The 142,082-nt window shown below is 47.1% G+C and overlaps 4 protein-coding genes across 16 annotated transcripts; all 4 read right to left on the reverse strand.

Annotated features, from left to right (window-relative positions):
- Positions 1-997: 997 nt before the first annotated feature.
- On the reverse strand, positions 998-32,827 carry IFT52 (intraflagellar transport 52). 4 transcript variants are annotated; one of them, XM_006067850.4, is made up of 14 exons: positions 32,646-32,824; positions 30,237-30,364; positions 29,481-29,568; positions 28,388-28,517; positions 28,019-28,094; positions 26,912-26,983; positions 20,422-20,548; positions 17,005-17,091; positions 15,828-15,896; positions 11,383-11,537; positions 6,311-6,398; positions 5,055-5,163; positions 2,968-3,113; positions 998-1,249 (listed from the first exon to the last, which is right to left on the reverse strand). In XM_006067850.4, the coding sequence occupies exons 2-14, from the start codon at positions 30,353-30,355 to the stop codon at positions 1,193-1,195; spliced, it is 1,323 nt and encodes a 440-aa protein (XP_006067912.1). In that variant the 5' UTR covers positions 30,356-30,364; positions 32,646-32,824; the 3' UTR covers positions 998-1,192. The 4 variants fall into 4 exon arrangements, with proteins under 4 accessions (XP_006067912.1, XP_025119227.3, XP_044783548.1 ...); XM_025263442.3 differs by lacking the exon at positions 5,055-5,163 and having other exon boundaries at positions 32,646-32,827; XM_044927613.2 differs by lacking the exon at positions 26,912-26,983 and having other exon boundaries at positions 32,646-32,825.
- Positions 32,828-36,263: 3,436 nt separating this feature from the next.
- Positions 36,264-61,636, reverse strand: SGK2 (serum/glucocorticoid regulated kinase 2). Of its 5 annotated transcripts, none has more exons than XM_025263445.3 (15): positions 61,414-61,636; positions 55,617-55,859; positions 54,236-54,295; positions 53,634-53,683; positions 53,104-53,161; positions 52,812-52,895; positions 51,580-51,708; positions 50,428-50,540; positions 50,221-50,257; positions 49,084-49,170; positions 45,048-45,143; positions 44,154-44,309; positions 41,277-41,366; positions 38,880-39,086; positions 36,264-36,688 (listed from the first exon to the last, which is right to left on the reverse strand). In XM_025263445.3, the coding sequence occupies exons 2-14, from the start codon at positions 55,848-55,850 to the stop codon at positions 38,922-38,924; spliced, it is 1,359 nt and encodes a 452-aa protein (XP_025119230.2). In that variant the 5' UTR covers positions 55,851-55,859; positions 61,414-61,636; the 3' UTR covers positions 36,264-36,688; positions 38,880-38,921. The 5 variants fall into 5 exon arrangements, with proteins under 5 accessions (XP_025119230.2, XP_006067908.1, XP_044783549.1 ...); XM_006067846.4 differs by having other exon boundaries at positions 51,580-51,711; positions 61,414-61,633; XM_044927614.2 differs by having other exon boundaries at positions 51,580-51,711; positions 55,617-56,593; positions 61,414-61,633.
- An 8,263-nt stretch (positions 61,637-69,899) lies between these two features.
- On the reverse strand, positions 69,900-96,984 carry L3MBTL1 (L3MBTL histone methyl-lysine binding protein 1). Of its 6 annotated transcripts, none has more exons than XM_025263447.3 (20): positions 95,181-96,984; positions 94,782-95,008; positions 94,309-94,450; positions 93,862-94,012; positions 93,571-93,703; positions 92,903-92,987; positions 88,915-89,003; positions 88,300-88,404; positions 87,324-87,459; positions 86,893-86,984; positions 85,297-85,448; positions 84,609-84,685; positions 83,671-83,756; positions 83,376-83,486; positions 82,539-82,653; positions 81,650-81,749; positions 81,139-81,476; positions 77,330-77,487; positions 76,841-76,903; positions 69,900-72,660 (listed from the first exon to the last, which is right to left on the reverse strand). In XM_025263447.3, exons 1-20 carry the CDS (start codon positions 95,314-95,316, stop codon positions 72,562-72,564), a joined length of 2,595 nt encoding a protein of 864 aa, XP_025119232.3. In that variant the 5' UTR covers positions 95,317-96,984; the 3' UTR covers positions 69,900-72,561. The 6 variants fall into 6 exon arrangements, with proteins under 6 accessions (XP_025119232.3, XP_045018549.1, XP_045018552.1 ...); XM_045162614.1 differs by having other exon boundaries at positions 69,900-72,696; XM_045162617.1 differs by lacking the exon at positions 69,900-72,660 and adding an exon at positions 74,945-75,529.
- A 14,777-nt stretch (positions 96,985-111,761) lies between these two features.
- Positions 111,762-115,468, reverse strand: SRSF6 (serine and arginine rich splicing factor 6). Its single transcript, XM_025263451.3, has 6 exons — positions 115,208-115,468; positions 114,832-114,980; positions 113,413-113,537; positions 113,056-113,264; positions 112,704-112,787; positions 111,762-112,599 (listed from the first exon to the last, which is right to left on the reverse strand). The coding sequence occupies exons 1-6, from the start codon at positions 115,312-115,314 to the stop codon at positions 112,236-112,238; spliced, it is 1,038 nt and encodes a 345-aa protein (XP_025119236.1). The 5' UTR covers positions 115,315-115,468; the 3' UTR covers positions 111,762-112,235.
- Between the last annotated feature and the right edge of the window lie 26,614 nt (positions 115,469-142,082).

The raw sequence follows: 142,082 nt of genomic DNA on the forward strand, positions 1-142,082 counted from the left end.
CTTAGCAGCAGCAGCAGCTATTGACTGGTTATTTATCACTTCCATGAATTACCATAGTCTCAGCTGGTTCTTACGCTCCAAACAAGCTCACTCTTTAGAATCCCCATCTTCCATTAGCTTCACCACTGTTCCAGGCAGTGAGGCTCAAAATGTTGCCAACCTGACCTTCAACACCCAGACCAAATCTATTTCAGAATGCCAGCTTTCTTACGACAGCATCTTAGGAATCTTTTTTTTTTTTGGCTGTACCACAAAGGCCTGTGGGATCTTAGCTTACTGATCAGGGATCAAAGCTGTGCCTCCTGCATTGGAAGTGCCGAGTCTTAATCACTGGATGGCCAGGGAAGTCCCTACAACAGCATCTTAAATCCCTGCCCTTGTTATTTCCTCTTGGAGTTATATGACGCCCCCTAAGGGGCTTCCTTCCACGCTTCCTACCCTTACAGAATCCACCAGCTAAGCTACTCCCACTGAACCACATCCCTTACATACATGGTGGTGGATCTGCAATCTTTGTCTTTCAGGCTTTCCCTAAAGCTGGTTCCTAGTGTATCCAGCACATTGTGCATTTCCATATTGACTGCCATGCTGAAGCAAGTACAATCTCTCCCATTGTCCGTGGGACAGATGATCACCTTCTGTCCTACATTCTGACCTAAAATGGTAAAGCTGAGTGGTTCAGGAGCTCAAAGGAGGGGGACAAACTGTGGGCTAAGACAACAGCCTCCAAATGGTTGAGCCTGTGGGCAGCTGGGAGGTGAAGGAGGGTGCAATCCATGTAAGGAAGACACCTACCAACTCTTTTACCTTCCACTAGTGCCCCCGGGAGGCCTGTTCATAGGTACAGGGGGCACACAGACTGTGGGTTAAGTTTATTTTCTACCCTTTTGAACTAGTCTAAAAGCTGTACAGTACTCATAAGTTTGAGAATTATATATGCTTTTGATAAAATCACATCTAGAACTGGGAAGATTTCAATGAAAGACTGATGCATCAATTATCAAAGTACAGATTCAAACATTTAATTTAAAAAATGGAACATATCTTACGTAAGAAATGTTGTCCCTCTCTGGGCACTACAGAAGATGCAGATCTTCCCACAGGTCAGAGAGGAAAGACTGTATAGACAGTTTTCTTAAAAACTGAGGGATAATTCAAAAAGTTTACAAAGAATCGGGAGGCAGAAAATGCTTCAAGAGGCTTGGTCCTCAGAAGCTGTTCTGGAATGCCGTGTGTCAATGTCATGTTCCTAGAGGAGGGAATAAGACAGAATGTTAGTATTGCAGTTCAAAACCTAAAATGTGAACTCTGTTGTTTTGGACTTTGATGAGCGATTCTGACTGGGACACGGGTAATCTCTGGCTTTAAGGCTACATCCAGGCCAAGGATCAAGTTTTCATGACCAGATAGGGCTCTGATTACAACCCACTACCCACCATGATGAGTGGGGAGCAAATACAGTTGACGGTACTGATGGAAACACACCAGACTTCTTACCTTGGGCCTGGGGGCCTGACCCTGCCTTGCCACCAGCGTAAGTACTGCTGGGAATTTACTTGCCTCCCCCCTGCCCCACACGTCAGTGCTGAGCAGGTTTTCAACACCTTGCCTCTGAGGTGCCTTCCTGGCACTTATCTGAAGAGCACCGTAAGTGCCCATATATTCCTGCCTTGCCCACTGCATGGAGCTCTGGCAGCAAGGACTGCATTCACTGCCACAACCCTGACATCCAGCACCATGCTAGCACACCTGAGGCCTGCAGTATGAACACCCAGCAGCGCCAGTGCCTACCAGCAGTGGCTCGGATCCTCATCAGTCTTTCTGTTCAGCATCTAGAACCTGTGTGTGTGTGAAACAGACTCTCTTCTACTGTTTCATAGCCCTCTCCCCCCTCCCACCGCTGTATCATGAATGTCTTCCCAAGTGTTTGAACATCCTTCTAAACATTCTTGATCTTATGCGTGCACCCTAGGTACTTAACTAGTTCCCTACTGATGGTTTTCTTCTATGAAAACAATGCTTTGCTGAGCATTCTGACTGGTAAATCTACATGTATTCAGAATTACATTATTTTTTTATTTTTTGGCTGTGCGGTGTGGTACTTGGGATGTTAGTTCCCCAACCAGGGATTGAACATGTGCCCCCTGCAGCGGAAGTGTGGAGTCTTAACCACTGAACTGCCAGGGAAGTCCCAGGATTGTATTATTAAGACAAATTCTGAGGATTAAAATTGCTGGGTCAGAGGTATCCGTGTATTTCAAGGCTTCTGAATATCCTAAAAAATATCTCCATAAAAATGGAACCAGCTTATTCTCCAATCAGTAGTATATAAATGAATATCCATTTGCCAGCAGTGGTTGGGCATTTAATTTTAGAAATCCTGTCCAGGGACAGATAAGATGAAGGCCTGGCATAATAAATGTTAAGTCCTTAGTCCAGGGCAAGATGGTTTCTGTCCTCACATCCTGCTGCTCTGTCCTTGGCTGAGTTCTCGTCTGCCACATAGGCATCACTGCTGTTCCTCAAACGAGCCAAGCAGAGTCCCGCCTTAGGGACTCTGCACAGGTCTTCTGTCTGCCTGGGACACTCATCTCCCAGCTATCTCCATGGCCAGCCCCTCCATGGCCAACTCCTGGCTCCCATGCCAGCTCTGGAGTGTGTGTGGCCCACCCCGACCACCCCTGAATCTTGCCACCTTCAGTACACTGACCCCTCTGAGCCTGCTCTGGTTTATGCCACGTTTCATCTCCTGGCATCCTGTGTGGTTTAAACGTAAGATACTATGTGGTCTGTATACTGTCAGTCTCTCCAGCTAGAATACACATCCCACAAGCGCAGGCCGTCACCTGTTTGTCCACCCAGTAGACAGTGAAATTCCGACAGAATGAGTGGCAGGGACCATGCCAAGTCCAGTTTGTGGATGATATCCCCACTTGACCACTTGAGTGGGCCTTCTGGGCTCTGTACCTGGTTCAACTTCTTGAACTCCACCACTTGGAAGAAGATGTGCTCAAGGATATGTTTGGCATCTTGCCGGTCCTTGGGGAGTTTATTGGTGACTCCAAGGATGTCGCCACACTTCCTGACATAGAATTCCAGGTCTTCTTCAGTACCTGAGCACAGTTGCAGTGGTTAGATTCATCCTTGATTCTGCCCTGCCCCAAGTACAGACTTACTGTGGTCTGGGTATCCCTGTAGGGTTCCTACATCTCTCAAGATCACTCACCTCTCCCTTGGGTAATGTGACCAAAGGACTCAAACAGTGATAGACTGTAGAGATCTCTGATGTGCTGCTTTTGTAAATTAGTAGGCCAGAAGTGTGACACTCCTAGACAGAATAAAGCTGCACTGGTTCTGGCTCACTATTCCCAGATCCAGCATTCCTACATTACAAAGAGGAGCAGCCAGCAGGAAATGAAATTACCATTCTCTGAATGCCGCAGGGACCATTATGAGAAGGACATATGGGTATTTTAAAGAGCATTTATTATAGCAATGTTATAGAAAAGGAAAGAAAGAAAAAATCACCCATAATTCTCTGAAACAATTTCCAGCTGTATATCAAGAATGGACAGTCATTACTGCCCTTCTTACACTAGACTGTCACTTCTTTTCTTTTTCCCCTCTGACTTGCATTTTTAAAGCTATGGTAGAAATGATATCTCACTCTAACCCCCACCAATACTATCTAGGATAAATACTGCTATGTATGCCTGCATATCTACATGTGTAAAAAAAATCCCTCCATGTGTAAGGATCAGACTACAACAGTTCTGTAAGTTGTCTTTATCATTTAATGGTGTAACATAGACATTCCATGTCAAAGCCTATGCTCATCTTTCAACAGTTTGCTTCATATTTTTTTTAACCAGTCTTCCTCCTGATAGGCTGTTAGACTGTTGTCAGTTTTTTGAATGATACAGTTAACAGCTCTATAGCTGTACCTTTTTTGTTTTGCATTTCTACAAGAAATTCTGGAAGAGAGACTGCTAAAATCAGAAATGCTGGGTCAAAGCATCTAATCCTTCACAGGTCTATTATTCCTACAGGGTACTTACTGGGTCTTACTAATATCTGATTGCCCAGCACCTACCTCAATATCTGGAACGGAACAGAAATGCAGTGTCTGACACTGAACTATGACCACGTTTGCACACTCCTTTCTGGTCTCTGAGCATATATAGATGTTTGCATAGTTGAGATCCTACCACAAGTACAGTTTTATATTTTGCTTTCTTCATTTAGGAATCTCCAGTTCACTCAGTGTCCCCCCCGAGCTTTGTAAAGCTCTTTTATAATGACTATGTTTTATCCCACTGACTGAATATGGCACAGTCATACACATTTACTACCATTCCCCTATGACTGAACACTAAGGCTATTCCCAACTGTATTTTATTTATTAAATAAATAATGTAGTAGTCTCATCTGTATACCTTCATTTGTCTCCCTAGGTTAGATTCCCAGGAGTGGGGTCACTGCCTCAGAATGGACGGTTACTTTTATGTCTCTGAGCACACGTGTGCAGGCCCACGTGCTGTGCTGGAGGCAGGGCATGTCAGGAGGAGCCCTGGGCTGAGAGTCGGGAGCACCACTCACTGAGCAGCTGTGTAGCCCGGGGCCTTTCCTCACCCATGGGTCAGGGTGGACACACTGGACTCTCTAGGAGTCCTTCCAATCTGAAGTCTCTGTAATTCTCTTGGCCCTACTGAATCTTCTTATTCAAGTGCTCCTATGACCACTGGCCTAGATTTGCTATGTGGTAGCCAAGGTCAGGATTCATCCTGGGGTCACTCAACAGGTCAGAGATAAAGACGCACAGGAATTAAAGCTGAGATTCTAGCTTCCGCTTGGCACTGCCCTCTAACTCACTGAGCTAACTGGCTCTTACAGTCAACATCATTTACATGAAATAAACAAAACTGTCATTTTATATACTCCCATTCCTATTTTCTTCTCCCTAAACAAACTATAAACTTTCTCTCATGGCAAATCTCAGAAATTCACAATTTAGTAAAACTCACAAAAGAAAAAAAAAATTTGACCAAACTCACACTTATTGGTAATCTGAGCAAGCCGGGCCTTCTCAGAGGAGAACGTCTCATCTAAGTCAAATAGCTCCAGCGGAGGAGGTGGTAATTCCCTGAAACTAGGAGGGAAAACCTAAAAGGCAATGAGGTCTTTTACAAAAGAGCGTATCCAGAGCCATAATTGACAGGAATGAGACAGAAGGAAAACAAGAGGATGAGACGCCCAGCGCCTGTGGCCCCTCCGCCCATGAGGCCACAGCAAGCATGATGGCGGCCCACTGGGAGCAACCCAGCGGAGCCAGCTCCAACCACCCCGCCGAACTGACCAAGCTGGGGTCCCAGCGCCCATCAACTTGTTCAAAGACACAAAGCTTGGCGCTTCTCAGGCTTTTATTTGTGTTGACCTTTTGACTGTTTCTCATCTAACCGTGACAGAAATTGGGGGAATGGATGTACATTAATATAGAAAGTGCTGAACTTAGAGCCAGAGTTCACAGGTATGAACCAGTAGTGTGCTGCTAAATGCTGAGCTATCACTTAAAACAAGAGGCCTGATCTGTAGCATTTGTCATTTTCTGTTCTATAAACACCTCCACCATGGCCGATTTTCAAGCTACCAAGCTGTAGCCAGTTAACTGCCTTGTAACATTCCAGAAGGTAGGAGGATAAGACAAATTTTTAAAATATTCATTTATTTATTTATTTAGCTGCACTGGGGTTAGTTGTGGGATTTTATTTGCAGCATGTGAGATCTAGTTCCCTGACCAGGGATCAAACCTGGGCCCCCTGCCTTGGGAGTGTGGAGTCTTAGCCACTAGACCACCAGGGAAAAGTCCAGCATAAGGCAGTTCCAAAGGCAAGTGGAGCTCATGTTGAACTGGAATGTTGAAAAATAACCTATAGACACATGGTTGGCCCCTGGGCTCTGAGAACTGTGCTGTGAATCTCAGTGCCTGCTGACTGGAAAGCTCAAAGCTTTCTAGCACAAAGCTCTTTCTCCTCTTCACCCAGGAATTCTCATATATGCCCTCCAACCCAACAGGATGGGAAATGTTTAATAGCCAGAGAGGCTATTAAACAGAATCACACCCTTGATTCCTCAGTTTAGGACCCCATCAAATGGAAGTCCCTGTAGAATACTAACAGGCTTGGTCTCTGTGCATATTTACAGCCAGAGACACATGACCCCACGAGGAGGCCTGTTCCACATGAGGCCAGCTGGCAAGGGAAGGGCAGACGTCGAGGCTCTGCAGCCAGATGCTCCACCCACACCTACTCACTGCTGGCTGAAGGGCTGGCAGCGGTGTCTCAAACTGAGGCTGGATGAGCTGGAGAGGTTCATGTTTCACGTTGAGCTGTTCATAAGCCCTGTGTAGAGAAGAAGATAAAAATGGGGGAATCAGGATGAGACACCAAGGCAAAGCACGTCTAATTGATCACACGATGCTCTTCTCCACAGCGTAGCATCTTGGCAAAAAAATTAAAATCACACAAAATGTGCTGTTACATGCAATGGAATGAGCCTTTCAGACATCTCCTCTATTGTAGTAGACAGTGCAACTTTATTGAGGCTCCTCCTATCAGGCTTCTCCTGAATAGGCTTCTAATTTTTACCCACCGGACACTGTAAATTCTACAACTCATTGTGTTTCCTTATTTGTTTTCATCGTTAAGAGACAGGAATCAAACAGGAAGTCTCAACAGAGCCACAAGATATACACTTCTGCGCGTTCATTCACTCCATTTACTGAACACCTACTGTGTGCCAGACAGTTTTATCCGCCAGGAGTCCAGCAGCAGGGGAAAAAAAAGAGACCAAGGCACGCCCTCATGGGACTGACACTGTAGCAGAAGAGAGACACCCAATAAACAAAAGCTATGATGCCGGGGATTAATAAGCATTAGGAAGAAAAGCAGATCAGGAGAGGGACAGAGACAGGGCAGGGGTGGGAGTGCCGCTGGTCCCAGCCGCCCCGAGTGAAGGCAGGCCCAGGGCGTGTGGCCACCCTCAGTGCCGTCCCGGGCAGAGGTCAGTAAGAAGGGGGAAGGGGGCGACACATTTTCAGAGAACAGCAGGGCAGCCAGCGAGGCTGCGGTGCAAAGAGAGCAGTAAGAAGGGGTTCATGGAGTCGCGTGCTGACCTTTCCCCAGAGATCATTTTTTTTTTACTGCACTTCCCCTTTCCCTCCCTTCTCTCAAACATTCAGTTGACCTTTTGCATCATGTACAGGCTGCCAACTGGCTGACCTCCTCTGGAAATGAGGCAAATTAAAATAAACCAACTGAAACTGTATGCTCGTGTGTAGCCTTTCAAAATTCATCTAAACAAGCAAACACCAACAAGTGTGGACAAAGTTCATGCCTGTTTCTTCACACAGGTGCTTGCAGAAAGCATACAGATCTGTGACTGCAGAAAGGAGCTTGGCTGAGCTTACTGCTGTCACCTCCTCTACTAGTCCCAGGTGTTCGGGGAGCCTCTTTCCTAGCAGTGAGCAGAAGACCCCATGGAGAGAAGAGAAATAAGGATTCTCGAGCAGGCACTGATTTCACTGGATCCTCAAAACAATCCTGGGCAGTGGGTGTAATCTCATAGGAAGAGGAAACAGAGGTACAGAGAAGAAGTAGCTTCCCAAGGTCACAAGATTAAAAAGCCTCGCAGGCAAGATTAGAACTCAGATCTGGCTGATCCCTGCTAATCAGAAGCCCCATGACTCAGTCTACCCAGAAGGCAAAATGAAAGGCAGTTCTAAGATAAAAGTCCTACTATCCACACACAAAGAACCCTGCTACCAGTCCTCACCTTGGTCATCCTAGCCATGATATTCTGTTTTCTGTCCCCAGACAGAGCTGACGACTGAAGCCCTCTATTACTAATAAAACAAGTTCCACTAAGTCTTCCCTTTCTCCACGAAGCTCACTACCTGCCACAATCTTCCTCCTACAATGAGCCAACATGTACCGGCCAGAGGGCGGGGGGGCGGCGAGTGGCAGGTGTGATTAGTGGAGAAGCTCATCTTAAAACCAAGCAAAACCTAATTCAGAAAAATGATCAGGACTTCCCTGGTGGTCCAGTGTCTGAGACTCCAAGCTCCTCATGCAGAGGGCCCATGTTCCATCCTGGTGACTGAACTAGATCCCACAGGCCTGCAACTAAAGATCTTGCGTGCCACAACTAAGACCAAAGGAATCCATTTGTATCCATTCTAATGAGGTGGGTGAAACTAGAGCCTATTATATAGAGTGCAGTAAGTCAGAAAGAAAAACATAAATATCCATATACTGACGCATATATATGGAATCTAAAGAGATAGCTGATGAATTTACTTTCAGGGAAGCAATGGAGAAACAGACGAGAGAACAGACCTATGGACATGGTACGAGAGGAGGGAGAAGGGGAGATGTATGGACAGAGTAACACAGACATTTATATTAATTACCATATGTAAAATAGATAGCCAATGGGAGTTTGCTGTATGACTCAGGAAACTCAAACAGGGGCTCTGTGACAGGCTGAAGGCTGGGATGGGGAGGGAGGTGGGAGGGAGGGGACGTGGGTATACCTACAGCTGATTCTTGTTGATATATGACAGAAAACCACAAAATTCTGTAAGGCAATCATCCTTCAATTAAATTTTTTTTTTTTAAAAAGGAATAATCTAAAAAACCAAAGACCTATTATTAAAACAAAGACCTATTATTAAAACAATGAAGTCACCTCAGAGCAATACCTACAGTTGACATAAATATTTAACAACTAATAGAACTGTTACTCAAAAAGAGTAAAAAACTTCTTTTTGAGTAATGCAACTTTTGAGCTGTTTTCAAAAGTTGTTACGTGCAAATGAAAATACGTATGTGCTCCACAGAGAAACCGTAAACCAGGAACGCCTGCCCTCTGCTGTGGTGGGAAAGACAAACAATGAAAAGAGCCGTCCAGGCCTCTGAAACATCCACCGCCTGGCCCTGCAGACACTAAAACTGCAGACGGTCCCAGTGAACCCCTCATTCAACACTGAAGAGTGGCTATGACGGCCCAGTCCTCCCCGATGAGGAGAAAAGGTCAAAACTGCAGAAGCCGGTTAGACTGGAAGCAGCTAGTGAAGCAGGGTGACAAACTTTTCTTCAAAGAGAAGCCCTGAGTGGGAAAGCAAACACTGGAGCTCAAAACCAAGCAAGTAAAGAGCCAGATGTGCAGCCAGAATGTCTGACCTGGCTGTCAGCTGCAGGTGGCGAGGGGTGCCAGAGAGGCCTGGGCAGCTCTGGGAATGTTGGTTCTGGGTTTTGTTGTTGCTCTTTGTTTTAGTTTTGGTCACACTGCATGGCATGTGAGATCTTAGTTCCCTGACCAGGGACTGAACCCGTGCCCTCTGCAGTCGAAGAGCAGTCTTAACCACTGGATGACTGTTTTGCTTTTTGAGAAACAATCTAATCTCCTATGCTAACAAATCCCCAGATAATTTCTTCCTGGGTTCAGCGTTAAGATTGGCTGGATTCAATTTCAGGCCCCACTGAAAACTAGCTGTGTGACCTTAGGCAAACCTCTTAACTTCTCTGTGCCTCAGTGTCCTCACAGTGTACAACAAGGAGAATGAACTACATTCTGATTTTACGTGATAAAGCAACGTACATAGAAAACTTAACATGATACTTGTTAGAAGTCAAGGCTAAATACAGTTCAAACGGCTGCTAAGTCGCTTCAGTTGTGTCCAACTCTGTGACCCCAGAGATGGCAGCCCACCAGGCTCCCCCGTCCCTGGGATTCTCCAAGCAAGAACACTGGAGTGGCTTGCCATTTCCTTCTCCAATGCATGAAAGTGAAAAGTGAAAGTGAAGTCGCTCAGGTTGTCTACTTGAAAGTTATAGTCGTGGCTGACTCCTAGCGACCCCATGGACTGCAGTCTACCAGGCTCCTCCGTCCATGGGATTTTCCAGGCAAGAGTACTGGAGTGGGGTGCCATTGCCTTCTCCGAGTTCAAACGGCAACTAAGGATAAACTTCCTTGCCTGGACACACCCTGCCTTTGCTCATAGTGACCTCCCTGCAGAAGGCTCTCTTCCAGCACCCCCAACCTTCTCCTGAAATCCTCTCACCCCGTAAAATGCAGCATCCAGCAGAGGGCCAAGCAGTCTCAGGTCACCAAGAAATGTTTTTGGAAATCATCAACAGCTGGCTCAAAGGGCCCCTCTTTCTTAAAGCCTTCCTGGCAACCCCAGTCAGAATGGAATTCTCTTTCCTTATTATGCCACGGCCTCTAGTTTTACATTTCATACTTTGCCTTAGATTGATAACCTTGTGGGAGAAGGCAATGGCACCCCACTCCAGTACTCTTGCCTGGAAAATCCCATGGGCAGAGGAGCCTGGTGGGCTGCCATCTGTGGGGTCACTAAGAGTCCGACATGACTGAGCGACTTCACTTTCACTTTTCACTTTCATGCATTGGAGAAGGCAACGGCAACCCACTCCAGTGTTCTTGCCTGGAGAATCCCAGGGATGGGAGCCTGGTGGGCTGCCATCTATGGGGTCGCACAGAGTTGGACATGACTGAAGCGACTTAGCAGATAACCTTGCATCACAGCTTCTGTCCGTCTCCTCCATAAAACCCTACACTTGAGGTACAATGCTCAGCACAGTCGGAGCTCTAGGAGTACTTGGTGACCCTGTACATAAGTACAGAGGACAGGACATTAGACAGGCATCTGTAGCTGTGCCCTCAGCCTTTGGTTTATTATTAGAGATGTATTGATAGATCCTGTGCCAGGCCCAAGATGCTCAAAAATGTTAGTCCCTGCCTCTGTCTTTAGGGATCCAACAGAGAAGGCAAAAAACAACAACAGCGCAGGCAATGATACGGGGTCCAGCACTGGCCTGAAGGTCACTTGGGCCTGGCTTGAAATCCATGCTCCCAACGTGGGAGAATCCTTCCCCAAGAAACCTCAGACTCCTCGACCAAAAATGAGGCAGGTAACTCAGAGGACCACCGAAAGCATTAAAAGAAGGCACAACGCAGTGTGCTTACAGGCTGACTAACCATCTTGATTCACTGAGTGGGTCCCTGGGACATGGGGCTCTCTGTGCTAAGACCAGGAAAGTCTCGGGCAAAGCAGGCCAAGCTGGTTCCTCTAAATGCCTGAAACAGAGCCTGGAACACAGCAGAGGCTGATAATTGCAGGCAGTTTCCTCTGCATCAAGTCCCGCCCCAATCCCCCGGCTGTCCCGGCCGACCTCATCACAGGTCTGAGAACACGTTTTGTACACCACACTTATTGTGACCCTATCTCCTGTCCCCAGGCTCGTGTTTGCAGACCGAACACTCAGAATGGAGTGCAGAGCAGCGGAGAGCCGCAGTACTGACTTGATGACCTTCGGGAGGGAGGTGGTATCCAGCTGATAAAGGGACAGGTCGAAGAGGCTGGTGAAGTCCCGTGGGTTCTCATCGCCCTCCTGGAGACACACTCGCAGCCGCTCGGACAGGGCGGCTGTGTCGGGCAGCATCATGTAGTCGGAAATCTGAAAGTGACAAGACGGTTCCTTTCAGCAGAGCAGGGGCTAGGGTTTACTGTCTGGTCTCCAACGCCTCAGGTCTGAATCTGCAATATTTCTCTTCTCTTGCTAAGACATCTTGCTGATTACACTAACTGATAGCCAGACCTTAAATATGCCCATTTCTGTGGAAAGAAGGAGCAAGGTCACCTGGGTAAACCCCAGCACTGGAGAAATCCATGACGCAGGCTGGCACGCACAGAGCTGGACACGGCTGGAGAAATGCATGACCCTGCTGGATGGCTCTCCTCCTTTTTGTGATCTTGAGGGCTCAGTCATTAACCCAATTCTCAAGTTCATTCCCTGTTCCCATTCTCCTAGGCAGTTCTGTCTGCTACTTCAACCAACTAAAATGATTTTCCCTTTCTTAATTTTGGTGACCTTATTTTCTAGTTCAGTGAGAAATCAGAAGCAACCATAAAAGAAAATCCACAAGCTCCCATTTCAAAGTCTATCCTCTCTCCAGCCACCAGCATATGGGCTGTATACTCTGCTTTGTCTCCTGTCCTATACATGAACCACGTGTGACTCCGGCACAAACAACCCCTCCCTGGACACTAGACCCTAATTCTTCTCACCTAGCCGCGGACATGCCTGCATCCCTGCTGAGAACCTTCAATGATGACACCTTGGTTACAGCAGAAGACCAAGAAAACCTATGTCCCTCAATAGGTATACAGTACACCGCAGTACAAACAATGGACAATGCAGCTTCCAAAAAACAATCAAAGAAAGCTTTTTATGAACAATATGGAAAAATCTCCCAGACATAATATTTAAAAAGCGAAGTGCTAGGCAGTATATATACAGACCATACATATAGCACCATCTGGGTAAAACAAGGGGGAAGGAGAGTATACACACACACACACACGTTTGCTTATCTCTGTATAAACTAGCTCTGGAATAACATATGAGAGCAACTGCTAAGATTGTTGTCACTGGGGAGGAAAACCAGGTGGCTGGGCAAAGGCAGAAGGGAGAGCCTTCAGTGTGCCTGCTCTTGAATTCCAAATGATGGAAAGACATTACCTAGCCAGGCAATAAATTTAAGTTTAAATGAATGCATGCTGGCAACCGAAGTTTGTGTGTTCCTAATTTCCCTTTGAACTGCATTTAACCCGGACTTCTAACAAGGATATCTTGGTAACAGTTTGAAAAACTGGTCTCTGAACTCACTCACAACAAACGGCTACACGTTCTCCACTGCCAGCGCTTGGGGAGATATGTCTGAGCTTGATGTCAGTGAGACTCTGAGTCAAACAGGAGCACAAATTTTTTCTATACCCCAAGCATCATAAACTTCCCCAATCCTTAAACAACTTTTTAGACCAGAAACAAGGGAGAAGCATGAACAAATAAACGCCCTTCCTGGCCTGATCTGGCCGATGCAGAGGCTTCAACCCTCTACCAGGGAAGAGATGAAGGCGAGAGCAGGACACAGACGCACGCCGGCACGGGGAGGAGCGCAGGCCACGCCGCCCCAGAGGGCGCTCAGTGGCGCCCCACTCCGCAGCCCCATGGACCGCAGCCTGCCAGGCTCCTCTGGCCATGGGATTCTCCAGGCAAGAATACTAGTGGGGTGCTGTGCCCTCTTCCAGGGGATCTTCCCAGGGACTGAACCCATGTTTCCTATGGCCCGCGAGTTCTTTACCACTAGCGCCACCTGGAAGATTTTCAGTATTTCTCACTGTGTCATGTTACTGGATTCAGTGTCTTACTTTTCAAAGCCTTACAAGACAGGACATTTTCCACCAGGTCTCCCACCTGGAAGGTATGTGAAACTGCACCGTTTTAGAGCTAAGAAGGCCTTAACAACACTCCCCTCCTCTGGCTTTGTACTGAGGCTTTGCTTTGGAACCAGCCCAGTGTCTCACATGGTAGAGAGAGAAGAACAGAGCAGCAGAAAGGCACAGGCTCTGGAATCAGCCTGAAGTGGGCACTGTTGCTGCTGCTGCTAAGTCGCTTCAGTCGTGTCCGACTCTGTGCGACCCCATAGACGGCAGCCCACCAGACTTTTCCGCCCTTGGGATTCTCCAGGCAAGAATACTGGAGTGGGTTGTCATTTCCTTCTCCAATGCGTGGAAGTGAAAAGTGAAAGTGAAGTCGCTCAGTCATACCCGAATCTTAGCGACCCCATGTACTGCGGCCTACCAGGCTCCTCTATCCATGGATTTTCCAGGCAAGAGTGCTGGAGTGGGTGCCATTGCCTTCTCTGAAGTGGCACTGACAATGGCTTAAGTGTTAGTCGCTCGGTCGTGTCTGACTCTGTGACTCCATGGACTGTAGCCCACCAGGCTTCTCTGTCCATGGGATTCTCCAGGAAAGAATACTGGAGTGGGTAGCCATTCCCTTCTCCAGGGGATCTTCCCAACCCAGGGGCAATGGCTCGGCCAGGGATTAATCTAAGTGGGAACCTTGAAGAATTTACTCACTTCCGTTTCCTTGATTAGAAAACAGGAATGACAGAAACTGAGCAAGAGCAAGGTGGCCACACAGAACTGGAGCAGACACAACACCTCTCAGCACTACTTCCCTCGGCACACAACACTCTAACTAGGGCTGGCGGCTGCCAAACACATCACCCACTCAGAGCTGGGTCCTCTGAAACCTGAAAAGCCAATTCCTGGTTGTACCCCAATTCTTTGGTGTTGGGGCTTACATCACTTTTCAGGAGAAATTTAAGCACAACAGCCCCACACTTCATGTTTCCATGTGAAGGGATATTTTAGACGTGAGGCTCTCATGTTTCCGAACCTGAGTCAGCCCAAGGTTTCCCAGCCAAGTCAGTCCTCAGCCGAGGGCACAGGCCATCGGTGATGGTCTCTGGCTACCTTGTGCTGCCTGCCAAGTCGCTTCAGTCATGTCCGACCCTGTGTGACCCCATAGACAGCAGCCCACCAGGGCTCCCCCGTCCCTGGGACTCTCCAGGCAAGAACACTGGAGTGGGTTGCCACTTCCTTCTCTGATGCATGAAAGAGAAAAGTGAAAGTGAAGTTGCTCAGTCGTGTCCGACTCCCAGCGACTCCATGGACTGCGGCCTACCAGGCTCCCCCGTCCATAGAATTTTCCAGGCAAGAGTACTGGAGTGGGGTGCCATTGCCTTCTCCGGCTACCTTGTGCTACCCATAGCCAAAAAATCATTTTCCTGACAGGTCAGCAGTTAGGAAACACAGAGGTAAATGGAGGAGGAGTAGACTTTTGAGTCAGGAGCCCTGGGTTTGGTTCCTGGCTCTGTAACTGCTGGCTCTTTGGGCATATTGCAGTCTTGCAGAATTTCAGTTTCATTGATAAAAAGAGAATAAGACCACCTACTTGCCAGGGCTGTAGTGCGGTTTAAACAATGATTTATGTGGAAGTATATGATATAGGGCCTGGTATTAATATATAACAAATACAAGAGGTTTTTTTAAAAAGTCTTGAAGATGTATAGCCCTTTTATAGGCTTTAGTTTAACAAGTAAATTTATGTTGATTCACTTATTATGATTCTCATAATTACCCTGTGAGAAAGGTACTAGTAGCCCCAGAACTAATGAGAAAATGAAGAGAAAAAAAGTCAGAAATAACCTGCTTAAGGTTTCAAGGCTCATGGTGGAGCGGCACTGAGAATCTAGTTACTGGTTCCCAGTCCAGTGCTGGTCTTTTTTTCTTTTTTTAATATTTATTTGGCTCCACTGGGTCTTAGTTCCACACGAGGAAACTTCATTTGTGGCGTGTGGGATCTAGTTCCCCGACTGTGGACTGAACCCAGGCCCCCTGCGATGGGAGCACAGAGTTTTATTCACCAGACTACTAGGGAAGTCCCTTCAGTGCTGGTCTTTCCACTCTCCCATGTCGGATGAAGTATTATCATAATGCCTTTAGAACTGTTCTTCCTAAAGGCAACCGAATTGGAGTTTAAAACTTAAATTCTGATGATCTTTGTTTCTTTATGAAAAAGTACTTTTATATCCTTCACAGTTTTGAAGACGTATTTCTCTACAGATACTGATTCTGAAAGTTTCCGCCAGAGGACATATGTTAAATTCCAGTTATTACATATACACACAAAGGCTCCCACCCCACTGAATTCTCTAATAATTTACTGATTTTTTTTAACAGCATAGGCTTCATCTTGCCAAAAAGCATCATTTCTTGCCATCTGTCTCACAGATAAGGTAAGAGATTGATATGTTTTTGGAACTGTTAGAAGCAGTGCTGAGAAGCTGGACCCATTTTTCATTTCAAAGTTTTTAAGTAATTTACGACCGCCTACCTCTGGGTCCTCGGCGTCAATCTGGTTTAGGTGGATGTCTTCTGTTGTGAGCCACCGGAAAACAACATCCTAAATTTTAAAAAATAAACACAGAATTACACACTGTGTATTTGAGAAAGCTGCAGGCAGGACCAGAGTATTTAATCAATCAAGAAAAATGATGGCAGGAAAGAGACTATACAGCAGTGATTTGAAAAAGGGCAGTCACCCCTGTCTTGGTGCAATCATATAAAAACTTAAAAGTCTTTCTCACTCTAGTGCCATTTTTATTCTTAGAAATTTACCATTTATCTTAGGGCACTCAAGCCTTTACCACAAGCCCAAATCTATTAAAATGTGTTCACAATTCTGAAACAATCCCTGAATAATGTGCTGATGACAGTCTGGACTTAAAAAGTAGAATACAGCAAGATGCCCCCAAAATGGGACTAAAGACAATGGAACTTCATGTGGATTCTATAAAAACAAGATCTGCAATCAATCTCTCAGCACAACAACAATGCTTAAGGCTGAAGGAGCATCTTCTGCCTCTGGTGAGTGAGCCACCAGCATCACACCGAAGTCCAGCTCTGGCCAGCACCCTGCCATCCTTCCCAGGGCATGTTCCCCTCACACTCGCCATGCCTTTCCTTCATTTCCCACCTCAGTCAGCAGCCAGTCCCATCACAGTCTCCTTGTGCTGGCCAGTCCCTCCCCCACTCACCCCTTCCCTGCCTTCATTCAGGGCCTTGTCCCTCCTTGTCCATATGTTTCCCTCTCGCTTCCCTCTTCCACACCCAAAGACCTGACTATGCCCAAAGCTGCTGGACACTCTACAAGGGCTCGCCGTGGCTTTTCAAAGACAGTTTGAGTTCCAAGGCTCTACGCACGAGGCCCTGGCTGGGCTTGCTCCTCCCTGCTTCCCCAGGGAGGCTCCCAGCCTGGGTGGCAAGTTTGGAGACACGCACTGCATCCCTCTGCACTGACCTCTCTCATCTCTCACAGTCTCTCTCAATGTCCTGTACACTTCTGCAGAGCAGAGACTATGCCTGACTCACCTTTGTGTCCATAGTGCCTGGAATATAACGGGCTCTGAAGAGCTGGTTTTAAATGAATAGATGAACTCAGCAGTACCTTTTTTAAATGACATGAAAATCATATACAATATTCATTAATATGACAAAAGAAAAGAGCTTACCATGATTTTGCTGTTTTCTTCTTTATCCAAATATTGGTCACTGAACATGTGACATGAGCCAAGCACTGCCAGTTTCCCACCTTGGTTCTGTTGATGACAAAGCAGGGTCAGTGATTCAGATCCCCAAATGGACCACGTGCATCCTAGTCACCAAACACTTATCATCACAATCATATGAGCAAATGTCTTCTACACTAACATGTGTCAGTTTACATAGGTATTTTAATGGTCTAGAAATGTCAATTATGACAATAACTATATTCCAACCTGCCTCTCAATTTAGACACTTCTGTACCCTTCTATCTGACTTTAACAGAAAGTAATGTAAATTTGTTCGACAGTATTTTCCCAGTTAGTGAAATTATAGATGAAAATCATAATCTTAAAGGGAAATAAAAAAGACAAATTGAAAAACAATCTGTAAAGATTTAGACATTTTATGAGTACCAAAAAAAGTGTTTAAGAGACAGAAAACTAACCCACAAGCATGAAAAATTCACAAAAGAAATGACTAGCTAATAATAAAAAACTTTAAGATTAGTAATTTAAACAAAAAACAAAGTACTTTTCCTTATAAGATTAATAAGTAAGAAAAAGTGACTGTAAACTATTGGTCAGGTTTCAGTGACAGTCTCTGACATGGTGCTGAAACTGCCAACAAAAGCAGCAAAGCAGTATGAAATACAGCAGACACTCTGCACAGCTCTACAGTAACAGTTACAAAAGATCAGAAATAAATCCAAACATTCACCCAGAAATACGGTTAAGAACAATGGAACCTCCCAGTTGTTAAGCTATATATTAGAAAGCATTTTCACTAACTTGGAAAAATGCTTCTGCCATAACATTAGGTTAAAAAAAAATAGTATACCATCAACTGTAGAGAGTTTAAAGCCTGTGAGGCAAATAAAAATGCAGCACCAGCAGAAGCAGGAGAAAATGACCACGATGTCCACCTGGCCTGCCTCAGAACAGTGCGAGAGGCAGCATGTTTTCCCTCCATCTCTGCGTGTATTTTGTGGCGGCGCTCAGTCTTCCGTGTGGCGCATGAGCTCTGGATCAGGCGGGCTTCATTGCCCCATAGCATGTGGGATCTTAGTTTCCTCACCAGGGATCACACCCACATCCCTTGCACTGGAAGGTAGATTCTTAACCACTGAACCAGCAGGGAAATCCTTCCATAGCTGTATTTTAAATTACCGAGTATATATTATTTTGTGATAAGAAGAAAAGAGTACAGAATTAAAAATACAAAATGAAATCAGACTTTCTAGCAAAGTTACATACAGGGAAGACACAGTTGTAATGGTACTGAAAAAGAATGACACCTAAGCCACAGATGTTGGGAGACAAATACACAAATTCTGTAAATAAAACACAATTTGCAAAACAAACTCTAAAAGGTCCCACATGAAAAGCAAATGCTTCATAGGAAAAATAAAATGATTTCTACACCATAACCACTGCAAACAGATCGGTTACTGAGAATAGGAAATTAATTGGGTGGAATTCTAGAGAAAGAATGGGGAAATGACTGGATGAACTGGGTTGTTATTTGAATCCCCACAGGCTAAGTAAATACATAAACCTCTATTCACAGATTTATCTTTTCCTTAATATACCGTTGACCTTTGAATGAACATGGGTTTCAACTGCATGGTTTCACTTACAAGTGAACTTTTTCAACAGTGAATACTGTTGTACAACACAGTCCATGGTCGATTGAATTCACAGAAGCAGACTGCACAGATGGAGGCCTGGCTCTATTACACACGATTTTCCACCATGCAGACGATCAGCACCTCTAACCCCACACTGTTCATGGGTCAACTGTATTTTCTTTTTCCTACTTCATTTATTTAAAATAGACTGTAGATTGTTCTTTAATCCTTTTATTCTGTCCTGACAGATTATGCCATTGTCTTCAGTGGCCTTTTCCAGCATCTGTCTATAACTTGTTCCAATTAAATAAGCATATGTTTACTCAAGGACCATTTGCTCCCTCAGTGTTAATGAGTAAACTGAAGACCTAGAAAGTCTTGTGATGAGCCCAGAGAAAGGCAACGGCCCTGGGCAAGGAGGCAGAACCCTCCAGTGCTGGCCTGACCTTGCTCATGGGTCCAGGTGGAGCTCCTCCCTGGGATCACTGCCTCATCTCACCAACAAGAGTGACAGGCAGCAACCTCTCTGAAAGACTGTGTTTACAAGGCAGGACTGAAAGCCTATTAGGAGGAGAAAATGGGCTTTAAATAGCTAGGCAATGAACAGATGATAATCTCATGAGTTCCAGAGGAAACGCCACACTTAGCACAGAATGGTATACCCACCAGATACTCCATAAAGTCCACTGATTAAGCCAGGTAACATCTCTGTGCCTGGTTAAAAACAATCAAAACTCTGGTATTACATACAATACCAGGGGCCCCTTAAGATGGTATCTCATGACTTTTGTGTCTCTGAATAGACATTTCATGTAAACTGGTCATTTCCGCATCTTGAATCATTTAATAACACTTTAATTCTAAAACAATATTTCTCTCTGCTTAGCAGAGACTAAACTGCCATAATAGCTATACCAATTTTGTCTAAACATCATCTTTCAAGCACAGCATAGACATTTATTTACTTCCTAATAAAATGATGTCAGAAAGTTTAAATATGAGAAGGAAAAGTAATACCTAGGTCCCATAAAGAAAAATAGGATCCTGCTAAACTACAGACATGTGGGTCTCTGGACAAAAACTGGGAGGTCACTGGTGAATTCCACGTCTTGGTAGACAGATGAAGGTGGGTTCAACAGACATCAATTAAAAGGCAGTGGATACATGGGGTGATGAGGACGACGATGCCCTCTCGAGCCACCTGAACCCGTATCTTGCAGGTACTCCAGGATGATAACATTCCAGGATGAGTCTCCTGGAATGTTTTCCTGGGATGCACTAAAATACAAGCAGCACAATTCTATGGTGCAGTTTGCTAAATCAACCTTCCTCTAAATGGATTCTCTTACACTGAGGGTGAGAGCTGGTCAGAGGCAGCTGTACTACACACAGCCTCATGCTGCACTGGAAAAGCTTTGGATTTATAGTAAGAGCTACGTTTAGGTCTTGACTCCAAAAATGACCACTGTTTCCCCATAAGTAAAATGTAATTCAGTGCAATTCTACTTCATAGGACTATTGTGAAGACCAATGAGAAAATATAGGCATTTCCTGGTGGACCAGAGTTAGGACTCTACTGCAAGGGACCCAGGTTCAATCCCTGGTTGGGGAACTCAGATCCTGCATAGTGGTGCAGCGCTCCCCCGCCCCGTCCCCCAAAAAAGAGAGACAGTATATGAAACCCCTATAGAAACAGTAGTGTTCACAATTTCAGTAAAAAAATTACATACCCACCCATATCTAAGAAAGGCTGTACCTTCGAGTGATAGAAAGCCAGGATGGGCCTGTTAAGCGGGAAACAGACAGAGCCTGTGGACAGGACAGCCACTGCGGGCTTCGTGACACTCAACGTGGCACCAAAAGGATAGACAAAGGTGAGAGCCCTGAAAGAAAGAAACGTTCAAGGTGTTCAATAGGAAAGTTTTTGAAGATAATCTCAGTGTTTCTTGAGAAAGTTATGATCAAAATCTTCTATAAGCTTTGGTTTGTTACCTCAAAATCAGTATAATTCTAGCTCTAAGTTTAATGAAGCATTTTAGGAAATGTGAAATAAATGAAAAATGTACAATCGTATGCATAAATGATTATAACAGAAAGAAATAAAGTAGTCCCTATGGAAGAAGTGGAAGAAGAGGAGGCTTCATCTAAGAACTGAACCAGAACTACACATGAGCCTGCTCTGGGGAACCACGTTGCAGACATTGTTTTCTCCCCCTCATAAACCTGACTGGTGTTATCGCCAGGTACGAATGTCTGCCACTGGAGGGGTGTGGAGCAGCTGAGGGCTTATACGAATACAGGCGTATATTTATCCCACGTTGGACACTTCTACACAGACCAGTCTTGGAGTACCCCCTCTACTCTACACTGTTCTAGCAAAGACTGTGAGTACCCACAGTGAATCAGTAGTTGGGCAATGTACTCCTGGAAAAGGTGTGGGACTGAGGGGCTAAGGGTGGGGTGCACACCTGGGTGAGGCCAGGCCCTGCAGGAGGAGCTAGGGTTTCAGTGAAAGAAAAATGGAGGGATTTCCCTGGTGATCCAGTGGTAAAAATTCTGCGTTTCCAATTCAGGGGGTGCGGGTTCCATCCCTGGTTGGGGAACTAGGATCTTGCATGCTATGTGGCCAAAAAGAAAAACGAGCTCTCCAAAGTATTTGTTTGAAGGAAGTGTTCTCAGAATGGGGAGAAACAGGAATCTTAAAAGCAAAGCATATAATTAGAAACTGGGGCAGGAGGTGGGAGGAACGGGCAGAGGGAATACCCAGGAAGAGTTGCCTATGAAGATTTTAATTTTTCTTTCTTTTAGACCATTCTTTTTAGCTTAAGTTTTCAATTATTTCTTTCCTGTGTCAGTTCTCCCTGTCCCTTCAGTAAAGTCTCATCTACAGCTTTGACTTCTATGTCTCATCGTGGTTGAGAAGAGGTACCTGCCCCACATTGCCCATTCTCTTCCTTCTACCCCGAACCTAACAGTATCCCAGTAAGGGGGCTACAGCCCAGGATTTCCAGAGCAGGAGCAGAAGGAAGTGAGCGGTTGCCAAGGAGGAAGAAAAGGGAGAAACAGTTGTGTGTATGTCAGGGCCCACCCTTTCCCACAGTTTCCCAAGTGCACTCAAGGGAGACAATTCTTAAGAAAGCAAAGAGAATGGTCGGTTATAAGATGAAAACTGTCAAGCTATTTATATGCCTCTATTTCTTTTATTATTACTAAGAAATCAATCAGACTGACATTTTGATGAGACTTTAAGTGTTAGGTCCATGAATCAAGGCAAATTGGAAGTGGTCAAACAAGAGATGGCAAGAGTGAATGTTGACATTCTAGGAATTAGCGAACTGAAATGGACTGGAATGGGTGAATTTAACTCAGATGACCATTATATCTACTACTGCGGGCAGGAATCCCTCAGAAGAAATGGAGTGGCCATCATGGTCAACAAAAGAGTCCGAAATGCAGTACTTGGATGCAATCTCAAAAACGACAGAATGATCTCTGTTCATTTCAAAGGCAAACCATTCAATATCATAGTAATCCAAGTCTATGCCCCAACCAGTAACGCTGAAGAAGCTGAAGTTGAACGGTTCTATGAAGACCTACAAGACCTTTTAGAACTAACACCCAAAAAAGATGTCCTTTTCATTATAGGGGACTGGAATGCAAAAGTAGGAAGTCAAGAAACACCTGGAGTAACAGGCAAATTTGGCCTTGGAATACAGAATGAAGCAGGGCAAAGACTAATCGAGTTTTGCCAAGAAAATGCACTGGTCATAACAAACACCCTCTTCCAACAACACAAGAGAAGACTCTATACACGGACATCACCAGATGGTCAACACTGAAATCAGACTGATTATATTCTTTGCAGCCAAAGATGGAGAAACTCTATACAGTCAGCAAAAACAAGACCAGGAGCTGACTGTGGCTCAGATCATGAACTCCTTATTGCCAAATTCAGACTTAAATTGAAGAAAGTAGGGAAAACCACTAGATCATTCAGGTATGACTTAAATCAAATCCATTATGATTATACAGTGGAAGTGAGAAATAGATTTAAGGGCCTAGATCTGATAGATAGAGTGCCTGATGAACTATGGAATGAGATTCATGACATTGTACAGGAGACAGGGATCAAGACCATTTCCATGGAAAAGAAATGCAAAAAAGAAAAATGGCTGTCTGGAAAGGCCTTACAAATAGCTGTGAAAAGAAGGGAAGTGAAAAGCAAAGGAGAAAAGGAAAGATATAAACATCTGAATGCAGAGTTCCAAAGAATAGCAAAAGAGATAAGAAAGCCTTCTTCAGCGATTAATGCAAAGAAATAGAGGAAAACAACAGAATGGGAAAGACTAGGGATCTCTTCAAGAAAATTAGAGATACCAAAGAAACATTTCATGCAAAGATGGGATCGATAAAGGACAGAAATGGTATGGACCTAACAGAAGCAGAAGATATTAAGAAGAGATGGCAAGAATACACAGAAGAACTGTACAAAAAAGATCTTCACGACCCAGATAATCACGATGGTGTGATCACTCACCTAGAGCCAGACATCCTGGAATGTGAAGTCAAGTGGGCCTTAGAAAGCATCACTACGAACAAAGCTAGTGGAGGTGATGGAATTCCAGTGGAGCTCTTTCAAATCCTGAAAGATGATGCTGTGAAAGTGCTACACTCAATATGCCAGCAAATTTGGAAAACTCAGCAGTGGCCACAGGACTGGAAAAGGTCAGTTTTCATTCCAATCCCAAAGAAAGGCAATGCCAAAGAATGCTCAAACTACCACACAATTGCACTCATCTCACACACTAGTAAAGTAATGCTCAAAATTCTCCAAGCCAGGCTTCAGCAATATGTGAACCGTGAACTTCTTGATGTTCAAGCTGGTTTTGGGAAAGGCAGAGGAACCAGAGATCAAATTGCCAACATCCGCTGGATCATGGAAAAAGCAAGAGAGTTCCAGAAAAACATCTATTTCTGCTTTATTGACTATGCCAAAGCCTTTGACTGTGTGGATCACAATAAACTGGAAAATTCTGAAAGAGATGGGAATACCAGACCACCTGATTGCCTCTTGAGAAATTTGTATGCAGGTCAGGAAGCAACAGTTAGAACTGGACATGGAACAACAGGACTGGTTCCAAATAGGAAAAGGAGTACATCAAGGCTGTATATTGTCACCCTGTTTATTTAACTTCTACGCAGAGTACATCATGAGAAACGCTGGACTGGAAGAAACACAAGCTGGAATCAAGATTGCTGGGAGAAATATCAATAATCTCAGATATGCAGATGACACCACCCTTATGGCAGAAAGTGAAGAGGAACTCAAAAGCCTCTTGATGAAAGTGAAAGTGGAGAGTGAAAAAGTTGGCTTAAAGCTCAACATTCAGAAAACAAAGATCATGGCATCTGGTCCCATCACTTCATGGGAAATAGATGGGCAAACAGTGGAAACAGTGACAGAGTTTATTTTTCTGGGCTCCAAAATCACTACAGATGGTGACTGCAGCCATGAAATTAAAAGACGCTTACTCCTTGGAAGAAAGTTATGACCAACCTAGATAGCATATTCAAAAGCAGAGACATTACTTTGCCAACAAAGGTCCGTCTAGTCAAGGCTATGGTTTTTCCAGTGGTCACGTATGGATGTGAGAGTTGGACTGTGAAGAAGGCTGAGGGCCCAAGAATTGATGCTTTTGAACTGTGGTGTTGGAGAAGACTCTTGAGAGTCCCTTGTACTGCAAGGAGATCCAATCAGTCCATTCTGAAGGAGATCAGCCCTGGGATTTCTTTGGAAGGAATGATGCTAAAGCTGAAACTCCAGTACTTTGGCCACCTCATGTGAAGAGTTGACTCATTGGAAAAGACTCTGATGCTGGGACGGATTGAGGGCAAGAGGAGAAGGGGATGACAGAGGATGAGATGGCTGGATGGTATCACTGACTCGATGGACGTGAGTCTGAGTGAACTCCAGGGAGTTGGTGATGGACAGGGAGGCCTGGTGTGCTGCAATTCATGGGGTCGCAAAGAGTCAGACACGACTGAGCGAGTGAGCTGATCTGATCTCATCTAAGTGTTAAAGCTAAACACCCACCCACCCCCAAAACTAATATAGAACTTCTCCTAAGACGTGTGAATGAGTAAGATTAGCTGGGAAAGTGTGTTCCTGGAAGAGGAAGCACATATGTAAAGGTCCTAAGGTGAGAGAGAGCTTAGCATACTTAAGGAATTCAAACAAAGTCAGGGTGGCTACAGCAGAGTAAGAGAAGGAAAAAGAGAAGTGATAAAATACACGGGGCTAAAGGATAGCCTGAGACTCCAACAGCTAAGAGATTTCAAAGCACGAAGCAGGGCTGCTTATCCACACCTCAGAGCCTCTCAAGACACGGTTCTACTTCCGAGATAACCCAGGAAAGGAGCAACCTGCCATCTGCCCTTCACGAGACTGAGGAAGTGAGACTGTGACGGCAGCTAAGGTACATGCCTCGTACCTTACAAGCACTCCCACAAGTATGCCTCGCTGGAGTTTTCCAACAGCTAAGAGTCATATCGTCCCCACCGTACAGATATGGCAACTACAGCTAAGAGTTACTTTGTGCTGGGCCACCCTGCAAGGAAGGCATGAAATTGGAAACTTCTAAATCCAAGTCCACAGTTCTTTTACTTCTTTACCAAGAATCAGATTGTGATTCTTAAATGTCCAAAAATGTTAACTTATATGTTGCTACTTATTTTTACCCTTTATGACTTTATTGTGGTTTCATACTAAGAAAGGTTTTTTTTTTACTCTAAGATTATAAAACATTCACTTATCGTTTCTTTCAGTACTGTTGTGGTCTGATTTTTAATATTTATAAATTTAACCCATCTGAAATACATTTTGAGATGTGGCATGAAAATAGAAATATTTTTCCAAGTGAAAAACATTTTAGCCAAAATTATACCATTCATTCCCCAATAATCTGAAATGTCACTTTTACTATAAAATAACCCTTATCTTCCATATATTTTGGGCCTAATCTTTTATTTTTCACTAGTCTGGAATTAGTATCACAGTATTTTAACTACTAGAGGTTTGTAATATGCATTAATGATATAAAAACATTCAACTTTTATGGGGCAGAATATCCCAAAGTCAAATGATAAACTGGGAAAAATACTTGCAACACATGGAGGTCTTGTAAATGAATAAGATACACCATCAACAGAAAAACAGACCAAAGGCAGTGAATAGGAAATTCACAGGATAAACACAATCAGTCAATAAACTTTAAAGGCCATCCTATTCATAATCAAAGAACTACAACTGAAAATAAAGTGGTATCATTTCTCAGTAGAATATTCTGTGCTGGCAAGCGAGGAAAGGGGCATGTTCGTAGGGACCGTAAATGCTACACGTGCCTGGAGGGTGACCTGGCAATGCACCACATTTGGCAATGCATCAACTGGAAGATCTGCGACCCCGAAATTTAAATGCCAAGAATCTGGCCTACTAAGATACTAAGATACTAGCATAAGTGCTCAAAAACTGTACCTACAAAGATGTTCACTTTGTGCTGTTATTTATGACAATTAATATAAAACGGTGGAGGACAGGAAGCCTGGCATGCTGCAGTCCCTGGGGTTGCAAAGAGTTGGACACGACTTGGGGGCTGAACAACAACATCAAACTTTGTATAATAAAAATAAGAAAAAGAAGTTAAGAGTCCGCCTCGGAGCAGACTGCCTAGCACCGAAACTCAGTTCTGACACTAGTCAAGTGAGCCTGGGCAACTACACTCTCGGTTAACTCGTCAATAACCTTAGAGGCTGCTGTGAAGATTAACTGAAGTAATAATACATGCCATGCCTACGACACAGTAAGTGCTCATTAAATGTTAGGTGGTATTATTAATGCAAAATGTTATAAAATTACCTAAATGTCCAGTAAGAGGAGACTGGCTAGATTAGGATACATCCAACTGAATCCAGTCATTATTAAAAGGATAAAGTACCTATCCCTATTTTTATATATGAAAAAAAAGATTTTTAAATGTAAATGTTGTTTAGAAGGATTATCTTTGGGGAGAAGGGCATGGATTTAGTTAGAGTGGAGGGTTCTATTTTCTTCCTTTTGAACTGATCAAACTGGTTTTTTGATGAGAACTACTTTTGTAATCAAGAACGAAAACGGTTTCATTTTGAAAAAGGAAACTCTTCAAACGACAACTCTGCCCTCTTCAGGTGGCCTCGGGGAACACACTCACTGGGCATTGTTCCCACTGCTCTCCTCATCAAGGACTCCAGGCACCGCCTTCCCTGCAGCTCGGCTAATCTCCCTTGAAGAAAAACGAAGTAAAATCTAGTAAACAACAACAATATTTAGGGATTTCACACTCCATTCATTAATATAACTTTCAATCAGATACAAGGACTGTGCAGTCAAAATACAATTCTTAAAAAAATTAAAAGTACTCCTACACACTTCTATCTCTTCTGGAAGTTTGCAAAAGTTAATATGAAAATGTAAGAGTTAGTTGCTCTTTCTTGAGTCCTGAGGAAAGGGCTCAAATATGTGTTAGACCCACATTCTTGCCTTGTATTCATTCTAGACTCTGGATCTTCAGACCCTATGTACCTGGCAAGCTGAAGTATGGAATGAATTGTTCTGGACACGGGGACCAGAGGGTCCTTGATGTTGCCCCTCACGCACTCAGTTCCTGCTTCCTCAAAGCTCTTACGGTTTAGGATTCAGTGGATGAGAAAAAAACGAGTTTCATCTTTGGTTCCAGGGGTGAATATGACCCAGGGCCTTCGATGCCCTCTGCCACAGCGACCAGTTCGTGATGAACCCGTGGCCTAGGTCAGCTAAGCAGGTTGGAACCAAGGCCTGCACTCTTGCCCTAACTCACATAGCATGAAGATACCAATTTGGGAACCGTTAGAAGGATTCAGTCCACACACACAGGAGAGCAGAGCCAAGAGAACTGCAGAGAAATGGGACTGGAGTCCTGATGACATCGTGAATCTGTTGGTCCATATCCAAAGCACGCCCAACTTCTCAGCTTTTCAATTACATGAATCAATAAAATCTCCCTGTTGCTTAATCCCATTTGAACAGGGTTTTCTGTTACTTGAAATTGAATATATTCTGTCAAAAGGTGATGTGGAGTCAGGTTTCAAAAGATGGGAGTAATATTATTTGATGGATGAGAAGTGATATAATACAATAAACTACCATTTAATAAAATAAAACAAAAAGGCAAGAAAGGCAAACGGCTGGAGAAAACAATGTGTGAAAAGATAGAAGGGAAGAGTCACGGAGCAAAGAGGAGAGTCATGGGCAAAGTCATTTCCATTTTTGATATGCTTACCTATTCAAGACTCCATTGGAAACTAGAGCTTCTTTAGGGTGGAAATACTTATAATACACATTTCTAACCACAGCATCTTTAGGGAGAAAAGAGAAGGTGGTGCATGTTAGATTAGAAGTAAGTTTGATATTATAGACAAGTACAAATTTTGACCTGAAGGGAACCCTGGAACTGTATTCCAATTGCTCTCATTTCATACATGCAAGAAGCTAAGCACCAAAAAAGTGAGACTGCTGGGGAGGTCAGAATGCAGGACCGTGCACCCTCACAGCCCAGGGCTTTCTCCATTGTACTATCAGGCCCAGAGGACTACGATATAAATAATAAATAGGAAGTTACTGCCTCTAATAAAATAGTAATAATAATTACCATTATTAACCATGATTCCATATTCTTCTAGGAGAAAGTTAATGTTGGTATCAAATCTGGATTCCCCACCCTCTCCTAGCATCACAAGGATGTCTCCACCACCATCAAGGTATTTCTTTAGGATTTCAAACTACACAAAGAAAAAAAAAAACAATCTATAAATTTATGCCAAAGACCTTTGTCAAAAACACTGTGAATAAGATCTTAACTAGCTGAAAAGGAAAAACACTTCCAATCTGTAAAGGCACTTAAATATAAGTTTATATTAAGAAAACATAAAACTTACTATCTATGTATCAACAGGATTTCCATATTTGTCATTAGCATAAAGCTCCAAAATACTCAAAGTGAAACAACATTTTTCCAGTTGACTATCTGGACAGCACAAGTGGAAAACTACTTGCTAAAGGAAGATTACAAGTCACTGTCATATAGATCCCATATTGTTTATCCATTCAACTGTTGGTAGACACCTGGGTTGCTTCTGCCTTCTGGCTGCTGGGAATGGTGCTCTCGATGAACATGGGTGTACAAACACCTCTTTGAGATCCTCCTTTCAATTCTCTGCATATATCCCAGAAGTGGGATTGCTGAATCACAGAATTCTGTTTGTCATTTTTTAGGAACCACCATCCTGTTTTCCGCAGTGGCTGCACCACTTCACCTCTCCACCAATGGTACACAAGGGGTCCAGTTTCTTTACATCTGCACTCATTTATGTTTGGGTTTCACATTTCTCAGTCTTTGTCTAGCCATGAAACGGAGTTTAAAAATAGCTTTAAGAAATAGTTTCATTTTAAATGGAATTTCCTATTTTTAAAGCAAAAATATGGCAAAGAGGTATGGCTGATACTGAACTCGCCTGCACTGTCTGTCTGGCACTTTTCATGCAAAAACTCAGCCACATCACAGCCACACCACACACCATAGCTGTTGTGCTGCATGAATCATCACAACTCCTCGATGAAGAGAGAGATGAAGTGACCACCTTGAGGCCTCATAGGTAAGTGGCGAAGAGGAATTTACGTTCAAGATTTCAGAGCCCATTCTCCTAGCTGTCTCACTACCAGTCTTCTTTGCGAATCTTTCTTACCTCAGCTGCGGTAAATTTTTCCCTCGGCCCACATGTAATCCATAGTTTCACCCCAATGAGCTTCTCAGGTGTGATTTCATCTTTTAAGCTAGAAATAAGATTTTAAAAGCAAGTGTCAGATCCATGATTTAAACCAATTTGTGAGCTATTTTAGCATCTAAACTGTATGGAATCAGAGGCTACAGAGGCCCAGAGATGAAGGATTTAGAGGTACCTAGTCTAGCTTCTCTCTCAAAAGTGAGACTCCTCTCTAATAGGCCTGCCCCAGAGTCATCAGCCTCTGTTCAAATATACCTATAAGCCAAAATTATAGGTATCTTAGATTAGATTAGACCACACTAGAGCATAAAGAAGTCCCCCAACTACTAATTCAATCAGCTCTACCATTAGCTCACATGACTACATATCCTTACCCATTAAGAAAAACCATGCATACACACTCAGAGATATTTTTGGTTTTTCCTTTCCCTAAACTGAAGTACTGACCTGAGTTAAAATATGGAGAAAGCCTTTAACCTCTGAAAAACACATATATGTATAATTAGAATAATTTTTTGACTTGTAATTTGGGGGGACAACTTAATAAATATGCTAATTGCTAATTTTCAAGAGAGATGGTTTAATAATTTACTTCTGAACAATGTTTAGTGGAACCCCTCCCACCTCAAAAGCCATTCTTACATAAGATGGATACTTCCCAGTATTACCAGCAAGCTGTTTTTACCGCTCAGAAGGGAAAACAATATACTCGGTCACCTCTGAATTTTCCAATGACTCCGAAGTCTTTTCTGCATGGATTTATAGCCATTGCTGGTGGTGAAGACTTCCTTTTTGTATGCATTGAAAAGAATGGTGCTCCGAAGCTCTTTTTCCATGGTCACCTCCTTATGGGAAAAAGAAGGGACAGAAAAGGGAAACAATAAACAATATTCCAAAAGAAAGATCCTAAAAGGAATAAATGTCTATTTCCTATAATTCATTAAGAAAAGGAGTACAGCTGCAACTTACCTACAATTCCCAAAGGCTGAAAGTGAAATAAATAATCATGGCTGCAGAAACCCAAGGCAAACCCTGGGTTTCCTACCAGCCCACTCTCATGGCCCTGCCCTGCCGTCACCCTGCCACGTGGGGAACCATGTTTCCAACCTGATTCCTCACCCTTAACTCCTGTGAAATGTGGGGTATAGTTTTCTAAATTCTTTTTACACACACAGTTACAGTTTTATTTATAAAACAGAACCATATGCACTATTCTGCAACACACTTTTTTCATCTAACCTGTATCTTTCACATCTTTCCATGTCACTATATACCACTTTTTTTTTTTTTTTAAAGTGCTGCACAGTATTCCATTTTATGGATGTACCAAGATGTATGGCATCAGTCATATACCAATGGACATCTGTTTTTTTCCCCAATTTTTTGCTAGTAAAACCGTACTAAGAACATCATTGAACATGACATTTTGGTGCACTTTGCATATCCTCAGAATAAATTCCTGTTGAATGGCTAAGTAAATTATTTCTAAATTGCCCTACAAAAAACTACTAATTTTTACTTTCACTAGCACTAATACATTTCTGTTTCCACACTACTCTTTTTAACTTTTTCATCTTTGCAAATAAGATAGGCAAAAAAAAAAACTTATTGTTTTAATCTGCACTCTGAAATTAGTAAGAAGACTATCTTTCACTGTGTATATTAGCCACTTGTATTCTGATTTTCGTGTTCATATACGCGGATCATTTTTCTATTAGGTTTAATACTTTTTAGTTGATCATGAAACAAATATTTTCAGAAGTTTGTTTTTAGACTTAGTTACTGGTAGTTTTTTTGGTTTAGCTTGGATGAATTTTGCAGGCTGTACGGACAGTTTTAAATTTAATAGAATCAAAAGTATTAACATTTTCCTTTTTGGCTTCTGAATTGCACTGTGTATTGAGAAGAGTTTTTGCCATGTTAAGGTTATAAATACATCTCACAATGCTTTCTTCTAGTACTTTTATGATGTTATAATTTTTAAGATTTAAACTTTAGTCCATTTGGAATTTATTTTGGTGTTTAAAATTACTTTTGTTATTGTTTTAATCACTAAAAAGCTGCCTGACACTAATCTATCTTTTCAATGCTGATTTAAAATACCACCTTGCCTGTGTATTAAATCCCTAAAAATTGAATTTTATTATATATTCTATATAATCTATCTGCCTGTAAGTTCCTGCTCAGTCTCATCTATTTTAATTACTATAGTTTTATAATAGGTATGTTGGTGTTGCTGATAAAAGCTAGTCCCTCTATTACTAAGAATTTTTAGAATTTTCCTGGCTAGTCCCACATCTTCCTTCTTCAAACTGAACTTTAAAATGATTTTGACGGGTTAAAAAAAAAAAAATCCCCCCATGATCTTTTCATGTTCTATTTATCCACGCCCATGCTTATTTTCAGTGTGTACAAACAACATTATATCCTGCCTTCTGATTACCTTAGTGGTTGCATGGCTGCCATAATAAACTCAATATTCATAAGCATCTTTTCTATTTCTGGCCTATTGCAATTTACATATTTCTGCTCCTGTCACTATTTTTGTCCCAGAACAAATTCCTAAGAGCAGGATTCCTGGGAAAAGGGGATGGGACTAGGATGTTACGATACGGTTTCATGTCAATGTTCCTTCCTACTTAGTTAGGATGACCAAAAACCTTCCAGCAGGAGGCGAGTCAGATTCGAGCCCCGTCTGAGGTCTGGGATCCGGGCCTCTACCTGCGCTCCTTTTTTACTTTACCCTGCTGCTGCTGCTGCTAAGTCGATTCAGTCGTATCCGACTCTGTGCGACCCCACAAACGGCAGCCCACCAGGCTCCCCTGTCCCTGGGATTCTCCAGGCAAGAACACTGGAGTGGGTTGCCATTTTCTTCTCCAAAGCATGAAAATGAAAAGTGAAAGTGAAGTCGCTCAGTCGTGTCCGACTCTTCGCGACCCCATGGACTGCAGCCTTCGAGGCTCCTCCGCCCATGGGATTTTCCAGGCAAGAGTACTGGACCCTAGTGGACCTCAATTTTCCCTAGGATATGCCCAGCATCCTCGAGGACATCTGGCCGAGGCCCTCGCCAACTCCCAGGCCGCCTCAGCGCCCTGGCCGGCCCACCGCAGCAGGAATCCGCCTTACCTGAGGCCCGGTGACCACCGTCTGCAACCGCCGCAGCCCAGCACCGCGCGGCCACGTAACGGCCGCTTAGCAACGGCGGTTGGGAAACTGCCCGCTGGGAAGGCGTGGACCGGGGCGTAGCCCCACCTCCGGAGCGACGTGCCAACGACCTGGCGGAAGACGCCGCTACGACTAACTCTTCTAGGAGGCAGAGCCCCGGGTGGGCAGGGGCGGGGCTTATACGGGACTGTACCATTATTTTGGATAGAGGGGAAATCCAGACAGACCGTGGATTAACTTTAGGCCAAAGACAAACTCATTGGATTTTCTCCTTTAATATCTAGTTTCATTAAGGGCTTATAAAAACGACTAAGATCATGGCATCTGGTTCCAACACGTCATGGCAAATAGATGGGGAAACAGTAGAAACAGTGACAGACTTTATTTTGGGGGGGGCTCCAAAATCACTGCAGATGGTGACTGTAGCCATGAAATTAAAAAGATGCTTGCTCCTTGGAAGAAAAATTATGACCAACCTAGACAGCATATTATAAAGCAGAGACATCACTTTGCCAACAAAGGTCCGTCTAGTCAAAGCTATGGTTTTTCCAGTAGTCACGTATGGATGTGAGAGTTAGACCATAAAGGAAGCTGAGCACCAAAGAACTGATGCTTTGTAATTGTAGTGCTGAAGAAGACTCTTTGAGAGTCCCTTGGACTGCAAGGCAAGTCAGGTGGTTTGGTATGCCCATCTCTTGAAGAATTTTCCACAGTTTATTGTGATCCACAAAGTCAAAGGCTTTGGCATAGTCAAGAAAGCAGAAATAGATGTTTTTCTGGAATTCTCTTGCTTTTTCCATGATCCAGCGGATGTTGGCAATTTAATCTCTGGTTCCTCTGCCTTTTCTAAAACCAGCTTGAACATCTGGAAGTTCACGGTTCACATATTGCTGAAGCCTGGCTTGGAGAATTTGAGCATTACTCTACTAGCGTGTGAGATGAGTGCAATTGTGCGGTAGTTGGAGCATTCTTTGGCATTCCCTTTCTTTGGGATTGGAATGAAAACTGACCTTTTCCAGTCCTGTGGCCACTGCTGAGTTTTCCAAATTTGCTGGCATATTGAGTGCAGCACTTTCATGGCATCATCTTTCAGGATTTGAAAGAGCTCCACTGGAATTCCATCACCTCCACTAGCTTTGTTCGTAGTGATGCTTTCTAAGGCCCACTTGACTTCACATTCCAGGATGTCTGGCTCTAGGTCAGTGATCACACCATCATGATTATCTGGGTCGTGAAGATCTTTTTTGTACAGTTCTTCTGTGTATTCTTGCCATCTCTTCTTAATATCTTCTGCTTCTGTTAGGTCCATACCATTTCTGTCCTTTATCGAGCCCATCTTTGCATGAAATGTTCCCTTGGTATCTCTAATTTTGTTGAAGAGATCTCTAGTCTTTCCCATTCTGTTGTTTTCCTCTATTTCTTTGCATTGATCGCTGAGGAAGGCTGAGAGTTGGACTGTAAAGAAAGCTGAGCGCTAAAGAATTGATGCTTTTGAACTGTGGTGTTGGAGAAGACTCTTGAGAGTCCCTTGGACTGCAAGGACATTCAACCAGTCCATCCTAAAGGAGATCAGTCCTGGGTGTTCTTTGGAAGGAATGATGCTAAAGCTGAAACTCCAGTACTTTGGCCACCTCATGTGAAGAGTTGACTCATTGGAAAAGACTCTGATGCTGGGAGGGATCGGGGGCAGGAGAAGAAGGGGATGACAGAGGATGAGATGGTTGGATGGCATCACTGACTCGATGCACTTGAGTTTGAGTGAACTCCGGGAGTTGGTGATGGACAGGAAGGCCTGGCGGGCTGCAATTCATGGGGTCGCAAAGAGTCGGACACGACTGAGCGACGGAACTGAACTGAACTGGACTGCAAGGAGATCCAACCTGTCCATCCTAAAGGAAATCAGTCCTGAATGTTCATTGGAAGGACTGATGCTGAAGCTCAAACTCCAATACATTGGCCACCTGATGCAAAGAACTGACTCATATGAAAAGACCCTGATGCTGGGAAAGATTGAAGGTTGGGAGGACAAGGGGACGACAGAAGATGAGATGGTTGGATGGCATCACCGACTCAATGGACACGAGTTTGAGTAAACTTCGGGAGCTGGTGATGGACAGGGAGGCCTGATGTGCTGCAGTCCATGGGGCTGCAAAGAGTCGGACACGACTGAGCGACTGAACTGAACTGAAAAATGAGAGCTTGCCCCCCGCCCCACCCTTCCCACCAAGGGCCGAAACTTCGCTCCACCCGGACGGACGAGGCTAGTGGAGTCTTCCGGCGGGGAGTACGGCAAGCCTAGCCTAGATCCCAAGGGCGCAGGCGCAGAGCGGTGGCCCGCCGGAGGGCGGAGGTTTGCTCCAGCGAGCCTCAGTAAGGGTCGCGATACTGGGAACGCGGGACTGGAGGGTCGGCGCTGTTTTACAGGAGAGTTTCGGCCTCCTGGGAGACCGGAGAGGACATCCAGGTGCAGGGCGGGCAGGTTTAATGATGAGAACGGGAATACGACTTAGTTCTTTCTGTTTGATAAGCGCCGCATCTATGAGCGCCACAGTGCCAGACTCAGGATGGGGCGGTGATCCTTTAGGGATGTTGGACCTTGTCAATCCAACCAAAAAATAAAAAATATAGGACTTCTTTAGTGATCCATTGGTTAAGAATCCTCCTTGCAAGGGAGGGGAGGCAGGTTTGATCCCTGGTTGGGGAGCTAAGTTCGCACTTACCAGGCAGCAACTGAGCCTGCAAGCTGCAATGAAAGATCCCCATTGGCGGAAACTAAGATCCTCTGCAGCCAAAACAAATTTAAAAATAAAAAATATAGACCGTTTTGAGGGAGCTCTGAGGGGCTGAAGCTGGGTAGACAGGCATCCTCGTTGAGCAGAGAAGAGAAAAAAGAATAGATCATTAAGGCCAGGGCTGGAGAAGAGCTTTTGAACCGAAGGAATTGCGTTTGGAAAGAGCCGTCGCGAAAATGAGAAACTAGAGGGCGGTAACCACAAACGGGCCAGGCTTCTCCCCAGGGGAGCACTTGGTGGCTGCCCTGAGGGAGCATGGATGTGTGTGCAATGCACCTGTCTCGCTGGCTCAAACCGATGAATGCAGAGACTTAAACATTTTTGTTACAGTCTTCAGCAGGTGCAGAGTTTTAGGGTCTTAAAACACACACATACACACACACACTCTCTTGTTGCCTTTTCTCAGCTACTGTCCCTACAAAGTTAAAGAGTAGAGAATAGGGTGCTTGTGATTTCTCTTCCTGAGGATGCTGTCTTTTGGTACAAAGTTGCATAAATCCTGTTTGCAGTCAGTGTTTGCTAGAAAACCAAAAAAGTACCTGCCTGAAGAACTGCACCCACTACTGGAGACTGTAGAGAGAGTAAGGGCCCGAGAATCAGCGGCTTCCAAGTTCAGTTCCTGGCTGTGCCTCGTACAGCTAGGTGACCTTGGGCAAGTCGCTTACTATCTCTGAGTGAGTGTTTATCTGTAAAGTGAGATTAATAATTTCTAAATGCTGGCGTAATGCATATGGTAGATAATGCATATGAAGCTCTGTGCTCAATAAACAGGTGTGAACAAATCTGATATTAAACAGATATTCATTTTTAATGAATATTCATAATTTTTTCATTTTTATTTTCTCTCCTGGTGGACATTTTGTGATTTTGCAGTCTTAGAACAGATAGAACCTTTGGGTGTTTCACAACTCATAGCAAGTTGTGTACTTTGACAATACTATTTCCATTTCTGATGATTAGCGCTCTTGCTTTTGGCTCTGGGAAGTTGGGGGAATTTGGGCCTCTCTCTCATCATGTTCCATACTTGTCTCTTAGCAGACACTCTTAAGATGGAAATCAAATCAGAATGTTTCTTTCAGAATTCTCAGCACATGTCAAAGGGTAACTAGCTCTCCTTGACCCAGATTTGATCCCCAGTAGGTCATTGTGGTGTCATCGATGTGTTTTCCATGGTCTTCCAGCTTCATCCTCCATAATTCCTGGGGCAGGGTGCTGGGCAAACAAAAATGTAAGTCAAAGAGTGGGACTGAGTTAAAAGGAAAAGCCAATAAAATCACTAGCACACACTGATGTTGAAAAGAATGAAAGTTCTTCTTTTGTCCCCAGCTAATAGGACCACCCTGAAGCAGGTGATGAACTACGGTGAAAAGATTTCTTCACCGAAATAAGGCAGTATAAAATCCATCAAACAAGTGCAGAGTGTCCTGGACTCATGTGTGTTATATGCTCACATTCTGTCCAGTCAGAAATGCTTTTAGAAATGGCTAATCACTAGGCCTGTACAGACCCTGCCTGGGCTCCCTATGGCCCTAGACTTGACAAGCATACAGAGGTATATGAGGTAGAGATGTGTAAAAAGTGTTAGGTGCTCCATGCTGCCTGACTCTCTGCAACTGCATGGACTGTACCCGCTAGGCTCCTCTGTCCATGGAATTCTCCAGGCAAGAATACTGGAGTGGGTAGCCATTCCCTTCTCCAGGGGATCTTCCCAACCCAGGGATCAAACCCAGATCTGCATTGCAGGCAGATTCTTTTCCATCTGAGACAGAAAAGGGAACAGAGAATTAACTTGGCAGCCAGGCTCAGACCGTGAGCATCCAATTGAATGCCTCCTCTTGGAAGACCCCGTTTCCTATTACCTGGCTTCTTCCAGCCAGATCCTGGCTTGGCTCTGCTTAGAGATTTTGACAGCTACTCTGCTTGGACCTAACAGCCAGAGTGAGAGGCAGACCAGCACAAAGGTTACATGTGAGAGCCCCAGAGTCAGTTTATATGGCTCCAAGTCCCAACTCTGGCCCTTATTAGCTCTGTGACCTCTAGGAAAGGTACAGCTTCTCTGTGTTTCTTCATGGGTAAAAAGGAGATTCCTACCTTAGGGTCATTTGAATGAAAGCTGGTAACAGACATGAAAAAGTCTAGCACAGAAACTGGATCAGTGTAGGCAGATGTTCTGAAGCTGAGTTTGACCAGTTAACTCTATTGACCACAGGATTTTTGCAGAAACTAACACCTGTGGCTGGCGATTTGTTTTGTAACTGATACTGATACGTCTCCTATTGATAACATGCAGGTGACAAAAGATATACTAACACGTCTCTGGTCAAAAATGGGTTAAGCAAAAGAAGGAGTGATTAACAGTATCAGAAGCTCTCAAAATCATTGGGAAAACTAGAGAGGAAGAACCCAGGATTCCCAGGGATGACACTGCAGCACGGATGTGATAAGGAAACTGGTGCTGCCAATAAGAGCATCGTTGCCACTTCTACACCAGGAACTCAGTCTTGTGGGTTTTGTTATCACAGCAACCACATGAAAGAGAGCTCCCAGTTCCTTCCTTGAGCCAAAAATCTGATAACAGGTGCATCCTGAGGCCACATGCCTGGCCCGAGCTCCAGGGGAGGCTGGGAAAGTTAGTGTCTAGCATTTTCAGCTACGGTTAACTGGAGGAAGTGAATTGCCTCCCATCATGGCTCATAAAATAGGAGATTCCCTGACTGGGGAATAGATGCCAGGGGAATAGGCCGGGGTTCAGATGCCAGGCAGACAAACCTAATAAATGTGCAATACCACCCAGCCAAAGAAAGACATCATTGACACAGGAAAAAAGTGGATGTTGGGTGATACCTTATAGGCTTGTTGCACCTTGGTCATTTTACACATTGAGATCAAAATCCAAACACCAAGAGATCCTCTGGTTAAGAGGTGCTGGTTGCCTACCCAACATTTTCCCTTCTCCCTTAGTGTCAGAACCCCTGCGTTATTGTGGGGAGTCATGTGCCCAGTTAATTGGACATATATCCCACCCTCCAATGCAGGTAAGGTGGCTGGCTAGTGAGACGCAGAAGTCATTGGGTGGGGCTTCTTGGGAAGCTCTGTAAAGGTGCCCTTTTGCTCTTTCCTCCTTTTTTTCCTGCCCAGGACCCAGAAACAGTAGCTAGAGCTCCAGTACCATCTTAGGATAATATAATAATCCTAATAGTAGAAGCCATTTGCGAAGAATGACAGCGGACATACAGAAAGCCTCTGATGACCTGTCGTACCAGCCCTGGATCACCTAACACCATCCTTCTTTTATGTGCTGGCGGGTGGGTCGGGGGAGGGGGTGGGTGGGGTGGGCAGAAATCTTATTTAAACCATTGTTACTTTGGGCTTCTGTGACTAACAGCTGAAGGTAATTCCTTACAGATTTCAGGCTGGCTTTGGTGGTTTCACGGGAGCTTCTCTTCTAGCAATCCAAGATGGCATCATCGTCTGGCGCATAGGAGAATCCCAGGAAGGCACTTGAGGCCCCAGAGCTGCTCGCCATGGTGTCAGGAGTGCAGCCAATGGACTTTGACACAGCTTCTTGCGTGAACTCTGGGTCAAAGTGTTTCAAGTCAGCAGGTCCTGCCTGTGAATATAAGCCAACGATGAGAAGGGAACACTGGGTCGGAGCTGCCAAAGGAGCCCAGAGCCCTGAGAGAGCTGTTAGATCTCCCCTCTGAGTGCCCCAGGGGCATCCTTCTTTAACTGTCATTTTTTCATGCATTTACACTAGTCATCATGTTCCACAAGGTCCAGTAACCATTTACCAATTCCTCTACCTGCCTGGCCCCCTGCCTGCTCTACATCAACCCTCCATATGCTGCCAGTAGATTGTGACATGAAGAAAGTATGAATCAAGAACCTAAAAATGTGCACAACAGATTCAGAGAACAAATGAGTGGTTACCAGAGAGGAGAGGGGTGGGAGGAAGGGCAAAACAGGTGAAGGGGATTAAGATGTACAAACCACTAGGTATAAAATAAGTTACAAGGATGTAATGGACAGCACAGGGAACATAGTAGTTTATAATAACTCTGTATGGAGTATAATATGCACAAATATCGAATTACTATGCTGTACACCTGAAACTAAAATAATACTGCAAGTCAGCTAACTGTGGTGGTGGTGGTGGTTTAGTCGCTGAGTCGTGTCCAACTCTTGTGACCCCATGGACTGTAGCCCGCCAGGCTCCTCTGTCCATGGGATTCTCCAGACAAGAATACTGGAGTGGGTTGCCATTTCCTTCTCCAGGGGATCTTCCCAACCCAGGAATTGAACCTGGGATTCCTGCATTGTAGGCAGATTCTTTACCAACCAAGCTATGAGGGAAGCCCCAATTAACTATACCTCAACAATAAAAAATAAAATATATTCACATTCTTTGACTTGGTAATTCCCCATCTGGAATCCATCTTGAAATAATCAGAACTCTGGACAATTTGCAGCAACATGGATGGACCTAGAGATTGTCATACTGAGTGAAGTCAGACAGAAAGACAAATATATGATATTGCTTATATGTGGAATCTAAAAAAATGATAGAAATGAACTTATTTACAAAACAGAAAACCTCACAGACATAGAAAACAAACTTTTGGTTACCAAGGGGAACAGGGGAGTGATAAATTAGGAGACTGGGATTGACATATATACACTATTATATGAAAGATAACTAATAAGAACCTACTGTACAGCCCAGGGAACTTTATTCGGTGCTCTGTAATGACCTATATGGGAATGGAGTCTAGAAGAGAGTGGATCTATGTATGACTGTTTCACTTTACAGCAGAAACTAGCCTAACATTATAAATCAACTATACTCCAATTAAAAATTTAATTAAAAAATAACTGGACAAAGACATGAACTTAAAGATATTAATCCATTATGATAAAGAAAAAATGGTAATAACCTAAAGTTCACCATTAGGAACATGGTGGAATAAATTATGTTACCAACATAGGGTTGAAATATTATACAGCCACTTTAAATCATAGTCTTCTGTGACTTAGGAAAATGATGACATAGTTTTAGCAAAAAGAGGGAGGAGATGAGATCTATCTATATACATGAATTATGATCTATGTTGGGGGAGATGATGTCTGTATCTGTGTATGAACTATGACCTACATAAAAAAACAGAAAAAAATATCTGAAACATGCCAGTGGTGTGTGCTTTCTCTTGGGTGGTGAGATAATACGCTCTTTCTCCTTAATGCTTTAAATTTATTTTATTTCTTGGTCATGCTGTGCAGCACACAGGATCTTAAGTTCCCTGACCAGGGATCAGACCTGTGCCTGCTGCAGCGGAAGCTTAAAGTCTTAACCAGTGGACTGCCAAGGAAGTCCCTCTCCGTGATGATTTAAATGTCTCTGTTTTACACACTTTCTACAATAAATACATGTCATTTATTACCAGGAAGAAAGCTAAACATAGGGAAAAAAATTGTCACAGGACTCGGCTCTGTCTGGGTGTGCTCCATGACACAGAACACTTTAAAAGCTGTAAAGCGCTTTGCAATGAGGGTTATTGGTATTGAAAGTAAAGGGAGGCAACCTGGCTCCTCATACAGAGCTGAACTGGCAGTCAGGACTTCCGGGTTCCGGACCCAATTCTGCCTCTGGCTTACAGGGTGGCCTTGAACAAATCACTGAGCTTCTTGGACCCTCGGTTCTCCCATCTGTAGGAAGAGGCCAGGCCAGGATACCCTCCCTAGGTACCCTCCAAGCTTCCACCAGTCCTGGGAACCCAGAAGCCAGAACGTGATGGCCTCTTACCACATTTGGGTTGAAGGGTGGAGTCAGCCTCTTGTGGTACAAGTCATCCCAGTTTATGGGGCTGAAGAACACATGGCTCTTTATCTCAAGCTGTGGGAAGAAGGTGATCAGTAGCAGTCCTCTCCATTGGCGCTCCCACCCCACCCCACATGCCTCGGGGCTCCAACTCTATTGGCAACCAGTTGTCTAGCCCCAAAATCTTTACTAGGAAGGTAACTTGCTGGCTGGTTTCCTGGAACAAAGGAGTGTCTGCAAAAAGACCTCTCCCCTTAGCCGTTATCTCAAGCCCAGACCTTTTCCCTGTAGCATCTGTTTATTCCACAGCTATGCATAGAGCACCTACCCTGTACCATACTAGGCTGTAGAGGTATGTCAGTGAGTAAGACAGCAGACCCTACTCTTGGAGGGTCCTGGGGAATCTTACTCCACTCTCAGTGCATCCTGACTCTTCCAGAATTCTTTTTTTTCAAATACAGTCTTTTTTTTTTAAAGTCTTTATTGAATTTATTACAATATTACTTCTGTTTTATGTTTTGGTTTTTTTGGCTGCAAGGCATGTGGGATGTCAGCTCCCTAACCAGAGACTGAGCCCACATTCCCTGCATTGGAAGAGGAAGTCCCAACCATTGGGCCACCAGGGAGATCCCTCTTCCAGAAATCTAGACAGAGAAATAGATGAAATCAACTCACTAAGGAAGATTTGAGAAGTAAAGCCCCAAGAAAAGCTGCAGTTTCGCAAAGATCCAGAATTAAGGATTCAGCCTTGGGCATGATTCATCTCTTCTTTCCTAATCCAAACTAATGTTGACAAAAACTTCCGCCTTTTCCAGCAGAGCCCTCCCTCTCTCTATGTCTCTCAAAGAATGATTCTCTAACTCTGTGTATCTGAACTCCCTGGGGAATTGTTAACAAGCCAGATCCAAACGATTTCTAGAATACTCACAAAACTGGTAACACTTGTTACCTCAAAATTTTAAAAACTAGGTAGCTGAAGGGACTTTTTCTGAATATCCTTTGAATCTTGATCTATGGGAAAGTATACCTTATTTTAAAAATCACATTTTTTTAAGATGCAAATTTCCTCTGGAAAGGAGGGACCTGTCTTCATGAAAGCCTTTTCTTTAAGCTGTCCAGGGATGGGTAGGCAAAAGCCTTAAATGTTGTTAAACTTCACGGTATCTGGCATATAGGATAGTTTGTACACTTAAAAAGCACTTTCTACATGGCAGGCACTAGCCTAAGTGTTTGCTTATGTTATTTGACCTTCATAAGAGCTACAAACTGGGTGCTGTTACTATAGATGGGAAGAAACGTTAAAGCAGGGGCTTCCCAGGAGGCTCAAACAGTAAAGAATCTGCCTGCCAAGAAGGAGACGTGAGAGATCCCCTGGAGAAGGGAATGGCAATCCACTCCAGCATTCTTGCTTGGGAAATTCCACGGACAGAGGAGCCTGGCAGGCTACATTCTCTGGGGTTGCAAAAGACTTGAAGGTGACTTACCAACTAAACAACAAAGAGAGCTTAAGCCGTTTATCCTGCCCCCAGTGCTTGGTGGAGAAAGGATCTGAATCCAGGCAGTCTGTCTCACAGTTCATGCAATCCCAACTACTACGCTAGAAGAACAAACTTCTATGGAGAAAAGTACTGTGATCATCTTATAAATCCAAATGATCTTTTGTTGAGTAGAGAATGTATGATTATTTTTTTAATTTTGCTCTTTTTTTTTTTTTTTAAGCCGTGAACTTATTTGGAGAACAGACTGTGAATTCTTCATCTCTCTATTCAGATGTCCAGCCTGGGTCCTGGCAAGGGGGAAGTGCTCAGATATTTGTGAAAAGCAGTTTAGTTTGCTCTTTGTACAGAAGCCAGAGGAATTTGTCAAAACTTAACCGGGAGCCTCCACTCTCCTGCTCAGCATATACTGATTAATCAATCGTCTAATTATCTCTCTCTGCCTTGCTCCTCCTGCAGGACTTTTGCACACGCTGTGCCCTGTGTCTGGGATGCCTCCTCCCAGTTCTTTCCCATCCTTCAAATCTCAGCTCAATTGTCACCTCCTCATAGAGGACCTCCCTGACCACGCCAGTGTGAATTTCCCCCAGTATTGTCTATCTCTGCTCATAGTTCATGTCTTTCTGAAACAGGCCGGAACCTGGGACCCTTTACCGGAGTGTCTACTCTTGAACTTAGACAAACACCCAGAGAACCGTCTCATCCAGCAACAGAATACAAAGAAACGATAAGGGACGAAAAAGAACTGCACGCATGCGCAGTTGGGACAAATTATGAGCCATAAGATACAAAAAAGCCAAAAACCAACTGCCCCTTCTGGGGTGCTGGGAGAAAAAGCAGGGTACTGTGCGTGAACCCTGCACACAACACCACCAAGGGGGTGGGCAGACCACCTAAGCCACTTCTGCCTGACCCCCAGATCTGCCCTTACCCTCATCCCATATAATGAATCAGTCCGCCCTCCTTGGAGAGCCAACAAGGGCATGTGTTACTTATTTCTGCTGCCTCATCCTACCGCACAAGTCCCAGTAAAGACTTGCCTGCATTCCTGTCTGGCCTCTTAGCATAGTCACACTCTATAATAATTTATGTTTGTTCGTCTACCTTTCCCTCATAAACTTAAGGGCAGAAACCCAGTCTAACAAATCCCAAGCATTTAGCTCAAAGCCCAGCACATAGGAGGTGTCCATAAATATTGGTTGACTAGAAGCGTTAGATTGAAGGAAATAGACAGCAGCAGCTGTGAATCTCTGAACGGGTGAATTAGCAGTGCCTGGCTTTAGCGAACTGCTGGATGTGTGACATTGCTTCTGGGCTGCCTCAGCAGGAGGCTGAGCGCCCAGCGCTCGGCTGGCAGGTCACCTACAAAGTCTGTTTTGGAGCCCAGCCGCTGCCTCTGGTCTTTGTGGAGCAGGGCTTGCAGAAGGTCGCAGGCAGCCACCGTCCGGCCCCCGGGAATCCGTAGCGGCTGATGCAGAATATTCTCGTACATCTGGGATACGTCTTGGCTGTAGAAGGGCGGCTGGTGAGAGAGAGGCAGAGAGAAGGGAGGATCATCCATGCTAAAGTGGGCACAGTTCTCAGAGACACTTGGAGCAAAGCGGGGGGCAGCTGGAAGGATTCAGCCAGACTTGTGTCTTGTGCCATGGCTCACGTGGCAGAGTGGAGAGAGACAGAGACCTCTGGGTGTCCAGCACAGTGGAGGGGCTGCAGGGAAGGCCAAGAAGACTCTCCCCTCCAGCGTGAGGCTTGTGGACCTCTCCAGGTGCCCCCTCTATCCCACGTCTCTTAATCAAGCTTGTGCACCAACTTCGCACTTTGCAAAGTTAACAGTTGCTCATCATCATTTTATTCCAGCCTCATATGATGGTTATGAGACATGTTGTCATTTTTCAGACGAGAAGCACAGGCAGTCTAGGATTGGATCCAGGGGCTAGTTCTACCACCTCTCAGGACTGTGACCTCTTTGAGCCTAAGTTTCCCTCTTAGTAAAATAAGAACAACCCCATTTCCTGCAGTGCCCGCGTCCAAAGGCTGTTTTGAGGCACCAAAGGAGTAACACATGAGATAGTATATTATAAAGTGTGGAACTGACTTTATTGGAAAAAAATATACTTTATCCTTGTATCCATGTTTGCATCACCCTTTTTGAGCTTGTAGAGAAGAGGTGGCTCATTCAACTCCTTGAGGAGCCTGAGGAGGCCACACAAGGGAGAGATCCACCCCCCATCTCTTCCAGAATCAGCTCTACCCCACTCACCAGGCCATGTAGCATCTCGTAGAGCACCGCTCCCAAGCACCACCAATCCACTGCCCGATCGTAAGGCTCCTTACGGAGCACTTCTGGAGCCAAGTACTGTTGAGAGAAAACACACTGATTTGAAAGACACTCAGCTTCCATCTCCCCATTTGTAAACAAGGTACTTGGAGGAAAAGATCACCAGAAGCTGATTCTGCTGTGATATTTACTTAGCTGTGCATGTGTTCATTCAGCATCAGTTCATCAAAGACCTGCTTTGTGCAGGACCCTTTGCCAGTGTGCTGAGGATGTAGAGGAAATCTGGCAGGCAGTTGGACTGCCCTGTACAGATGTATATGTTGTGCACCACACAAAAGCACCAGCCAAAGGGGTAAAGGGGGTTGCAAGCCTGGTTGTGATCCACTCACCAAACCATAACCCTAGTATAAGACTGTATCCGGCAACTTGTGTGCATGTGTGCTAAGTTGCTTCAGTCGTGTCTGACTCTTTGCAACCCTATGGACTGTAGCCCGCCAGGCTCCTCTGTTCATGGGATTCTCCAGGCAAGAATACTGGAGCGGGTTACCATGCCCTCCTCCAGGAGATCTTCCTGACCGAGGGATCAAACCACATCTCTTATGTCTCCTGCATTGGCAGGCAGGTTCTTTACCACTAGCTACACTTAGGAATCCCCATCCAGCAACTCACATATGTTTAAAGGGAAAACTTGAGGCTTCCCTGGTGATCCAGTGATTAAGAATTCACCTGCCAGTGCAGAGGACACAGGTTCAATCCCTGGTCTAGGAACTAAGATCCTACATGCCACAGGGCAACTAAGACTGTATGCCACAACTACTGAGCCCATGTGCCCTAGGGCCAGGGCTCTGCAACAAGAGAAATCACCCCAATGAGAAGCCTAAGCACCACAAGGAAGAGTAGCTCCTGCTTGCTGCAACTAGAGAAAGCCCATGTGCAGTAATGAGCAGCAGCCAAAAATAAAATACAATACAAAATAAATAAATGGGAAACGGTTTCTAATTAGTCTGCCCAAAGGGAGTGCCTTTAATTTGCTCAAAAGCATCCAAGTGATGTCTTGGAACTAGGAAAGCCCTGGGGATACTCACAGGGCAGTTGGAAGACTCACAGATGAAGTATAAGTCAGAGTGGCCCATATCTGCACAGGTAACCTTAGTAATGGAGGGATGGAAAGGAGTCGGGAAAGAGGAGGTAGCATTTGAGCTCCTACTGACAGCTGAATGCAAGCTATGTATCTGCACCTTGCACAAGTAGAGAACCTTAGGCAGAATTGTGCTTCCTGCAGACCCAAGGGCTTGGGAACCTCTTAGGCTGGGGTCTCTACCACCAAGGAAAGAGGCCTCAGCAACAGACCAAGCCATGCTGAGGCTGCATGGGTGTGGAGAGGGGCAGGGAGTTACCCAGACCTAGTCCCATGAAATTAAAAGACGCTTACCCCTTGGAAGGAAAGTCATGACCAACCTAGACACCATATTAAAAAGCAGAGACATTACTTTGCCAACAAAGGTCCATCTAGTCAAGGCTATGGTTTTTCCAGTGGTCATGTATGGATGTGAGAGTTGGACTATAAAGAAAGCTGAGCACCAAAGAATTGATAGTTTTGAACTGTAGTGTTGGAGAAGACTCTTGAGAGTCCCTTGGACTGCAAGGAGAACCAACCAGTCCATCCTAAGGGAGACCAGTCTTGGGTGTTCATTGGAAGGACTGATGTTGAAGCTGAAACTCCAATACTTTGGCCATCTGATGCAAAGAGCTGACTCATTTGAAAAGACCCTTATGCTGGGAAAGATTGAGGGCAGGAGGAGAAGGGGACAACAGAGGATGAGATAGTTGGATGGCATCACTGACTCAATGGACACGAATTTGGGTGGCCTCTGGGAGTTGGTGATGAACAGGGAGGCCTGGAGTGCTGCACTTCATGGGGTTGCAAAGAGTCGGACACGACTGAGCGACTGAACTGAACTGAACTGAGTCCCACTGAATGTATGTCCCCAAGCAGGTCGTTGAACCTCCAAGAATGTTGGTGTCCTTATCCCACATAATGGAACTGCAGAATCTCTCCCTAGGGGCTGTGTTAAGGACATAGGCGAGGAACTTTCTTGATGGTCCAGTGGCTAAGAGTTCTTCTTCCAATGCAGAGGATGCGGGTTTGATCCCTGGTTGGGGAACTAAGATCCTACATGCTGCAGGGCAACTGAGCCTGCCTGCTGCAGCAAGAGAAGCCCCCTCACTGCAACTAGACAAAGCCCATATGCTGCAACAAAGAACCAGCACAGCCACACGCACATAAAAAAGACACCTGCTAATATATGTGTTGGCCCTTAAACAACTGTGAACAACTGAGCAACTGTGATATCTCTTGTCTGTGCTCCCGGCACCATGGCAGTGCCTGCGTCATGGAAGAGATGACCTGTTAGAGCCACATGTCTCCTACATGATCCATCTGCTCCTGGCAGTAGCCAAGGAAGGGATGGTTGGGCTGGCAGGGCTTTGGGAGGCCAGCTCTGTCCAGCGAACACCCTCCCAGACCCAAACACAGAAAACTACTCCTCGTTAGAGAGGGTATCTGTCCACCGGCTCTCCTAAAACCAAACAGAGGAGGCTCAGCTGAAATCTGAGACCCAGATTCTTAAGCTTATGGAAAAAAAACAAAAGCTAAAGTCTTGGGCCATGCCAGCTCGAGAGGGCTTGCCAGCCCTGCAGCCTCAGACCCCCACCCCCCCATCCAGACATCCTTCCAAGCAGCTGGAAACCCCTTTGGGTTCAAGGTCCAAGGTTCAACACTGGTAGAAGTTTAAGGAATGGCTTTTAACCCCAAAGTTGCAGGGAGGCCTTGGCAGGACAGAGAGACATGTATGAATGATTGCTGAGAGTCACAAATTTTAACCCTCCAGGCTCATAGTGGCTGGAAGAAGGAGGGAGATCGGTATCTTTACACTTGATCTTAACTGTCAGGTCAGGCCAGGGCCTCCTATGCACATGGACTTCACCCTGCAGGGCAGTGCTATCTAACACAGTAACCACTAGCCACGTGTGACTACCAAACATTTGAAATGTGGCCGAGCTAAGCTGAGAGGGACAGTAAGTGTAAAACGCACACCAGATCAAAGGCTTAGTTAGAAAAAATAAAACAAAGTATTTCAACAATTTTATGTTGACTGTATATTGGCATGATACTATTTTGTATTGCTGTTGTTTAGTCACTAAGTCATGTCTGACTTTTTTTTTTTTACATGTTGGTGTTTTTTTTTTTTTTTTTGGCTACACTGGGTCTTAGTTCCCTAAGGCATCTAGTTCCCTAGCCAGGGATCGAACCCATGCCCACTGTTTTGGGAGCCCACAGTCTTAGCCACTGGACCACTGGGGAAGTCCCACATGCTGGTTTTTTGTTTGTTTTGTTTTAAATTATCAAAGATTACAATTGTACAATATTGAGAAGTATAGAACAAAATACAATTATTGGAGGACAATTGCTGTACAATATCGTGCCTGACTCTTGCTATCCCATGCACTGTAGCCCACCAGGCTCCTCTGTCCATGGGATTTTCCAGGCAAGAATACTGGAGTGGGTTTCCATTTCCTCCTCCAGGGGATCTTCCTGACCCAGGGTTCGAACCTGTGTTTCCTGCATTGGCAGGTGGATTCTTGACCACTAAGCCCCCTGGGAAACCCACTATTTTGTATGTGTTGGGTTAAATAAAATTCATTATTAAAATTGATTTCATCTTTTTATTTTTGAGTGTGGATTGCTGGAAATTTTAAAACTGCATATATGATTTGCATTTCTGTTTCTATTTCTGTTAGACAGCCCTGTTGCAGAGGTTCACAAGCCAGGTCCCAGAAGCCCCCAGAGCTGGTCCGCCCATGACACAGACGAGGAAACCAAGGCTCTGTGCGCAGTCAGCTAAGGGGAAGTGCTTGGGGGAAGGAGTGAGCCCCTCTGCTGTAATCTGGTGGCTCCAGTCAGAAGCCACAGCCTCACCCATTTCCTGCCTCACCCCTCCCAGGAGGTTTAGCTTACCTCGGGGGTACCACAAAACGTGGATGTGGTCTCCTCGGGTTCTACACCCTCCTTGCAGAGGCCAAAGTCTGTCAGCACCACGTGTCCCTGTAGAGGAGGGAGGGCAGGCATGGGAGGGTGATCTGAGCCAAAAGGATGACCAGGTCTAACCCTAAAGCCCAGATGCCACATCTGGGGCATGGCTGTGGGGTCTGTGTCCCTGGCACAAGCCCGAGCTGGAGGCTCCACTCACTCCATGCTTCTAACTTGGATGCCAAGAACAGCACAGGGATGGGGAGACGGCATCGTACTGTCTGCCCCCAGCTCATCACCGACTCACGTCCACACCCAGCAGTTCCAGAATGTCCCTGCTGGAGGGGCCTGGTGGCAGCAGCCCCGTTAATGGAGTAGGGGGGACCCAGAGAACAGAGAGTGAACACACTCTGTGGCTGAGCAAGAGGGTAGCTGGTGGAGGTCATGATGTGAGTGGATACTGCCAGGCTCTGCCCAGATCCCCTCTTTAGGAGCTGTCCTGCCCATCCCCTATGCTGGACCATTGCCCTCATCCAAAGTCATGCCCCTCTCAAGGGGCAATCCCCATCAGATGACTGGCCAGTACAGTGGAGCAGACGCCCACATCCTTGCCTCAGTTTGGAAGAGTTCTAGACAGCCATCCCAGCTGGGGTGCATCCCACCCTTGGAAGACCAGCTGAGGTCTCACTTGCAACCGTGGAGCAGGTGTGTGCAGTGCAGATGTGCCTCTTCCTCTGCCCAAACCTGCCCGTCACCCCTTAAATACGTTCCCCAATAACCTTCAGCATCCTACACTCCATTCCAGAGTCTATTTCCAGGGAACTCAGTCTAAGACATGGAAGCACTACAAAATCCTCTGTGTAACACTACCCCTGCCCCACCACAGGCCTCATATACACACTCATGAACACACAAGTACATGCACATCCATGTACACACAACAAACATTTACATGCATGTACATAGTCATAGGCACACATGCACACATACACCTGAATGCGTCCCTAGCCATATGCATGCATGCACAATGCATGCACATACACATATATTCATGGGCACACAGCACACATGTGCAACTATGTGCATGCACACACACACACAACACACACACACACACACACTAACCTGGCAGTCCAAGAGAATGTTTTCTGGTTTCAGGTCCCTGCAGACATTGAAAGAAAAGGGAACTATGATGTTGAAGCCACACCAGCCCTCCTCCTCAGGCAGAGGACCAAGTTCACTGGGATTTCATCAGGATTTAGGGATCCACACACCCCCTGGCTGTTGGGGCGGAAGGGCCAGGCCTGGCTCTGTGCCACAGGCAGGCCTCACCTGTAAATGATGTTGAGGGAGTGCAGGTAGCCAATGGCGCTGGCCACCTCGGCAGCGTAGAACCGTGCCCGGGGCTCCAGGAACCGGCGCTCCCGCTGCAGGTGGAAGAAGAGCTGGAGGGGGAGGAGGTGTGTGAGAGGGTTCCTGGGGGGCTCCAGCTCCACAGATGCAGGGTTGGAGGCAGCTGGACAAGTCACCCCCTCTTAAAGCTGTAACACCATCATACAAGGAAGGGCATGCCAACCTCCACCCTACAGAGCTGGCAAAGCATCAGCAGGAAAGGTGAATTAACAAAAATGGAGCCCCTACTGTGTGCCAGGCTCCAGCCGCATCCTAATACATCTCTACTTTTCTTTTATTCTCCTGACTACCTTCCAGGTTTCAAGTAGGAGGCTAGTTTCATGGAAAAGGAAATTGGAAGTATCAGAGCAGCCAAGTGACTTGCCCAATGTCATGGACTATTATTGGCAGAGCCATGATTTGAACCTGAGTGGGTCAGACATGTGCTTTTCCTCTAACCCATGTGATAAAATGATTATGATGGTCAAACTGAGCCCAGGTTAGACCTGCCCCTGGGCCAGTTGCTTCTGTCTAATTTACTGGCAAAGAAAAGTCCTTCACACCTCCACCAGGGAATTTAGGGATGGAGGACACAAAACTTCCCTCTTGGCATCAGGCTAAAGAGCACGAGGTCACACAGGTTAAATCTGGGGTCACTGAGAAGGGTCATCTTGCTCAGAGAGACAGAGGAGGGAGCCCAGCTTTTCCCAGCTGTGCTTCTGGGTCACCAGGTGGCCCCAGATCACAACAACAAGGACTGCTCACTCCCATGCGGTGGTCTATGGTGTAAAATGGGTAAAATTAGAACCACTGACCACAGAGCTCCTCTAACGTTGACCTTTCCCAGGTCCACTGAAGGGATTCTGGGCAGCTTTGCATGGGAGTCAAGAAATGACAATGGCTGGGAGTCAGACAGACCTGTCTTCAAATCCTGGCTCTGCCAAGTGCATGCAGGGTAGCCTTGAGCCAGTGAGTTACCTCCCCGAGCCTTGGTCTTTTCAGCTGCAAAATGGGTCTGTGGTAAGGATGAGGGGAGATCATTCCAGAACCTGGTGCACCGTGGGCACATGGGATGCGCTCCGGGTCACCCACCTCTCCCCCGTTGACATAGTCCAGCACGAAGTAGAGCTTCTCGGGTGTCTGGAAGGAGTAGCGCAGGCCCACGAGGAAGGGGTGGCGCACGTTCTTCAGGAGCACGCTGCGCTCTGCCATGATGTGGCTCTGCTGCGGAGTTAGGAACACATACACATGCATGCACACACACATGCGCACGCACACACACACACACGGGTCGCGTTACCACCCACGCGCCCACCCTGCTCAAATCCCCACCATGGCTCCTCACTGCCCTCAGACCCAAGCCCGGGGGGCCTTGCCTAGCATTCAGGGCTCTGCGTGGTCCACCTCATCCCCTGCCAGTGCAGCTGGGTGCAGCTCCAGCCCTGGGTCCAAATTCCCTGCCCCCCTCACCCCAGTGCAAGTGTTAGTTGCTCAGTCTTTTCTGATTCTTTCACCAAACCCCGTGGACTATAGCCCTCTCGGGCGCCTCTGTCCATGGAATTCTCCACTCAAGAATACTGGAGTGGATTGCCATTCCCTTCTCCAGGGGATCTTCCCGACCCAGGGATTGAACCCAGTCTCCTAGCATTGCAGGCAGATTCTTTACCATCTGAGCCACCAGGGAAGCCTCAACAAAGCTGCAAGATGACTGACTAGATGAGTTCCAAGGACAAGCTCTCAGAGAAAAGAAGGCAGGCATATGCACATCCAGGCCTCTGTTCCTGTTCCCCTGCCTGGACGCCTCTTTTCAGATCATCAAAGCCTATCTTCGAGGCTGCCTCCTTCACCAAGACCTGCCCCGTGAGCTCCTTTTTTAACCTTAGTTCCCTCTCCTGAGTCCTCTGACTTAACATTCCGTCCTTCCTCGAGGCCTGTTCTGTCCTTCTTATGGAGTTGGCGTTAGAGAGACTGAAGTCAGTGGAAGCATCTAGAACTCCTGGAAGGCTGTGGCCTGAAGGGCCTTTGGTGAGCCTGAAGTGTGACCCCCACATTGCACAGGTGGGGAGGCTGGCACTAACAGGGCTGAAGACTGGTTCACCATGGAGCCCTGGATCTTCAGGGGAAGGCAGAGGGCCGGGCCGGGGCCACCTGCAGGCCCACCAGGCGAGGCGGTTAGCCTGCCTTCCTGGAGAGGGGCCAGCATCCCACCCAGTCCCCCTGAGCTGGACCACCTCTATGCTCAGAGTTGGACCCATCATTGGAAGCCACCTGAGGCTGGGGGTCAAGAGGCAGGAGAGGAGATGCCTGGGCCCAAGCCCTGGTACCTCTTTCTTCTTTAAGATGGACTTTTTCTGCAGCACCTTCACTGCATAGAACATCCCGTCGGACTTGTGCTTGGCCAGGAGGACCTGAGCAGGAGGACAAATGCAGAACCCGCAGGTGACTACTCCTCTGGGCTTTGGGTTTCTTGATGGTGGTGCAGACCTCCAGTTCCAGCCGTGTGCCCATGATTCTGCAGGTTGTAAGCTCCCACTTTGCACACGCGAGTGACAGCAGGGGGTGGAAGGGGCCGGAAAGGGGGGAAACCCAGGCCTTCCGTGCTCGCAGGTCACTCACCTTCCCATAGTTTCCTTTGCCAATGACTTTGAGGAAGTCAAAATCCGTGGGCCTGGCACTGGGGCAAGAGGAAGGGACATGGGTCAGTATTTGCCAGCTCAGGAAACTGGGTACATTAGTTCAAATCAGGGCTTCTCTTTAACTTTGAAGCTGGAGAAGGCCATGTTTTTCCAGCCAAGAGGGTCCTCTCAGACTGGCCCCTACCTCAAGGGCTCTCACAATGGAGTAAAAAACAGGCAAGAAGCGGAAAAAAACAAACACAACTGCATAGAAGGCAAGGACTCTGGCCTCCAAAGACAGAGAAGCACCTGGAGGGTGGGGGGCTGCTAATAATGCAGGCTTTGGGGGGATATTCCAGCCACAGGGCTCAGCATGAGAAGAGGCTGGGGAATTAGTGGGAGATAAAGCTGGGGGCTGGTCCTGGGCTCAGATGGCAGAGGGTCTTGATGCTGAATCAGAGAGCTTGGGTTGTATTCCCAAGGCGAGGGAGGGGAGCCAGGGAAGAAAGGGATTGAGAGACTGGAACTCACTTTGGGTTGGCAGAAGGCCCCAGGTTGATATTCCCGTTGGCCCTCGGGGGCTAAAGACATTTAAAGAAAGAGGTGATTAAGATCAGAGGGTCCCGACTCCTTGGCCTCCTCCCTTCCCTCTGGCCCAAGCCCTGCTCCCTTTTCCAACATCTCTGCTAGCCTGCCTGCCTTCTTTCCTGCGTCCCTTTCTCCCTTCCTTCTTTCCATCCATCTACCAACCCACCCAACCATCCACATCTCACCTGCTTCTCATGATAGCCTTGGGAGGCCGCTGGCTGTTGTACCAAATGTGAAGGTAAGAAAACTGAGACCCAGCGGAGAGCCGTCGGAGGACTTACAGGCAGTCCCGCTGGCACAAGAATACAGGTGACCTTGGGGCCAATCCCATAATTTTTCCACCTCACTTACTTCTTGAAGCTCTTGACCAAGTGTCTTTTCTCTTTACCCTGCAAATGGCCTGATTCCATGGGCTCTCAGTGATCCCGGTGGGCGTCCCAGTCCTGGGACCATTCACCTGGCTGACGAGGATCTCGCTGGGTTTCCTCGGCCTTGGGAGGAAGGGAGCCCCCTGGTGGTGGCTGGGGGAACCAAGACCCACCTACCTGCGGACTGGGGGTCCCAGCTGGGCTCGAGTCCATGCTGTAGCAATGATCAGGCACGCTCTGGGGGTGCAAGGAGGAGCAGGATGAGGGAGGTGCTGCTGGGGAATTAGTGTCGCCTGTCTAGGGTGTTAGGCACTGCTGCTCTGTCCTCCCCTGCCTGACTCCCTGCACCAGCCCTAGGCCAGCAATCCCTGTCTGGGACAAGAAATGATGTCCTCTGGGCCCAGCCTCTCTATTCAGACATCTCAGGAGGGAAGGAGGGAGAATGGTCAGGGGTGGCCCTTCCCAGGCTGAGTCTTTTCAAGCACTGGGGATGGCCAGGGCAGCTCTGATGTCTGGGAAGGCCAAGGCTGGAAGGACTCTTGCAGGGCATAAAGTCTGGACTCTTCCTCCCATTTCAGAGGTGGGGAGCCTGAGGCCTTGAAAGGGACTTGCCTAGGGTCCCACAGCTTGTGAGGGGCAGGCTGGGCTCCCCTGGACCCTATACAGGCATGTTGCCACCCTGGATCCCTAGAGAGAGCTCTGGGTTGGGTGCTGTGTTGACTATCATGTCTCAGCTGCAAGGACTTCCACCTAATGTCCCTGGAGGGGCAGCTGCCTTGGGGACCTTGGGCCAGAATCATGAACAGACCCATGAGCAAGCGAGCTAAGACACTTCAGTCATGTCTGGATCTTTGCAACCCTATGGACTGTAGCCCTCCAGGCTCCTCTGTCCATGGAACTGTCCAGGCAAGAATACTGGAGTGGGTTGCCATGCCCTCCTCCAGGGGATCTTCCTGACCCGGGGATCGAACTTGCATCTCTCACATCTCCTGCATTGGCAGATGGGTTCTTTACCACTAATGCCAGCTGGGAAGCCCCTGGCTGTGTCTGTTTGAGATAAAACAGTGGAGAGTGTGAACAGCGGTCTGTGCGACCAGGAGCAGATGGAGGACACTTATATGTCCAGGCCCTGGCTTGGCAGGCCCAGGACCCCACAGCCCCACCCTAGACTGGAAAGTCAAGAGCAGAAACTGAGATTGCTCTTGGGGATTGCTGGGTACTGCGCCTCCTGAGATCACAGCTTTGGCCTGCAGTGGGGCCCGGGCTGCTGTAGAGACCACCAATCTTGACCAAGGGGGCCCTGGAGCAACCACCCCCTGGTCTTCTCGGGAGCTGAGAAAGTGACCACAGGGGAAGCGAGGGAATTTTACCTGTCCAGGCTGCTCTGGGAGGCCCAGCCCCATGGAGCTCTGAGAAGGCAAGCTGCAGAGCTGCCCAAATACGGAGCATAGCCTGGCTTCAGCCAGTGCCCCGAGTCCATGCTCCTGCAGCCCACACCCCTCCTGGCCGGGCCCTGACAGCCCCTCTGCCAGGCCCTTGCCTCCCCGGCCCCACGTACCTGCACAGCCTGCGGAGAGGCCGCTGGGAGAAGCCGTGGTGGGAGCCAGAGGGTGGACAGTGGACAAGAAGCCCTCTCTGTTCTCCCAACAAGGGCCGAAGTGTCTGTGCCTGGCGCTGGCCCGGCCCCGGCACCCAGCTTGGAACTCCCGGCCGCGGCGAGGGAGCTGTTGATGTCACGCGGGAGCCAGCAGGGCTTAAGAAGGGACCGAAGTCCTCTGTTCCCTGGGGACATCGCCTCCCCCTGGGGGGTGTGGGTAAAAGGGCGTGAGCAACAGCTGCAGGAGAGCTGGGGTGATGCTGGGGCTTGTTGGAATGCACATGAGTGTGTGGGGTGCGGGTGTGTGTGTGTGCAGGTGTTTCATGCAGAGATGTGTGTCTGTCTGTCTATCTGGTGTATCAGTGTGTCCCTGCGTGTCAAGGTGTTTGTGCAGCAGTGTGACCACATTTGTGTGATTTTGTCGGTGCGTCTGTACATCGGTGACTGGTCTGTGTGTCTATGTGCTTCAATGAGTCTCTGTGCAGTGTAGTGTGTGGACATGGCAGTGTGTACCTCTATACATGTTAACATGTTGTGTCCATGTGTGTGTATCTATGAATACATATGTGTGACAGTGGTCTTTGTGGATTGTGTTCATATTGGTGTTTATCAGTAAATCTGTGTGTGTGTGTGTGTGTGTAGGGGGCCTGTCTGGGAGGAGATATGTTCCCTGGGGCCTACCCCGGCCCACTGCAGGCCATCTGGGGCTGAAGATGAAGTTCAGAGACCTGGGAGCACTTTGGCTCCCAAGAACCTGCAGGTGCTTCAGGGCCTGGGTGTCTGGTTCGATCAGCCTGGCCTGGTCTTTGCTGAACACTTGGACTTTGGGGTCCTTCCCGATGGCCCTCCAGGTTCTGACTGCTGTCTCCAGAGCAGGACTGGGAGCTGGCACTCTTTGCTGCAGTGCTGCAATGCTTGCTCCTGGACACACCTCTCCTCTAGCAGCAAAATACAAAGGAACTGTATGGGGCTAAAAATAACTGTGTGCATGGGCAGATGGGGCAAATATCTGAACCCAAAGGATACAAAGAGACCAAAAAATCCAACTGCCACTGTTGACGAGCCTGGAGCAAAAGCAGGGTACTGTGCATGCCTCCTTCACTCAATACCACTTAAGGGTGGGGGCAAGATACCTAAAGCTACTCTTTCGGCCCGGCCCTTGGACACACCCCTGTGCTGTGCTTAGTCGCCCCGTTACATCCGATTCTTTGCGATTCCATGGACTGTAGCCCACCAGACTCCTCTGTTTATGGGGATTCTCCAGGCAAGAATACTGGAGTGGGTTGCTGTGCCCTCCTCCAGGGGATCTTCCCAACCCAGGGATCAAATCCAGGTTTCCCGCATTGCAGGCGGATTCTTTACTGTCTGAGCCACCAGGGAAGCCCAAGGATACTGCAGTGGGTAGCCTATCCCTTCTTTAGGGGATCTGGCCAACCCAGGAATCGAATTGGGGTCTCCTGCATTGCAGGCATATTCTTTACCAACTGAGCTACCACAAAAGCCTTGGACACACCCCTACTCTCACCCATACAAGGAACAAGCTTGTCCCCCACTCAGGGAGTGAGCAAGCAAGAGGATCTATTGTTTGTTCTTGCTCCCCCTGCTGCAACAGGGGCCCCTGTCTGAATTTCTTGCCTGGTCTCTGGTCAATTTCTATCATTGTGAAGGTCAAGAACCCTGGTCGGTATCACCAGGAAGCAGGGTCCCAGCGGCACCCTGGTGCATGATGGCCTGGTGCTATAATCAGGTACTCACAGGGTATCTCTCCAGGAGGTTATATGGGGTGTTCTGGGGAATGAAGGAGTTGACAGGGCCTGACACGGCCCCTGTTCTTCTGGAACTTTCTGTGTGGCTACCACATGCCACACTTAGACCTCTGTAATTCACCACAGTGTGGGGAAGTATGGAGCTGGGGCCAAGGGGGCTCATCAGAAAGGGACCTGAGCCCATTGGCCTTGGTGGGGGGGTCCTCTGTGGGATTTGATGTAGGTGGGGGCAGTTATCCAAGAAAAGCCCAAGTGAACAGTATCAGAGCCTTTCATTTTTAAAGAAAATGGAAATGTTGAACAAACACACAGATGGGCAGGATATTATGTTGACAAAACATAACGCCCAGAACAAGGTCATTTCTTTTCAATGACAAGACCCTGATGCAGCCTTCATTTAGGAGCACTGCTTAGAACAGGAAAACAATAATGAAAATAATAGTAACCTCAAGGGCCAAGTGTAGGGTACACCAGAATACTCGCTGACCGTAATAGTTCCCTCTCTGGGACTTACATCCTGAGAGACTGTCCCATTGCTATGTTCCCTTTTCAGTTAAACTCCTTGGAATAGTTGTCTGGACTCAGTTCCTATTCCCTCTTCCTTTCCTCTCTTGGAGCCGTTCCAAAGAGGCTGTTATCCCAACATGCCCCCAAAAGAATAGACCAGTAACCTCCACGTGCCAGAGCCAGCGATGAACTCTTTGTTCTCATGTCATTCAGTGTCCTGAGGATATGACCCCCTCTTCCCACTTGGCATTAGGATCTGCTGGTTTTCCTCCTACTTCACCAACTGCTTTTTCTCCATCTTTTCCACTGCATTCCCTCTTTTTTTACACTGAAACACTGGCCTGGCCTTTCTCTATACTTGTTCCCCAGTTGACAGCAACCAGTTTAACAGATTTAAGTGTCGACTAAACTCCACAATTCCCAAACTCATCTCTCTAGTTCTGATACACTCCTGACTCTGGATTCTCTGACACTTCACCAGTTAGAGGTCTAGAGGCACCTCACTCTTAACATGTCCAAAATGAAAGTCCTGACTTGCATTCTTTCCACTCTCCCCAGCCTGCTCCTCCATTGGCATCTATCCCTGTAACAGTACTTCCTCCTACTCAAAGGTTCGAACCAGCAACTAAAATTCATCCTAGAAACTTCGCTCCTTCACCCTGCATCCACCACTACACCATAAAATCACCTTAGACTTTACCTTCAAAATCCCACATATATGTGGGATCTAGAAAAATGGTACAGATAAGCCTACTCACAGGGCAGGAATAGAGACACAGATGTAGAAAATGGACATGTGGACACAGTGGGGGAAGGGGAGGCTGAGATGAATTGGAAGATTGGGATTGACATATATACACTGCCATGTGTAAAACAGAAAACTAGTGGGAACGGGCTATAAAAAAGCACAGGAAGCCCAGCTCACTGCTCTGTGATGACTCAGATGGGTGGGATTGGGTTAGGTAGGAGGGAGGTCCAACAGGGAGGGGATGTATGTATGCATATGGCTGATTCACTTCATCATACAGCAGAAACTAACATGACACTGCAAAGCAATTGTATGCTAAATAAGTAAATAAATGAAACTAAATATATCCAGACACCACTGCTGCAACCAGCTGGCCCAGAGCCAGCATCACCACTTGATGGATTATCCCACTCACTTTCCCACTGTGTTCCTATTTCTTACTTGACCCTCTACAATCTTTCTTCACCAAAAACCAGAGTGACTCTTTAAAACTGGACGTCAGATCATGTGACTTTGTTGCTCAAAAACTCCAGTGTACGTGCCACCAAATTTAGGATTAAAATCCAGTCTTTACCACAGTCTACGAGATTCCACGTGACCTGGCTCCCGTCTCCCTCTCCTCCTTGGTCTCCAGGCGCTTCCTTTCACTATGCTCCAGCTCCTTCTTTGCTGTCCCTCAGAAACACGGAGCACCCTCTGACCTCCTGCCCCTTGCCCTTACATTTCCCTGTGCTTAGAATACCCTTCCTCCAGATATCTGCATGATCGCCTTCCACTTATATCACAGAGCTCTCTGGTCAAACATCACCTCCCAGAGAGGCCCTTTCCACGACCGACTGTCCTGGTTAGGGGTTTCCCTGGATGTGAGACTTTCCATGTTTCAACCCGTACAATCCTGGGCAAACCAGGATGGTTGAACACTCTGCAATACCAGTCCCACCTGTTCCTCATCCACATTTTTTTGCTTTATATTTTACTGTATCACTGTCTGACACCTTATCTTACAACGCTTTGTTTATTTTTTGTCTTGAACTTGAACATTGGCTCTGCAAGGGCAAAGACTACTCTTATTCACTCTGAATCTCTATCGTCCAGATCAGAGCCTGGGATAGGGCTGGAGCTCAGTACATATGCGGCTAATGAATCGAGGATGAATTGATAAGATAAACTAGAGTACATCTATAATTTGGAAAATCACTCACTTAAAAAATGACATATTGGCCTATGTAAACGGAAATGGGAACATATATGCAAAACAATGTCAAGGCAAAAAAGCAGGTTTCCAAATGGTAGGTGACCAATGGTAGGTGACTTTGTTAAGAAAATAAAGACGTAATGCACATAACCACCAAAAAAAGGCTGGAGAGACACGACCCAAGGTGACAGTGGGGGTAGGTTATCTTAGTTATCTTTTTATCTTTGTACCATTATGTAAAAATTCTCAAGGTGTTGCTGTTCATTTACTACTTGGGTACTAAGTCCTGGTGGGAACTTTGGCTCATTGCCCACCACCACACTGTCCCATGACCTTGACTGTGGTGCCCACACCTAAGCAGTTCTCAGCCTCTTTCTCTCCTGCACCACTGCCTTCTGATTTTCCGACCAGAGGTTGAATGAGCATCAGCATTTTCTCCCAGCTCTTTAGACCTACAGAGACCCCTGCAAACTCTCGGGAGGTGGTCCAAGTTCCTTTGAGAGCCCTCAAGCCTGTTTCTTCCTCTACCTTGCCCCAGCCTAGACGTGCACCCTTCTGCCCCATCACTCCATGTTCCTGCCCTCATCTCCCTGGACCTGTTGGATGCAGTGGGAATGGGGTGGTGGTGGTCACACAGTTCCCTCTTTTTGGAACACTCTCTCAACCAACCGATCAGGTCTGCTCCGCTAACCCTTTGCATCTGTCCTCACCAGCCTTTCCCATAAGCTTCACCGGACCACCCCCAACCCCATGAACCCTAGCTCCCTTCCTTGTGCCCACTTCTGTTACTACACTGTCTTCACTTTACTGTCATTTATTCATTTATAAGCCTGCTTGCCCAGTGCCTTGCAATGACATACCAGTGACATTACATACCACTTTGGTCTTATTTTGTTTCTGCAGTGCCATGGGTTAAGAACTATCATCATTCTTGTTTTGAAAAGGAGGAAACAGGCACAGAGAGGTGAAGTGATGTGACTCAGACATCTAGGCAGCAAATGATATAACTGGGATTTGAACCCAGCCAGTCTGACGCCAAAGCCCATGGCCTGGAATTTCAGGGAGAAGTTAGGAATTTAGAAAAGGAAGGAAGGGGGACTTCCCTGGTTGTCCAGTGGTTAAGACTCTGCACTTCCAACGCAGGGGGTGCAGGTTCAAGCTCTGGTTGGGGAACCAAGTTCCCACATACTGCATGGCACCGCCAAGAAATTAAACAAACATTAATTTTTTTTTAATTAAAAAAAGGAAGGAATGAAGTTATTTGGAAGGAAGCAAGGATGAAATGGATTGGTTAGGAAGGAAGAAAGTTAGGCAGCACGGATAGATGATTAGTTGAGAGGGAAGGAAGGAAAGAAGGGAAGAAGGAAGGGAGGGAAGTGATAGGAAGAAAAAATGAAGGAAAGGAGTTAGGGAGGAGGGTGTCAGAAAGGAAAGGAAGTCAATACGGTAGTTAGGAAGGAAATTAGCTAGGTAACTAGTTTCCTGTTTTGGCAGACAAACACGTTGGCAGGCAGGTGTCCTGCTCACGGTGGAGTCACTCACCTGAAAAAAACTAGGTCCCAGCTCAGGTCCTGGGCTCCAGCCCCGTACCCAGCTCTGCCTTCCAGTCTCTCTGCATGGTCCCTCTGACCCACAACCCAATCCTGACTGCCCAAACAACCTTCCCAGGCAGTAGCGACCTGTCACCCACTCCTTCAGGCTCCCAAACCAGCTGAAGTTCAACCTTCAGCCGTGCTGGCTGGGCACTGGCTACCGGGCTTTCCGGTTACTAATTAACCGCTGGACCTGAATCACGATGCTGGCGGTGCTCACTGGCTCCTCCGCTGGGCCCTGCCCTGGGGACCGTCTTTTAAAAGGTACAGCACAACTTACGTTGTGTGACCTTGGGCAAGTGACTCCAGCTCCCGGAACGTCGTGTGAATCTGTGATGATGCCCAACAGGGAGGGGTTCTGAAGTCCCTTTAACGCTGTCACATTTCAGTCTCTGAAATCTTGCCCCCACCAACCCCACCTCCAAGCCCTGCTGAAATGTGGACTCTTTCTATGCAGCCTTCCCTGATTCCATTAGCAGAGTCACTATCCTTTTTGCTTAGAGTCTGAGAAATTGACCAAGGAAGGCGCTTGTTCTGCACCGTTCTCACTAATGGGGACCACCAGCCTCTTTGATTAGCCCAATCGTGGATCCATCTGGGGAGGAGCAGCTCATTTGCCCACCATGCCAGCCCGACCACCTGATACTCCTGGCACTCTCTTCTGTTGAGCCAAATCCTGGGCCCAGAGCTCACCTGCCCTGGCATTGCGTGGGCACCCATGTGGGAGGAGCACCCTGTCTGAGTGGAGACCTGTGCCCCACTTTCCCCTTTGGAGAACTGAGACTCAGGAGCCAGGGCTCAGCTCGCCCCAGGCTTTGTCTTGTTTGATCTGTAGCTGCCCAGACCGAGGGTTCTAACTCAGGGAAGGGGTGGAGCTTGGATTGCTGGACAGGTGAACAAATTTTTGCCCTGTGTCCCCCTTCTTAGCAGGGAACTCAGAGTCTGACTGCCATGCTGCCTCCTTTGCTGCCTTTTTTTTTAAATTAAAATGTCAACAGGCCTTCCCTGGTGGCGCAGTGGTTAAGAATCCGCCTGCCAATGCAGGGGACATTGGTTCGATTCCTGGTCTGAGAAGATCCCATATGCTTTGGGGCAACTAAGTCCTTTGCCACAACTACTGAGCCCAAATCCCTAGAGCCTGTGCTCCACAACAAGAGAAACCCACACACAGCAACAAAGACCCAGTGCAGCCAAAAATAAATTTTTAAAAATGTCAACAACTTCCCAGTCATTCCAGTGCCTTAGAAACTGGTGAATGTGCTCTCGACAGCTCTGCATGCCTCACTCCTCCACCAGCACACACGGCAGCAGTTGCCTGGCTTTGGCCCAGAGAGGGGCAGCGGCTGGCTCTAGGGCACCGAGCAAATCAGGGCAGAGCCCAGGGTCCTGCCCCTTTCCTGGGCTGAGCTGCTCCTCCTCTGCCAACCTCCTCCTCTCTTCCAGCCAGTTTGAAAAAAATCCCACAAGATGGTATTGCATAATCAGTATGGAAGCATTCCAACACACTGAAGACCTTGAAATAAAAAGTGAAAACTTCTCCTCCAGCCTATCTTCAATCTCATTTCCAGAGATAACTGCTATTAACTCAAAGGTGACTTTTCTTCCAGACTTTTGCCTACACCTTCATCTGCATATCTCATCCATCCCGCCCCCCAAAATGGACTATACTGTACATATTGTTCAGCAACTCGCTTTTTCCCCTCACACACAGCTCTCTGTGTCAACACATGTGTGTGTACTGCATGCTAAGTCACTTCAGTCATGTCACTGCAGCCTGCCAGGCTTCTCTGTCCATGGGATTCCCCAGGAAAGAATACTGGAGTGGGTTGCCATGCCCTCCTCCAGGGGATCTTCACCCACCCAGGGATGGAACTCTCCTAAGTCTACCTGCATTGGCAGGTGGGTTCTTTACCACTAGCACCACCTGGGAAGCCCGTGTCAACACATACAACATTTAAAAAATATCTGTATCAGGGACTCCACACTTCTCCTGCAGGGAGCACGGGTTTGTCGGGGAACTAAAGATCCCGCATGCCTCGCTGTATCACACTCCTAAATGTGGGATTAATTTCCCCACTACTATTTTCCATCCTCTGTTCCTTTGCTGATGGACACTCAGACTGTTAACCAAAATCACAGTAATTTTAAGGAGGCTGCAGAGAATATCTCTGTTAATATCATGTGACCTTGGCAAATGTTTCTCTCTGGTAACTCCTGCAAGTGGGAGTTCTGGGTTCATTTTGACCTACCTACCAAGTTACTCTAAAAAGTTGTACCAACTGACATGCTATCAGCGGTGGTGCTTAAACTTGCCCTTTCCTCTCAAAGATGCTGCAGAAAATGGCCAAGGACACTCCTGCCCTGAGGCCATGGCAGGAAGGCATTCCCCGTCCCCCCTTCATTTTCCTTTTTCTTTCCCCTCCCAACCTCCCTGTATCCTCTCTTTCAGCTGGCTGGCTTCTGTAGCTTGGATGTGATGGTCAAAGATTTGTTCTCAGGGATGAGAAGGGGAAACAGTCTGAACCAATGGGAATCCACCTCTGTGAACATTCCCTCCACCTTGGCATCCCTCGACCCACTTTTCCCTGCTTTATCTGTCCCGCCCCACCCCTACTCCCGCCAATACCCCCACCTACACATACCGTCTCACACCTGCAGATTCATCCATAGGCAGAGGGAACTCAGGGGTCAGAACTGAGAAGCCTGTTACCCTTGTGGATTGAGTGCAAGACCCTTGGGTCAACAGAGTTCACACACAGGCTAGAGATGAGGCCCCCCAGCTCCCGCCCCACTTACTTTTCTTTTAGAAGAAAAAGATTTTCAGAAAGTGATAAATGTACAGAATTTTAAAAATTGAGCTGGACTATGAGGCAGATAATGAGAAAGGTCTGTTCCCCATCTCCTTCCTCATGGACAAGGAATGCACTTTAACTGCTTCCTTTGGTATTTTTTAAAATGTATTTATTTTTAATTGAAGGATAATTGCTTTACAATATTGTGTTGGTTTCTGCCACACATCAACATGAATCAGCCATAGGTATACATATGTCCCCTCCCTCTTGAACCTCCCTCCCACCTCCCATCCGATCCCACCCCTCTAGGCTGTCACAGAGCTTCCTTTGGTGTTTGCTAATACTTCCATGTATCTAAATAGCATGATTATACTGAGATTCCCTCCATCTGTCATTTTTTAGAAGTTCTCAAGTGGTTTCCTTACAATATTTCCATCTCGCCCCTTCAAACATTCACCTCTGCTTTTCCTAAAATTAATTGGTCATTGTCTCATTTGATTGTTTGAAATATTCAATGAATACCTCTGCATATATTGTACACCTGTACAAACACACATGCAAATAATTCTCAAACTCTTTGATAAAGCTGAAAATAGCCTCCTAATGCAATAATATTGGGTTAGCCTAAAAAATTCAATTGAGTTTTTCTGTAATATCTTAGGGAAAAACCTGAATGAACTTTTTGGCAAATTTCATTGGGTTTGTTTGTTTTTTTTTCTCATCCTTCCTGGAGATTTTCATCCTTCTCTTTTCATCTGGACAACTGCTCAGTTGTCAGCCTGGCCCTTCTTTTTCCATCACTCTGGAAATCCCCTTTGTCTTTCTCCTTTTAAAAATTAAAAAAAATTTTTTTTTGAGTGTGCCATGTGGCATGCAGAATTTTATTAATACTTCCATGTGCCTAAATAGCATGAATTAGATGAACCCATGCCCCCTGCAGGGCACATGTGGAATCTTAACCACTGAACCATCGGAGAAGCCCTTTCTTTGTCCCTCTTCTTGTTGGATGTCCTATTTCCTGGATCCTATGGGTGTCCTCTTTTTTATTCTTAACTTTTAAAACTGTGGTTAAATCTATGTATATAAAATTTGCCATTTTAATCATTAAGAAGTGGACAATTCAGTGTCATTAAGTACTTTCACAGTGTTGTGCAATCATCATCAGTATCTCGTTCCAAAACTTTTTCATCACCCCTAAGAACAGCTCTGTGGCCATTAAGCAATAACTCCCAATTCCCTCTTCACCCAGCCCCTGGTAACCTCCAGTCTACTTTCTGTCTCTAGAAATTTGCCTATTCTAGATATTTCATGTAAGTGGAATCATACAATATTTATCTTTTTGTGCCTGGCTTATTTCACTTAGTGTAATATTTTCAAGATTCATCCACGTTGCTTAGTCCATTTAATGGTTGAATAATATTCCACTGTATGGATAGATTTACCACATTTTGTCTATCTATTCAAGGATTCCCAGATGGCGCCAGTCAATGCAGGAGACATAAGAGATGTGGGTTCAATCCCTGGGCAGGGAAGATCCCCTGGAAGAGGGCATGGCAACCCATTCCAGTATTCTTGCCTGGAGAATCCCCATGGACAGAAGAGCCTGGCGAGCTAGAATCCATAGGGTCGAAAAGAGTCAGACACGAATAAAGTGACTTAGCACACATGTCTATCTATTCATCTATATTTTGTCTACCTATTCATCTATTAATGGACTTTTGGGTTGCTTCCACCTTTTGAACACGGTAAGTAATGCTTAAATGAACACTGGCATAAAAATAATGTTTTCAAATCTTTTAGATGTACGAAAAGTGCAAGTGAAGTCCTGTCCGACTCTTTGTGACCCCATGAACTGTAGCCTACGAGGCTCCTCCACCCATGGAATTTTCCAGGCAAGAGTACTGGAGTGGGTTGCCATTTCCTTCTCCATTTTAGATACATACTTAGGAGTAAAATTGCTGGGTAATATGTGCTGTGTGTGTACTAAGTCGTTTCAGTCATGTCCAGCTCTTTGCGACCCCATGAACTATAGCTGGCCAGAGAACATGTAGCTGTCCATGGGATTCTCCAGGCAAGAATACTGGAGTGGGTTGCCATGCTCTCCTCCAGGGGATCTTCCCGACCCATGGATCAAACCCCCTGTCTCTCTTATGTCTCATGCATTGGCAGGCGGGTTGTTCACCACTAGCGCCATCTGGAAAGTCCACTGGGTAGTATGGTAATTCTATATTTAGCTTTTTGAGGAGCCAAACTGTGCCAAACTTTTCACAGTGGCTGCACCATTTTACATCCCAACCAGCAGATTCTTCACATCCTTTCCAACAATTATTATTTTCCTTTATTTTATTATAGTGATCCTGGTAGGTGTGACATGGTAGCTCATTGTGGTTTTGATTTGCATTTTTCTAATACTAATGCTGATGAACATCTCTGTGTGTATTAGCCATTTGTGTATCTTTGGAGAAATGTTCAGTCAAGTCCTCTGCGATTTTTTATTTGGATGGTCTTTTTGTTGTTTAGTTTTTAGGAATTATTTATATATTTAGATATTAAACTCTCATCAGATATGTAATTTGCACATATTCTTTCCCATTCTGTAGACTGTTGTTTCACCTTTTTCATTCAATGTACAAAAGGTTTTAATTTTGATGAAGTACAACTTGTCTGATTTTTCCTTTGTTGCTTGCACTTTTGGTGTCATATCTAGAATCCACTGTCAATTCCAAGGTCATAAAAATTTACCTCTATATTTTCTTATAAGGGTTTTATGGTTTTAGCTCTGCTCTTTGGGTCATCGATCCATTTGGAGTTCATTTTCTATAGAGTGTAAGATAGGCATCCAACCTCACTTTTTCACAAGTGGAAATCTCAGTGTCTAGTTCCTTCCCCATTGAATGAACTTGACACTCATCAAAAATCAATTGGCTTTAAACAAAAATTTAAGAAAATCATTTGGTTGCTGGGATGTCCCTGGAGGTTCAGTGGTTAAGATACCATACTTCCAATACAGCGAACACCAGTTTCACCAATTGCTGGTATAGAGGAAATAGGATCCCACATGCCGAGCAGTACTGCTAAAGATGAAAAAAAAGTCAATTGGCCATGAACGTATGGATTTATTTCTGGACTCTCAGTTCTATTCAGTTGTTCTTTATGCCTGCCCTTATGCCAGTATCATTCATTTTGATTACATTACCTTTGTAGCAAGTTTTGAAACCAGAAAGTCGAGTCCTCCAACTTTGTTCTTTTTCAAGATTTTGCCACTTGCAATTTCATACAAATATGAGAATCAGCTTATATATTCCTGCAAAAACGTCCACTGGAATTTTGATAGAGTTTACACTGACTCTATAGATCACTGCAGGCAAGTATTGATGTTTTAACAATGTTAAGTCTTCCTACCCATGAATATTGTCTTGCCGTTTATTTGTCATGTTGAGGAAGTTTCCTTCTATTTCTAGTTTTCTGACAGTTTTTATTGTGAAACGGTATTGGATTTTTGTCAAATGGCTTTTCTGTTAATATATCAATCGAGATGATCATATACTTTCCCATTCATTACAGTAATGTGGAATATTATGTAGATTGATTTTCTTATATCTTCGAATTCCTGGGATTTTTCTTTTTTGATTTACTCTCTTCATTTTGATGGAACACATTCTCCAGTGGCTTTCTGAGGAAAGGTGCATGGGAGGTAAAAGTTTGAAACCCTGAATGTTTGAAACTGTTCTGCTTTCATATTTGATTGGCAGCTTGGCTGGGCACAGAATTTTTCTTTGAAGTTGTGAAGACATTGCTCCCTTTTCTCTTGCTTCCAGCATAGCTATTGAGAAGGTCAATGCTATTGTCCTTAATGTTCCTTTGGATATGGCCTGTTTTATTCCTCTGGGAGCTTTTAGCTCTCCTTTGTTCTCATTATTCTGACATCTCACAATAATATAGCTTGGTGTCATTCCTTTTACATCCACTGGCCTGGGCATGTAGTGGGAGCTTTCCATTTCTGTGAAATTTCCTTTTTTAAGTTCCTTTTTATTATAATAATTTATCTGTTCTCTATTAATGGCATTTCTATTAGTCGTATATTGGATTTCTAGTTAGTCCTCTAATTTTCTTCAGTTCAGTTCAGTTCAGTCTCTCAGTTGTGTCCGACTCTTTGCGACCCCATGGACTGCAGCACGCCAGGCTTCCCTGTCTATCAGCAACTCCCAGAGCTTGCTCAAACTCATGTTCATCGAGTTGGTAATGCCATTCAACCATCTCATCCTCTGTCATCCCCTTTTCCTCCTAATTCTCTTACTCTTCCCCATTTTCATCTCTTTTTTTATTCTACTTTTGGGACAATATCAACTTAATCTTTCAACCCTTGTGCTGAATTATCTCTGCTATCACATTTGAAATTTCCAAAAGTCCTTATTTGTCTCTCAATACCATTTATTTTCCTTTTATAGCAGCCATGGCTGGTAGATGGTTAACTTCAGACAAAGGGAAGGATCAGCTCTTCCACTGTGATAGGCAGGAAAGGATGGATGCAGGTAGGAGGGGACTGGCATTACGGTGGCAGGAAGGTGGGGTATTCCTTCTGATGACCTCCGTTTTCTCTGTGACATAGATGGTGAGGACATTTACTGAGACAAAGTGAAAGGTAATGGGGTAGGAGGTTTGAGGAGCAAGGTAAAGGGAAGTCAAAGTTAATCCACCCCCGCCCCACATTCCAGTTGCTTCCTGGGCAGCCCTAAGGGTTGAAGCCAAAGAACATCAGTCCACCATGGTTCCAACTTGCTCAATAAGATAAATTCCTGGTTAAAGTGTGGGAAAGATGGGCTCATAGGCAGCTCCATGGTTGGTATTCTTCTAGCCAAGCAGTCTGGAAGAGTAGCAGAGCCAGGAACTAAGGGTGTTGCTGGCGCGATGTGATGGACTGCTGCTGCCACTTCCGCATCTGCTCACACCATCTCTGGGAACTTTAACAAATTCTAACTGTTCACCTTGACATTTCCCCATCCCTCAATTAGAGGTCATTTAAAAAAGCTGGAGGGACTTCCCTGGTGGTACAGTGGGTGAGAATCTGGCTGCCAGTGCAGGGTACACACACCAATCACTTGTCTGGGAGGATTCCACAAGCCGCGGAGCGACTAAATCCGCGAGCCACAACTACAGAAGCCCGTGCGCTCCAGGGCCCGTGGTCTGCAACAGGACGAGCCACTGCATCGAGAACCCCATGCACCACGACTAGGCAGTCGCCCCTGCTCGCTGCAACTAGAGAAAACCCATGCACAGCAACGAAGACCCAGCACAGCAAAACAAAACAGAAAGCAAAATGACAAAAAAATACCCAGAAAACCTGGAGGCTTTATTGAATTTTCCACTCTTGACCATTTATAAACTATCAAGGATCAGGTTATTTTCACGCTATGCTCAGGGGGTTCCCATTGTTTACATTATGTTGACTAATACAGCCATCTATCTTTATCCTTTGTTTCCTATCTTTTAAAATAGAATAAAAATCAGATGCTTTAGGATCTCTAACAGCTTATTATGTTACAATAAAGAATGCTTTATTCTCTCCATTGATGGAACGGTAATTCATTTTGTGCTTTCTGGATCTCTGACCATGAAAATAGAAAGACTCTGACAGCAAACCATCCTGGTCTTCAAGTTTATTTATGTTGTTTCAATACACTGACAAAATACACCACATTTTATTTGTAAATTTTTCTCTCTCAAGAGTGCCTTTATCTTTAACCAGAAGATTCTCTTAAAGAACACGCACGCTTGCGTGCATGCACGAACACACACACACACACATACACACACAGGCACACTCTCACAAGGCAAGTACAAAAAAACATAACTCCACCAAAGTGCGTGTGAATGAAAGTGCAAACAGGCTTCATTTTCCAACTCTAGGATCATTCTCTGCTTCAGAAATTAAACAGAAAGCGTCTGGCTGTCCTAAGCCAGGGCAAGGGCTGGGAGAGGCTGCCAGGGCCAAAGTATGGTGGTTTTTTCTGCTGGAGAGCAGGTTGGAGGGCACAGGACAGGGGTGCCAACTCCCTCCCTTCACCCCTCACTGTGTGCCCAGGTCATGGTGTAATGATTTCATTTGGGGAAGGGAGGGGGTGAAGAACCAGTGGGGTGGACAGAAGGCAGATTTCTTATCCCCCCCCCCTTTTTTTTTTTAATGATTTGGTTTCTTTCCCGGTAAGACAGTGCTGAGGCTCAAAGTTCGGGGGCCTGGGGGCCCCCTTCTCCAAGGCCCCTGGTCCATCTTGTCTTTCCCGTAGACAAGGGTTAGGACAGCGGAGGGCAGACCCACGTGGCTCAGCCGCCCCAGCTGTGCTCCTTAGAAGTGGAGAGGCCCCACAGCACAGCTGTGTGTGCTTGCTGTCTTCTCACGCCAGAGTCAGCGAGCTCGCTCTGCAGTCTCATGGGGGAGCAGACGAGGCCATGGAGCTGGTGGGCTTCAGTGCCACCCGAGCAACCAGGACAGACAGGCTCAGACGGGCTCCTCCTTACTCCTGAGCAAGGGGACGCCTGTGCAACCTCGGTAAACCCAGCCCCCTGCCCAGGGCAGGGCCGGGCCAAGCCTTCCCGGGAAGGTGGTGTCTCTGAGGTCCATCCGCAGCCCTGCGGCACTGCAGCAGTGGGCCAAACGGCTGCCCTGGTCCAGCTACCTGGGCCTCCGTGAGAGAGGGTCCTCTCTTGGGCCGAGGCAGGAAATCAACAGAGCTTTGGGTTTCCCAAAGATAAAGCTTCATATTTTCACAATAAATAGCCCTTGACACTTTCCCACACCGAGCTTCATGTCTGCACCCTGACAAGCACATCTGAGAGTGTCCAACACACACCTGCACGTATGCATCATGTGGCGGAGATGAGGGGTCCGGGAGAGGCCCCGGGCTCCACAAGAGCCTGGCGGTGGCACCTCACCTCCATGTGTGCGGCCTCTGCCCCCTGCCCCTGTAGGCTGGGAGGCAGGTTTGGCAGGGGCTCAGTGGAGCCACACTTGGACAGAAAGGTCAAAATCCCAGAGCCGTGGCAGGTATCCGGCTGGCAATGCAAGACAGATGGAGGGTGGTAAGAGAAGCTTAAGGGACATGGAGAATTCAAAGCTAGAGGAATTCATCTTCTTCCCAAATCCCACTTTTTAAGAGTCTTTGTAAGACTTCCCAAAACCAAGACATCTAAGAGACAGGTTGAATGTGACGCCATGGAGGGGAGGTGCATGCCAGGCAGAGTGCATGCCAGGCAGACATTCCCACGGCAAAAGGCCTGGCAGGCATGGGGCCCTTACCTCCTGGGCAATACACTGGCTGAGACCCACGGTGGCAGGGAAGGATGCTCTGCTCTGCTTTGAGAGCCTCCATGTCTGCCGACCACCCTGCAGGCCCATGGCCCGGGATTATCTGATGTACCCGGGGGCTGGCCTCGGCTACCTAGCTGGCCAGCCTGCCTCCTCTCCACAGTTGACGCAGGGGGTGCATGGGAACATCTGGGGAACCTTAGCCTCTGCTGCAGAAGCCAAATAGGTTCTAACCACCCTCTGCTGGAAACAAGACAGGTGGGGGACACTCAAATACCGAGTGGTCCAGAACTGGGACCTGAAGAAGGTCCCAGAACTGGATGCTGAAGAAGGCATCCTGGCTCAGAATCCCCACTTCTGGGTAAGACAGAAAGGCACCCACAGCCCTCAGTAGATGCTATGAAGAAATACCTCTGGGAATGCCTGGGAAAACCAGACAGCAGAATGAGGGCAACAAAACCAGCAGACAGAAACAGGCGAGGTGCTGTTTTGAATAAATGTGTTTGTGGCAGGGTGGCTTCCTGGAAGGAGGAAAGGAGACGGCGGGGTCGGGGGGGGGGGGGGGGGGGGGAGGGGAGGAGGGGTGGGAAGCACAGAGAGATGCCTAAGAGAGAAGGGCCTCAGGCTGAAGGACTCCCGTTCTACCAGACTCTTTTTTAACTGCTGAGAGAAAGACCCTTCGGTGATGAAACAGGTCGCTGGAGAGGTGGGGCCGTCGTGGCTGGGGCACCTTCAACCTTCGCCATCAGTAACGCTCCAGCGGCCCGCTCACACCCTCACTGGTGTGCCTGGTGGTAGATGAGCTCCAGGACTCAGGGGGCTAGGACTCCATCCTCCCCAGGGCTCCTCTGCTCCTCTGTACCTTGCAGGAAGTGGCCCCGGAGAGAAGGACCACCCCGGTTAAGGGCCAGAGTGTGGGTGGGGGGGTCCACAGGTGGGATGGTAGGAACTCAAGTTGGGAAGGAAGCATCAGCTGCAGAGGGAGGGCCCAGCCCTGAGCCAGTCACTTTAAGGTGTCGTCGGCGTTTTTGAACATGAGAATGGCGTTATAGATCTTCAAGGCTGGGCCCAGCTTGACGCTCATGATCTTCACAATGTCCGCCTGTGTCAGCAAAAGGAAGGCCTCGCCGTCAATCATCTGAGGGGTCGTGGGAGGGAGGTGGAAAGCGGAGAGGGGAAGGAGGAGGGTTGGGGTTATGTGTGGGGGGTGGGAGGGAGAAAGAAGATGGGCGTGAAGGACAGGTGTGGGGAGGGGCAGCGGAAGGCGGGGAGAGGAAGGAAAAAGGAGAAAGGACAAGGAAGGGAGGGAGGAAAAAAGGAAGACAGCGATGGGGACAGAGAAGGAAAGAAAGACATCCACTGGCCTCCCCGTGTCCACACACACAGTCTCTCTCTCTCTCTTCTGGTTGGCTGGTCTGGATTTCAGAGTGTATTTGCAAACCACTCTGCATCCTCACTGACAGGGGCTTCTAAGAACCTGTTGTTGCTGTCCTCATATAAACCCACGAGTCTATGTCAGTGCTGTGAATAGTAAACCAGCAGACACGGCAGGCAATCCCATGTGATGTGGGCTAAGCTCTACCTTGTTACCTGTGAGCTCTTTTTGAGAAGGAAGGGCAGGGTGGGGAAGGAAGAGAGGAAAAGAGAGAGAGATCTAACTTGAATCTAACCAAGCCTCTGCACCCGATGTCCAGTTTATAAGAAACACAGGGGAGAGTGGAATTAGTTAAATGACACCTCGAGGAAGCAATGAGACAAGTCTAGAAGTTCACATTCACCAAGACTGTTGTCAGTGTCATGAAAAAAGAAACAAACAGAGGGCAACTATTCTAGAACAGAAGATATTTAAGAGACGTGATGATCCAGATCAACTGTGTGAACCTTGCTTGGGTCCTGGCTCAAAAGTACCAACTGCAAAAGATATTCCAGGCACGAGCAGGGAAATCTGAATACAGCAGAATACAAGTGATATAAAGCAGCTATTGCCCGTTTGTTCAGTGGGATGACAAGGTGGTGGTTATGCAGATAAAGACTTTAGTTTTTAAGAGATGCGTGCTGAAGGGCTCAGGGCTGAAAGGTCATGATGTCCACTCTTTACTTAAAGCTACTTCACCTAAAAATAGGTGAAGCAAATATGAAAGTGGTTGATAATTGTTAATTCTCTGGGATGAGGTTACAAGTAGAGACAGGGAAAGGGAAAGTCCGTTAAGGAGGAGGGTAGGATTTGAAGACAGCCAGAGAGGGAGGGAGGTGGGGCAAGGAGGGGGGATGGTGAGCGCAAGGGCTTTGTCTCTTGGCAGGTGGGCTGGGCTGGGCTAGGGAGCCTCTGGGCAGGAGGGCCACAGGGCTCCTGGTCCCACCACTGGCTTGAAGAACTCCCTCTTCTGAGGCTAGGACCCCTTTATCAAAGAGGCACCATCCCTCCTATGGTTCTTCCCTAAACATCACGGCAAATACAACACGACTATGGTGTTCTTTATGAGCCCAGCACTCTTCTTAAACACTTGTGGTGCATTAACTGATTCAATAATCCTCACCACACTTCTCGGAAGCAGTACCAGTATTACCCCCGTATTACAGATGAGGAAACTAAGGCAGAAAGACTAAGGAATCGGCCCTCAATCACGTTATGCTGGGCCAGGCACATAACAGATATCAATAATTATTTGGTGAACAAATACCCAACAGCTACCATAAAGGGGACAAAGAGAGGACTGTGCAGACTTTCCCTAGGACCTCCGGTGCTGATCACCAGACTGGATAGGCTACCCATCAGACCACTGATCTGAAATTGGAGCAGATCCAATTTCTCACTCATGAAGCATTCCTCTCATGACTGGTCTGTCCCGACTAGAACGAATCCTGACTTATGTCCCACAAAGCATCAGTTCAGCCAGAGAAAGCCCATTCCTTGGAGCAGCATCCTCCGTGGGGATGACAGATGATGTAGACAGACCCCAGAGAAGGCAACCCTCAGACCTTGCAGAGGTCCCCGCCTACCCTGGGTAGGCTCTACTGGACGCCGGTGGGCTACCAGCACGCTGCCCCCCTTTGGCATTGCTTTTTTGCATCGCAGATCACGCTGAACCGAAATACACAGCGGATGCTCAAGGGAGAGACCACTCCTCCTAAAAAGCGGAGAAAGCCCGAGGACCGAACTCCGGGGTGATTCTGTGGCTGGCTAAGCCCCTTAACTCAAAGAGCATTGATTTACAACCTGTCATCACCCAAAAGAAGATCTCTAGTGGGTGATACATCTTCTGCTCTGTCTCACTAAACACTTGCAGAGAAGACTTGGTGGAAGACAGAACACTTAGTACAAGTTGTATAAGGATGGGAAGCCTTATTAATATTAGACATAACAGAATCAAGCTTTAAAACAATGAGACTATGAAACCAGCAAGAGATCATTTAATAGGGATACATGTAAAGTATTACATTAAGGCTAATACGAAAAAGAAAACCCTCCAGCAGTACAAGTAACACACTGGAAGATTTGGTTAGACTATAGTCGACAATTGACAGAAGGGGCAACTTGGGGGTTTTCATGAACTCCAAGCTGGTATGACGTGGCTATAATAAAGCTCTTGTGAACTTTTGCCAACAAAATATAGGGTTCAAATCTGGAGAAGAAGAAAACTACCCAAATGTCCATTAACAGGAGAACTGTGGGATATTCATAAAACAGAGCACTGCTCAGGATAAAAAGGAGCTGACTACTAGCTACACATAATGCGGATGAACCTCCAAAACATTACACTGAAAAGAGACAAATGCAAAAGAGTATATGTTGTATGATTCCATTAACATGAAGTTCAAGAACAGATAAAACTAATCTATGGAGCTAGAAATCAGAACAGCGGTTGTCTATGAGAGCTGACAACAGGGGTCAAGAAAGAACTTTCTGGTATGATGGATGTTTCATATCTTGATTGACATATTGGGTTCAGGGTGTATACATTTCACAAAACCTGTAGAATCATAGTTTTGAGAAGTATAATTATATATGTGTACATACATTTCACTCCACGCATATTTCACTTCCATTAAAAAAACCTAGGTGTCGGCTCATCAGGTGTAACCACTCTCTTGGGGACCACTCTCATGGGGGATGCTGATAATGGGGCAGGGGGTACACGGGAACTCTGCACCTTCCTCTCAATTCTGCTGTGAACCTAAAATTGCTCTAAAAACATATAAAGTCTTTTTAAAAACAAAAGGAACGAACACCCAGAGGATCAGCAGCCCAGTGTGTTCTGTGTTGATCAGAGGGCATCTGAAACACAGGGCATAGCTCTGAACACACACAGTCCAATAAGAAGATCACGAACCAGGAAGGCAAGCACTCAGATGGAGAGGAGCTCGGGAGGACCACCGCCCAAGGGTCGATGAAGAAACTGGCCATGCTGGGCCTGGATAAAGAGACGCTTCCTGGGAAAGAGGAGACTTCTTTCTCTCGGGCACCTCACCTGGAGGCGGCATCTTTGGGGAGCTGAGACTACACTCTCTTAGGTGAAGGGGGTACGTGTAGTCTTTGGAAGGAATTCCTAAATAAACTCAAAAGGTCTCTTCCGATTTCAAACTCTACAAATTAGGAGAGTCATGATAAAGCTCTTTGTGAAAGCCAGAACCACCGCTGACTGAGCCCTCCCTATCTCGGGCCTGTGGCTACATATAGACACTAGTGACGTAGTCACACTCGACGTTCTGGTACCAGGATCCACTCATCAATTCCAGTGCTCGCGTGGCCCTGCAACATAGTCATCTTTATACCCATTTTCTGTCTCTTTTACAGATGAGGAGATGCAGACTTAAAAGATCTCTAACCGGCAGAACCAGGATTCACACCCACCTGCCCACAAAGCTAGTGGTCTTTCACCTACAACTCACTGCTTCTCATCTTTGGCAAGTTTTAGGGTCTTAATTTTAAGTGTGTGTTAGCATCCTTGCAGTAAATAGCGATAGTCGTGTCAGTCAAAATACATTTTAATTGGCTGCCATTAGGGAAGCTAAGTTTGCACAGAGAGCAAAGGAGTGAATGGAATCGTGTTTCCGGGATGGTTTCCCTTCCTGCTGACAGCCTGAACACAGAGGGTTGGGTTCCCAAGCTAGGCCGTGGTCATCCGTACCAGATTTTCCCCAAAGACGTGGGTCCCTGTGACTGGTACCCCCTGACCTCAGGTGGGACAACAGAGGCCCTCCCCAGCTGGGGGCAGTGCTCACGCCCTGCCATCTCAAGGACCGTGACGCTGCTCGGTCCCCACCCTGCACCGAGCACCCACCTCATCCTTGAAGAGCCGCGCTTGGTCCTCACAACCTGTCAGGGTCTGAACAAAGCCGAAGACCTTGGAAACCAAAGGAGACGTGTTGCCAAGGGCACGGGGCTCTGGAGAGGAGGGAGGAGGTGGCCCTGCCTGGCGTTGGTGCCTCCTGGGCTCTGACAGTGTAATTTTTCTTAGCAGCCCCAGAGGATCCCGACTCTCTGTGCCGCTGGAGGCCCAAGGTGAGGCCCCTTGCTGCCAAGGCCCTGGGTTGAGCCGGTCTCTCCTGCTGGATTAGAGGCACGCCCCCCTCCCCACCCCCAGGACGGGCCTATCAAAGGGTGCTCAGGCAGCCCCACTGGGCAGCTGGGAGAGGTTGTGGATGGAGGGATGATGAGTCAGGAGTGGTATGGGGCACCACCTGACGGGGCCCTTTCCTGAGCCCTCCTGCCAGGGCGCAGTGAAGGCAAAGGAGGGGCAGAGGAAGAGGGACGGGTCCCTGCCCCTCACCTCATCGATGGTCCACTTGGCGACTGTTGAGGCCGAGATGCCTGCCACGCCGGGCAGGAGCTTGCAGTGCTGCTCCCAGCACACGGACAGCGAACGGTCGGGGTGGGCCGACAGGGCCGACATGAAGAGGGACTGGTGTGTGACGTCGGTGGTCAGCGCTGCAAGGCAGAGGCAGAGGCTGGTGGCCTGGGCCAAGGACCAACCTGCCTCTCTCCAAAGCCCGCTCATCCCCAGGCCACCTGGGAGACTGGCTGGCAGAGGACGCCGGACCGTGGCCCCTTTCAGACAGCCCTGCAGAGCCAAGGGGGTGAGGCAGATCCCCCAACTCCTCACCGAGCACTTGGCCCTGATGTTACAGACCGTGTAGGAAGACCCCACCCTCCCCCGAGGCTGTGGCAGCTGGGCCCCGCAAGGATGCTGTTTTCTCCTGGAGCTGCAGCAGCATCCTGGAAACAGCACTCTCTGGAGACCCTGCATCCACACGGCCCCTGATATCCAGGCCACTTCAGTGTGCTGTGTGCTCAGTCGCTTCAGTTGTGTCCGACTCTTTGTGACCCTACGGCCTGGAACCCGCCAGGCTCCCCTGTCCATGGGATTCTCCAGGGAAGTATACTGGAGTGGGTTGCCGTACCCTCAGCCTGGACATCAAAGGCCCATCCTGTTTGCCCTTCGTTTGCTAAGTCCTTTTGGGCCCTGACTGTTGCAGCCTCAGGGGGATTCTGTTTGAGAAGCAGAGTCAGCCTTCCCAGGGGACTTCCCTGGCCGTCCAGTGGCTAAGACACCACACTTCCACAAGAGGAGGCATAGGTTTGATCCCTGGTCAGGGCACTATGATCCCCGCATGCTGTAGAAGGGTGGTGGTGGTGGAGGGGAGAACCAGCCTGCCCTGTCTGAATCGAACCCCCCAACCGATGCCACTGCCTTAAGTTCCTCTCCTCCCACTATGTCCCCAGCCGAGTCTGGTTCATTCCCTGCATGCCTGCCCCCCCGCCTACTCTGGCACCTCCAGGGTGATCCAGTGGATCCCTGATCCACTCACCCACCCACACTTCCTGTCCCTCTACTTCATCTGCTCCTGGAACCCCTGGCTCCCAACCTCCAGCCTCCAAGCAGCTCTACCTTTTGGTGAGTGACCCTGCTCTACCTGGCTTCCTCCTTGGCTGGGCTTGGCAGCTGTGTACTTGGACTTCGTCTACTTCTGGGGACTCTGGCAAACCTGGCTTCTGCCTACCTAACCTGCCTTGGCTGGTGTTTGGCCATGTGGCCACTGTCCCAGGGGGCTTGCCCTGCTTCTGTCCAGAGTCCAAGAGAGCCGGCTCTATCCTATTCACTTGGTGCTAATTCCAGACTCTCAAGCATGTGGCCCCCCACTGCCCTCTTCTCCAAGGCCCACCCTGCTCATCACCGTGTCCTTCTGTCCCTCCCCTTCACTTCAGTCTTTTGCCCTGACTCCTTGGACCTCATAATCATCCTCAGAGCCTCTGGGATCCTGGTTCCAGCCTCACTGATGGTTCTCCTCTAACTGCCCGCCTGCTGTCTGTCTGCTCATTGGCCCAAACCCAGGCTCCCACCCACACCCTGAAGAGCCCCAGCCTTCAGGACAACCCCAGAGCTTGCAACCGCTGCACAGCCCAGGCAGCCCTTGCAGAGGACCCGTTTAGGGTACAGCCTGGATCTCCCGTGACAGCTGCTGCTGCCAGCACTTGGCCTCCTGTCCCCGCAGTGTCCCTCCTCAAGGTCCACTATCTGGTGCTCCACGTATCCTGGCGAGGAGTCTGGGGGCTGAGCTCCTTATCTTTCTTCCCCAGAGCACAGGACAGAAGCATTTGTAGGCAGCCTGCAGTATCTTATCTAACTGCAAAACATCTAGTGTGTGTGTGTGTGTGTGTGTGTGTGTGTGTGTGTGTTAGTTGCTCAGTCTTATCTGACTTTCTGAGACCTTATGGACTATAGCCCACCAGACCTCTAGTCCATGGGATTTTCCAGGCAAGAATACTGGAGTGAGTTGCCATTCCTTTTTCCAGGGATTAAACCTGGGTCTCCTGCATTGCAGGCATATTCTTTACCATTTGAGCCACCAGGGTGGTATCTTATCTAACTGCTAAACATCTATTATAGCTCCTCTTTTTTTTTTTCTTTTGCTTAACAACAGAAATGTGTTTCTCATAGTACTAGAAACTGAAAGTCATCAAGGCACCAGCATACTGGGTATGTAGTGAAGGCCTACTTCCTGACCCCCAGGCTGCCATCTCCTCAATGTGTCCTCACATGGCAGAAGGGGCAAGGGGTCTCTTAGGAGGGCACTAATCTCATTCATGAGGAGTCCATCCTCATGGCCTAATCACCTCCCAAAGGCCCCACTCCAAATATCCTGACATTGAGGATGAAGTTTCAACATATGCGTTTGGGGGGTTACAAACATTTAGTTGAGAGCATTATTATTAGAAGTTAGCAACTCTGTGCTGAATAGGCACTGTGGAAACGTGAGGGCAGGGAAGAGGGGGAACGCAGTATAACAGAAACCACAAATTGGACTTGGAATCAGTTACTTACTAACTTGTTTTTTTAATGCTGGGCACCTCACTTAACATGGGCCTCAGTTTCCCAACTTGAAAACGAACTGATTGAGGGGACTTCTCTGGTGGTCCAGTGGTTAAGACTCTGAGCTCTCAATGCAGGAGGCCTGAGTTCGATTCCTGGTCAGGGAACTAGATCCCACATGCCACAACTAAGAGTTCACATGCTGCCACTAAGACCCGGTGCAGCCAAATAAATTTTAAAAAGAAATAAAAAGAAGATGAAGCGGTGTGTAAGGAAATCACAGTGGTTTCCTCGTTCTTTCCAAGAGCTGACACTCACGGGTCCTGGAGGGCCCCGTGAGCACCATGAGCACAGCCAAGTCCTGAGCTCTCCAGGCAGGCAGCTTTCCCCAGGGACCTGTTTTCCAGCAGATCCACACTGAGGAGGCCTACCCTCGGATGCATGAGAAGGAACAAAATCCAGAGGGACCAGTGTCCCCTCTGTGAGAGCCAGCCAGCTGATGGAACAGGGAAGCCCTGCCCAAAGGTCAAAGGCCTGGGCGCTGTCCCCTGCCCTGTCCCTGAAGTGTCTCAGGACTCGGGTGAGTCCTTCCCAGTCTAATCCGGAACACAGCCTCGTCCATGGAAAGACTTCCCAAGTTCTCAGGATAATTCTGGAATGAACACAGCAGGCAAGCGCCCTCTGGCAGTCAGAACACGGCCTTACAATGGAAGCTGACCAGGTGTACAACATCTATGTTGCAGACCACTTGTGAGCGTCAGCGAGATGGTAAAGATAAAGCAGCTGAAATGGTGCTTGGCCTAGAGCAGGTGCTTGGTAGTGTAGTAGCCACTATTTTTTCAGGTAACTGACACCTGAAAGGCAGGTATTATTCATGTTTTCAAATGAGAAAACTGAAGCTCAGAGCTGTGACTTGCTCAAGGTCACACAGCTAGAAAGTAATGGCCATGACTTCCCTCCCGGGAAGCCAAGACAGAAAAGCAGAGCTGGGGCATCATCCCACCTCACAGGGGGTGACCAGGAGCCCAGAGAGGCTCTGCATCTTGCCAGCAGACTCACAGCAAGGCCTGAGGTAGAAAGGGGCTAGCATCTGAGGCCGTTCAAGGCCCCATGCTGTGTCTCGGCACTGCTCTCTATCTCCAAGTATTGCGACACCTGCCCCCCAGCCTCTCCCACTCTGTGTAACCCTGGTGACTCCTCCCACCAATAGCTAAGCTGTCACAGTGAACACGGTGGAGGACACGGGGAACAAATAACCCAGGACTCACTTGGAAAACCTTCCTGTGGGATCTTCCGGTACTTTGGAGGGCGCCCGATCCTGGAGAGAGAGGAGCCGGGCCCATGGCAGGGACTCAGCGCCTGCTCTGGCCTCGGAGGACTTGAGGCCCCGCACCCTTGCCCTCCACACCGGCCGTGATGGCGAGGCTTCTTCCTTAGGGAGAAGCCCGAGAGGTTCCTCTTACGGGCTGAGGCCTCCGTGTCCGACAGCTCTGCCTTCAGCCGGCTCTGGTTCCTCTCGGCCAGGGGGCAACCCGAGAGGCAGTGGTGAGCTGTGAACTTGCCGGTGACGTGGCCAGAGCCATCACAACCAGGAGTGGGGCACTTCCTGGACAAGAAGAAGGTTTGAGATGAAGCTGCTTGGTCCCACTTGGCTCTTCCCAAGCCTGGCTCCACTGGGAGAGCAGACGGGTGGACCCTAGTTGGCCACCCATGGTGGGTACAAGACAGACCCCCTCTGAGCAGTGCCTGAGGGCCCCTGAGCAGGAGCCCTTCACTCACCGGTGGTGAAAGCTGTACTTGGAGGTCCTGGTGTGTGGCAGGCTCCGATAGCTGAGAGGGGGACAGCCCGTGGGGGAGGCAGCACTGGGCTCTCTGGGTTCTGGAGGAGCAGGCAGAAAAGGGTCAGCATGGGGTCCGGGGGGTGGAGGTGGGCCTGGGGGAAGGGACATGGAAGGTAGGGAAGGTCAGCACTAGGAACCAGTTCCCAGGTACAGGGGCCATGAGCCAGGCTGGGACGCCACTTCCTGTGAATGGACATCAGTCCCTCATGGGGGAATGGGGGCTTGCCTCTCATATACACTGTGGAAACCTGCAGGCCATTCCCTCTGTTTCTGGAAAGAAGAGCACCCTCGATCACCTTGGGGCTGGTGTGGACACAGCTGCACCCAGAAGCTACATCAGCCAGATTCATGTTATTCTCGTTTCTCAGTTTCAACCCCAAGACTTTGGGGACTATTTTTTTAGTCTCTGCCTATGCTTGGAGAACAGTTGAGAAGGATCCATGCCCCGTATGAAACAGATGCGGGTGACCTCCAAGCCCTGCCGGCAGCGGGGAGCAGGATCTGATGCAGGGAGCCACGATGCCTTAGCAAGCACTGCGCATGCTCTGCGTGGCTCTGCTGGACGCTGAGAAGACTCCTCAGGGCACAACTACCTCTGAAGCATCTGCTCCCAAGTGAGCTTGGCCCTTCACACCTCCAGGTCCCCCACCCAGCAACTGAGGAGGCCAGAAGCACTGCTCAGTGTGACAGAGACCCTCCCTAGGGTGGGGAGGATGAGGGATCCCAGAGTTTACTGTGGGCATACTATAGAAGGGGGGTGGTGCCAGAGCTCGGGGGCAGGGTCAGACATCAGGAGGAAAGGGTCAGAGTGCCCCAGGGGTACACACGGAGAGGAGGCTGCAGGGGATGTCCCGTCTTGGAGCACCAGCCTGCCGGGTGGATGTCAGGGTGGTCAGCATCAATCCAGAAGTCATAGGCGTGACTCCAGCCATCAAAGTGGAGCTGGGGAGGAAAGAAAGGCCCGGGAGGTCAGGTGTTCCTCGTGGAGCCCAGTTCGGCCGGGAGGTCCTCCAGGCTCCAGGAGGCTCTCCCCATCCCTGGGGCCTGTCAGAAGCAAGATCCTGAATTGGAAGGACAAAGGGGCCAACCTCACAATAATCCATCTCGACCACCACACTTCCCAAGGGTTCTACCTATGAAGTTACTGGCATGCATGCATGCCAAGTTGCTTCAGTCGTGTCCAACTCTTTGGGACTCCATGAACTGCAGCCTACCAACCGGGCTTCTCTGTCTATGGGGATTCTTCAGGCAAGAATACTGGAGTGGGTTGCCATGCCCTCCTCCAGGGGATCTTCCCGACCCAGGGATAGAACCCGTGTCTCCTGTGGCTCCTACACTGCAAGTGAATTCTTTATTGCTGAGCCACCAGGGAAGCCCTGAAGTTACTGGCATCTCCCATCAGTCCTTGGGTAGGACAAGGATTCATGGGCCCATCTGATAGGCTCAGAGAAGGGACGGGACTTGTCCCGACTCACAAAGGTTAAGTCGCAGATGAGACCTGACTGAGACCCAAGATCTTTGGCCTCAAGTTTAGAGCTCCCTTCCCTGCAATATGCAGCTTCCCTGAAGTCTGGCTCATGCCATGCCCTTGACCTCAGCCCCGTCTACGGAAGTCCTGCCCCATCGGCCTGTCCACTCCCCCAGCCCGAGGGGCCCAGAGCCACCTTTATCCGATGATCCTCCACATCCTCCACGCTGGCCACACGAATTAGGGCTGGGTTCCTGCGGTCCACGGCTTCCAGCTTCATGTTGACCAGGAAGCTGTGTGGGGGTCGCTACAGGGGGAGAGGGTCTTCAGGCCAAGGCCCTGCTCAGCAGAGCTGAGGCCCCGAGAGGGATGCCCAGGTGTTGTGCTTGGGGAAACCGTGGCCAAAGTGGGAGGCCGGGGCCCTGTCCTGCCTGACCGAAGGCTCTGCACTTCCCTGGACTCAGCTGTGGGGGCAGAGAAAGCCAACTCACCACCTTGAAGGCCCAGGCAGGCACAGCAGAGGCACCAGTTTCTTCCAGATATTTCTCCCAACAGAAGCTGTCAGGGTCTGGGTAGTCTGGAGGAGAGGATGAGGGCAATGTCTAGGCCGGGTGTAGCGGGGAGCTCCTCCCCTCCAAGCAGGGCCAGGGGTGTGGAAAGGACAGAAGCCCGTGGACAGAAATCCCCCTGTGTCACAGCCTGCTCCTTGCAGGGGGCTCCTGAAGGGGAGGGGTGCCGGGCAGAAGCAAGCAATTTAGTTGGTTATCTGGGAACCCTGGTTCCCAGTCCTCTCCTTGGCTCTGTTGCCTCGCTCCAGCCCCAGTCCCATCTGAACCCCTAATGTATGTTCTGAGTGCTAAGTCGCTTCAGTCGTGTCCAGCTGTTTGCGATCCTATGGACCGAAGCCCATCAGGCTTCTCTGCTCATGGAATTCTCCAGGCAAGAATACTGGAGTGGGTTGCTATGCCTTCCTCCAGGGGATCTTCCTGACCCAGGAATCAAACTTGCGTCTCTGACGTCTCCTGTCCTGGCAGGCGGGTTCTTTATCACTAGTGCCAGTGTAACACCACTGACGGGGAAGGATACGCTTTCTTCACTCTGGATTCCTGTTCCCTTACTGACAGGGCTCAGCTAACTTTCGTTTTGTTTTTTTTTCGGCTGTGAGATCTTAGTTCCCTGACCAGGGATTGAACCCATGTCCTCGGCAGTGAAAGGGCAGAGTCCTAACCCCTGGACCAGGAATTTCCTTTCAGCCTCAACAGAGTCAGGGTTTAACAGTACTCTCCTAAGATCAAAGGGTTCTCAGCTCTCAGGCAAAGAAGCTAAGGCTCCAGGCTACACGTGTGCCCTTGGCCTGCCCTTAGAGACCCAGCTAATGAGGTACTGGTAAGGACCGGGGAGAGAGGGGTGGCTCAGGCTGCAGGGTCACCTTGTGGAGGGGTGAGGGGCTTTCCTTGCTTCTGGCACCAGCCCACCGGGTGGATGTAGGGGCTGCTGGAATCACACCTGAAACCCAAGAATTCTTCACTGTCTCAGGTGAGACTTCGAGGCCCGGAGCCCGCTGTCCTGTGACATCACGGCGACAGGGCCCACCCTCATGTTACTTCTGAGGGAGAGTCAGACTGGTGACTGGTGAGGGAGTCAGAAAATTTCAACAGTAACTAAAAACTCTAATACCGCCTTAATATCTCAGAGAAAGTCATGGGTCACGGAGTCTGCTTGTTTTAACCTTGGTATTTTTAGATGAAACATTTAATCGTCATAATTACTAAATGATGCAGATCGGGGTCCCCAACCTCCGGGATCTAATGCCTGGTGATCCGAGGTGGGGCTGATGTAATAAGAACAGGAATAAACTGCACAATAAATGCACTGTGCTCGGAGCATCCCCGAACCACCCCCCACCCCCGGTCCTTGAAAACATTGTTTTCCACGAAACTGGTCCCTGGCGCCAAAGAGGCTGGGCCCCTGTAGATGAGATCCACAGGGCAGTCGATTGTCCCCTGAGCAATACAAACATCAGGGCTGAGCCGGGCTGCCTGTTGCATGCCATGCCCACCGTCCCTCCCCTGCCCCTGTCCCCGCCCCCTGGAGCCAAGTCTGGGCCCTCCCACTACCAGTAGTCGTAAGTGTCATCCCAGTTGTCAAAGTGCACCAGGAAGCGGCTGTCCACCACGTCTGTCACGCTGGCCACGCAGACGAGCGACGGGTTCATGCGGTCCACAGCCTCCAGCTTCATGCCCACCTGGAAGCCCAGGGGTGGGGGACTCTGGGGGCAAGAAGAGGGGCTGCCACGGCCAGGCCCAGGCTGGCTTGTGCTGGCCCAGGACCCACTGGCAAAGGAAAAGGAATAGGTTCCCTGGGGGTTGTGTTTCTGCTGGGTGGGCATGGGCAGGGAGGGTGGGAGAAAGAGGCTGAGGAAGAGGGTCTCTCCAGGGAAGAATCATACCCACCAGCCCTGAGCCCTCAGGCACTTCTGGCCTCTGAGGGATGCTCAGAGGAAGCCTCACTGTGGAAGCGTCACTGACAGGAGGCCACTCACTCACCCAAAGAGCCTGCCAGGCTGAGCATAAGCCTCCCCTCCCCAGACAAGCCCGGCCCAGCTTGAGCTGAGGGAGCTGGGTCCACCACGGGGTGGCGGGGAAAGACGAGCTGACATGTGAGGCAGGCGGTGGGGAGAGGGGGCAGGGAGGCACCTGCCATGTGTCGGACATAAGCTCCAAAAGCCATCACCTCCCTCAGTCTTTACAACAACCCTAGGAAGATGGGTATCATCGTCTCTATTTTTGTAAGTTAAGTGACTTGCCCAGGACCACAAAGCTGGTCAATGGTGGGGCCGGGACTTGAACAGTTTGACCTAAAATCTGCATCCCTTGTCACAAGAGCTGGTAGAAGCCCACCAGTCACCTCTAAGTATGCTTTCTGGGGCAGGAGCAGGGTAGGTGGTACCTGTCCATGCCCGAACAATATGGGGCAGTCCCTGGCCCACGGGGACCCGGGACTTTCCAGACGGTAACATGTTTACCGGACTTCCCTGGTGGCTCAGTGGTAAAAGAATCCACCTGCCAATGCAGGAGACACAGAAGACTCAGGTTCTATTCCTGGGTCAGGACGGTCCTCTGGAGAAAGAAATGGCAACCCACCCCAGTATCCTTGCCTGGGAAATCCCATGGACAGAGGAGCCTGGTGGGCTACAGTCTATGCAGTCGCAAAGAGTCAGATATGACTTAGCGACAACAATAACTTATTTACTGGGAGTTCCCTAGATCTCTCAGGCCTCTGGTTTGGGATTAGGAGATGCTTTAACTGTGGGATAAAGTTGCCAGTGGCCTCAAACAGAAAGAAGGACAAGAGGTGAAAGTTGGGACCACATGGGAGAGCTTCAATGTTGGTCAAAAGGATGGAAAAAGCTGCTCCCAGAATAAAGGTTTGGACCTGATGACAAGAACTGCAGGGAAACCCAAGCAAGAAAGAAGGACACCTCAGTGCCCAGGCTCAGAGGGGATGTGTGGAGGAGAGGATTTCAGCAGTAGGGAAGAGGGGGAAAACTGGAGGAAATCCAAAACCTCTTTCCTCTCTGGCCCTGGAATCGCTCAGGGAGCCCCTCCCGTTCGATGAGGACCAGAACCAAGCTGAGAGCACCCATAGGTAAGCGCTCGTCTGCTGACTCAGATACCCTGGGCGGCTGCAGTGACGGTCCTGGGGGCACTCACGTGGCTCTGGCTCACAAACAGGTGCTTGGGGGCAGCCTGGGCTCTTGTGCTGCGCAGGTACTGGCTCCAGCTGAACTCCTCCTCCTTGTAACCTAGGCCCCTCGGGGGGGACGAACAGAGCGCCGTGCAGACAGAGGCTGGGCTGTGGCGAGGGCACCCCACACGGAAGCAGCAGAATCAGGCAGGCCTGAGGACCCCACAACCCTCAGGAACCTGCCCAGTGACCCCCCTGCCAAAGCAGGACGCAGCCTGGGTGGACTTCTCTCAAAGGGCAAGGGCAGAGCAGAAGCTCTAAGGCCGAGTCATAGCAGGATGGGATGCAGAAAGGCTGGTTGTACAACGGGAACAGGGAAGGGGGGAACCACAGGGAAGGAGTGAGGGAGGGTCTGGGGGCTCACTGCCTCACTGGGACCAACCCAGCCAGGCCTTACCTTTGGGGGGCTGCAGCTTGTGCCCCGTCTTCTCGAACCAGCCAGCCGGATGAATGTCAGGGGAATTGGCATTGATCCAGAAGTCATGGCACTCGGAATACCCATCAAAGTGCAGACGTAGGCGGTAGCCACACACCTGACCCCATAAGGGGGAAGCACAGGGACTCCGATGCCAGCAGACACCCTGTTTCCCTTCCCTCACCACTCCTAGTCCAGCCTGGTAGTCTCAGGGGTCTGCTGCTAGAAGGTTACCCCCTTCACCCCTCCTGACTCCTAGGTTTCCCTGCATCCTGAACTTTGCCATACACCCTCCCATCCTACAAGGAGCACAGCTCATGTGCTCATAAGCCCTGAGCTCTGGGCATAAGACAGGAGATTCTAAGACAACCTCTGGCCGCTTTGAGCCCTGGACAGATCCCAAAGGCACTGACCAAAGCTCAGGGCCCCCAAGGACCCTTCCTTCTGCTACCTTCTCTCGCTGCTCAGACGTCAGCCTGCTAATGGCAGTTCCCTGAACACAGTGCCCTTGAACGTGCTGTTCCACGGCCCAGTGCCTTTTTCTCACTTTGCTTCTTGTGCCTGGGACATCCTAGTCACCTCTCAAGACTCAGCAATGGAGGCTCTTCCCCTCTGAAGCCGTCCCTGCCCCTTCAGTGCCCCCCGCATACAACTGTCATCACCCGAGGAGTATCACTGTTTATCTGGCTGATGCCCACACAACTGTGAGCTCCTAAGAGGACAAGGACCTTGCTGGACTCATGCCACCATCCCTGCCCTTGGGAGTGCTGCTCCTCAGTAACCTCACCATCTCAACCCTTCTCCTGCTTTTTGTTTGTATTTTAGTTTTCCGCATATTCTGCCTCAACCCCCTATTAGGTCGGGGGCTGTCTGAATCCAGGCCCTCCGTGTCCTTGGCTGACTCGTTCAGTCCATCCCGAGGGGAGTCACCAGGTTGGGGGTGCCAGCCTCAGCTCACCTCGGCCACAGTGAGGATGAAGTACATGCTCGGGTGCTGAGGGTCGATGCCTTCCAACTTCATGCCCAGTCTGAAGCCATTCTTGTTATGAGTGACTGTCTGGTACTGTTAATGCACAGATGGGAGAGGATCCAGCTCCCCTCTGGCATTATCCTAGCCTAGTGGGCTGGGGGCAAAGAAACTACCATAGGGGCCCACCTGCTTAGCACTACCAAAGAGGTAACTTATTTGGGGAACTTTAGTGCAGGGATCCAAAGCAGGATAGACTAGCCTCCAGGTCCCTTGAAAAGTGGACTTCAGGGCTCCGTCTTACCCAAGTCAGTGTGTAGAATTAAGTAAAAGGCAGCAGAATTCAAAAGTCTGCAGGCCCAGTAACCGGTAAACCTGGGTCTCACCTCCTATTTCTTCCCACCCAGGAAGTCCCTTATAGTGAGCCCAGGAAGTCCCTTATAGTGACTCTTATAGTAGAAAAGGTCTCTAATCAGTCTGTCCCCCTTCCACCCTGCCAGTCCTTTGAGGGATGTCAGATACAGAAAGCAGCAGAAGGCCTGAGTTTGGAGGTGAGTCCCTGGTCTGGGAGACAAGCTCTTCATAACACAGAAGTATCCAACTCACGTCCTGGAAGAGGCTGATGGGGGCAGCGATGGCCTTCTGCTCCTCAAGGTAGGATTCCCACGACCAGCCTGGTTTCTTCTCCTCTGAGGCTGTGGGGAGGAGACAAACAGGCTGACCCTTCAGGTGGTGGTTGGTGGTTTACTCGCTAAGTCCTATCCTGACTCTTGCAACCTCATGGACTGCAGCCCACCAGGCTCCTTTGTCCCTGGAATTCTCCAGGCAAGAATACTGGAGTGGGTTGCCATTTCTTCCTCCAGGGGATCTTCCCGACTCGGGGATCAAACCCACATCTCCTGCATTGCAGGCAGATTCTTTACCAATAGAGCCACCAGGAAAGTCCTAGGCTACTTCTTAAATATGATCTTTCTCAGTTCCCCCAACCCAACTCTACCTTAACCTCCAAAACAAACCTCTGCCTATGATCACATGCTGCCCTCTGATTCCACTCAGCCATGAGGGTGCCAGACACACAGGGCCCAGGCGAGACTCAGTCTCAGGTGAGGCTGCACCAAATTCTGCCTGCCCTGCCCGGCCCTCACGCCTAGGCCATTGTCAGCAAAGGCACTCTGGATTATGGGCCCACTAACAGAGGTTACAAAGTCTCAGCCACAGAGGGCCAGAGCTGTGTGACAAGTCCTGAACCAGAGGACTGAATCACAGCACCACCTAAGCTCACTGGGAAAGAAGAGGAAAAACAGAAAAAAAGAGAGGAAAACATGCAAGGAGGAAGAACAGAAGAGACCACACAGAGGGTTTCCCTGGTGGCGTAGTGGTTAAGAATCCACCTGCCAATGCAGGGGACACAGGTTAGATTCCTGATCTGGGGAGATTCCACACATCCCAGAGCAACTGAGCCTGTGGGCCACAACTACTGAAGCCTATACTCTCTAGAGCCAGAAAGCTGCAATTACTGAAGTCTTAGTGCCCAGAGCCTGTGCTCTGAAACAAGAAACCACCTCAGTGAGAAGCCCAGGCACTGCAAAGAAGGGTAGCCCCTGCTCGCAGCAACCAAAGAAAGCCAACAGACCCAGCACAGCCAAAAAACCACCTCAATGAGCTATAACTTCATACCCACTAGGATGGTTATAATAAAAAAGACAGAGGGACTTCTCTGGTGGTCCAGTGGCTAAGACTCTGTGGTCCCAATGCAGGGCACCTGGGTTCGATCCCTGGTCAGGGAATTAGATCCCATATGCTGCAATTAAAAGTCAGGACAACTAAATAAATCCTTTTTAAAAATAAAAAAGACAAACTTTATTTATAACAAGCCTTGGTGAGAATGTGGATAAACTGGAACTTTCATACGCTACTGGTGGGAATATACGGTGGTTTGGCCACTTTGGAAAACATTCTAGCAGTTCCTTAAGAGGCTAAACATACGGTTACCATAGCACCCAGCAATTCCACTCCTATGTATATACCCAAGAGAAATGAACACTTATGGTCAGACAAAATTTGTGCACAGATGCTCATATCAGCATTATTCATAACAGCCCCAAAGTGGAAAAGAACACACATACCCATCAGTTGATAAAGTGTGATATTTCCTACAATGGAATATTACTCAGCAATAAAAATGGATGACATACTGATACATGGTACAACATGGATAAACTATGAAAACACTGTGCTAACTGCAAGAAGCCAGTCACAAAGGACCACATGCTATATGATCTCATTTTTATGAAATGTCTACAACAGGCAAATCCATGTATACAGAAAGTAGATTGGTGGTTGACTAAGGCTGGAGGGGAATTCGCGCTTTGGGCAGAATGTCAGTTAATAGATATAGGGTTTCTTTTTGGAGTGATGAAAATGTTCTAAAATTGATTGTGGTTATGTTTATACAATTCCATGAATAGACCAAAACCCACTGAATTGTATACCTCAAATGAATAGATTGCATGTTTTGTGAATTATAACTCAATAAAGCTATTAGAAAGCTATTTCTTACAAAAATATGTATAAAGCATTAACTGTAGAAAAAAATGGATACGTTAGACACAGATTCTCTGCACACGTAGGACACATGAGCAGCCCTGCCATGCCCACTCTTACTCCCAGATTCTTCTGCTAAAAGGTCCCCAAAATGAGTGGAGAAAGATTTTAGCCATAAAAGCAAACTTCTGTCTACTGACAAGGTTTCTTCCCTTGAAAATAGGCAGAAAGGAGAAAATGTCCAGGAACTAATGCCACACAGTAATGTTCACAGTTGAGATGGTGAAATGTACAAATCAAAAGATAACTTCAACCTGGTCAACAGGACCCAGCAGAAAAAATGCTAGTTTAAGAAAGTACATTCTTAAGAAAGACAGAGCAGTGGAGCCAATATATCTATATATCTATAGTTGCTGCTGCTGCTGCTAAGTCGCTTCAGTCGTGTCCGACTCTGTGCGACCCCATAGACGGCAGCCCATCAGGCTCCCCCGTCCCTGGGATTCTCCAGGCAAGAACACTGGAGTGGCTTGCCCTTTCCTTCTCCAATGCAGGAAAGTGAAAAGTGAAAGTGAAGTCGCTCAGTTGTGTCCGACCCTCAGCGACCCCACGGACTGCAGCCTACCAGGCTCCTCCGTCCATGGGCTTTTCCAGGCAAGAGTACTGGAGTGGGGTGCCATTGCCTTCTCTGATATCTATAGTTAGATATATATAATATAGTTAGATATATTAACTCCTGCCTCTATTTAAGACTTAAGAAGACATAAACCAGAATTTTCCTGGTGGTCCAGTGGCTAAGATTCCATGCTCCCAAAGCAGGGGGCCCAGGTTTGATCCCTGAGGAGGGAACTAGATCCCACATGCCTTAACTAAGAATTCGCATGCCTCGACTAAAGAGCCCACATGCCACAATGAATATCAAAGATTCTTCGTGCCACAGCGAAGACCTGGTACAGCCGAATAATTAATTAATTAACTAAAAGAGGACAAAAACTAATGAGAGCTAAGACTTTGGCTTCTGATGTGACAGCCTTGGGTGAGAAAGAGAGCCATGAAAATATGGTTTGGCTAAGATAGGCAGAATATAGAATACTATAGAGTTTGATGCCCTGGACACAGATCAGGTTCCTCTGACTGGCAATGGGTTCATCAAGGGAGAAAGATGTCCTAAAACTGACCTCACTCTCTGGCTCTCTAAGGAACAGGAAAGACAGTGACTCATGCAACAAGCCATAGTCCAAGAGGAAACACCAGTTCAGTTCAGTTCAGGAAACATCAGTTCAGTTCAGTTCAGTTGCTCAGTCGTGTCTGACTCTTTGTGACCCCATGAATCACAGCACACCAGGCCTCCCTGTCCATTACCATCTCCCGGAGTTCACTCAACATACAATTCATTTATTCATCCATTGAACAAACATTTATTGAAAGTGTACTCCACACCAGCCTCTGGGCTAAGGACCAGGGATATAATGACTAGTAGAAGAGATTCAGTTTTGAGGAAGGCAGAGAGACATTGCTACACAGTCTCTGGGTGATTGTGTGATAAACTCTACTTGGCTCCAATTGGCTGCTGTCATGGAAAGTGGAGATGGTAATGCAGAAGGTCTGAGGGCCACAGCTCGCTAATAATGATCTTTGTTCCATTTTTCTTAGAACCAAAGGATTAGAATGGGGGCCCAAATAGCAAGGTCAGACCAGTGACCAGTACGGACTGGCCCATACCACCACAGGGAAGCAATACCATGTGGTGCCATTAAAGTCTGCTCAAGTCTTTGGATATTATGAGGCCTACTCACAGCTGGCTGTTGCTGCTGCTGCTAAGTCGCTGGATAGTAGAGGATAAACAAACACATGATATTAGCCTCAAGAAGATACATATACCATGGCACAAACCAAAAACACACTCTCTCTGTCACACACGCACACACATGCTAACTTAGGGTCATCTATATACGTACAATGCACCATCACGATGGTAACCTGCACTCCCAGCTTCACGCCTCCAAAGGCATATACACATGGCTCATGAATATATATACACAGGCCATCATACCAGGCTGGCTGCTGTTCCATTCCTCACTTTCTAGGGTGTTAGTGGTAGGTTGTCCCTCTGGATCCTTTCCTTCTTCTTGCTTCTCCTGTAGAAGACAACAGATCCCAGCTTCCTGTCTTTATGAGTTGGCATGAAGCCCCTATCTCTGTTCCTGACCCAGGCCTAGCTCTCTGGTCACATGGTGTTCTGCTCCCAATGGGTGGATATTCTTCTAGGCTACCAGCAGGAACACAGCTCTGGCAGACAACCCTTTACCACATGGGCACAGTCTCATATCCCCTAGTTTACACAGCCTGATTACAGTTCTCACACCCAGGTGGGGAAACTGAGGACACGAACACCTGCCCTGTGCTCCATGGCCTCTAGCCCAGAGATGGGGCCCCAGTGAGGAATCTTTCCATCTGCCTGCACACCTACTTGGGTGCTGGTTCATGTCAAAGTGACAGCCCTGCCAGGAGACTGAGGTGGGGGCTCTAGAAAAACAGGAGAGTTGTTTATTTATTTCCCTGAAACCAAGTACAGGATCTGACTCCAGAGAGGACCCAAAAATACCATGAGTGAGTTATTATGTGTCTTCTGTGGCCCAGCCCCACCATCTGGATTAATGGAGGGGGTGGTGAGAATTGAGGTACAACCTCCCCCTGCCCTCCCAGCTGTCCGCTTCCTACCATGGCCTCTGGCTCAGATTCATCCTCGGATGGGCTCTGATATTCCCTGTGCTTCCTCTTCTTCACGGGTTTGAGGAGCTCAGAAGCGCTGGTGCAGTTGTTCTGGCCTGAGGAGTTCTCCACTATGACTGACCTGAGGGACGGACAGCCTGAGGGAAGGAACCACCCACCCTGCACCACCCACCTCCCCTCAAAATCGGAACAGGAGCGGGGCCTTGGGGCCGGAGAAGCCCCAAAGGGGCTTCAGGGCCGGAAAGGCAAAGAAGTGGGGCTTAATTCCCTTCGGCTTACCGCTCCTGGAAGCGCTGAGGGCAGCCATCATTGGAGGAACTAGGATCTGGACCAGCGCCTTGCTGAGGCCCACAAGCCTGGCATGGGCAGGTGCCATCATCCTCTGGTGGGTCTTGAGGCGGACCTTCCGGAGGGTCCTGGGGGAGGTCCGCTGGGGGAGACCAAGGCACCTCAGGCCGCTCACCCAACACGTCCACACTCAGGCTCCGCCCACCTCGGAGCCCACACTGGGCCTCCACCTCTGTGCCATTCCCCACTTCCCCCACTGGACAGCCCTGTCTCCCTCGCCAGAGCCTTCTCCGCCCCAGGACCAACCCGCCGGTGGGGGCACACCCGCCGGGACCCGGGCCACGCCCCCTAGGGCCACGCCTCTGGCTTCGGCTGCCCTGCGAGTTCGGGGCTCTCCCAGCCTCCGCAGGGGCCCAGCTCTGGGCCTGGGGCTCCTACCCTGCTGTTGGGGGTCCGCGCCGCCACCCCCCGCCGGGGCCTCGCCATCTTCGTACTCGGCCACACCTTCCCGCCGTAGCTGTGGGCTTGGGGGTTGCTCTGCTCCCACCATGTTCGGCGGCGCGTACTCGCTTATCCGGAACTGTACCGCGGAAGGGTCATAGGGGCACGACTCCTGGCCCTTGACCCACCCCCAGTCAGCATGGTCCCCCCTCCCGCCGCCTCACTGCAAGCCACGCCTCCAAGGCTCATTCACCGTAAGACAGGCCCTAGAACCTCCCCGCAACTGTCTCGTCTTGGGAGCGCAGCACTTCAAGCCCCGCCCCCAGAGTCCCTCACCTCAAGCCCCGCCCCCAGAACCCTCCCCCTCGGCCAGCTTCCCCACCTTCCGCCTCTGGCCCCGCCTCCGGGCCCTCAGGCCCCGCCCCACAGCGGCGGCTCGCTGGATCCCGCCAATCCCCACAGTTACTGACCCGCAGGCCACTCCCCGAAGGCGGGGCTGCGGCCTCGGTCCACTCCAAGAGCCGCACTGTGCTGGCGCTGGGGCTGGCCGCCGGCCCGGTGCTTAACTGCGGCAGAACTGTGGCTGTGACAGGTACGCTGCCGGCCGCTCGCTCCGGGGTGCCCACGTGCATCGGCTCCCGCGGAAAGCAGGACACATCCAGGGCACTGCTGGGCAGACCCAGGGCGGCCGAGCTGGCTGCGAACAGATACATGGACAGATACGACACAGGTGAGCCTGACGACCCTGCTCCAACCCTGCCATGCAAGTGCGGAGGCAGGTGAAAAATATCGTCTCCTCCCCAGGACCCACATCTGCTTGGGCATGGATGTGGATTCTCCTGTTCCCCCAGACCCCTGGCTTGGCCCACCTGGAATGATAAAGGCAGCAGTGGGCAGGTGAGAGCCGGAGCCTGGGCTATCTCTGGCCACCAGGTGCACGCTGACCTCCCCTGTGGAGGGTCCCTTCAGTGTCCTCAGCATCTCCATTTCAGCATGCCCCTCCATCCTGGTAGGCCTACAAATGGAACACAGCCCCCAAGGGGATCAGGCGGGTAGGGGGGCTCCATGAGGAGGAGTTGCCCACCCTCAGAGAAAAGCCTCAGCCATGAGGGGAGTAAGGTATTTTAGGAGCCCGGCATAAAGTTTGGCTTCTGGCTCTATCCAGGTCACCCAGGTGAGAGCTCTGGCCAGACCCTGCACCTCCCCCCGTCCCTGTAAGATGGGCATGTGTGAAGATGCTTTGTAAACTGCTGTGCAAACTCTAGGGAGTCTCAGAGAGTGTGTCTCGGGCCAAGGTTCTGTCTGGTCAGCTATCTCATGGCACAGCCCAGGCCAAGTCCAAATTCCCCTCTTTCTCAACCTCCACCTCCACCCCCAGTAGAATCACTCCCTTCTCCCTCTGGGGATTCAGAACCCTCAAGTACCAGATTCTCCTTCACTCATAAGGTCATTTTCCTGGGAGATGATCTTTCCTGATGGTGTTCTTTTATGCCTCCTGCCCACTACTTCCTCCAATCCCAACCAAAGAGTGGGCACTCAAACATCTGTTGAGGGGACTTCTCTGGTGGCCCAGTGGTTAGGACTCCAAGTTTCCACTGCAGGGGGCACAGGTTTGATCCTTGGTTGGGGGAACTAAGATCCCACATGCAAAAAAAAAAAAAAAAAAAAAAAAAAACCCCAAAAAAACCAAGCAAACAAACATACACATACAAAAACAAAATAAAAAACATAAACACCCCATGATCTGAAGAGCAAAGAAGTAATGTATGAAAATGCAGGCAGTGCAAGATTTTGCTTTAATAAAGCAAAGGGAGTAGAGACATTTAATAAAGGGTCAAACATGTAAATATATGGGGAAAAGACCTAGTGACATAACAAATATGCTTAATACCTATCATTTACTTAACTCCTTAAATGTGCCGGCATGCAGCAGGTGCTGTGTTGGATTTCACTAATTTGAACTTGTTAATAAAAAGCAGTATAGGGAATTCCCTGTGCTTCCACTGCTGGGGACTCGTGTTCGATCCCTGGTTGGGGAACTAAGATTCTACAAGCCGTGAGGCATAGCCAGAAAAAAAAAAGCAATGTATGAGTAAGTGATATTTGGTTGCTTTAAGGTGTCAGCAAGGCTTGACAATGGCTTCTGGCATAAAGGAAAGAACATAGATGTAGGCTTAAATTAGACTTAAGTCAGTTTGAATCTCAGATCCCACCCCCCGCCTTAAATGTCTGTGATTCTAAGTAGCTTTCTTTCCTTGAGCCTCAGTTTCCTCATGTGTAAAATGAAGGGGATAATGGTATTTATCTCAAAGGGCTCTGATGAAGATTAAATGGAAAAAATATGTAAAGTCTTGATACTAGCAGGCCTTCAACAAAAACCAACTCACTCCCTCTGAACAGAGATTTTGAAGAGCTTGGCAGCTCCAGTAAAAATGGGAAAATCAGCTTGTAGTGGTTGCTGTCTTTCCCAAGCTCCATTCCTCTCTCCTCCTGTTCTTGTGCACTGATATATCTTCCAGCTTTTCCTCCCTAAAATACACAGGACGCCCCATATAGTATATCAGATCAGATCAGATCAGTCGCTCAGTCGTGTCCGACTCTTTGAGACCCCATGAATTGCAGCATGCCAGGCCTCCCTGTCCATCACCAACTCCCGGAGTTCACTCAAACTCACGTCCATCGAGTCAGTGATGCCATCCAGCCATCTCATCCTCTGTTGTCCCCTTCTCCTCTTGCCCCCAATCCCTCCCAGCATCAGAGTCTTTTCCAATGAGTCAACCCTTCACATGAGGTGGCCAAAGTACTGGAGTTTCAGCTTTAGCATCATTCCTTCCAAAGAAATCCCAGGACTGATCTCCTTCAGAATGGACTGGTTGGATCTCCTTGCGGTCCAAGGGACTCTCCAGAGTCTTCTCCAACACCACAGTTCAAAAGCATCAATTCTTCAGCACTCAGCCATCTTCACAGTCCAACTCTCACATCCATACATGACCACTGGAAAAACCATAGCCTTGACTAGACGAACCTTTGTTGGCAAAGTAATGTCTCTGTTTTTCAATATGCTATCTAGGTTGGTCATAACTTTCCTTCCAAGGAGTAAGCGTCTTTTAATTTCATGGCTGCAGTCACCATCTGCAGTGATTTTGGAGCCCAGAAAAATAAAGTCTGACACTGTTTCCACTGTTTCCCCATCTATTTCTCATGAAGTGATGGGACCGGATGCCATGATCCTCGTTTTCTGAATGTTGAGTTTTAAGCCAACTTTTTCACTCTCCACTTTCACTTTCATCAAGAGGCTTTTGAGTTCCTCTTCACTTTCTGCCATAAGGGTGGTGTCATCTACATATCTGAGGTTATTGATATTTCTCCCTGCAGTCTTGATTCCAGCTTGTGCTTCTTCCAGCCCAGCATTTCTCATGATGTACTCTGCATAGAAGTTAAATAAGCAGGGTGACAATATACAGCCTTGACATACTCCTTTTCCTATTTGGAACCAGTCTGTTGTTCCATGTCCAGTTCTAACTGTTGCTTCCTGACCTGCATACAAATTTCTCAAGAGGCAGATCAGGTGGTCTGGTATTCCCATCTCTTTCAGAATTTTCCACAGTTTATTGTGCTCCACACAGTCAAAGGCTTTGGCATAGTCAATAAAGCAGAAATAGATGTTTTTCTGGAACTCTCTTGCTTTTTCCATGATCCAGTGGATGTTGTATAGAGAGTGAATATTCAAGTAGGCAAAGGCTTAGAGATATAACCTGATTAATTAAGGCAACATTCAGACCAAAGTTCGGGGACTTCCCTGGCGGTCCAGTGGTTAGAACTCGGTGCTTTCACTGCCATGGGCCCAGGTTCAATCTCTGGTCGGGGAACTAAGATCCACTAGCTGCTCAGCGTGGCAAAAACAAAAACCAAAGGTTTGTTCCCCCTTCTCAAGTGGCTCAAGTGGTAAAGTATCTGCTTGCCAATGGAGGAGAAACAGGCAGAAGACGTGGGTTCAATTCCTGGGTCAGGAAGATCCCCTGGAGGAGGAAATGGCAACCCACTCCAGTATTTTTGCCTGGGAAATCCCATGGACAGAGGAGCCTGGTGGGCTGCAGTCTGTGGGGTCCTAAAGAGTTGGACACCATTGAGTGCATCACACACACGCACACACACACACATGGTTTGTTCTCCCTAGTACTTCCCCTTTAAAAAAAATTATAAAATAGCATTCTCTAAATTCAGATTATTTTGCTTTGCACAGCTGATATAGTTGTACCATTTTAAGTCCTTTTAAATAATCTTTTTATTCAAAACATTGGCAGTCATTAGGAATGAATATAGTTACTCATGAAAGAATTCCATTCTGTCTCAAGATCTACTAAGGGAGGGTGGTTGAGAGAACTTTCCTTCTGTTCAAGTTTCTGTCCTTTTCCCAGCAGACACTGGTGGACCAACTGGGAGTCAGCATCATCATTTTGTGCCTTGGGAATAGTCTCAAACAAGAGAAAGTGCTCTTATGAAGCCTACATTCTAGAAGTAAGGGATAAAGTGGAGGCTGGAGATGTAAATTTAAAAACCATCCTGTACAGATGGCAGGGAAAAATCATAGAACTGAGTATAAAGAAAAAAGTGGGAGCCTTGGAGCTCATCAAAATAGGTTGGGAAGAGGAAGAAGATCTAGCCAGAGACTGAGAAAGAGCCTGCAATGAGATGAAAGAATATCCAGAAGCATCTGAGCTTCTGGAGGAAAGTTTCTAGAAAGTGGGACTGCTCAATGGTGTTAATACCACTAGCAGATCAAGTCAGATGAGGGCTGAGAGCTGACCATTTTAGCAATAAGGAGATTATGAGAAATCTAGACAAGCATCATTTCAGAGGAGCTGTGGACATAAAAACCTGATCAGAGTGGGTTCCAGAGAGAAATCATCAATTAGTTCAGTATTTATTGAGCATCTAGTATGTATCAGGCACTTTTCTATGCAATTTGTAGTGAACAGAAGACACAGAGGCCTCTGTTATAGAGTCTGCATGCTAGTGGGGAAACTGACAGTAAGAACTGGTCCTTGTCAGGGGATGGGAGAAAAGGAAGTGGAGACTAACAGCTCTTTCAAGGAGTTGTGATACAAAGAACACTGATGTGGGGGATAGTATTTGGAGAGTGATGAGTTCTCAAGGAAAGGATGTTGGTTTTGTTTTTTATTTATTTATTTTAAAATTTTATGTACTTATTTATTCCTGGGCTTTGTGTTTGTTGCTGCAGACTTTTCTCTAGTTAGGGTGAGTGGGAGCTACTCTAGGTGCGGAGTCTGGGCTTCTCATTGCAGTGTTGGGGGTCTGTACTGCCACTTCCCTTCTCTTCCTGCAGAGCACAGACTCTAGTTCTGGGAGCTTCAGTAGTTGTGGCTTTGGGGCTCCAGAGCACTGGCTCAGTAGTTGTGGTACACAGGTTTAGTTGCCCTGCAGCATGTGGGATCTTTCCAGACCAGGGATCAAACCTTTGTCTTCTGCATTGGCAGGCAGATTCTTTACCACTGAGCCACCAGGGAAGCCCTGTTTTGCTTTTTAATATTTATTTATTTAGTTGCAGCATGTGGGATCTAGTTCCCTGACTAGAGATGGAACCCAGGTCCCCTGCATTGGGACCACCAGCGAAGTCTCCATTTTGCTTTTTTAAAACTATTTTTAAAAAATTTTAATTTATTAATTAATTTGACTGTGCCAGGTCTAAGTTGTGGCATGCGGGCTCTTCAGTCTTAGTTGCAGCATGTGGGATCTAGTTCCCTGACCAGGAATCGAACCCAGGTCCCCTGCATTGGGAGCTCAGAGTCTTACCCACTGGACTACCAGGGAAGTCCCCCATTTTGCTTTTTTAAATAGAAGATGCTATACAGCTTGTTTGTAACTGATGGAAATAAGCCTATAGAGGGAGAAACTGACAGAGCAGGGGAAAGAGAATAATTCTAGAAGACAAGTCCTTGCCAACACAGGAGGGGAGAGGCTCCAGGGCACCTGTGATGTTTGAGACCCACTGCATGTGGCTGTGGGTTCCTAGCTAGCAATACCAACTGTGTTTTTCCCCAGCTAGATGGTTAATTTTTTCTGAGACCTGGGAACTACTTTCTCTGTGATTTGAATGCACTTCTCTTCTACCACTGCTGCTGCTGCTGCTGCTGCTGCTGCTAAGTCGCTTCAGTTGTGTCTGACTCTGCGACCCCATAGACGGCAGCCCATCAGGCTCCGCCGTCCCTGGGATTCTCCAGGCAAGAACACCAGAGTGGGTTGCCCTTTCCTTCTCCAATGCATGAAAGTGAAAAGTGAAAGTGAAGTCACTCAGTCGTGTCCTACTCTTAGTGACCCCATGGACTGCAGCCCACCAGGCTCCTCCGTCCATGGGATTTTCCAGTCAAGAGTACTGGAGTGGGGTGCCATTGCCTTCTCTGCTCCTCTACCACTACCAACCCCCAAATCTGCAGCTCACACAGCATTTTCATGAGCTTTGTCCCACTAGGTCCACAAAGCAGCACCACCAATCTGACATGGCTCCCAGGCCTGAGCCAGATACCAGGAATCCATCCACTCCCCCGCTGCAGTCTGGTCACACCTTCAGAGCACCACTTTTGTGGCCTCTGCAGGTGCTGATTCTTCTGCTCGGTCCATTTCTACATCCCTTATGTCTGGAAAATTATTGATCATCCTTCAAGACCCAGCTTGAGTGATACCTTTTTTCTGAAAGGCCCAGAATCCACATCCCCCCGCACCCCAAACAAAGTTAACACACAGCTCTCTCTGCTGTGCTCTGCTGCTGCTGCTGCTGCTAAGTCGCTTCAGTTGTGTCCGACTCTGTGCGACCCCATAGATGGCAGCCCACCAGGCTCCCCCGTCCCTGGGACTCTCCAGGCAAGAACACTGGAGTGGGTTGCCATTTCCTTCTCCAATGCATGAAAGTGAAAAGGGAAAGTGAAGTCGCTCAGTCGTGTCCGACTCTTAGTGACCCCATGTACTGCAGCCTACCAGGCTCCTCCGTCCATGGGATTCTCCAGGCAAGAGTACTGGAGTGGGGTGCCATGCCTTTCCACCACAGTCTATCTATGCATTAACTTGTCTCTCTTCCACGAGACAGAACAAAGCATTAAAGAGCCGGATCCAGAGACTGCACTCACAAATAGACAGTGAATGAATGAATGAGAGATGTGGGGACTTCCCTGGTGGCCCAGTGGCTAAGACTCCATGCTCCCAATGCAGGAGGCCCAGGTTCAAGCCCTGGTCAGGGAACTAGATCCCACGCAGCTGCAACTAAAGAGTTCACATGCCCCAGCTAAAGACCCTGCGTGCCGTAACTAAAATCTGGTGCAACCGAAAAAATAAATATTTCTAAAAAGAAAGAAAAAGAGGTGGGAGTAAAGAGTGGTCAACAACATAAGAAACACAGGTTTCTGAAACCCATAAATGGCTTAAGACATTCTTGCCCTAGGGGCTAGAGTACTGTTTCCTCCTTCTGTGTCTCTCAGAGGCTGGAAGAGGACGGGATACAGTGAAGGTTGTCACTGGAAGCCCTCAGCTGTTATCTCCTCTCTGAATTGCCCTCAACCAGGGGAGCTGCCTCGCCCAAGTGCCCTCTCCTGGACCCAAGGTATAAAGGCCTTGCCCCCTTGCCTCCGTCTAGGGCATCTCAGCAGAGCCATCTCCCCTCCAGAACTTCTTTTGGGACAGGTGGAAGCCTCTGTTAAGACTGCATCAGCAGTTCAACGTTCTCCGCCCAACCGCCCTGCTATCTTTCCTCTCCTACAGGTGACAACACCAAGGGCACCCTAATACATCTCCACTCAAACCTTCTCAGAGTCTTGTTTCCAGGGAGCCCAGCCTAAAACAACTGTTGGATCCCCAACCCAAATTGGTGTCTGGCATATAGCAGATGCTCAATAAATATTTATTGAGTGAATGTTTATTGTCTCTTGGTCTGTCTGCCAAGACTTCCCGTATCCTTTGCCCATCAAGGTCTCGTATACAACAGACGCTCAATAAATGCTCTCACTCTAGGTGTGGAAGGTGGGGCGCTATCGCCCCAGACAGATAATCCCCGACACACATTCAGAACCCCAGCAAAACTGAGCGCCTCAAACTTGGGGCCTCGGCCCCGCCCCCCCGCTGCAGCTGCGGCTAGAACGCGGGAGGGATGGATGCGGTCTCCAGGGTTGGGACCGCCGCCCTCCTTCCGAGTCCTCCCGGGACTGGTGTAGACGGCGGCGGGCGGGGCGGTCACCGATCCGCCAGCCCCGCAGAACGGTTACTTTTTAAAACGCCAAAATGGCGGAATTCTTTTTTATTTTTTCCCTTCATGGCAAAATAATAATAATTCAATTTTCCGTTATAAAAATTGGAAATCAACGGTAGGAAAGAGAAAGTTTGCCAAATGACCCATTTCCTAAGAAAACCAAACCGCCGCCCTCCACGCCCTCTCTTTTATTAATGAACAACTCTTAATTGCATTTCTCTAAAAATCAAGCCGCCTTCCTCCCTACCCTCTGGATTGCCTCCAACAGCAGCACGGCGGACGCGCTCGCCTCACCTTCGAGCCCAGCGACCGCCCAGATCCCCTTGCACGCCGGCTCCCCGAGCCTCCTCCCGGGCCCGTGCACCCCGCCTCGCGCTCGGGAGGAGCAACGCCCGGGGGCCCCAGGCCCCAGCACTGACTTGCGGGGCGGGGCCGGGCGCCGCGGAGCCTCGTACCCCGGGGTCCCTACCTGCAAGGCCCGCGTGCGGCCGCCCAGCGCCGAGCTGCGGTCCGAGCCCCGCGCGGCGCGCGCCTGCGCGCACAGGGGGGCGGGCCCGCCTTCCCGCAGGACGCGGGGCGCAAAACGCTCACAGAGCAGGTTTGGGGAGCGCGGGCCGGGGGGCCTTCCTGCCAGGCCACGGCTGCGTGGGCCTAGTGTCCTTTAGCCCCGGGGCTAGACTGCTGCGCGGGCGAGGCGGGTCGAGATTCTCCCGGTCCCCGACTCCTTACCTCACAGCTAGCAGCACGCAATGGGGACAACGGAGCCGGGAGAGGCTGGTGGGTTCCTGAATTGAGTGGTCAGTGACAAAAACCGAGGTTGCGCTCCCCGCGCGCACCCCGGCTGGGTCGTTTCGTTGTCCAACGCCTTCCCTCGGCGCCTGCTCCTCACCTGAGATAGGCGAGCCAGAGAACATCGGAAAACCATCTCAGGGAGGGTGAAGGGAGGGCCGTGCCACCAGAAGAAAGGAGCCCCCTGCGAGGTGCGGTTCCGTTCCTGGCCCTCATAGCCTAAAGGAAAGCATCAGCGGCGCCAGCGTTTGGATGACCTGACCCCATTGCTATTGGCTTGTGGTGTGACCTGGGGCGCGTCACTTAATCCTCCTGGTCCTCCATTTTTCTATTTGTAAAGACTATTACCTACTTCACCGCAAAGGGTTTTTATTTGTTGTTTTTTGAATGGGTTACTGTGATGGTGCTGTCTTGCGCAAATCGTTGCTTCTCTGTGCTTGTTTCCTTAGCTCATCTAACTAATCAAATCTCCGTTATTAGTTTTTGCCTGGAAAGTCCCATGGATGCGGGAGCCTGGTGGGCTGCAGTACATAGGGTCGCTAAGAGTCAGACACAACTGAGCGACTTCACTTTCACTTTTCATTTTCATGCATTGGAGAAGGAAATGGCAACCCACTCCAGTGTTCTTGCCTGGAGAATCCCAGGGACTGGGGAGCCTGGTGGGCTGGCGTCTATGGGGTCGCACAGAGTCGGACACGACTGAAGCAACTTAGCAGCAGCAGCACAAAACACCTCTTAAACATATGGCAGCTATGACTTTATGAACATTTGTGTAATTGAGAAGTTAAGAGACTGCAAGCTCTAAAATGGAAGGAAACACGATAACCTAGGTGTATCCCTAGCACCTGGTACAGAGCTGGACACTCAGTGAGTGCTCACTAAATGTCTGTTGACTGATGGACTGCATGCAGAGGAAAACAAGGATCCTGGTACAGTCTGGAGTTGTGTCCACTCCCTCATTAATCTCTTACTTTACAGAACAGGATATTGAGGTCCATCTGGCCTAAGGTCACAGTTAAAGAAAAGGTGAGGCCACCAGGTTCAACCTCCAGTGCAGAGGAGAAAAGGGTTCCTAATTAATTGTAAGCAAATTCCACAAATTGTTGTGATCCTCAGGTTTAAATTTATGCAGACTTTATTCCCGTTGCTACACCAACGCATTACATGTGTTCTTCCTCACTGCAGTGTCAAATTTTAATTAAAACTCGTATTATTGGGAACAGAATTGCATCAGTTGAGGATGCTGGTTGCCATAACAATGGAAGTCTCTTTATACACACCAACATACACCCTCATCTACTCCTTTTTCTTTCATCTTTACCCAGACTGCTTGTTCTAGATTCCAAAAGGTTTATTTTAGGTATTCAGAAGTCTAAAAGAAAGTGATGGGACCACACAAACACATAGCTTCTCAATCAGGAATGTATCTTTTAGACTAATGGAATCTGAGCCAGTGGGATGTAGGAATAAACAAAGAATGCAGGTCTGAGTTGACAATATATTTTCTGCTCAACAGTATTTTGGTGGTCTTGATACTTTTGGTGGGCTTGCTTCCTTGAACACATTCAGGGATGGAGAGTTCTTCCAAGTACATGTGTTTGGGGAAGGTTCTACCTCTAATGCAACCATAGCTTGCTCTGCTGGTCCAGTCTGCCCTCAAGAGAAAGTGATGAAGTCCTATTCTTTCCTCAAGTGACAACCCCATATTCTACAAGTTTTAATAGCCTTCACTATTTTCAAGTTAACTCACTACTCAGGAGTAGACTGTTGTTCAGTTGCTAAGTCATCTATGACTCTTTGTGACCCCATGGACTGCAGCACACCAGGTTTCCCTGTCCTTAACTATCTTCTGGAGTTTGCTCACACTCATGTCTGTTGAGTTGGTGATGCCATCCATCTCATCCTCCGTCACCCTCTTCTCCCTCTTGCCCTCAATCTTTCCCAGCATTAGTGTCTTTTTCAATGTTGGCTCTTCTCATCAGATGGCCAAAGTATTGGAGCTTCAGCATCAGTCCTTCCAGTGAATATTTAGGGTTAAAAGTCTGTAGTCAAGACTGGATGGACCTCGAATTTTTTGAAATATTGGTGAACAGAAGCAGAGAGAAAACTATTGCTAGTGAGCAGCTCACACCTTTCTGTTCCTACAGATTTTAATTCACTGTTGGGACAGTGCACTTATTTTAGGAAAATGCACCCTTTTTATAAACAGGAAAACACTTCTGGTTCCAACAGTATGGCACATTTTGCTAATAGGGAGCACTTTCTAGCATAAACACACCCAAATCTAAGCAGAAGGACCAAGCAAGCCAAGAAGGAAAAAGACTAAATTTATGGCTGAATTTGCAAGAGCTATCAGGAGCCAGAAACAAAGATGGAAACAGAGGAACCAGGGGATGGCCTGACGTCTCTCGTCCTGGAGGTGGTTATTGGACAGGGATTTGGGTTTCATCACACACACATTGACGGGAGATGGGATCTTGGGTCCATGCAGTACTGGGAGTTTAAACTGAATCCCTTGTATAAAGACTGGACACCCCTGACCGCCAGACTATATAGTTGGGGGTCCCATGGTGGAAAAGGCAGGGGAGGTCCAAGTTTCCAAATATAATTGAGTCCTTCTTTCCTTCAGGTCCTATTTTTCCCCCTGGACATAACGTGTATGGGTGTATGCTTTCCAAAGAATCGAGACTGACAAAATTTACATTTTAGCTTTGTAACTGAAGCCTGTATTTGCAAGCATTAGGAAAATTTGTCTCTGTGTGGGCCAGAGCCTCAGCTATTTCTGTTACTCCAACCCTGCTAAGTATCTTTTGTTCTCAACACATTTGGTAGAATTCATGTCTCATGCTGCTGCTGAAAACCCAATGGGGGAAAAGAACCTCTGAATTAAGCTTATTAGTTTTTAACTGCTGCAGAACCACCACCACAAAGTGGCTTAAAATGCAAATTTATTATCCTTTAGTTCTCGAAGTCAGAAAATCCACAATGGTGAAGCTGAACTTTTATCTTTTGCTTATCCCTAAAACTCTTTTATCTTTCCTTCAAATTTCCTTTTTAGTTGTAATTTTTGGTTGTGCTAGGTCGTCACTGCTGCCTGTGGGACTTCTCTGGTTGTACTGAGTGGGGGCTACTCTTCATTGTGGGGCGCAGGTTTCTTACTGCAGTGGCTCCTCTTGTTGCAGTGTGCTGGCTTAGCTGCCTTACAGCACATGGAACCTTCCTGGACCAGAGACTGAACCTGTGTCCCTTGCGTTGGCAGGCGGGTTCTTACCACTGGACAACCAGAAGTCCCTCTCCTTCAAATTTAAATGGTCCCTCGCTGGGTATTCCTGATTGTAGGGTTTTTCATCAGCTGGCAGTGAAAGGACGGAATCCTAACCACTGTTGACTTGTGGGTCCCACGGCCTGTGGGATCCTAGTTCCCTGACCAAGGATAAAACCCACATCCCCTGCATTGGAAGATGGATTTTCAATTACTGGACCCCCAGGAAAGTCCCTGTACTGTTTTACAATAAAAGCAGCTACTATTTCACAAGTAATTGTGCCAAACACTCTGAAAACAGCATTTACTACCTACAGTATTAGAAGACACTTTTATAGCTGAGGACACAGCTTGCTTTCTATTGCATATTCCTCTCACGTATGTAAAAGTTACCTCCAGCTCCTTTTGGCCCTTGGCCAGAAGAACCACTGTCCTACTTTCACAGCTATTAAGTACAAACTGATGTAGTTCAAGCTCTCTTCAGCAATGTTCTCAGACTCCAAAATGATTCAACTTCCTCTTAAAAACCAAACACCCCTTCTTTTCTCCTGACCTTTAAGGCTAGCCGCCCCCCCCACACAAAGCACCACCTTAGTGAAATGCCAATGAACAGAACTTAGAAAATCAACAAATGTTAACAGTGGGTGACAGTTTGAAAGGAACTGGATATTTAATAGGCTCTAGTTACCTCCCACAAATTACTGATCATAAAGGGAAAAAGTGACTTTATATAAGTGACTCAGGTAATTATTACAAGGTGCCACTAGATATACCGAAGACAATCTCATTCTTGTGATATTTCTGCCAAAAATGCAATCATGAGGAGACATCAGACAAACCCAAATTGAGAACTTCTACGAAATAATCATCCCTTACTCTTCAAAAATGACAAGGTCAAGAAAGGTTGAGGACCTGTTCCAGTTTAAAGTCATGACAACAAAAAGGAGCAAATGATCCTAGGCCAGTGGAAATACATATAAAGGAGGTTATTGGACAACTGACAAAACATAGTGGAAAAGACAAGATCATACCGAAGCTAATTTCCTGGTTTTGATAAATAGACACCATAGTTAATATGAGAACATCCCTGGAAATACACAAAGTCTTAAGAATAAAACATATCTCTAACTTACCTTTCAGATGGCTCAGGAACAGTGTAAGTAAAATGAAGTATTATTGGTAAATGGCACAGGGAATATAATTTTTTTGTACTATAGTGCAAATTTTCCCTAAGTTTGAAACTTTGTCAAAACAACTGTAAAGGCAGCCTGCTCATTCAGGCTTCTTCTGTGCCTTTTCACTAAGAGGAACTGAATATCTGAAATAGGCTTAAAAAAAAAACCACCACCACTTTAGGGCTGTTAGGAACTGAAGTAGGATTTAAATCCTGCCTGTTAACAAATTCCCTTACAAATACAATAATTTCCACAGTAATGATCTCAAAATAGTAATCCTGACTTCCTTCAAGGGGTCAAGGATGTAATTTACTGTTTATTACCTGTTTGTATTCACTTTCTGATTTCTGAACCATTTCTTTCTATTCACTTTAAGTTAATCACTCTACTAATTACTACACTGGGGCCCATGTGTGAAGTTGTTTTAAAACGAGGCAAATCTAAGCAAGCTACTTAGCATCTAGAAGACCAACTACAAAACACAACTGCACCTACTCACCCTTTCAATTAATGGAAGCATACATGGTTTTAGGGACACAAAGTTCAAGATGTGGTTGCTGCTTCAAAAAGCTCAAAATTTAGAGAATCCCCAGGCAGTTCAGTGGTTAGGACTCCATACTTTTAGTGCCAAGGGTTTGGGTTTTATCCCTGGCTGGGGAACTGAGATCCTCAAGCTGTACAGCTTTACCAAAAAAGAAAAACTGTAGTGTAAACTGGTAATTACTAAGTGCTAAAATGTTTTTTAAGAGCTCTAAAATACATATTTTATGGACTATTGGTTATATAAACCAAAATATTACTTCCTTAAAAAAGTTGGCATTGAAAATTCTTACATATCCATTCCATGGTAGTGCACCATGTAGAGTGGCAGATCTCTGTACTACTCTAAGTGAGCTGCAGAACACACTCATGGTATGAATTGCTTATTGATGCACATAGGCATTACTAATGGATTAGCCTGGGTAAATACAGTGTGTTAGAAGCAGCTACCTTAGTGTATGCATGCTAAGTCGCTTCTGTTGTGTTTGACTTTGTGATCCTACAGTCTATAGCCTGCCAGGCTCCTCTGTTCAAGGGATTCTCCAGGCAAAAATACTGGAGTGGATAGCCATGCCCTACTCTAGGGGATCTTCCTGACCCAGGGATCAAACCCTTGTCTCTCATGTCTCCTGCACTGACAGGCAGGCTCTTTACCACTTGCGCCACTTGGAAGGCTACCTTAGTAAGTGGATGCTGAAAGAGAGATACTTTACAGAACATTCCATTTTCGCAAGACTAAAATTGCATATAACCACAAAAACTGAAGTCAGAAAACATTTTCTGAAAGCAAGATAAATAAAAGTGAAATTAGGTTGAGGATTTGGAAAAGATGATCAAGTTTCCTAGTTTATCTGGGTAATTATCAGAGAAAATGTTCAAACTGCTACAAGATAAAAGTTAAATTTTGTGTGAAATCTAAAGACTTAGTTGAATACAAAAGACTTTATTGTATAACAGCAATTTTTATGGTGCTAATCAAAGTATTTTTCATGTATTAAACTTTCATCTTCACAACCCACGAGGGGTTATCCCTACCACCGTGGATGACACCGAAGCATGAAGGTTAACAGCTTGCCCCAGATATGATGTTGATCAAAGTCACTCAGTCGTGTCCAACTGTTTGTGACCTCATTGACTATGCAATCCATGGACTTCTCCAGGCCTGAATACTGGAGTGGGTAGCCTTTCCCTTCTCCAGGGGATGTTCCCAACCCAGGGATGGAACCCAGGTCTCCTGCATTGCAGGCGGATTCTCTTTACCAGCTGAGCCATAAGGGAAGCCCATGATAAACCATCTATTAATATTATGTTGGTCCTAACCTCATGTTTCTGAGAAGCGGAGAAGTCCTTTTCTCATATTCAAGTGAGGAAAGAAACAAACCCGATAATGGCAACTCCGATTCAAAAAAACCAAATATCAGATATTTGCCAAATATTTGATACTAAGTGGGAATACACAATAAACTCAAATCAAGCCTTTCCCTCAGTGAACATTTTATTGAGGCAATAAAGCACAAAATAGGTTAACAAAGTGGGAGAAAGAAGATACCAAGAGAAAAGATGGTAACAACACAGGAGTGGAACGTTAAGTAACAGGGCAGGAAAGACTCGAACTGGCCATAAAGGCACTAAGGCATGTTAACACACTATCAGGTAAAAGAAAGGGGGATCCAGATTATCACACTTCTATTCTGCTCTCTACCAGTTTAACACTCCCATCTAGCCACAGATAAAGATGTGGCAAGTTGCAGACTCAGATTCTACTTAAGTTAGCAAGGAACTAAACATTTTATTGGTCATCTCTAAGTGGGCCAGTGTTTATATATAAAGAGTGGTTTGGCATGTCCAATGATGGGGGTCCACAGGAATAGGAACTAGAGTTTTAATAAACTGGTCTTTGCTATTAAATTCTTAAGGGTGTAGGCATTTACCTATACAATTACCCACCTGCGGGGGTAGCAGCTAACGAGGGTAGACAAACCTGCCTATTACCACGTGATGTCATAACATAAGAAAGCCCAGAAGGATGCTGCATACTTTTAGAAAGTCAAATTGTATATTGTAGTTATCCCCCCTCCTTTACTTTAAAAGGCTGTGGTTTTAAAAGCTTTTGTTCTTTCCCTGAAAACAAGAGAACTTTGGTCAAAGCCAATTCTTAAAAGTAACTTGTCCTTAAATAGATTTTGAAAGGCAGTGCAGACTTGCCTCTTTATGCAACAGTCACAACTTTTGTTTTTTCAAACAGGCAAAACAATGAACTATAATTACAGATACCAGTTTTTTCTCTCAAAATCCAAGGTCTATATGGGAAAACAAAAACAAACCGTATTTCTTATGAATATCTTAAAAAACGTCAAAAGCATTGAAGAAAATAAGGTTGTCAAAAAGCATCAACCTTTTGGGGCACTATGTTCCTAAGATTAGACTCTTTAAGATATCATAACAGGAAGCCCAGAAGTTTCTCAAAATGACGGTATCCATCACACCCTACCCTAACACTACCCAGCCCTTGACATCTTATACACTGACAGCTCCCAAAAAGATGTTAAAGCTGAGCCAAACAACCTACAGCCTGTTTTCAGACTAAGATTAATGAATGGTTTTTAAAATCAAATTACCTTAACGAACCTAACAGAGAGATATAAGATAATTCATTTCTCAAACTGCAATTTCAACTAACTAGGCTTACAGACATAAGGACTAATTGTAACCCAGTAACTCCTACAAATTTGCCGATTATAATTTGGTTTCCACAGAATTTATTACACTTTATGATGAAGTACTAGGGTTTAACCCATATAAGTTTTTTCCAAGCCAACCACATAAAGTTCATAAGGATGATCTAACCAATTATCACAGAACCCTGCTAACTACAAAAGGATGACTGTTAGGTAAAATTTTGCTTTAAATGGTAACTGATTTACCAAATGATCTGTTAAGTGCCTGTTAATATTAAGGATTTTCCAGTAGAAAACACAGTTATTTGCTTTTCCATTTTGAATAACATACTAAATTTCTGATCAAAGAAAGGTTACTTCTATTTTTACATAACAAACAGTAAAGATCAAGGAACCTTACTTTTACAAAACACTAATTACAACTATCACTTTCAGAAAGTGGGATTACCAGGCTAGATGAGATCCCAAATATTAGAACTACTTTTTTGAGTTCAACCAATTTAAGTTTAAAGAACATTTTAAAAAGCTATTAACTTAGGCAAAACTGTTTAACAGGTCCACTACAAAATCTTTTATTTTTAACTTAAACCTGTTTAAGGGGCCAAAATGACTTTGGCAAATTTGATTAACAGCACAAATTAACGTATCCAAACTTATTGCATCTGAGACTTGCCTTGTTTTACATTGTTTCCACAGATAGATTATCAGTATCTCAAGGAATTTAAGAGTGACCTATTCAAGTAAGGCAATCATCTTGGTAGCAAACTTTTATTGAAATCTTACATAACTCAAGCTTTATAAAAAGCCAACATAATTGAAAATTGGGTTCTCCCTCTAAAGCCTTAGGTATTCAAAGCCTGAAAAGGTTAATTTAAAATTAAGCAAACAAATATAACAATAACAAAACCCCTCCAGCAGATCCTGCTGAAATACTTTAAAAAAAAAAAATCTAAATGAGCTTAATCTTTACAAAAGTTATTTTAGCTCAAAAGCTATAAAATCAAAGTTATCTTAATTCTACAAACAAGGGAGAGGATCTTTGACTTCATGCCATTTCTTTAGAACCTCATCTTTTTCATCAAATTTGGCTACAAATCCAATTTCTGTGTGCCCGTTTTGGGAGGTTTCTTCTTGCAGAAGAGGCCAAGTAGAAACATGAAAGAGTAACTGACTAAGCAAGTAGGAAAGTGTTCCGTAATAGTGTGCAAAGAGTGGAGAGTTCTGGGTTAATCTCTGGAACTTGATCTGGATCGTGACCTTGACTTTGAACGAGATCTAGAATGGGATCTTGAAGCTCTTTTTGGTGGAGGGGACACAGAACGGGCCTTTGAGGGTGGAGCAGGTAGGGGTGAATTGGAACGGGATTGGCTCCTTGATCTAGATTTGGACTTTATATCACCTTTTCCATTTTCTTTGGGGGAACGAGATCGAGAACGAGACCTGCTTCGAGATTTCTCATACTCATCCTTCGATCTGCTCCGAGAGCGCGAACGGGAGCCCCGATCAGACTTGGGTTTAGATTTGCTTTTTGATCTAGATTTCCTGCCTTTGGAACGAGACCGTGATCGACCTTTGCTCCGAGACCTGGATCTAGACAAGAAAAGCCAGATTTTTTTTTCAGTACCTTGCCAGAACACACAAGCACTCTATAGACAAAGTAAGTTATTCAGAAAAACACTCAAGAACCCACTTACCGGGAGCGACTTTTTGAGATACTTCGAGATCTACTGCGGCTGCTCCTACGACTTCTACTTCGTGACCTTCTTCTAGATCGTGACCTATAACAAGAAATGTGGTAATGAATTTTCATCTCAAGACACCTCAACACAAATGAACAATTTATACAGACAAGCCAACAGTAAAACTCCTTAATTGCTCACTACAAATTAAATCTAGCATCAAAATATTTTAAAAAGAACCCAACAATGCCAATAACAAAAGAAACTAAAAACTGACCTAATTTCAATTCAGCAGTAATTGAAATACTGCTGCTTGAATTTTGTTTGTGGCAAATACTGTCTCCCCCTATACCCTTCAATAAATTACCTAGATCTGCTTCCAGAATAAGACCGCCTATGGCTTGTTCGTGGCTTATCTTCAATGAGTCTAATATTTCTCCCATTGATTTCTGTACCATCCAGTTTATCCAAAGCACGCTTCATGTCAGAGTAGGAGCGAAACTCAATGACACCTTCATTTGTGCGTTCTTTGTGAGCATCTGCATAGGTTACTTCACCTGCTTGTCTCATAAAATCCTAAAAGAGCAATATGACTGGTTATTCCCAGAAATCTAAACAAAAAAGATTTGCTGTATTTGATTCTCAGATATAAAAGAACAATACAAAAACTTACCTTTTAAACGTTAAGTCAAATCTTTTTTATCCCAAATTATATAGCACTTACCTTTAAATCTTGCCAACTGCAACGACTAGAAAGATTTTCTACAATAAGTCTGAATTCTGTGCGTACAGGTGGTCCATATTTGTCTCTGCCAGAGGTTCTCCGACTGCTGTATCCACCTCCACCACCTTTATCATGTGAAGAGAACAATTAGATGCTTTGCAATGATAGGCATGCATAATGTTTTTGAAAGTTAGTACAAACATAACAACTTATTTACTGGAGTAGGACTTTGCTATTATACTGCTAAACCTTCGATACAGTTATGATTTGCCATAAATTAAATTAAGGGCAAGTCAAAACAGACTAAAACCAACTAAACTTCTCCTACATTCTGTTAGAGAGTGACTGCTCCTTTATTCAATTTACCTCGCTAAGTTTTATTTTACAGAACATTGTAAAATATAAAACTTAACTGATTACATGCATTTCTACATTTTACAAAAATGTTTACTAGTTACACTAAGTACTTACATCACAGTGTGAGGTTTTTGGTGGTGGTTTGGCCACAAAACACGCAAGGTAACAGTCACCTAGTTCAGATTAACCAGTTTTGTCTAACCCTTGGAATCCTCACCATCACCCTGCGTCTAATGGCAAAAGGCTGCTGTCGTCATGGCTTCCGGTAAGGTCAGCCAAAGGGTCATAGGGCAAGGGTCACACAATGTATGGAAAAGCCAAGGCCAATCAGGAAAGGCAGTCATCTTAGCCTCAGTGGACACAGCCTCAGCCCCATTGGTCACTTTCAAATTGAAACATCAAGGACTTGTTAAAAAGTTTGAATTCAACATGCAACAATTTCAACATCAAACATTTAACATAACCAACCCCCTCCCACCTCCTCCCAATAACATGCCCCAACTAGTGCATATACAGCATAAAGCTCATTTAGATCTCCTTTGTGGTGTAAAACCACATTATTTATAAATATATTTTCTTTGGCCCCCGTCAATTTTCGTAAAGCTAAAACCTACGCTTAAAACCCCACCTCATTCCCCGCCCCGCCCCCACCTCCACCCCAACCAGTCCCAAACTTCTACGCTAAGTCATTCACATTTCTAGCTAATGCACTGACAGGCAAGTTGAGGGGATACAACAAATACAGCCACCCCTCACTTCCTCCGTAGGTAGAGCCCACGACAGTGCTGACAGGGGCCCAACAAGTCACTCCCTCCCGACTTGGCAATCCCCGCCCCCAAACACCCAAACCCTGCCTAGGCAAAACCCACCACCCAGTCCCCGCGCTCCGGCGTCCCGTGTCTTCCCCGGGCAGGTGTGAAGGCAGCGAGCCCCGGGAGCACCCGAGTCAAACGGCCGCGGCCACCTCGCCTGCCCGGCTGGGAGGCTCCACCCCGCCCCGCCTAAGCCTGCCCCCACCCCCCGGGGTCCCAAGGACGCGGAGCGCGCGGGGGTGGAACTCACTGCGGCTTCCGTAGCTGTAGCCGTCGCGATCCCGGCGCGGGCCGCGGGCGTGCTCCACGATCACGCGCTCGCCACACAGCTCCTTGCCGTTCAGCTCGTAAACGGCGTCGTCGGCGTCGCGGGAGTCCTCGAACTCCACGAAGCCGTACCTGGGGGGCGGTGCGAGGGCCGGAGGCCGGCGGGCGTCGTTAGGCCGAGGGCGCGCACGCGCGCGCGACCCCCCGTCCCCGCGCGCTCCCGCGGCTCCGCGCCGCCGCCATCTTGGCGGCCCTGCCACGCGGCGCCGCGGCCTTGACCGTCTTCTCCCTCAGACGGACCCTGCCGCCGCAGGCCCGGGGCGCTGCGGGCGGACGCGGGCTCCCGGGGTCCGACTCACCCATTTTTAAGGTCTATTTCGAGAAGGCGGCCATAGCCACTGAAAAAGCGCTGGATGTCCTTCTCCCGGACGTTGTAGCTCAGGCGTCCTATGTAGACGCGCGGCATGTCCGCAGCGGGCAAGGGGCCCGAGGGCTGGCGGTCGAACGGCGGACCGCACGGCAGTAGCCGCGGTGCGGGTGCGGTGACGGCGAGAGCCCGGACACGCACCTCACACCACAGCGGCGGCCGAGTCCAGCCACACAATGGTGCGCGCGCGCCTGGGCTACGCTATAAGGGCGGGCGGTAGGGGGGCGGTGCCCGGCGTGTGACGTCAGCGCGCTGCACGTACTCTCCCGCTCTGGATCGCGGAGCGCGGCGCTCGAGGGTGACTTGCTGTTCCTCAGCCCGCCAAGTTTCGGGGAAGTGAGGCTTTACCCGCTCACCGAATTTTTTCCCACACATCTTTGTCAACGTCATATTCTGTCTCCAGCCAAGGACTTGTTTTCTAATTTGTGCTTTAAAAAAAAAAAAAAAACAAAAAAACTTGCTCCATGCTAGCTCTTCAGGACGGGCGCTCGGGAGGCCGTTCCGGAGAATCCCCTGTTCTCATTGGTTCTGGAGGTTGTCATGCTAGGCCTCCGCGATCTCTGATTGGCTCGTCAAAACGAGGCTCAAATTTTTTTCACGGATCGTTGGGCTCACGCTCAGCTGGTGTGGAAGGCGCCTAGTCAGTGGGTTAAGTGCCCTTTCCACAGCATCCGAAGTTTCTGCTCCGAGGTCGTGTGAACCCGGACCGGGGTTCACAGCCCTGCTGGCTTCTGTCCTTCGTGGCCCCACAGCCGCCATTGCGGTCTCACTTCACTGCCTCCCAGTATGTCCACCTGTCCTTCCAGGAGTCTTGGAGCACTGACTCCTGGAGTCACCTGTAGATTGAAGTATACATGGCAATCCCACGATCGCTGTGCGTCCTAAGATGCTTCAGTCGTGTCCGACTCTCTGCAACCCTATGGACTGTATGTAGCCTGCCAGGCTCCTGGGTCCATGGGATTCTCCAGGCAGGAATACTGGAGTGGTTTGCCATCCCCTCTTCCAGGGGATCTTCCCCACCCAGGGGTGCATTGGCAGGCGGGTTCTCTACCACTAGCACCACCTGGGAAAACCACTTGCTGTAGAACTGACAAAGGGAGCAGGGCCAAGACCTCTGGCCCAACAAAGTTGAGCAAGACCTGACAGCCCTCCCACAGAGGTACGCTCGTTTCCTTCCCTCAGTGGAGCGTCCGTTGTCCCAACGTGATCCCTCCCCGCCCCCACCCGTTGGTTTGAAGGGTATCTTATCTATGTGGCAGAAACGCTCATTTTGGAGTTTACCACTAGAAATACTATTTAAACCCCAGAGGAGTAAGTTTAAGTGGAGATCAGAAGACCCTGGAGTTCTCTGAAACAAGTGCAGGAAAAGATGCTGGTAAGAAGTGAGTAGAAAATTGGGAAGAAGGGTCGGAAGGCAAGGTGTAACACAAGCTGAGGGAAAAAGGCATCATGGGGTTAATACTGGCTGTTAAGGTATTTCCCTGTATTCCACCTGGGCAGCCTTGATCTTCTACTGCTGCTAAGTCACTTCAGTCGTGTCCGACTCTGTGCGACCCCACAGACGGCAGCCCACCAGGCTCCCCCGTCCCTGGGGTTCTCCAGACAAGAACACTGGAGTGGGTTGCCATTGCCTTCTCCAATGCATGAACGTGAAAAGTGAAAGTGAAGTTGCTCAGTCATGTATGACTCTTAGCGACCCCATGGGCTGCAGCCTACCAGGCTCTTCCATCCATGGGATTTTCCAGGCAAGAGTACTGGAGTGGGGTGCCATTGCCTTCTCCGTGATCTTCTACAGTTTCTGGTTTAAAGGCAATGATTTTTCCCTCCCCCTCCTCCCACGGGGGCATTTGGCAAAGTCTGAGAGTCTGTCGGTTGTCACGACTGGGGGAGGGGGAGTGTTAAGAACTGGCATCTGGTGGTAGAGGCTACACTGTGCTTAAAGTTCGATAAATAAAATATATAGGTGGATCGTAAAAATTTTGTGTGTTTGTGGAATATAGTAATTGCGGAAAGGAGAATTAATGGGATAACTTTTTTCACTGATTGAATTGTCAGTATTTTGAAGTTTGTTGAAATTCATTGTTGGCTGGGAATCCCCTGGAGGTCAAGTGGTTAGGACTCCACACTTTCACTGCCTTAGGGCCCAGGTTCAATCCCTGGTCCGGAAACTAATGTCCCATAAGCCATCCAAAAGTTCATTTTTGGCAAGAGACGACACCCCACTCTGAACTAAGATGTGCATGGGAAGTAGGGTGTCACCTCCTGTCTCCTTGCAGTTCATTTGTGCAGAGAAAGATGCAGCTGACATGTCCTCCTCTCCCTCACCTCTTTTTCTCCAGAGCCCAGGGGCTACTCTTTTTTTTTTTTTGACCACTCCGGGACCTGCAGGATCTTAGTTCCCTAACCAGGTGATGATCTTGGTGAGGCAGCAGTGAGTGATGGCATGAAATGAGATCTTAATTCCCTGCCCAGGAATTGAACCTGGGTAGCTGCAACTTCATTTCACTTGTCGCTTTTCTGCATTAGAGAAGGAAATGGCAACCCACTCCAGTGTTCTTGCCTGGAGAATCCCAGGGACGGGGGAGCCTGGTGGGCTGCCATCTATGGGGTCGCACACAGTCGGACACAACTGAAGCGATTTAGCAGCAGGTGCAGCTGGGATGAAAACCAGAAATCCTAGCCACCAGACCAGTGAGGGCTAGGGGCTAGAAGCTATTCCCCCCCTGGATCTTTGCCCCAGTGAAAAATGCATTTATCACCCAGAGGCAGAAACTGTAAATGCGGGTACAAAGTTTATTATTAGAGACATAGCACAATGAGTGGGAGAGGACCTAGAAAAATGGTTTGTTTACTTAAGACAGAAGCAAGGCAGAGATGCACACCTGGAGAGAAAGGGTGTGGGTGTCCTCCCTAGTGAGGAGGAGTGCAGTAAAGAGGCAGTTAAGACGTTTATATAGGGCAGTTCTTCCGGGCCTTTGTCTTCCTTCAGGCCAATTACCTGTTTCTTTTTCCACACCTGACCTACCCTGGGACCCTCATCAATCTCGGAAGTAAAGGCTTCTGGGAGGTTGGTCTGACATTATCTCCTGACTTTTGACCCACAAGGAGCCTTTCTGTGCTGTGTAGTGTCTCCCTTGTCCCCAAAGAAGGGGAGACGGGAGACCAGTTAATCCTTTTTTTAAAAAATTTATTTATTTTTCAATTTTTGGCTGTGCTGTGGATCTTTGTTGCTGAGCAGGCTTTTCTATAGCTGTGGTGAACGGAGGCTACTCTATTTTCAGTACACAGGCTTCTCATTGCAGTGGCTTCTCTTGACACATGGGCTCAATTGCTCCCCAGCGTGTGGGATCTTCTCAGATTAGGGATCAAACCCCTGTCTCCCGCATTGACAGGTGGATTCTTTACCATCAGCCACCAGGGAAGCCTGATCGTTAGTTCTTTACTCAAACAGGGTTTTGCCACGCTTTGTCCTTGCCATGACTATTACTGTAAGGTGTTGACAAGAGACAAACACTGGCTATTTACCCTGTTTCTGTTGTTACTTCCATTTCGAAGGGCAAACAGGAGACTGATTGTAAATGCCTTAACTGGAGCCCACCTAGCTCTTGTCTGATTGTTTTTTCACTGACTCGGTGAGTTGGGATGTGGGGGGTGGTGAGCCCAAAGGGGTTCTCACTTCTGGTGTCAAGGTGCAATGCCAGGTGGGGAGTTTGACTGGGGCGGTACACCTGTCAAACAGTAACACAGGTGTCCTGAGGCGAGCTTAGGGAGGACAGAAAACTCCTGTGGGGCAGAAGGGCTAAAACTCGCTTGTTCTTGATTTTCAGTATGAACACAGACTGTGAAAGGGGGCCCTCACAATCCTTCTGATCTTTGGGGTTTTAAGCAGAAAGTGTCAGAAAAGTTACCACAGGGATAACTGGCTTGTGGCAGCCAAGTGTTCACAGCGATGTTTTTTTGATCCTTCAATGTCAGCTCTTCCTATCATTGTGAAGCCAAATTCACCAAGTGTTGAATTGTTCACCCACTAATAGGGAATGTGAGCTCTTGCCTCAGGAAAGGCTGTTGTAGTATCCTGCCTGAAGCCCATGTGTTCCTGCCCTATGAAATGTAAATAGGAGGCCAGCTGTAAAGGTCATAATATGGAGCCCATCTATCTCCTACATAACAGGGATCAATTGCCCCTTGCAATGGAAGCACAGAGTCTGAAACACTGAACCACCAGGGAATTCCTCCCCAGTGGTTACTCTTAACAAAAAACTTAAATTGCCTAAGAGGAAATGGTCTCAAATATCATTATTGAAGGGAGTGTTGGGCCAGCAGCATTCTGTGGAGTCTTGCTGATAATCTGACTTCTGTTGATGTTTTGAAAGAACAACTCAAAGGAGAAATGATGGATGTACAGCATTTGGCAGTGTCTGAAGTGTCTACAATCATGGTGGCAGATAAAGATCACTGTTCATTTAAAAGTTGTGGAGTGCCTGTCAGCAAGAGAGGGAATCTGTCAGCAAGAGAGGGAGGGAGGAGCCGCAATCTGATCCAGAAGAGAGTTAATAATTTCAAATCCATGATTGTTGCTGTTCAGTCATCAAGTCGTATCCCACTCTTCGCGACCCTGTGGACTGCAGCACACCAGGCTTTCCTGTCCATCACCAGCTCCAGGAATATGCCTAAGTTCATGTCCATTGAATTGGTAATGCCATCCAATCATCTCATCCTCTGTCACCCTCTTCTCCTTCTGCCTTTAATCTTTCCTAGGATCAGGGTCTTGCCAATGAGTCAGCTGTTCACATCAGGTTGCCAAAGTATTAGAGCTTCAACTTCAGCATCAGTCCTTCCAAAGTGTATTCAGGGTTGATTTCCTTTAGGATTGACTGCTTTGCTCTCCTTGCTGTCCAAGGGACTCTCAAGAGTCTTCTCCAGCACCACAGTTTGAAAGCATCAATTCTTTGGTGCTCTGCCTTCTTTACGATCCAACTCTCTCATCTGTACATGACTACCGGAAAGACCATGGTGCTTTAGTCGCTAAGTCGTGTCTGACTCTTGCCACCCCATGGACTGTAGGCTGCCAGGCTCCTCTGTCCATTGAATTCTTCTGACAAGCATACTGGAGTGGGTTGCCATTGCCTTCTCCTGACCCAGGGATTGAACCCAGATCTCCTGCATTGCAGGCAGACTCTTTACCGACTGAGCTACAAGGGAAGTTGGATGGAAAGACCATAGAATTGACTATATGGACCTTTGTTGGCAAAGTCATATCTTTGCTTTTTAACACACTGTCTAGGTTTGTCATAGCTTTCCTGCCAACAACCAGTGGTCTTCTAATTTCATGGCTGTGGTCACCATCCACAGTGATAACGGAAATTGTAAAGTACAATCTGGAGTAGGGCATAGTTGTCGTGGTTTTAAATCCAAGGGGAATTCTTAACATACTTAGCTGGAAACCAAAAGTATTTCCTAAGCATCCATGTGATTCAAAGTGATATAAGCTAGTTTCTGACAGGTTTTGCTGTCTTTGTTTGAAAATTTTATATACCAGAGGCTGTACTTTTGAATGGATTTTGACGACTCAAGAAGGTGAAGTGGAGTGAGTGTCTGTGGCAAACTATGGCCCCAGGCCCAAGCAGGCCTGCCTTTCAGATCAGTTCAGTTCAGTCGCTCAGTCGTGTCCAACTCTTTGCAACCCCATGAATCGCAGCACACCAGGCCTCCCTGTCCATCACCAACTCCTGGAGTTCACTCAGACTCGTGTCCATCGAGTCAGTGATGCCATCCAGCCATCTCATCCTCTGTCGTCCCCTTCTCCTCCTGCCCCCAATCCCTCCCAGCATCAGAGTCTTTTCCAGTGAGTCAACTCTTCACATGAGGTGGCCAAAGTACTGGAGTTTCAGCTTTAGCATCATTCCTTCCAAAGAAATCCCAGGGCTGATCTCCTTCAGAATGGACTGGTTGGATCTCCTTGCAGTCCAAGGGACTCTCAAGAGTCTTCTCCAACACCACAGTTCAAAAGCATCAATTTTTTGGCACTCAGCTTTCTTCACAGTCCAACTCTCACATCCATACATGACCAATGGAAAAACCATAGCCTTGACTAGACGGACCTTTGTTGGCAAAGTAATGTCTCTGCTTTTGAATATGCTATCTAGGTTGCTCATAACTTTCCTTCCAAGGAGTAAGTGTCTTTTAATTTCATGGCTGCAGTCACCATCTGCAGTGATTTTGGATCCCCCAGAAATACAGTCTGACACTGTTCCCACTGTTTCCCCATCTGTTTCCCATGAAGTGATGAGACCAGATGCCATGATCTTTGTTTTCTGAATGTTGAGCTTTAAGCCAACTTTTTCACTCTCCACTTTCACTTTCATCAAGAGGCTTTTGAGTTACTCTTCACTTTCTGCCATAAGGGTAGAGTCATCTGCATATCTGAGGTTATTGATATTTCTCCCAGCAATCTTGATTCCAGCTTGTGTTTCTCCCAGCCCAGCGTTTCTCATGGTGTACTCTGCATATAAGTTAAATAAGCAGGGTGACAGTATACAGCCTTGATGTACTCCTTTTCCTATTTGGAGCCAGTCTGTTATTCCATGTCCAGTTCTAACTATTGCTTCCTGACCTGCATATAGGTTTCTCAAGAGGCAGGTCAGGTGGTCTGGTATTCCCATCTTTTGAAGAATTTTCCACAGTTTCTTGTGATCCACACAGTCAAAGGCTTTGGCATAGTCAATAAAGCAGAAATAGATGTTTTTCTGGAACTCTCTTGCTTCCGTCTAGTCAAGGCTATGGTTTTTCCAGTGGTCATGTATGGATGTGAGAGTTGGACTGTGAAGAAAGCTGAGTGCCAAAAAATTGATGCTTTTGAACTGTGGTGTTGGAGAAGACTCTTGAGAGTCCCTTGGACTGCAAGGAGATCCAACCAGTCCATTCTGAAGGAGATCAGCCCTGGGATTTCTTTGGAAGGAATGATGCTAAAGCTGAAACTCCAGTACTTTGGCCACCTCATGTGAAGAGTTGACTCACTGGAAAAGACTCTGATGCTGGGAGGGATTGGGGGCAAGAGGAGAAGGGGACAACAGAGGATGAGATGGCTGGATGGCATCACTGACTCGATGGATGTGAGTCTGAGTGAACTCCGGGAGTTGGTAATGGACAGGGAGGCCTGGCGTGCTGCAATTCACAGGGTCACAAAGAGTCGGACACAACTGAGTGACTTAACTGAACTGAACTGAACTTGCTTTTTCCATATCCAGTGGATGTTGGCAATTTGATCTCTGGTTCCTCTGCCTTTTCTAAAACCAGCTTGAACATCTGGAAGTTCACGATTCACATATTGCTGAAGCCTGGCTTGGAGAATTTTGAGCATTACTTTACTAGTGTGTGAGATGAGTGCAATTGTGCGGTAGTTTGAGCATTCTTTGGCATTGCCTTTCTTTGGGATTGGAATGAAAACTGACCTTTTCCAGTCCTGTGGCCACTGCTGAGTTTTCCAAATTTGCTGGCATATTGAGTGCAGCACTTTCACAGCATCATCTTTCAGGATTTGAAAGAGCTCAACTGGAATTCTATCACCTCCACTAGCTTTGTTCGTAGTGATGCTTTCAAAGGCTTACTTGACTTCACATTCCAGGATGTCTGGCTCTAGGTGAGTGATCACACCATCATGATTATCTTGGTTGTGAAGCTCTTTTTTTGTACAGTTCTTCTGTGTATTCTTGCCACCTCTTCTTAATATCTTCTGCTTCTGTTAGGTCCATACCATTTGTGTCCTTTATCGAGCCCATCTTTGCATGAAATGTTCCTTTGGTATCTCTAATTTTCTTGAAGAGATCTCTAGTCTTTCAACAAACATTGTGTTGTTTTCCTCTATATCTTTGCATTGATTGCTGAAGAAGGCTTTCTTATCTCTTCTTGCTAGTCTTTGGAACTCTGCATTCAGATGCTTATATCTTTCCTTTTCTCCTTTGCTTTTTGCTTCTCTTCTTTTCACAGCTATTTGTAAGGCCTCCCCAGACAGCCATTTTGCTTTTTTGCATTTCTTTTCCACGGGGATGGTCTTGATCCCTGTTTCCTGTACAATGTTATGAACCTCCGTCCATAGTTCATCAGGCACTCTATATATCAGATCTAGTCCCTTAAATCTATTTCTCACTTCCACTGTATAATCATAAAGGATTTGATTTAGGTCATACCTGGATGGTCTAGTGGTTTTTCCTACTTTCTTCAATTTAAGTCTGAATTTGGCAATAAGGAGCTCATGATCTGAGCCAGAGTCAGCTCCCAGTCTTGTTTTTGTTGACTGTATAGAGCTTCTCCATCTTTGGCTGAAAAGAATATAATCAATCTGATTTCGGTGTTGACCATCTGGTGATGTCCATGTGTAGAGTCTTCTCTTGCATTGTTGGAAGAGGGTGTTTGCGGTGACCAGTGCGTTCTCTTGGCAAAACTCTCTTAGCTTTTGCCCTGCTTCATTCCGTGTTCCAAGGCCAAATTTGCCTGTTACTCCAGGTATTTCTTGACTTTCTACTCTTGCATTCCAGTCCCCTGTAGTGAAAAGGACATCTTTTTTGGGTGTTAGTTCTAAAAGGTCTTGTAGGTCTTCATAGAACCATTCAACTTCAGCTTCTTCAGCGTTACTGGTTGGGGCATAGGCTTGGATTACTGTGATATTGAATGGTTTGCCTTGGAAACGAACAGAGATCATTCTGTCGTTTTTGAGGCCTGCCTTTGAGTTTTGTAAATAAAGTTCTTTTGAAACACTTCAGCACCCACTTACCTTTTGTCTGCTCTTAAGTCACAACAGCAGTATTGAATAGCAGAGCCTGCCCAGAAAGCCTACTTGCTGGTTCTTCACGGAAAGTCTGCCTACCTCTGACCCAAATTAGATGTTTGTCAAGATGCCTCAATCCTATATGTGAACATACATGTCTATAAGGGCTGGGTTTGTAGTTGTCTTTGGTCATTCTCGGAGGTGGGTCCTACCCAATCATTTCCCTCCTAATGCTTTCCTGCCGTTCCTTACTCTTCCTCCCACTTGCTTCTTCCTGTGCCTTGAGTGTGCCAAGTACCCACCCACCACATGGGCCTTTGCATTGACCATCTCCCAATTTTTGGAGCTCTCTTTTCTGATAGTTCCCTCACTTTCTGCGTCTGCTCAAAATCACTGTGTCACTTCTCTAACCACTCATTTTATTTTATTTTTTCCCAGTTTTATTGAGACAGTATTGACATATAACATGTAAGTTTAAAATGTACAGTGCGATGATTTGATACATGTATATATTGCAAAATAATTACCACAATAAGGTTAGTTAACACCCCTCACCTCCATTCGCCTCACATAATAACCATTTTTGGAGGGTGTGTGGTGATGATTTTTAAGATCTACTCTCTTGACAACTTTCAAGTTGTTAATACAGTATTATTAATATAGTCACCATGTTGTATATGAGATTCCCCAGAGCTTATTCATCTTACAGCTGGGAGTTTGTACCTTTTGACCTACATCTTCCAATTTCTCCCACTCCCTAGCCCCAGGCAACCACTCTTCTGTTCTGTTTTTATGAGTTCAACTTTTTTGGATTCTGTGTGTAAGTAAGAACATTTGTCTTTGTCTATCTCACATTTCACTTAGTATAGTGCCTGCAAGGTCCACCGGTGTTGTAGCAAAGGCAGGGTTTTCTTTTTCATGGCCGAATAACATTTCACTGTGTGTGTATATATATCATATCCCCCACATGTTTTTTATCCATTCCTTTGTTGACATACATTTAAGTTGTTTCCATGTGTTAGCTACTGTGAATAATGCTGCAGTGAACACGTGAGAACAGATATCCTTTGAGATAGCTTTCTCTTTTCTTTTGGATACACTGTGTACCTTGAAGTGGAATTGCTGGATTATACAATAGCAATATTTTTAATATTTTGAAGAACCTCTACATTGTTTTCCATAGTGGCTGCACCAATTTACACTCCCACCAACAGTGCACAAGGGTTCCCTTTTCCCCACATCTTCACTTTTTTATCATAGCCGTTTTAACAGGTGTGGTGTGCTGCAGTCCATGGGGTTGCAAAGTGAGACACAACTTAGTGACTGAACAAGTTTTAACAGATGTGAGGTGATGCTGTGATCACCCACTTTAAAACAGGATCCTGGGACTTCCCTGCTTGTCCAGTGGTTAAGAATCATCCCTGCAATGCAGGGGACATGTATTGGAGCCCTGGTAAGGGGAACTGATATCCCTTCTGCTGGGAAGCAACTGATTCCACATGCCACCAAGCAACTAAGCCTGAGGGCCACAACTAGAGAGTTCATGAAAGAAAAAGAAAGTGAAGTCTCTCAGTCATGTCTGATTCTTTGCGACCCCATGGACTATAGCCTACCAGGTTCCTCCGTCCATGGGATTTTCCAGACAAGAACACTGGAGTGGGTTGCCATTTCCTTCTCCAGGAGATCTTCCCAACCCAGGGATTGAACCCTGGTCTCCCGGATTGTAGGCAGACGCTTTACCGTCTGAGGCACCAGGGAAGTCCAGAGAGTCCATGAACTGATAAACAAAAGATCCTGCATGATGCAATGAAGATCCCGGTGCCACAGCTAAGATCCAACATAGCCAAATAGATGGATAAATAAGTATATATATAAAAAACAGCATCCCTTCCTGCACACTATATTTTCTTACCTTCTTTTATTTTTCTTTATTAAACTCAGTGGTAAAGAATCCACCTGCAATGAAGGAGACTTGAGTTCGATCCCTGGTTTGGGAAGATCCCCTGGAGAAGGAAATTGGCAACCCCCTCTAGTATTCTTGCCTGGGAAATCCCATGGACAGAGGAGCCTGGTGGGCTACAGTCTGTGGAGTCGAAAAGAACTGGACATGACTTAGCGACTCAACAACAATATTAAGCTTTCACCATGTGACATGTGTTTATTTACTCTCTCCCACACCCACTAGAGCGTATGTGTCATTAGAGTGGGGATGTTGTCTGTCTCTTCACTGCTGTATGCCCAGCATAAAGGAAGGTGCCAGGCCCACAGCAAGTGCTTAGTCTGGTAATTGTTCAGAGCCTGTGAAGGGAGGTTCTTCATTCAACAGACACCTATGCTCCGGAGGGCTCATCAGGACACCCTGGTGGGACGGAATCTTCCTCCTCCTGGCTCGTGCTCACCCACTCATGCTGCCCAGACACTCACTCTCATCTGAGGGTAAGAGGTGTACTGTTCTTCTTGTTCAGTCACTAAATCGTGTCTGAACTCTTTGGACCCCACGGACTATAGCACACCAGGCTCCTCTGTCCTCAGAGTTTGCTGAAATTCATGCCCATTGAGTCGATGATGCTATCTAACCATCTCACCCTCTGCCACCCACTTCTCCTTTTGCCTTCAATCTTTCCCAGCATCAGGGGCTTTGAGTTGGCAATGAAGGGGCAATAAGTCGGCTCTTTGCCTCAGGTGGCCAAATTATTGGAGCTTCAGCAACAGTCCTTACAGTGATTATTTAGGGTTGATTCCCTTTAAGATTGACTGATTTGATCTCCTTGCTTTCCAAGGGACTCACAAGAGACTTCTGCAGCACCACAATTTGAAAGCATCAGTTCTTTGGTGCTCAGACTTATGGTCCAACTCTCACATGACTACTAGAAAAACTATAGCAAAGTAATGTCTGTGCTTTTTAATATGCTGTCTCGGTTTTTTATAGCTATAAGTATCCTACACTTCCTCCACCCAAACTTATCTAGACAGAGAAAGAAGGCTGGGGTGGCCATGGAGCTACCAAAATTCTCATATATTGTCGGTAGGAATGCAAATTAATACTGTTGCTTTGGAAAAACTTGTTGATAGTGTCTACTAAAGGTGAAAGCTGCTAGTGTTTACCCCATGACCTAACAATTATATACACAACAGAACCATGTACATATGCTCTCCTTAGGGAATGTGCTAGAAATTCATAGCAGCATAACATGTAGTAGCCCCCAAATAAGAAATCACTCAGATACCATCAACCGGAGAATGAACAAATCAACTGTGGTTTATTCACGCTACAGAGCATACTACTATATTCATACTACACAGCAATGAGAAAGGAATCACAACCATACACAGCAAAATCAGTGGCTCTCACAATGATGTAACCCTCTAAGATTCCACTGGAATCCACACTATATGATTTAATGTATGTGAGACCGAAAAGCAAAACTAGGTTATGGTGTTAGAAATCAGATATGGGGTCTGTGGGAGTGACTAGACAGGCTTCTGGGGCTCTGGCCATATTTTTCCCTTGATTTAGGTGCTAGTTATAAAGGTGTGCTCTATTGGTGAGAATTCATTGCTCTGTATGCTTATGATTTGTGTACCTTGCTGTATGCGTGTGGTACTTCAGTGGAAAATTAAAATAAAGAAAGATTACCTCTCTCAAAAAAGATTATAACGTCCTTGACCTAGAGCTCCCAGGTCCTGCTGGGGACCAAAGATCTACTGTGGATTTGATTCATAGATTTTGCCCATAAATGTCAATTTACATCAGTCTGTTTGCTTCCAATTAAGTTTCTGTAAGTTACTGAATTGCTCCTTGGCTGGGACGATGTGGCTCTGCCGCCACCTGGTGGCTATTTGCTATCACAGTATTAGATAAATTCCACCTGCTGCTTCATCCGTGCCTCATGAGGCTCAGTGATAGATCTTTAAGGGTCTCTGAGTCCAAACCTTCTAATTGTCAAGCCCTTACTTACCCAGAGGTTTTCTGGCCCTGACTTGAACACCTCTCCTGATGGAGAGTTCACTGCCTAAACAGGCAGATAAGTCCATTCTAGGGCATTTCACACTGTGATTAAATTCTTTACAGATAGTGGGGAAAAAAATGCTCTCTTGAATTGTCTACCTTCCAGTCCTGAGTGTGCCCATGAGGATGTTCAGTAACCACATCTGTTTCCCACACGTAGGTCTTTCAGATATTTGGGGGCAGCACGCAGACCCTCGTCCTGTTCATATCCTCTCTTTTGGCTAAATGTCTAGTTTCCCCCAAAACTTTCCTGGGGCTACTTTCAAGTCTGTTTGTTACCTTGGCTGCTGAATGTTTGTGTGTTGAGACTCCTTTGTGACCCTCTTCAGGCACCGCCCTCAGATTCAAGCTCACCCCCCTGGGTTTGTCTGGACCTTCCCATTGCTGCTGCAGCCACAGTGTTCTCTGGGCCAGTTAAGAGCTGTGGCCCCTATTGGCACAGATGGTGGCTGCTGTCTGATTCCTCACTCAGCCCTGCTTTTCCTTCTGCATGGAACCAAACTGGCATCGAGAAGCTCGGAACAGCCCACTGTGGCAATCAGTGCCCGCGAATGGAAGCAGGCAAGGTGGCAGAATGGAAATCCAGGGCTTCTGGGCAGGTGGACACAGAATCAGCGCTCCAGCTCCTGGGGCAGCCAGGAGACAGAAGCCAGGAGCTGATGAGGAAGATCCGAGTTGGCCATGTGTCGGGTGAAGAGCATGAGGCTGGGGAGGAAATCTGAGAAGTATCACTACAGAAGCCACAGCGGACTTCAGCCAGTGCCATGGGCTCCAAGCCTGTCAGAGCCCCACGAGAGGCGAGGGTGGGTCCCCTCGCAGAGGTTCCCTGAGGCTGCTGCATGAAGGTTTCTGTTCTTCCGCCTGGCACTGAGCTCAGTTTGCAGACATTTTCCCCATCATTAGTTCCACTGTTGCTGTTATTTGGACAAATTTAAACTGAAGCTTATTCCTGAATGCCTTGTCAGTGTTCATGCTTGTCACTACAGCTCTTATCCTGGCAGCAAAAGCTGCGTCACATGATGGCCTTCTAACGTCGTAGGGCAGAAAAGCTGAGTGGAACCTGTTGGAAAGCATCCAGGAGTGTGCCCAGGGCATGAAACCCACCTCCTAGTAGAGGGAGGGGAAGTAAGTCTTTTAAAAGGCATTTTGCATGGTCCTGGCATTGTACAGGGCTCGGGCGACATAAGCAAGGTCAAGACAGATCCAGTCAGGCCCTCCAAAAACCAGTCCCAAAGCAGTGATCTTTGGACACTGGTGAGCATAATTTCAACTCAAAGCTATGCAGACTCTATCCTCAGAGATGGGGTCAGTGGGGGAGGGGCAGGACCTGGGAATCTGCATTTTTAACATCCTCCTGCATGATTGTAAAGCACATGGTCAAGTGGCCATGCTTGGGAAATGCTGGCCTGGGATCTTACTACTCAAAGTGTGGTCTGTGGACCTCCCTCCCATTAGCATTCCCCGAGAGCTTGTTAGACATGCAGAATCTCAGACTCCACTCCAGACCTACTGAATCATAACAGGCATTTTAATAAGATTCCTCAGCAGATTTGTGTGCATGTTCAAGGTTGAGAAGCATTGCCAGGGCAAGGTGCAAGGGAGTCCTCCTTTTGACTCTACTTATTATTTTGATAAAAGGAAGAGTGTGTTCATGTGTTACTTGGAAATTAAATAAACGAAAATCTTTGCAAAAGCCAGGAAAATCTTGTACTTATATGTAAACAGCAACTCTATCCATAATAGCCCCAAACTACAAACAGCCCCAGAGAAGGCAATGGCACCCCACTCCAGTACTCTTGCCTGGAAAATCCCATAGATGGAGGAGCCTGGAAGGCTGCAGTCCATGGGGTCACTGAGGGTCGGACAAGACTGAGTGACTTCACTTTCACTTTTCACTTTCATGCATTGGAGAAGGAAATGGCAATTCACTCCAGTGTTCTTGCCTGGAGAATCCCAGGGACGGGGGAGCCTGGTGGGCTGCCGTCTATGGGGTCGCACAGAGTCAGACACGACTGAAGCAACTAGCAGCAGTAGCAATACAATCCCAATCGGAGAAGGCGATGGCATCCCACTCCAGTACTCTTGCCTGGAGAATCCCAGGGATGGGGAGCCTGGTGGGCTGCCGTCTATGGGTTCGCACAGAGTCGGACACGACTAAAGTGACTTAGCAGTAGCACAAACAGCCCAGGTGAATGGGTAAACAGATTCACAAAATAGAATACTACTCAACAATAAAAAAGAACAATGTGGATTAATGTGTCATACTTTTTGGAAGGAGCCAGACTCAAACATCTATATGCTGTGTGAATTCACATATGTGATATTGTGGAAAAGGCAGAACTAAAGGGACAGGAAGCAGATTCGTGGTTGTAGGGAGCTGGTGTTTGAAGTTGAGGATTGACCGCAGAGGGGTAGGAAGGAACTTTTTGGAGTGAGTTCTGTGTCATGATTATGGTGGTATGAACACAAACGTATACATTTACCAAAACTCATTGAAGTGGATGCTTAAAATGGATGTATTTGATTGTATATAAATTGTATGTCAATAATAGGGCTTCCCTGTTGGCTCTGATTGTAAAGAATCTTTCTTCAATGCCAGAGACCTGGGTTCAATCCCTGGGTTGGAGAGATTCCCTAGAAAAGAGAATAGCAACCCACTCCAGTATTCTTGCTTGGAAAATCCCATGGACAGAAGAGCCTGGTGGGCTATAACCCATGGGGTCAGAGTCGGACATGACTGAGAAACTAACACACATACGCACACACATCAGATCAGATCAGTCGTTCAGTTGTATCTGACTCTTTGCGACCCCATGAATCGCAGCACGCCAGGCCTCCCTGTCCATCACCAACTCCTGGAGTTCACTCAGACTCACGTCCATCAAGCCAGCGATGCCATCCAGCCATCTCATCCTCTGTCGTCCCCTTCTCCTCCTGCCCCCAATCCCTCCCAGCATCAGAGTCTTTTCCAATGAGTCAACTCTTCGCATGAGGTGGCCAAAGTACTGGAGTTTCAGCTTTAGCATCATTCCTTCCAAAGAAATCCCAGGGCTGATCTCCTTCAGAATGGACTGGTTGGATCTCCTTGCAGTCCAAGGGACTCTCAAGAGTCTTCTCCAACACCACAGTTCAAAAGCATCAATTCTTCGGCACTCAGCCTTCTTCACAGTCCAACTCTCACATCCATACATGACCACAGGAAAAACCATAGCCTTGACTAGACGAACCTTTGTTGGCAAAGTAATGTCTCTGCTTTTGAATATGCTATCTAGGTTGGTCATAACTTTCTTTCCAAGGAGTAAGCGTCTTTTAATTTCATGGCTGCAGTCACCATCTGTAGTGATTTTGGAGCCCAGAAAAATAAAGTCTGCCACTGTTTCCACTGTTTCCCCATCTATTTCCCATGAAGTGGTGGGACCAGATGCCATGATCTTCATTTTCTGAATGTTGAGCTTTAAGCCAACTTTTTCACTCTCCTCTTTCACTTTCATCAAGAGGCTTTTGAGTTCCTCTTCACTTTCTGCCATAAGGGTGGTGTCATCTGCATATCTGAGGTTATTGGTATTTCTCCCGGCAATCTTGATTCCAGTTTGTGTTTCTTCCAGTCCAGCGTTTCTCATGATGTACTCTGCATATAAGTTAAATAAACAGGGTGACAATATACAGCCTTGACGAACTCCTTTTCCTATTTGGAACCAGTCTGTTGTTCCATGTCCAGTTCTAACTGTTGCTTTCTGACCTACGCACACACATACAAACACACATATATCAATAAAAATGATTAAAAAAAAAGACATGGAACAAGACCAAGACCATCCGGCGCTTTCGACCATCTTTGTTTCCAGAGAGCCTAGGTTAAGCCTCCCCTCATTGCCTTGCACCTCACTCTACATACCTGAACTTCCTATTCGTTCTGCCAAAAATGAGCCCTGGCCCTCCAGGCCTGATGGGGGCGCTGTCTCTTGGGGTGTCTCTCTTTAATAGGTCATTAGGAGAAATTCAGGTTCTGCTACAGGAAGAGTGTAGTGAAGAGAGTATGAAATTAATTAAGCAAGGAACACTGTCAGGCTGAAGTGGCTCTAACTCTTTGGTGCCCTATGTAAGCAAACCAAAACCTAATCAGGTGTATATGTCTAGAGGTTAAGAAATGGAAATGTAAGGACAACCCATCGCAACCAACTAGGCTGTAAGCTGCAGCCTTTCTTTTCCTCCCCTCCTCCTCTGTATAAGCCTTTCCAATGACCCTGTGGGAGAGAGCATTTTTTGGTTTGTTGCTGCCTAATTTGGATCCATTTTTCTCATATAAACTCTTTAATGTGCCTCCATTTATCTTTCAACAAGTATTAAAAGCATATCTGGGGAGCCAGATTACTTGGTGTATGGTCAGGCCACCCAAGGTGGCTATTTTCTTGCTCTCTGTATTCTCCTGCTGGACCAGTGCTTCATCTTTACCCTGCTCGCATGACTGACCTTGCTACATACTTGCCCCAGGCCCAGCTAGCAACTGAGTTCTTATGAAAGGGGCAGTGAGGTGTGTGCCAATCTGCTAGTTTCCCTGGTAACCAAGGAGCCAACCTGATGTGGATCTGTCCCCTACCCCACCCCAAGTACAGACTGCACGCAGTGGGGTGTCACTCCAGGACCTTGCTTCAGACATGTAAGATTCTTCATCCGTAAAAGCATTGATGCCTCCGTTGCTGACTCCGAGTTCTTTCTCCAGTTTTGAAGTTGGGCAAGCACAAGCTTTACATGCCTGTAGTGTAGCCCACCACTTGGCTTCTGTTTCCAGCTCTATCATCTGCTGGGGTGTGAATTTGGACACATTTCTTAACCTCTTTGTGCCTCAGTTTCCTTGTCTGTAAAATGGAGAAAAGAATAGCACCTGTTACAAAGAGTAAAAATTTTAAAAAGTTATTATATGGTAAAGCGTTTAGAACAGTGCCTAGCACATAGTAGGCACTAAATACTTGTTGGTTATTATCATTTAGTAAATGCAGATTTCATCCATCCCACTTTTTTCCCTATGGACTTGCTGCAAGCTAAGAACTCTTGGTTCTTCATGATTTATGACAGGCTGATTCTAGAAGCAGTCTCCCATCCCATTCCAGTTGTCTTCACTGATGGAGGGTTCCAAGGGAATGGCTGCTTGGAGGTGGGAGTAGTAGCTGGAGCAGAGTGAGCTCAGCTGGGTCTTGGACAGTTTTGACCTGTGCTCAAGAAGACAAGCGCCAATCCTGTCTCCCTGGAAACCTATCTTGAGCATTCTATAGACTTTGCTGATGATGCCTGTCAGGTTGGAGTTCTGATCACTTAACCTCTCTGAGTTCTTCAGTTTCCACGTCTGAAAAGTGGGATGATTCCAACTCCCAGGGCTGTAGTGAGATCAGATGAGATGGCTTGTGACATTCTTGGTGCTTATTTGAGTTTGGAGTCCTCTGGAAGGAGGCCCTGAGACAACACGCAAGTGCAAATAGTTTATGTGGGAGGTGATACCAAGAAACAGTGGTAGGAGAGAGAAGATATGGGACAAGGAAGGGAAGAAAGCCATAAGGGGTGTGTTACTGGGCTGATGACATAGTGAGCCACTGGGCCCTAATGCCCCTGGGGACTCTGGGAGCCACTGCAGAACACACCTCAAACTAGCGAAGAGAATTTTTTTTTTTTCACAGCTGAGGGGTAGGAAGCTGGGGAATCTGTACATCAGCTGGCTAGCTGTGTTGAGGGAGGGCTACTTCCAGCTGCCCTAGTAGCTGAGTGTCTCTTGCAGCCAGAAATCAAGCTCTGGGGCAGAGAGGCACAGGTGTTTCCAGCACTCTGACCTTGGCTGTGCAGGTGAGTGTTGAGAAGATGAAGCAGCTGGCTCAGCATCTGCCATGTGCAGGTTGACCAACTTTCCTCCCCTTGCAACTCTGTTTTCAGGGCGTATTCCCCTGCTAAGAATGGATTGATGTTGATTTCTTGTGAACTGATCTAGGGAACTTTTGTCACGTAGAACACTCAAGTCCCCCACACCCCCAACCCTTGCCTTCACCAGCCCCACCCTGACATGCCAACCCCAGTGATTGTCCCTCTGTCCTTCCCATTAAGATTCAATAATAAAGCCAATAGAAGTAATTAATTGGGACCTCACATTTTGTATTAGCACACAAATGTATGTTTATCACATGAAAGACCTTTTGATACCAGCTGGAGAAAAGCATGATACAGGGTTGGCGACCAGATGGACTTCAGCTCTAAGAGCAGCCTGGCAGATGTCTGGAGATGGGGAGGGTAGAGACCAGGGATGACCCCATGGCCCACTCCTGGTGGGGATTGTGGGCTGTTTCAAGAGTGAATGTCAGTGTTTCAAAACTTTGGCCATCAATGTTTTGGATGTGACTTGGAGGAGTGTCTGGGAGGAAAGGGTAGAGGGCTTGGGAATTACCCAAGTCTTCAACTTTATGCCAGTGTTGCCAAGTCCTCTCATGACTCTGAGCCTTATTCCTCATCTGTAAAATGGACATGTTTATAGGATAAGGTCATAGAGTTGAGTTGAGAAGTAAGTTGGTGCATCTCTCTGCAGTACATGGCCCGGTAGACCAGATGTCAGCAAATGTTTTCTGTAAAGGGTGAGGCAATGTATATTTTGGCTTTGTGGGCTAAATCTCTGTTGTGTTTACTCCAGTCTACCCTTGTAAGGCTCAAGCCCCCATAGAGTATATGTAAACGTCTTAAAAACAAGTTCTATACTTCCCTGGTGGTCCAGTGGTTAAGAATGTACCTGTCATTGCAGGGTTGCATCCCTGGTCTGGGAAGATTCCATATGCCACAAGGCAAATAAGCCTGTGTGCCACAACTGCTGAAGGCTGTGAGCCCTAGAGGGCTCTACCCTTCTTCTGCAACAAGAGAAGCCACCTTGATGAGAAGTCCACACACCACAACTAGAGAGTAGCCCTCGCTCCCAACTTGAGAGAGCCTGCATGCAGCAATGGAGACCCAGCACAGCCAAAAAAAAGGGAAAAAAAGAAGCTCTGCCGCTAGAATTGAAAATGGGCAGAATGGGGAGGTTTTTATTTCTCTCTCTTAGAGGGAGGCAATGTTTCCTACTCATCTTTGTCCTCCTTTGGGCTCAGCATAGGGCCTGGTGCATAGTAGGTGCTCAGGAAGTATTTACTGAAGGAAGAAAAACAGCATATGACACTGGGAAGAGATGGTCTTTGGAATCAAGCAGACCAGGGTCCAAATCCTGTGACCTATGCTGAAGAAAAAAAATTATTCACCACACTTGTTAAAAAAAAAAAATCAGGAAAGCAGACTCAATTCATGGGGAACATTGAAATAAGTATAGGGACTACTGGGCTTCCCAGGTGCCACTAGTGATAAAGAACCCGCTTACCAATGCAGGAGATGAAAGAGATGCCAGTTAGATCCCTGGGTCAGGAAGATCCCCTGGAGGAGGAGATGGCAACCCACTCATGTATTCCTGCCTGGAGAATCCCATGGACACAGGAGTGTGGTGGTCCATAAGGTTGCAGAGTCAGACATGACTGAAGTGACTTAGCATGCACCCAAGCACATAAGGACTACTGCAATGGGGTTTTATTGTAGGGAGTGAGATTCAGCTCAACTCAGAATATAGTAAGGAAAACAAGTAATTTACAGCCAAAGAGCCTGATGTATCAGGTTAACAAGTGGAAAATTATGGAGCAGTAACATCAGGAGTAAGGGAGAAATTCTGGTTAAACCAACCTAGCAGGATTCTTGTTGAAGGCAGGCCAGGGTGATTAGTCATCGCCTGTGAGATGGTAGAAGATAAGGGAACCTGATCAAATATTGAATGTGATCAGATATCTAGGGTGGGGAGCTCTAGCTAAACCAACTTGGCGGGATTCTTGCAAAAATTGTATATGTTAGCAGAAATGAACACAGAAGCTTCAAAATCAGGCCCTAGCTGGGAAGAGAGTTCAGAGAAACTTGATTCAAGTTTAATCAAAGAGAGACTCTCTTTGTTATCTAAGCTAACATGTTTGCCTTCTCTGAGCCTTTTCATCTGTAAAGTGGGTGTGATAATCATACCTAGTGCATATGGTTGTTGCAAGTGTTAACAGAGATCATGGGAAAAAGTGTGAATGTGGAAAAATTTTTTCCTAAAAAGGAAGCATAAACTCTCCAGCTTCCATGATTTTTGACTCAACCCCTTAGTCTAGTGATGGAGGGCCATTTCCTGCCTTCAGTCTGCACCAACAGCTTTCTCTGGTCCCTCCTGGGCTCTGGGAGTGGGTGGAAGATGGCACCAGGGCAGAGGAGTGGTTGTCTGTAAAGAGAGTGAGGGGGAGAGTCACGATTCCTGTTCTGAATTCAGGGCCATGCTGGCAGTAACGGCAATCAGCTTTTGCCCCAAGGGCTCAGTGTTGGTTGTGAAGAATTAATGACTGAGAAAGGTATCTGCCAATTATTTTTCCACTCAGGGTGCAGAGATTACAGAAACACAGCAGAGAGCATTTCAGATCCAGGCCTCTCAGTGCTGGCTGGCAATTACCCCCCTGCTGACTTCCTTCCCAGGAGAGTGCACAGGGGTCAGGGGTCCCTCAGGGCATGCTCAGAATTCCAAGTATGTACAGAACATTCCATGTTCCTGTAGAGATGAGGGTAAGGGAAAGAAGGACACGTGTGGATCTTGGTTTGGTTGTCCTAGAAGTAGGCTCTGAGACAAGGATGTGAGTCCATGGAGTTTAGTTGAGAGGCAATCCTCGGAAACACCAGTAGGAGGGAAGGGAAGTGAGATGGGGAAGGGACAGAGCTTAAAGGTGTATTATTAAGCCAATTACATTGTTCATGTTGGAGTTTAATCTCACCCGAGGACTCTGGAACATATACACTTTAAAGTTACCCCATCGGAGGTTGAGAAAGTGGGGCTATTTGTACTCTTGTGGATCATTGGTTGAGGGCTGCTGCAGGGGGAGTTAACTACCCAGTGCTTCTAGCCTATTGCACTTGGTGGCTAAGACAGTCCTCAGGCAGAAAATGCAGGTGCTGGCAGCTGGCAGGCCCTGAAGTGGTAAGGCCTGGTGAATTTGCACCAGGCACCCAAAGAAACTTGCTTTGGTCCAGGCATGTAACATATGCCCTTTCGTTTAATCTCTGTATATATCCAAGACTGCATCTCAGTTTTCCACATCTTCTCAGTCCTACTTCTTAGAGCTGGGACTAGGGTGAAGTGAGTGAAGCCTTTGTACCAGGTACAACATTTAAGGGGGCATTAAAAAACATGAAGGCAATGGCACCCCACTCCAGTACTCTTGCCTGGAAAATCCCCTGGACAGAGGAGCCTGGTAGGCTATAGTCCATGGGGTTGCTAAGAGTCGGACATGACTGAGCGACTTCACTTTCACTTTTCACTTTCCTGCATTGGAGAAGGAAATGGCAACCCACTCCAGTGTTCTTGCCTGGAGAATCCCAGGGATGGGGGAGCCTGGTGGGCTGCTGTCTATGGGATCGCAAAGAGTCGGACACGACTGAAGTGACTTAACAGTAAAAAACATGGCCACCAAAAAACAGTTTAATGCAATATTTTTAAAAATGGAGTGAATGCAAAAAAAAAAAATCCACAATGAACAAAATATCAGAATTTTAAATATAGACAGATCAGTAACGGTGCCAAGCCACATTGAAGCCAGAGGCAAAGAAAAAATCAGTAATAGTGATCTTGTTAATCATGGATTTTGGGGGGCATTCATTTTGATTAAAAAATATTGCACTGGAACATTATTTGTCGATTACCGAGTTTTTGGCACACCCTTGTATCTGGTGCCCGAGGCGATACCTCACCCGTCTCCCTGTCATTCTGGTCCTGCCGCAGCCTCTTTGTCGTCCCCATCTTGGTAGGTTGCACTCAGTCTGCTCGGAACTCAAGCCAGAAATCTGGGGTCCTCTGTGGCTCCTCTCCTTCCCTTTACTCATCTTTCACGCCCACCTCCAAGCATCTCTCAAGACTGTCCTCTTTTTTCCATCTTCTTTGCCACAGTGAGGCTCCCTCCGTGGGCTCCCTTTAGCAGACAGTATCGGCTTCTTGGATTTCCCTGCAAGCTCTGCTCTGCACTACAACACACGCCAGTGTGTGCAGCAGACACCATAGCGCCTGTTTCTCTGCCCCCTCACTTCCTTCCCTTCTCTTTCCCAAGTCCTCCCACATCTGTGTAAGTTCTTCCAATATGAAACATCTTGTTCCCATAGCACTTGCAGAAGCTCCAATTCCGTGATGAAATCCTGATGGCTACTTTATCTTTCTTCACCATCTTAGCTGCTCCAGGTGGGCATGGAGGTATGCTGAGGCAGTCTCCTTTTATTTTATTTTAAAAGACTTTTTGATGTGGACCATTTTTAAAGTCTTTATTGAATTTGTTATAATATTGCTTCAGTTTATGTTTTGATATTTTGGCTGTGAGGCATGTGGGATTTTAGCTCCCTGACCAGGGATCAAACCTGCACCCCCTGCATTGGAAGGCAGAGTCTTAACCACTGGACTGCCACGGAAGTCCCACAGTCTCCTTTTAGAGCATCAGCAAAGCAAAACTCCCTCTGATATGGCCTTATCCCCTTGCCTACTGGAATTGCTATTTTCTTACCTTCTCATTTTGGGCTGAGAGAGATAAGGGCACCAGATCCTTGAGCCCAGTCAATGTCTTTCTCCTATTCACATTCTTGCCAAGTCTCCCTCCTTCCTTGGGTCCACCTCCAGATATGAAAGAGATCGCCTGCCTCCAGTGGGGTGGTAACTTTCCTGACTTCTTTTCCTGAATACCATCTCCCGATCACTTATGATAAACTCCAGGTTTAGACTTTTCCCTTGATATGTAAAAGGAAGATTCTGGAATTAAGAAACTTTTTTTTCTCCCCTCCATAGCCAGGTTCTAAGACTACTGTCTCTAGAAAGACTCAAAGTCAAACTATGACCTCTTTATTTCAGGTGGTGTCTGCACTCCTCTTAAGATAATAAACGTTCTTGATTCAATGGGGAAGGAAGGGGGTGATGGGATGAAAGCTTCGCATAGCAGTTGCACAGACTGAGTGCTCCCTGGATATCTGTTTCCTTTCCTTGTCTAACTCCTGGCCTCCCCAACTTCCTGCTGTCACCTGCCCTCTGAGCTGAACCTCCCTGTTTCAGAATTCTGGACTTCCATGTACAGAGCTTAGTACTGGATTTCTAACCTGCTCAGCAAAGCTAATCCAGCCCATCCTACTGCTATTCAACAGTTCAGTGATTAGGCATAAGTGGGCTGCAGCTCCCCAAATGACTAAGTATTAATGAGCTTTCTAAGGAAAGAGGTGTGTGGGTTCCCCAAATATGAATGACCTTGGAGCTGAAGATGTCTGCAATACCATTTGCTTATTTGATCATTGTCGTTACTGTACACACACATACACACACTCATGTGTTTGGGGCCCTGGGTGTGGCATCTGGGGATCTTGGTTCAGCAGAAGTGTTGGGTTAAGGGAGGTGGGTTGGGGAGCAGAAGAGGGTCCAGGTGTCCATTGATGTGCCTACGGTTCCTTCCCACCCCCAGGTCTATTCACTTATCTAGTCCCCCCAGCCTGGAGTTTACTTTGTGTCACGCTTGTTCTGCATGTTGTGCACACAAAGGTGCATGGGACATAGTCTTATAACACCCAGTGTGGAATTGGCCCCCACTGACCTCTTAGGTCCCGAATTTCTCCTCTCCTCTGTCCTCCAGTCACAAAGTGACCTCCTTTTGATGACTGGAATATATCCAACTCTTACCCTCCTTGGACCCTGTCACCTGCCCTGCTAGTCTCCTCTGGTTTTCCTCTTTCTACCCTCTTTTCCCGTGACTTGCATTTCAACCTTCAGGTCTTAGCTCACATGTGACCGCTTTTTTTTTAATGGTAATTGACCACATAGACCTTTCGTTTATTCATTTATTTAGGCTGTACTGGGTCTTTGTTGCAGCATGCAGGCTTTTTAGTTTGCGGCACACAGGTTTAGTTGCTTCTCTTCATGTGAGCGCTTAGTTTCCTGATCAGGGGTCAAACCCAAGTCCTCTGCATTGGAAGGCAGACCACCAATCTTAACTAGTGACTAGTTAAGACCATTAGTCTTAACTACTAGACCATTATGGAAGTCCCACATGTCACCTCTTTAGGGAAGTCCTCCTTGACCACCCTATCAAAAGAGAGTCCCCCTAAATTTATTTTTCACAGCACCTCATTTGCTTCCCTCACAGCATCTATTTTAATTATTTCAACCCATTTTTAATTTGCTTTCCTGTCCCCTCTACCAGATTGTATACTTTATGGGAACCATTTTTGTTTTGTTTCCTACACTATCCCCAGCACCTAGATAGTGTTGACACATAGTAGATGCTTAATAAATATCTGTGGAAGAGCAATCCTCACTTCCCCTTTCCATTTTATTTTCTTAAATATATTTTGCAGCCAGCACAGTGGGCCATCTGGCTGATCGACTCTGGGAATCATTTCTGGGGCCAAGTCTCCTTCTCCTTCTTTAGAAGTGGCTGAGGTTGGAGTCTCCAAAATGTAATGACCAAGCTCCATCTCCAGGATTAACCCCAGTAGGCTGCTTTCTTTTCAGTAAGCTCCTTTCCCTACATCTGGTAAGGGAAACTCAGGGAGTAGGAACTAGTCTTCACTGAGAACTTACTGTGTGATAGCTCTGTGAACTTGGGCAAATTAATATCTATGGGCTGCAGTTTTCCCATCTCTAAAATGGGACTCAAAGTAATACAGGATTTCTCAACCTCAGCACTATTGATATCTGTGGCTAGATGATTCTTTGTTGAGTAATGTGTGTATCCTGTGCACTGTAGAATATTTAGCAGCATCTACCCACTAGATGCCAGTAGCAAACTCAGTTATGACAATGAAGAGTATCTCCAGATATGACTGAATGTGTCTAGTGTGCAAAAATCTCCCCTACCCCCACCCCATTGAGAACCATTCCAATAATATCTGCCTTATAAGACCCGAGGAATGGAATATTTCCTGCCATAGCAGTAAACAAATGATGTCTCCGTCATCAGCAATTGTAGCCATCATGGAGAGTGAACTGGTGAGCCCTGAGGGAACTCAGGTAGGAAAGAACACCTGCCATCGAGCAGCCACCAGACTGCAGCCACTCCCCATGATGAGTCCTGAAGAAACTCAAAGATGTGAAAACGCAGGTTACTGGCCCCAGATAGAGGAAACATATATATATCAAAGGAATGATTTCAGTGAACCTAGGTTCTTGCATCTTTCCCAAACATAGAAAAGAGCTACATTCCTTAACTTGACATATGTGGTTTCTTTAATTAACAGTAATCTTTTGATGTTCTTTACTACCTGCCCTCTGTTGCAAAACTTCCATTTATCCTAGCTCCTCCGCCTACCTCCTGGGAGCAGTTTCTCAAAGCTATTTCAGATCTGTCTCTTTACCTGCAGTCCTCATTTTGCCCCAAACAAAACTTAACTCACATGCAACTGTAAAAGTGGTATGAAGTTTTTCAACAGATCATTGCTAGGTTGAATGATCTGTCATGTTAAGTGCTTATGAACATGCCTGGCACAGAGGAAGGATTTAATATATATGTTTAACATCTATTGTTGTCATTAACATCATACTGTAGGCCACAAGGGGTTTCAGGAAAGAGAGGTGCATACAGGGAGGGAGGCAGGCAGGTCCAGGAAAATCCACTTCTGTGCCAAGGGTGTGCTGAAACCATCTTGTCCCTACTTTTAATTGTTAAATTTTCAGGAAATTTGCAAACCAGTCGTTGAACATAGCCATCCTTGAAATTGGCAATGGTGGGAGTGTTTATACCACATGAATCAGCAAATACTGCATAGAGCATTTTTTTGGAGTGGCCACCTGGCTACCACAGTGCTTCTTTATTAACACATTAAATTACAAGATCTTGTCATAGGCCCAAATAACTGCTGACATTTTGAAATAGTGATGGCCATAAATGACATTTTGAGATACCAGCAACAACAATAGGATATGAAAATATCCGTAACTTCTGTTGGTGACAGAGTTAC

The sequence above is a fragment of the Bubalus bubalis genome, chromosome 14 (genome assembly GCF_019923935.1).
Source record: "Bubalus bubalis isolate 160015118507 breed Murrah chromosome 14, NDDB_SH_1, whole genome shotgun sequence".
Lineage (NCBI taxonomy): Eukaryota > Metazoa > Chordata > Mammalia > Artiodactyla > Bovidae > Bubalus > Bubalus bubalis.

Coding starts and splice junctions, on each gene's coding strand:
- IFT52 (XM_006067850.4), bottom strand. CDS start 30,355: ATGGAAAAAGAGCTTCGGAGCACCATTCTTTTCAATGCATACAAAAAG. Junction 28,518..29,480: donor AAAAATTTACCGCAGCTGAG/GTAAGAAAGATT, acceptor TTCTTTGTGTAG/TTTGAAATCCTAAAGAAATA. Junction 20,549..26,911: donor AGCAGTGGGAACAATGCCCA/GTGAGTGTGTTC, acceptor TCTTTCTTTCAG/GGCTCTCACCTTTGTCTATC.
- SGK2 (XM_006067846.4), bottom strand. CDS start 55,850: ATGTCCCCAGGGAACAGAGGACTTCGGTCCCTTCTTAAGCCCTGCTGG. Junction 53,162..53,633: donor GGGCCTTCTGCCAACCCAAA/GTGAGTTCCAGT, acceptor CTCTTGCCCCAG/TGCCAGGCCCACGGATTTTG. Junction 41,367..44,153: donor TGGGCTCCAAAACAGACTTT/GTAGGTGACCTG, acceptor TTCTTCCCACAG/CTTGAGATAAAGAGCCATGT.
- L3MBTL1 (XM_045162614.1), bottom strand. CDS start 95,316: ATGGAGGGGCATGCTGAAATGGAGATGCTGAGGACACTGAAGGGACCC. Junction 93,704..93,861: donor CCTCAGCGCTTCCAGGAGCG/GTAAGCCGAAGG, acceptor TCCGTCCCTCAG/GTCAGTCATAGTGGAGAACT. Junction 88,405..88,914: donor CCATCAGCCTCTTCCAGGAC/GTGAGTTGGATA, acceptor GTGCATTAACAG/TACCAGACAGTCACTCATAA.
- SRSF6 (XM_025263451.3), bottom strand. CDS start 115,314: ATGCCGCGCGTCTACATAGGACGCCTGAGCTACAACGTCCGGGAGAAG. Junction 114,981..115,207: donor GAAATAGACCTTAAAAATGG/GTGAGTCGGACC, acceptor ACCGCCCCCCAG/GTACGGCTTCGTGGAGTTCG. Junction 112,600..112,703: donor ATCTCAAAAAGTCGCTCCCG/GTAAGTGGGTTC, acceptor TTTCTTGTCTAG/ATCCAGGTCTCGGAGCAAAG.